The sequence below is a fragment of the Mytilus edulis genome, chromosome 9 (genome assembly GCF_963676685.1).
Source record: "Mytilus edulis chromosome 9, xbMytEdul2.2, whole genome shotgun sequence".
Classification (NCBI taxonomy): domain Eukaryota; kingdom Metazoa; phylum Mollusca; class Bivalvia; order Mytilida; family Mytilidae; genus Mytilus; species Mytilus edulis.
The window spans coordinates 81142360-81271240 of NC_092352.1; the positions used below are offsets into that span (position 1 = coordinate 81142360).

The 128881-nt window shown below is 31.6% G+C and overlaps 2 protein-coding genes and 2 long non-coding RNA genes across 4 annotated transcripts; 1 reads left to right on the forward strand and 3 right to left on the reverse strand.

Annotated features, from left to right (window-relative positions):
* The first annotated feature begins 1114 nt into the window (after nt 1-1114).
* Nucleotides 1115-6820, forward strand: LOC139489169 (uncharacterized). The gene is made up of 6 exons (XM_071275336.1): nt 1115-1274; nt 1414-1623; nt 3167-3446; nt 4615-4707; nt 4993-5049; nt 5606-6820. The coding sequence occupies exons 3-6, from the start codon at nt 3305-3307 to the stop codon at nt 5689-5691; spliced, it is 378 nt and encodes a 125-aa protein (XP_071131437.1). The 5' UTR covers nt 1115-1274; nt 1414-1623; nt 3167-3304; the 3' UTR covers nt 5692-6820.
* A 12928-nt stretch (nt 6821-19748) lies between these two features.
* Nucleotides 19749-90102, reverse strand: LOC139489170 (substance-P receptor-like). Its single transcript, XM_071275337.1, has 4 exons — nt 89174-90102; nt 25194-25297; nt 24888-24978; nt 19749-20021 (listed from the first exon to the last, which is right to left on the reverse strand). The coding sequence occupies exons 1-4, from the start codon at nt 89948-89950 to the stop codon at nt 19866-19868; spliced, it is 1128 nt and encodes a 375-aa protein (XP_071131438.1). The 5' UTR covers nt 89951-90102; the 3' UTR covers nt 19749-19865.
* Nucleotides 41258-51215, reverse strand: LOC139489171 (uncharacterized). Its single transcript, XR_011656159.1, has 4 exons — nt 50924-51215; nt 46267-46423; nt 45377-45454; nt 41258-44053 (listed from the first exon to the last, which is right to left on the reverse strand). It is a non-coding gene; the product is annotated as an uncharacterized lncRNA (long non-coding RNA).
* LOC139489172 (uncharacterized) lies at nt 62141-64433 on the reverse strand. The gene is made up of 3 exons (XR_011656160.1): nt 64188-64433; nt 63170-63286; nt 62141-62352 (listed from the first exon to the last, which is right to left on the reverse strand). It is a non-coding gene; the product is annotated as an uncharacterized lncRNA (long non-coding RNA).
* Nucleotides 90103-128881: the final 38779 nt, after the last annotated feature.

A 128881-nucleotide genomic window follows, 5' to 3' on the forward strand; every position in this document is an offset into this window, starting at 1 on the left:
TGTTTATCTTTTATAGTGTGACGGTTATGTGTATATTTTATATATTAAGCTAGCCTATGTTCAAAATATTTGTATGTGTGTACTAGGTATGTAAAGTAGATGTAAATGATAATACTATAAAAAAAAATTCGGAGGCTATAAATTGTACATGTACAGTGACAAATGATAACAGTGTGAATGTGAAAAATTGTGAGCTCTGCACATCGTCCTCAAGCAATTTTCTTGCTAATGGCAGAATAAAGTAATTAAAATAGCTTCCAAGGTAGTGTGAATGATATGATAATGTACATGTAGTTTGGTATGAACTTTAAAGTATTCTTGCACTAATCTTTGAAATGAAAGAGCTGAATATGGACTACAAATTGATATAAAAATGTGTGTAAACCTCAGTAATACATGTATATTCTTATGGGCCTCAGGAAAAAACAGTCCTACAGCTTACGATGTTAACCTCTTTAAATATGTTAGAAATTGTTATTATATAACATTTACAGTGTAAAAAACAAAAACACTGAAATAAATGTAGATATTGTTTTCAAATCTATATATTATGTATACTGAAGCTCAACATTATGAAAAAAACTCATGGGATCATTTCTATGAATTTCTGCTATTGAGGGTTATTGTTGTTGCATATCTTTAAATCATATGCATCATTTAAAAAAAATGAATGTAGTCATCATCATAGAACACCCCTTCAGGCGAAATGGAGTCTACCATATTATCGTTTCGAGTTGTCTCACTTCCTTAAATGTTGAATCAAACGACATGTCCAGTATTAACTCGTTCTGTCAATAAATGTTGTATTTTATTTAAAACGATCGCAATTTGAACCGATAAATGTGTACGGAAAGGAGTCATGATCACTGACTCAAAGAAAATTAATTATTTAAAGAGTTAGGAGTGGGGTTCCTCCTAGAACTAACGTAGGAAAATGGGTGATAAGATACGAAGTGGAATATACTTTCTCTCACTCTGAGTCTCAGTGACTGCTGTGGAAAGTAAACTTGGAATTGATAGTACAAAAATAAAACACAATAGGCCTATTTTCATTGTTCTTACAGGATACAACATATATAATATTATCATTTTAAGTAATTTAAGAAACAGTTTATGCATACACACTTATTGATACAACCAAGGTATAACAATAAACTATGACATAATTGTAGGTAGTAGAGATAAGAAATCCTTTGATAGTGATGACAGATCTCCATTAAAAGCTAGGAAATCCTTAAATAGCAAAGACAGTTCTCCATTTAAAGCAAGAAATGGTAGGTATTTTCTATATTTTGTATGTTTATATATTTTTTCTGTTCTAGACATAACTGTGTAGTAAGCTGATTTAAAAAAGAATACACAAGTTTCTTCGTAACACTTACTTCTAACACTATACAATTAATTTCTTTATAGGAAAAAGAAGTGTGGACAATTCTCCATTAAAAGCTAGGAAATCCTTTACAAATGAAGATAGTTTTCCATTAAAAGCTAGGAAATCCCTTACAAGTGAAGAAAGTTCTCCATTAAAAGCTAGGAAATCCCTTACAAGTGAAAATAGTTCTCCATTAAAAGCTAGGAAATCCCTTACAAGTGAAGATAGTTCTCTATTTAAAGCAATAAAAGGTGAGTGATAATATAAATATGTTATATACCTATTACCATTAAAAAGAGAAAGCTAACATAGGGGACAATGAAAGTTAATACCATTACTTTAACCATTCAAAATCCTGAAATTTAGTTTTTGATCCAGATAGTCATTTGAGCTTATGCCATCACTTGCTATAATCCTCATGAATTATTTCAAGAATCTTCTGTTCTGAATTTAATTGGTCAAATACTTCAAAAAAACTTAAAGTGAATGTTCCTTAGGGTATATAGTTTATAAATTTTAATTGATGATTTGATTCATCAACAAATCTTGATGCTGTTGCTAAGAAAAAGAACATAGTTTAGTGGTTTTTGTGAAATTGGTGTCTTTTTAATAGAATTATGCCATTTTCAATTAATATGTTTTAGTGCGTCTTTTTATGTTGTAATGTTATACTATTGTAAATAAGGTTAGGGTAAAGGTTGGCGTCTGTTAAAACATTCACACCTGTTGCATTTATTATATGCACCTGTCCTTAGTCAGGAGGCTGTTGTTTAGTGGTTGTCGTTTGTTGGTGTATTTCATATATGTTTCTTGTTTCTCGTTTTGTGAATAGATAAGGCCCTTGGTTTCCTGTTTGAATTGTGTAACACTGGTCATTTTGGGACTCTTTATAGCTTTCAGTTGGATGTGAGTCAAGGCTCTGTGAAGAAGGCATTACTTTGACCTACAATTGTTAAATTTGAATTCATTGTGACTTGGATGGAGATTTGTCTCATTGGCACTCATACAACGTCTTCTTATTTATATAAAGGTCAAATACAGTTTTGGGCTTATATCTCACTAAAGCAGTTAGAGCAAAAATAATGGAGGTTTATGTAAGTAATAGAACAAGATATATCTGCCATAAGATGAACAGTGCAATTGGACAACCCATTGTTTGGTAACCGTCCCGAAATGGTTGATTTTTTGGTTATTTCATTGTATCGTTAATTCTATTATAGATAGAGAGAAGTTAAAGTTAAAAAAATCAGCGAAGTAAGGTATAAAAATAAATCATTATCAGGTTAAGATCTATAGGCATTGTAACTTTCAGACATATCCAACAACCCATTGTCGGGTTACTGTTCCGAAATAGTTATTTTTTAGGGAATTTCATTGTTTTTGGTTATTATCTTCAATTTTTTTGGAGATATATATAGATAAAATGTTACAGCAAAAAATGTTCAGCAAAGTAAGATCTACACATGAGTCAAATGAGTGAAATTGAAATGAGATATTAAACTGTATGCTATTAAAATAGGAGGAACAATTTATTGGCTTATATTTTAAGATTCTGTGGATTTATTGATTTTCGTGGGATACCAATTTTTGTGGATTACGTGGGTGTAGGTGAATCACAGGCTTGTTTCAACACATAATAAAAACCATGAAATGAAATATACAAGAAAACACAATTTTTCCACAATCCACGAAAACTGGTACCCACGAAAATAAATGAATTCACAGTAAGACAACATGTTCCTATATACTTTTTTTATTTATTTTTATTGAAGTAAATGAAAAATATTTCCTCAGGCATGCCCACCTCCTTAGTTATAAAAGCAAAAGAAATGAAAGCTGAAATTATAGAGTATCTGCAGAATTATAAGCCATTTAAATCATTGCCAAAAGTTGGAGATCCTGTTTAACCATTATGTTGACAACACTAGAGGCATGTCTGAGGAAGTGAGAGATGAATTAACTTCATATCTCAGCTTGACATATAAAGACATTTTCAATCTATCTGTCAGTTCTGACATTCCATCTATGATGCACAACACTATATCATTCATAATACATCATTCAGGAAACAAAGGTACAACTTTTATGAGAGAAAACAATATTTTTTTTTACTTTCTGTTACAAAAGGAATAACAGTACTGTAGTTGAAGAGTTGCCACCGTCAATTGTTACACAGTAGACAGTATCAGAGACAGTAAAACAGTGATTTGCAACCATCAAATTAAAATTGACAGTGACAACTGTTCAAGTACAGTACTGTTATTCCGATTCTAATGCATTACAAAAAGAAAAAGTACGATACAACTTTAAAAAACGACTAAATTTGACAATTAGAAAAAAAATACGCGAAATTTCATGAATTATTTTGGCACAAAAATGTCATGGCTAAACGTGACGTCATACAAATGAAAACTTACAAACTGGAGGTTATTACTTTACCCGTACGCTTCAAATTACGATAACATTATATTAAAACGCCAAATTCAAGGTAGGCGTTGTTTTATTTTCAATTATATAGTAGTAATCGAACATTTGTTGATTCAATCAATTCAAAATGGGGGGGGGGGGGGTCCCTCCTTAGTTAAGCCTGACGAACTGTGGATTTGACAGCAAATTTTAGCCAATGAAAAAAAAATTGTTACATCCAAATTGCATTAGAATACTCATTATCTGAATAATAGAAATCTGTCACATTTTGTTATTGTTTTCCAGTTTCTTGTTTTTATATTACTGCATACACCTTAATATGTTATTTTATATGAAACCAATTTCTGCCTGTCATGGCATTGAAGGTTGTGTTCTATAAACATATAATTTATTCCATTTGAATTAAGGTAAATTTATAGAGATGACCTGCTGTTGAAAAAATACCCCATGTTTTTTTTTTCAGTGGTTTATTTATGTTAGTTGAAATGCTTTTGTAATAGGCCTAGCTAACTATAGCTAAGATGATAGACAAGTGCCTCATGTTCAATAATTTTCATGTAATACAGTAGCCCATTCAGAATTATTCAAAATGTTACAACTTACATGATCATCAGTGTAAAGGTTAAACTTAATGATATACATTTTCCGTTTTTACAGGAAAACAATGTTATTTCGTCTTAGATTTTATTCTTAAAAAATTCCCAATTTGATGTTTTAGGGACCAATTTGAAAACACCTAGAATCATCCCTGGTGGAATAACCTTGGTTTTTCTTTTTTTTCATTTACATTGTTACTCAACTGTTTAATTTTCCAGATTTAAATAATCCAATAGATGTTTGCCAAAATTTAGAAAGGATCAGTGAAACTACTGGAGAATATGAAAGGATTGGTAAAAATACTAAAAAGGGTAAATAATCTAAAGTTTTTACAACTTTATATCATTCCAAAGATTGTTTTTTCACAGTTTGTCTTTTAAATCTTATTTACATTCTGAATTGCAACTTGTATACTTTTGAAGGTTTGGCTGATAAAAGAATTTTATTCAGATTTTGAAAAGGATGATACCAGTTTGTGAAAAGAAGTTTCATCTTCAAAATGCAAATTTAAAACAGTTTTAATTGTATTAATTCCATACAAATATTTCAGGGAAGGTTAGAATGATTTTTTTTTTAAATCCTTATTTTCATTTCAGATGCAATTACAGGACTTATTAATCATTCATCGACAAAAGATAAAAAATCAGAAATAGGTGAGAAATCATTTAGTATAAAATAATAGTTGGTTAAAAAATCTTCTCCTCTGAAACTGCTGGGCCAAATTTAACCAAACATTGCCAAAATCATGATTAGGGTATCTAGTTTAAAAATTGTGTCCGGTGTCCCGGTCAACCAACCAAGATGGCCGCCATGGCTAAAAATAGAACATAGGGGTAAAATGCAGTTTTTGGCTTATAACTCAAAAACCAAAGCATTTAAAGCAAATCTGACATGGGAGTGAAATTGATCATCAGGTCAAGACCTATCTGCCCTGAAATTTTCAGATGAATCGGACAACCCGTTGTTGGGTTGCTGCCCCTGAATTGGTAATTTTAAGGAATTTTTGCTGTTTTTGGTTATTATCTTGAATATTATTATAGATAGAGATAAACTGTAAACAGCAATAATGTTCAGCAAAGTAAGATTTTGTTTAATATTCACATAGACCAAGGTGAGCGACACAGGCTCTTTAGAGCCTCTAGTTTTAAAAGCAATGTATTTGCATAATAATAGTCTTTTTAGTTAGTAAAATAAGTTGATGTTTTGTAGGCAGAAAAAGATCAGGAAATAAGAAAATAGATACAGCAGAATCCAAGAAGTGTACAGTAAGACTGACTGATATTGGTTCTATTTAAAACTTGAAAACATATGTAAACAAGACAGAGAAAAAAAGAAAAAGAAGGAAGATATGTGTAAAGAACTTGTAAAAAAAATGTTATATGTTAAAGGGGCACTAGCTGTCAAATTCATGTTCACCGATTTTACTTAATTTCTGTATTTGATTTATATTAATGAATAATGTTAACATTTATCCAACCTATTAAAAGTCTAAAATAAATTATTAAGAGGACACGGTATAAAATTACATAGCTTCATTTCGTGTGTTCTCAGTCTAGACCGCCATCTAATTAATTATTGAGTTGACCTCTAAAGTCATTCAATGACCATATAAGCGATGTAAGCATAAATATAGATTTAAATAGATTAAGCAAATTCATGCTCTTGGATTATTCTAGGTCTATTTAATTTTATATTATAGATGAAAAATTAATGTTTATCATCGTTTTTATCTGTATAAGAATGATTTTCTGTGGATCAAATCAGTCAATCAATTGATTTACCTTTGTTTCACTTTCAATGTTGATATTCTTTTCCTTTAAATAATTTTACACATTCAATTCATGTGTTATCCATTTCAAGCTAAGGAGTTAAATTGAAGTTCACATTAATACAAATTCAATGAGGTTGAATTATTCACTTGCAAGTGAATAATTCATTATCAATGATTTTAGCTTATTTTGACAGAACTAAATCTTACTGGCTGCTAAAAGCGAATTATTATTTCACAATTTGTATTTCATTAGTGATTGAGCAAAAAAAAATAATAAATAATTGTTTTTTTATATATCTCGTAGCTAGTGCCCCTTTAAGATTTAAATAAGTCCATCTGATATGAAACAACAAATTCAGGATACTTTGTGTCATATTTCAAATAAGTTTAATGTATATCTACTTATGATAAAACTATGGTATTGCAAAATGTTGTAAATTTTTTTTTGTCTTATTGATGAAGATCGATAAAAGGAAAAGTAAAAAAGCCTGTGAAGTAAGAATCTAAGTAAATATATTAATATATAACAAAATCCCTTCAAGAAAATATTGTGACCTTTAATTTAGTCATGCAGTTCTATGACAGCAGAACTTTTTTTATGTTATGTAACTTTACCATAAGTTTGACCAAATGCAAAGCAAATGCAAAGCAAACAATAACTAGAGGCTCTAAAGAGCCTGTGTCGCTCACCTTGGTCTATGTGCATATTAAACAAAGGACACAAATGGATTCATGACAAAATTGTATTTTGGTGATGGTGATGTGTTTGAAGTTCTTACTTTACTGAACGTTCTTGCTTCTTACAATTATATCTATAATGAACCTTGCCCATTAGTAACAGAGAAAAATATTTGGTAAAAATTTACATAAATTTACCGAATTAATGAAAATTGTTAAAAATTTACTATAAAGGGCAATAACTCCTTAAGGGGTCAATTGACCATTTAGGTCATGTTAACTTATTTGTAGATCTTACTTTGCTGAACATTATTGCTGTTTACAGTTTATCTCTATCTATAATAGTATTCAAGATAATAACCAAAAACGGCAAAATTTCTTTAAAAATTACCAATTGGAGGTCAGCAAGCCAACAACCGATTGTCCAATTCATCTGAAAATTTCAGGGCAGATAGATATTGACCTGATAAACATTTTTATCCCTTGTCAAATTTCCTCAAAATGCTTTGGTTTTTGAGTTATAAGCCAAAAACTGCATTTTACCCCTATGTTCTATTTTCAGCCGTGGCGGCCATCTTGGTTGGTTGACCGGGTCACGCCACACATTTTTTAAACTAGATACCCCAAAGATGATTGTGGCCAAGTTTGGATTAATTTGGCTCAGTAGTTTCAGAGGAGAAGATTTTTGTAAAAGATTACTTAGATTTATGAAAAATGGTTAAAAATTGACTATAAAGGGCAATAACTCCTAAAGGGGTCAACTGACCATTTCGGTCATGTTGACTTATTTGTAAATCTAACTTTGCTGAACATTATTACTGTTTACAGTTTATCTCTATCTATAATAATATTCAAGATATTGGCGGCCATCTTGGTTGAATGACCGGGTCACGCCACACATTTTTTAAACTAGATTCCCCAATGATGATTGTGGCCAAGTTTGGTTTGATTTGGCCCAGTAGTTTCAGAGGAGAAGATTTTTGTAAAAGCTAACGCCGGACGACGCCGGACGCCAAGTGATGAGAAAAGCTCACTTGGCCCTTTGGGCCAGGTGAGCTAAAAATCAGGAAAGAGAACACATGGATGTATATTAATTCTGTTTGACTTGAATTTACATTATTATAATGTTTGTTATGTCTGCAAATTTTCAATATTATTTTTTCATGGAGTAAATGAGTCTGCATTGCAAACAAAAGAGTGTATTACACAGTTCTTTCCATTAAGTTCATATTTATGCACAAAAAAAATCATAATTATGAGTACTGTTTTTTCACTGTTTATTGTATACACCCCTATATCATGTACATAGTATAAGAAGCTTGAGAAAAAAGTTTCCATGTGTATAACAGGGACATATCCGAAAAGTTACAACTTCATAAGTTCAAATTCAGTAAAGTTTTGCTTGAGTCTGATTTTTTTAGCAAGAACTTAATATATATATAGAAAATTCAAGTCAAAGATGACCTTGATTTTTGCAATGATATATATACATAGATATACTACTTTTACTTAATCATTCTGCTTGAATATCAAACTTGTCAAATTTTAAAATTAAATAAAAAACCAAACAAATACTTGTGTTTAATGATCTTCATACTGTTAGCGTTCAACCAGGATGAAGAGATTATGCTCAAAATTGTCTCTTTATTGGATTGAATGAAAGAGTTTTTATCTTTAATATGAGAAAAGTAGGAAAATTATAGATACATTGAAAGAGATTGAACCTTATAGTTATTTTTAGTTACAGTGAGGATAATGATATAATAAAGACTATCTTGTGATTTTATTGTTGTTGTTTGTTTATATAAACAATGTATTAAGTTTCTGTGAATAGGTATAGTTTCTTTATTTATTCCCTGTTCTGTTACATTATCAGTTTTTTTGTGTGGACCTTCAGAATTTGTGGATAATCTTTTGCAACATAAATGTCAAAATATTCACGCATCATGCATCTTTAACTTTATTTTTCTTTACCTATAATATGAACCATAATGTATATAGATATAATCCTTTTACTTCATCATTCTGCTTGGATATACAAGTTGTCTAATTATTGAATTGAATAAAAGACAAATACTTGTGTTTAATGATCTTCATACTGTTAGCGTTCAGCCAGGATGAAGAGATTATGCTCAAACTTGTCTCTTTATTGGATTGAATGAAAGAGTAAGTTTTTACCTGTCCAAGTCATTATACTGTTAGAGTACAGCTAGGATGAGAAATAAATGCTACAGTGTTAAATTTAAAAACAAAATTGATTGAGAAATATATATTTTAACTTCTGAAAACAATGATAAAAAATGAATCAACAGTAATAAGGATATTTTTTTGTATATATATGTACATAAATCATGTAAATATTTATATATGTTGTATTCAAGTTGCAATTTTGTACATGTTATATCATGTACGGAAATATTGTACATGTTATAACTTGTATATAATTGCAAAAAGGCTTGTTATGAACTGTACAAAAATACCTCAAACATAGTATAACATGTACAATACATTGCTTAAAAATGGTTTAAATTTTACAAAATTTTAAAATGAATTAAAATAAAGCTGCAAATACATTCAAATTTTACTGACTAAAAAAAAGTAAACTCAGAATGTAATTTTAAGAGCACAGTGATCAGAAAGTTTTAGAATTATTTGTATTGCTTCACGATTCATGTTGGCATAATATGTTTTCATAACATGTTTTTAGCTGACCTGGCCTAAAAGGTCGAGTGAGCTTTTCTCATCACTTGGCGTCTGTCGTCCGTCGTCGTTAACTTTTACAAAAATCTTCTCCTCTAAAACTACTGGGCCAAATTAAACCAAACTTGGCCACAACCATCATTGATGTATCTTGTTTAAAATTTGTGTTTTTTTACCCGGCCAACCAACCAAAATGGCAGCCATGGCAAAAAAAAAAGAACACAGGGGTAAAATGCAGTTTTTGGCTTAAACTCAAAAATCAAAGCATTTAGAGCAAATCTGACATGGAGTAAAATTGTTTATCAGGTCAAGATCTGTCTGCCCTGAAATTTTCAGATGAATCAGTCAACCCATTGTTGGGTTGCTGCCCCTACATTGGTAATTTTAAGGAAATTTTACTGTTTTTGGTTATTATCTTGAAAATTATTATAGATGGAGATAAACTGAAAACAGCAATAATGGTCATCAAAGTAAGATTTAGAAATAAGGCAACATGACCAAAATGGTCAGTTGATCCCTTTAGGAGTTATTGCCCTTTATAGTCAATTTTTAACCATTTTTTGTAAATCTCCATGATCTTTTACAAAAATCTTCCTCTCTGAAACTACCGGGCCAAATTAATCCATACTTGGCCACAATCATCATTAATGTATCTTTTTTTTACCCGGCCAACCAACGAAGATGGCCGCCACGGCTAAAAATAAAATTTGGAGGTTAAATGCAGTTTTTGGTTATTACTCAAAAACCAAAGCATTTAGAGCAAATCTGACAATGGGTAAAATTGTTTATCTGGTCAAGATCTATCTGCCCTGAAATTGTCAGATGAATCAGACAACCCATTGTTGGGTTGCTGCCCCTAAATTGGTAATTTTAAGGAAATGTTACTGTTTTTGGTAATTATCTTGAATATTATTATGGATAGATATAAACTGTAAACAGCAAAAATGTTCAGCAAAGTAAGATTTACATATAAGTCAGAGAATCAAAATGGTCAGTTGACCCCTTTAGGAGTTATTGCCCTTTATAGTCCATTTTTAACAATTTTTTCGTAAATCTAAGTTAACTTTTTCAAAAATCTTTTTTTTTGAAACTACTAAGCCAAATTTTACCAAACATTGCCAGAATCATTATTAGGCTATTAAGTTTTAAAATTGTGTTTTGTGACCGGGCTAACCAACCAAGATGGTCGCTACGGTGAAAAATAGAACATAGGGGTAAAATGCAGTTTTCGGCTTATAACTCAAAAACCAAAGCATTTAGAGCAAATCTGACAAGAAGTAACATTGTTTATCTGGTCAAGATACATCTGCCCTGAAATTTTTAGATGAATCGGACAACGCGTTGTTAGGTTGCTGCCCCTAAATTGGTAATTTTAAGGAAATTTTGCTGTTTTGGGTTATTATCTTGAATATTATTATAGATAGAGATAATCTGTAAACAGCAATAATGTACAGCAATTTAAGACTAAAAAATAAGTCAAAATGACCAAAATAGTCAATTGACCCCCTAAGAAGTAATTGTCCTTTATAATCAATTTTTAAAAATTTTCATAAAATTTGTAAATTTTTACTAACATTGTCCACTGAAACTACACGGACAAGTTTATTATAGACAGAGATAATTGTAACAGCAAAAATGTTCAGTAAAGTAAGATGTTCAAACACATCCCAATCACCTTAACCAAATTTTGTCATGAACTGTCTGCTTCCTGTGTTTAATTCACATATACCAAGGTGAGCGACACAGGCTCTTTAGAGCCTCTAGTTAATATATATTATATTCAGTCCACCGTGGCCTATAGAAGTTTTATGCTGTTTGACCCACTGCAATGATGAATTATAAGAATAAGTTATAAACTTTTTATATTTTGTCAATGTTAAAGATAATTGGATATATTAGATTTTGTTGATTCTTGATTAACCTTCAAGGGTCACATTAAAGACCAAATGTTTGGACATTCAAAGAGTGTTTTAAAAACAATATCCACATGATTGTCTGAAGGTTTGCTGTGGTGTAGAAGCATCTTGAAAACATATCTGCTTCTATCCTTTTTCCTTTTTGGGGCGGGCAAGAATATAATTATTAATAGGGAACTATAATTAAATAGTTAAGAAAAAAAAGGAAAAGGGATATTGCAATTCTATCATGAATAAGCTAATTCTTCATTTAAACTTTGGTCATGATGGTGAACCCAGTGTGGTTACCCTTGCGCCCTAGACCAAAGTTCATTTAGCACTAAAAAGAAGTGAGTTTTTATTAGATGTTGTTAATAATTATATGCAAATGCCAAATGAAAATGATGTAATAGAAATAGAAATTATTTTATCGGAGTATAATCGCAATTTTACATAAGGCTTTTTAGTTAAATGCTTAGTAAATGACAACAGTGAAGTAAAAATATGTAGAGAGGGCAAAACAGCTCTTCTTGTTCCACTGATTGAAAAGTTTTAACTGGAAACAGACTTTGTTAAACTGCTTCTGCCACGAAAAATCAGTGCAAAAAATGCTGTTGCAATTCATTCGCTTTATATCAAACCAATGTATCGTTCTGTCATTAATGAGTTTTATTTACTTAATTTACATGGAGTTAGTTCACAGGGACATATAAGTGCAGAAGATTTTATGAGGTTATTGCATGAACTTAAAACCTGTCATGCTCATTATTTAGTGCACATTTAACCAGTTTGCATTTGTTTGAGATGCACTGAATATAGACATGAAAGACTTAATCAGCTTTCAGAATGTACCTATGCAACACCTTACCATGGTCCTATTACAAATAGCCCTTTTCGTAATTTACCAGTAGGACAACAACAGTTAACAGGTGGTATTCTGTTATTCCATAGTTTACTTGTATCACATGTTCACATTATTTTATTGTTATGTATTTATTATGCTAATAAATTATTTTAATCATATATAAGTTTCTAGTAGTTGTTGATTTATTGATAGAAGAAACATACTAAAAATAATAAAACAGAAAACAAAAGGATTTGAACATGTTGAAGTGGGCATATTTTTAATGAATCCTTAAGGACTCAAGGTCTGTTGATTATATCTGATACGGAAATGTGGTTTTCTATTTCTTTTTTATGTATATGAATGGAACAATTTCTCCCTATAGTTTCAAATGTAGGCAACCGATGTTCGATAGTCATAATTCGATAAAAAGGAAACAAACCCAGACTGCAAGCAAAATCTAAGAGAACGAATCAGTCGCTAAAAGGAAATAAAGGAACAACAAAAATACTAAACTCCAAGAAAAATCTAAGTAAAAAACATCGCAAATAGCCTGTCCAAAACAAAAGCTTATAGAAACGGACAAACTGATAAACAACTGACATATTCTTAACTTGGTACAGGACATAATTTAAAAAAATGGTTGGAGTTCCACCAGGTTTATGCTTTTTATTGTTTGTTATTGTCTTGATGTATTATTGTGTTTCATTTAGCTTGTTGAATTTGTTGCTGTGTTGCTTATAACTTTTTACCTCATTTGACAAGAGACAGTGCCCTTTTTCAATTTTTGTTTTATCGTGGACTGAGACTCTCCTTGTTGGGGTATTTTGAAGTTTCTCAACATAACAGTTTTATTTCTTATTTTCCTCCTTCCATAGTAATAAACTCTAGACATGAAATAATTTTTATAGTTGGGTAAGGTTTCATGATTGCCAAATGATGTACTATCCAGCCAAAGACAATGAATATTACAGTATAGCCTTCATCATGAAAAAACTCTTTAATCGTACCGAAAGCAACAGTAATATACCGCCATAGTCATAAATCTAATAAAACAATAAAAACAAATCCGGATTACAAACCAAAACCGAACAATCAACCACAAGAGGAAAACAATAGAACAGCAAAAAAACTGAACTACAACAAAAATAAACGCCAAGTTGAACATACATATAAGCTGTATAGTCAGAAATAACATTCAGAGACACAGTTGAAAGAGATTATTCAAAAGTTGAGACCAAGTTAAGTATAAACCTTGAATGAGAGTATAGGATATTAAAGTACACCAAATATCAGGACCCTATCATTTCTGTCAGCAGAACAAGTGTTCTCCATAGAAAAAAGATCAATTTCAACGAGTGAATCAGCCATATAATACCAGTATTAAACTCTAGCTCACTTTATAGACATTAAGTTATAACACAAAATTATAAGCTTTCGCCGAAAAATGAAGGGCTTGTTTTATGCATACATAAAAATTGATAGCATGTAGAAATTCCATTACATTTCATAAACAAAGTGTCCCCGGAGTGCTTTTCTGGATGCTTCTTCAGCGGGAGCGCACAAATGAGTTGTTCATAATTGTCAATGCCAAAATTTTGAAATGTCGACTTATGTTACTTTTATGTTGGTTTATATCATTTTATTTGTTTTGTTTTGCACTTATCTTTAACGGTTGACATTCTCAGTCATACCACCAGTGGATGAGAAGGTAAACATGCTTAAGTGGAAGGTTCTGAACTACAAATGTATAATCTCAACTAGAGTGGTAAACATGCATATTATATATAAAAACGTGAGCATCGGTAATTTCCTCCAAAATCACACGTTGCACGAGTTAAAAAATACTGTTGTCATCATTTAGTCCACTATAGCAAACAAAGTTTACCTTACATTTTCCGCCCGTGTTGTTTAACATATTACATATAACAGCATTTTTAAAACAGTTCGTGACTGGGGTCAGACCAAGATAACCGTTTACAACAAAAATTGCTGCACAAGTGATAAAAATGAAACTATTCTGGGTTTATCTTCATCATTTACGCTCAGAACCTTATATTAGAAAGCTAAGGATGTAAAAAACAAAACAGAAACAGTTGAAGTGCCAAAAAAACACACAAAAAAGATAAAATAGTTGAAGGCCAGCTGTGGTGACATCACAATAAAGCAACTAATTACATCATAATTAATTATGTCATAATGAAATTATCACAATTCGGAAGACTTATCCTTGGTACCTTATTCATAAAATATAGGGAAGGATGAAAGGAATTACATCACTTTAAAGTTGTCTGATTTGGGATAACAAATCTTTGTATTTTTCTACCTTAAAATAAATAATATAAAGTTAATACAATTATTCAAGCTTTTAAGAGACAGAAGTTAAATCATTGAAGCGCTTTTTTATGCTGAACTCACCTGCACGTTTGAAAAGTCCTTAGATTTATCATTTATTTAAAGCGTTTGAAAGATAAAGAATTTTAAAGACTACAAAATGGCGCAAATTTATATTTTATTTATGGTTACATGACAAAACATCAAATGTTTGCGTTTTATGAACTGCAATGCGAATTTTCTTTTAGAGAAAGAAGTATACAAAAAACAGTGGGAGAAATCAGGAATCTTTTACGTGAGTATTTCTTTATATTTGACTTGTTTATCTAGTTTTTATTTGAATGAAAAAATGTAAACAAAGTATCTACGATACTCATATGTTCATACACAAGTTCTATAGCTGGTATATATGACCAAACAGCTCGGTAAATGGTTGGTTGTTATACATTTATTTTCATTCATCTTTTATTTAACATATTTTGGACAACTTCACTCTCCTGTTCAGAGCCAAAAACCCTCTTTAGGTTAATTTGTCTTGTCTTGACTTTATCTTTATGGATTATATATTGTCAAATGAACAAACGACATATATAATATATGTGGACACACAATATAATATACAGTACTGTCAAATATGAATTTGAAGTATACAAGATGATGCTCTGGAAGGAAGTGAACAACAGAGTGTACATAATTTTAATTGTAAATTGGCGAATGAATACGGTTCCTGAAGAAGAAAAAGAAGAAGAAGAAGAAGAAGAAGAAGAAGAAGAAAAAGAAAAAGAAAAAGAAAAAGAAGAAGACGGAGAATGATAACAAACGTTTAACGAAAATACCGTGTCATGAATAGGGTAGAAAATGCAGTTGTTGTTCTTCTGTAAAAACCTACGTGTTAACTACCTGTGTTACTTAGTATTATAAAATCAAGACACAGGGCAGATACAGCCATTTTCAAAAGGAGGAAAGGGGAAGGGTCCAACCATATGTTCCCAGGAGTTCCAACACCAGAACCCCCTCCCATATCCGCCCCTGAGACAATATACACAACATCTTAAATGTTGATTATTTTACATTTATTGTATCAAACATAAAATTTATTATTTTGCGAAAAAAGCTAAAACTTTAGTATTTCATATCATGTAACTTCAACATTATAAGAACTTGTTCAAATTGCGAAAAAATGCTAAAATTTTAGCTTAACAAATTTAATCGTTTGTTATGCAGTTAAAATTTTAGCCGTACGAGTTTTGAATTCAAATTTTGGGTAGGCTTAAAGTTTAGTTTTATTACATACATTTATTGTGTATTATATATACAAAGGGAATGCTAAAGTTATAGCAAACATAACATTATTTTTCTTTTTATTGCAGGATAATACTAAAACAGCTGTGAATTTTCTTTTCTTTTTTCTTTAATAGATAAATTGTATTCAGCTGAATTATTGAGAAGCTGAATTCAGTTTCTCTAACACAAAAGAAAATTAAGTATTCCAACATAGATGCGAAGTGTTCCTTCAATATGACATAGTTATTCAAAAAGATATATGTAAGTATTCAGAAATTTAATTAAACACACATAATTTTAGCGAAAAACACTAGACTTTTAGCCATTTTGCAAAGATTCGTTACAAACCATTTTGAGAATGAAAATTGCAGAGTATCAAAATTTATTGCAGTCCGTTGTATATAATGTTATTTCGTGTTTTTTTTTCTCGTTTAGTTGTTACTGCCGAATTCATTTTGTTTTTCTGTCTGTTATAGTATTTACTTTTAAGTAAAAGTGTATTTTCTACTCATTCTTGTTTTTATTTTTGTTTGTTTTTATTTTGTTTGCTTTTTCCGTAAGTTCACTTTATTTTTAAGTTCTCTTGTCATGTTTTATAAAAATATTTTAAAATAGTAAAAAATGTACACATATTAAAATAAAATTCGTTTACCAACACATACTGATACAGAAGATACACATATTTCTCAAAGAACAACAGTTTATTACAAAAGCGAGACATAGAGATCATATACATTCCGTCTTCTGCATTCACAAATATTCACTCTGTGGTTAAAGTGTTTTAAACTTTAGTAACTTTCTTAAACTATCCAGGATTTCTACTAAACAAGGACAGAAGCTTGTTTATGATCACAAGACAACTTTCAAATGTAAATATTGTAAATGAAAAAAACGTTAATCCGTATTTTTATTTATAGATGAACTTAGTTTAGATACTTTCACTGTGGTAAAAGTCTTAAAAAAAATCATATTTTCATGTCGGGGACTTGTATTAATCGTTCGACTTTACGGAAGGGTTTTTATCGTTATTGGAGGTCGTTTTGTTGCCTATAATTGATTATGCCCACTTCATTTTAGAAGATTGAGCGTACACATACATGTTTATCACGTCATATTCTTTATGTGCCTGTCCAAAGTCAGTGGCTTGCAGTTCAGTAGTTGTCGTTGGTTCGTGTCTGTCATATCGTTTTTTTTCTTTATAAATTAGGCCGTTAGTTTTCGAATTTAATTGTTCCGTGTTTGTTCATGTCATGACCTTTTATATATAGCCGACTATAAGGTATTGTCGCTTAACATAGCTTACATCCAATTAATTTGATGGATAGTTGTCTAATTGCAAATCTTATCAAATCTCCTTGTTTTTCTGCAGGCTACGATGACAATCTGAGTTAACGCGCGTTTACTTCAAACAGTCGTGCGTATACTTTTTACAAACATTAGAAGACGCGCCTTTTCCTACGTTAACGCGGAAGTAAACGCAAAAGTAAACACCCGTTTACTTTTTAATTGATAAGAAGACGTGCCATTTTTGCATTAACTCGGAGGTAAACGCGAAAGTAAACACCTGATTACTTTTCATGTCTACTAAAATTTCTGATTTAGCGCAATGTTAACGCGTTGTTTACATGGCGTGCACGCGAATAAACACCGCGTTAACTTTTTTCGGCTAGTCTTCATGTAATGGTTTGTCTGCATCCAACTGTAGTGTTGTCCTTTATTTTTTAAACACTTTCATATAAGCAAGAGGCAGTAAGTTGTTATCAAATTGTTCGTTTGTAGGTTTATTTGCGTTTGTTTTTGTTGCAATATTTTGTTACTGTTGTTTCTTTGATTTCCTCTTATATTTGATGTGCTTCCATCAGTTTAAGTTTGTGGAACGGATTTGTCTTCTCTCAATCGATTTTTGACATTTGAACACTGGTCTGATACGGATGCCTTTACTTATAGATCCCAAATGTTCGTGTTGATCAGTATTCAATTTTTAATGGCGTGCAGGAAAACAAACCTTTTATCAACCATCAATGAAAGTATTTCCAGCGTTAATGATATTTCCATACGTCATATGTACATGATGTAAATACTTTAGCGTGCAAAATCTTCACATTGAAATCTAATTTCTTTTTTGTTCATTGTAGTTGGTGATCAGTTTGGCTAAAGTTTATTTAAACTGGGTGATAAAAGAAAATTTTACGATTTTTACAATAGTGCAGGTGATATACTATATAAGGTTTCAAAATCGCAGATTATTACACGATGAAAAGAGAGTCGTGGTGTAGTGGTGAGTACATTGCACTATTAACGCCAAGGTTCCTGGTTCGATCCCCATTTTGGGCAGAAAAATTCAGGGACTGACACCGTTGGCTAGTTATGTCTAGAGAAACAATAATTGTCCGTTTAAAAGGAACAATAACTGGATGGCGTTAAGAGAAAGCCTCATCTCTTGCACGTAAAAGACACCCTTGTAGATCTCGAAAAAGAGCAGACTTATGCTGCTTCAAGTCAGCACTCGCACCCACAAAGTGGAAAGGGATTACTGTTAGTTGCAATAAGTTGTTTCCCAATTCACTAACAATAAATATATTTAAACGTACCAGTTTTAATCCTCAATAATTTATATATTCCGGAGCGCATTTCTCACCATAAAATACAACTATATAAGTTCTTTTCCCTCTAATATTAGTTACAAATCAGAGGAATAAGTTGTTTACCAATTTTCACATTACATTTATCTAATCAAAACAGGCACAATTTCAACCAGCATCGAAGAAACCATTTGCATTTATACAATATACAAACAGTTACGAATCATTAACCCTCCTTTTCAACATTTTATATTTTCATTTTCATATTTTATTTCATGTAGGAGATATATCACCATTTATTGCTATTATAAGTATTCCAGATGTACGGTTGATAATAACATGAAAGTGTGCTGATGTTCAAATGATATTGAACTATCACTTTGGTTCTCCTATGAAATAAGCAATCAATATGCCTTGCTTAATCAAAACAAAATGTAAAGAGTTCTGATATTTTCTAAATGTATTACTTGAATAAATGTGATGTATCTACTTACAATCATAACATATATTTCAACTGATTATGATAACTAAACCAAGACAATATAGAACTCGCCAATATTACTGCCTGTAAACTGATGGTCTCGAAATATGCACGGTGGCAGTGCTTCTAAACGGACATGAATAGTAACATACCTTACTTTAGTTCTCAATAGAAAACACACAAATCATGTCATACTCCTAAGAAGCTAAATACTGATACAAAAGTGGGGAAAGTTCAAAGATGTTAGTCAAAGTCCCCACTAACAGAAGAAAAGCCCATCATGAATAGCAATTAAAGGAATCCAAAGACAAACAGCAATCTAAGATTAAGAATAGACAACTACACCTTCAACTACGCCCTCATTGAAATCGAAAGTGGCATTTGTTGTTCAAATTTGTAAACAAGTTCTTATAACTTTTTTTGTGTAGTTATTGCCTTTTTTGGTTAATTTCTCAATAAAAGGAAACGGTTCAATTATAACACTTCACAGAAAAACCGAAACCAACAACAAAGTCATAGACGACGACATCGACGATGACGACGACGATGATGATGATGAGGAGGAGGAGGAGGAGGAGGAGGAGGAGGAGGAGGAGGAGGAGGAGGAGGAGGATTATGTTAAAAAAAAACAGATTACGGTTGTAGTGATAATACTGATGATAATTTTACAATGTTATATGATGACGAAGATACATAAAATTATCAAAAAGTTAAAACAACATACCTGGATTCATAGTTAAAAAACTAGTTTAAAAAAATATATCGAAATATAATGTTTTCCTGATTATTGTATTAACATAGTATATATCATAGAGATAACGGTTATGTCTAGGTCACAGTCGTTTCACATGTATTTTACAAATTATTATACAAATGTCTGCCTTTGTTTTACTATTTTAACTAAGTCTTTGAAAACGTTCGAAGACTTCTTGAACTATTTCCTCGAATTGCCATTTCTGTGTAACAACTTCGTTGTCCAATTGAATTCTTTCGATACTGCTTACAACAGCAGGCACATGTTGTAAACAAATTCTTGAATTCCTTTTTAAACTTCTCCTGCAAAAGAAAAAAAGCTATAGACACCCATAAATATTTGCAAGATTGTAAGCCACCTTTTAATTCTTCGCTATATTTTTATGTACCTGTAATATTTATGTATTTAACGTTATACAACACAGTGAGTATGTTATCCATTAAATTTGTTCAAAAACTATTTCTATGTTCACTCCAATGTGATCCATGAGATTGTAAAATGAGACTTTTTGAAAGCTGTTCGACAAGACAGTATAAACAACAAATGATAAGCGATAAGTGTAAAAATGTTGAGGTAAGGTATCATTACAAATAAGTCGACTTTCAACCAAGGGTAAAACGAAGCAGTAGTAAGCATTATAGACCACCAGACACATGTCTTTAATAAGAAAACACATGACTTATAATCAGTTAAAAGGGGGTGCGATGCGACATGAGTTTTTTTTACAAGAATTAGGTGTTTGTGTTAATCATGATCAAGGATAGGTACATAAAATATACTCAAGACAATCACAAATATAAGAGTAATTTTACCATTCTTAATCGGCCCTAGTTTGTAATCACATTCCAAAATGTTGAAGAATGTATTTTGTTCTTATTACGCTCTAGTTTAAAATGACATACACACATGTTAGAGTAGATATGTTGTTTTTATAAAGCCCTAGTTTGTAGTTAAATTCAGAAATATGAACATGATTAAAGAATCTACAACTTTCTAATTACGCCTTAGCTGGTATTGACATTCACACATATTAGAATATATATATCGTTCTTATTACGCCCTAATTTGTAATGACATCCATCAATGTAAAGATAAGATATATCGTTCTGATAAAGCCCTAGTTTGTAGTGCAATTAAGAAATATTAAAATGATTAAAAAATATACATCGTTCTTATTACGCCTTAGCTGCTTTTGACGTTCACAAATATCAGAGTATATATATCGTTGTAATTACGCCCTTGTTTGCAATGACATCCACTAATGTCAAGATAAGACTTATCGCTCTTATAACGCCTTAGATTGTAATGTGAATATCTTAAGTTTTAATGTCTAGGTTTACGTGTTCTAATCTTAACCTGAATTTACAAGGAAAAGGGCATTTAATATTTGTAAATGTCTTTTAAAATCATTTATATTGGAACCCGTTTCACTTCCGTTATTATTTGTTTTTCCTTTCTGTCAGCTATAAAACATTGTTAGACATAAAAAAAAATCATATCACTTCTGAGGAAACATTTATGTTTTCATTATAATTTTATTTAGGGACAGGTATCTTTTAAAATACCAAAAAACCAATAAAGAAATTGACTTCGATGATTTTCTAAATGCACACAATTATTGTGTACTAAACTAGTAAAACCAAGGTGACTCGGTATGCACGTATAGCAATAAATGTGCAATAAATGAAATTACCTTATAACATGTTGATGCATTTTACAGTAATAAACATGATTATTCCTTTGATTATAGTAATAATTTTCAACTATTGACGTAATTAAACGTGTACATCAATGATGGTTTTATCAAGACAATATTATTTTAAGAATATCACAGGAAGATCGAATTGTTCAGTTAGTAGTGAAACAGCTAAACTCTTTTCCTGTGCTAATATATATCGTAAAAGATCTATTTTCATATGTGCAATTTATATAAAAATAATAACCCTTCTTATAGAAATACCTTCTAACAATTTTTTTAACATAGATACATGTGAGTCCAAACACATTTCTGATTTCCAAAAGTGATATCTTTGTATCTATAAGAACTGATTGAAATGTATAAATGCAGTTTAAGACATGATCATGTTTGTAGAAACTCGGTCTTCTCCTTTAAAAACTCATGAGATTCCCTTAGTTGTTGATGGTAACCTGTATTCTTTTATTCGATTGAATCATATAAAAAACAAGAAAAACTGTTACCGCAATTTCAATTCTTACTCAGCTGTATGTAGAGTTATGAGAACAAATTACTGAAACCGGTCACGTCCACTTGTATTTGTATTTGTATTTGTAGTATTTTTATTTTTATCCGTCTGATGAGTTAAGCCTTTTACAAACTGATTTGTATAGTTCGTTCTTATGTTGTACTGTTACACCAATGTCCCAAGTTAGGTGGAGGGTTTGGATCCCACTAACATGTTTAACCTTTCAACATTATCTATGTATGTGCCTGTCTCAAGCCAAGAGCCTGTAATTCAGTGGTTGTCAATTGTTTGTGTGTTACATATTTGTTTGAAGTTTATTTTTTGTAAAGAAATAAGGTCGTTAGTTTTCTTGTTTCCTGTTTTACATTGTCATTTCGGGGTCGTTTATACCTGACTATGCGGTATTGGCTTTGAAGGCCGAACGGAAACCTGTTATTGTTAATTTCTATGTTATTTTGGTTTTTTGTTGAAAGTAGTCTCATTGGCAATCATACCACATCTTTATTTTACACATTATATTCAAAGTATGAATGGTTGACCCATATGATATGTCTGTGTTTCAAAATATCTTTGGAAAGCAAAAACGTTGTTTAGTTGGAAAGAGCATCTACAGCCAAGTGGTCTACGTAGTCGAACTACTGTATCATTAGGATTCCAACACTAAGGTTTTGAATATATACAAGTAGAAATGGTACGCGTGCAAAGGAGAATGTGAGTTTGAATTCCGCAATTGTTAGGTCACCGGACTCAAAATTCGTTTGGTAAGGACTATAACTTTTCTAACTAAAGGTCATTGCTTCTCGCCATGCCCTTTGGTGTCCATTAAAAAGAACTAAGAAAAATAGTGATGGGAGTGGCTTTGATTTAATTATACTATTGACTAATCCATTTAAAAAATTATCATTTGCTTCCTTTTGTCGATTTTGACATTTTGACTAAGAAAGGAATCTTATGTTTGGAGCATGTTTGTCTCTCTAAGTTTCAGTAAATTTACAAGATCAGTGCGGAATGTCATAATATTCGCCTACAATATATAGCATTATTTAAACTGGTTGTGGCGAAGCGTAATGGGAGTTTCTATAATTAGTTGAAGATTTGAAATGTAATTGATATGTGATTACAAAAAATATTGTATTTTACATTTATGTTTTTTCCTTTAAGCTTGCTCTTTTTGCATAAGTAAATGAAAACCACATTGTTATGCACTTGGCTACTCCGAAGATATGGCAGCTATATAAGAGCTTTTATGATTACATATTTTTTTCCATTTCAATCGAATCGGTCGGCATGTTAGTCATTGTTTGCAGGGAACGATGGTGCTGTCATTAAAATAAACTGCTTCCAGTAATTAACGGAAATTTCAAAGTTCATTAGAAAAATCAACTGATTGACATTTGAGATCAATTGATGTAAATACACTTTACATCCTTTACTGATGAAATTACAACGAACAGAAACAATAATCATGCGGAAGAATTTATATAATGTCATGCTATCTGTACTTATCATCCATCACATCGATCTTCATGGGATTAATTGATTGAAGGGAATAAAAATAAGTACTTTCATTCTGTAGTGTAATAGTAACCGATGTCCTATCAGAAAAAGGACATGTGGTATTATTATTAATGTGACGATTGTCCATAACAGTTTAGCTGAAGAGGAATTAATCCTTTATAAACCTCCGCACGGCATCCAACGATAAAAAATACCGCTTAGTCGGCATTAATAGGTCAAGGCATGAACAATATTAAACAATTCATTTAAGAAAATAGACTGCTAATTTAGATCAAAACAGTTTGTAAAAAACAATAATGACAGATCTAGACACGATTAACCACAAACCACTGACCTACATGCTACTGACTTTGGTCAGGTTCATACAAAATATGTTTTTGTGCGCGTTCAGTCATTCTCTAACATTGGACAGTGGTGCATCAGCACAGTATAAGAACAAACTATAAAAAGTTGAAAGAGGCGTCACTCATCAGATTGACACAATGGGAAAAAAAATCAAAAATACAGAACTCCAAGAAAAATTTAATACCGAAGTCAGTAATCAAAAGGAAAAGTCAAATGCTTAAACATGTCAAACGAATAGAATCCTTGATAATTAAAACACATCGTACGTGGTAGGGTATATAACTTTCCCTAATGTATAATATAAAAAAGACACTAAGTACATAATTATTTGAGAGTAATCACACGAAATGACATTAACAAAGGTTTATGTTATTGAATTCATAAATCAAATGGAATTAATCCAGTGATACTGAGTTTAACCATGTAATGTAATTCACAACAGTACAGAACAAGTCTGTTATTATATGGGCACAAATAGTAGCCAAAATAGTACACACACCCTGTCGATACATTTTCTTGCTAAAACGTACATATCAAACGGTTTAGAAAAAGCACACAAGTCAAATTCGTGTTCTTTACTTTCAATATTTGGTCTATGATTTAAGGCCTTGCAATTCGTTACCTCAAGATGCTCTAACAGATAAGAAATTTTTGATAATGCAATATCATTTTATCCAACATAAATAATAACGCCGTTGAATAGCCTGTCAAATTACAAGAAAACCGCAACAGACAAGACTCAACAGAATTGAAACAATCGTTTTCAAAATTAAGCTTTAAACTAAATGAATTTGAGAATCGCAACAAAGAAAGTGTCAAAAGGACGACAACACGATCAAAAAGTAGAAAACAGCCCAAGGCCATCAATAGATCATCAACACAGCCGTAGGTGGGTTTTATGATGGTAGTTCCGTCTCAACTTTTAACTCCCGTCTTGCTTTCCTTTTGAAAGACCAAGCATCATATGATCAACGCATGCTGGTAATCAATTACCAAAAATTTGTCCACTGAGCGTCTGCTGAACTTTGCATACTACAACGGAATAATAGTACTATTTAGGAACAACAGACTTGTACATATATATAAAGTAAAAACACTCACGTTTAGTAATCCGTAAATAAATGGATTGTAACAAGCATTGCTCATCGCTAGCCAATTGGAGCAAAGCCAAATGATATTGATGTATTCAAATCTACAAAACAAAACACCTCATGGTTATTAAATGCAATTTCTTAGATGAAAGTTATGCTCAATACATCTTTGAGAAATGTTCAAAAAATGTTTTCATATACAAGTATGTGCTAAGAAATATTTGATACATTTTTTTATTACATATCTAATCTATGGGTCTGAAATCAAGTTGTGATTTTACTTTTTAACATGTAAATGTACATTAGACATACTTACTTGTTTACTTTGTCCTTGTATACAACTAACAGTAAGTTGTAGATCTGAACAGGTAGCCAACAAAAAGCAAATAAACATACCACTATAATAAGCATCTTTACGACCTACAATAAATATGTAAAGTATGTCTTAATTACAATATAGACAAAATTAGCAAATCACAAAAAAAGGTTTTATTAATCAACAATAATTATTTTTATAAGTATCATTCTTTTTTCTTTTATTTTAGTAATGCATCATTTTTTGTTAAATTATTGAACATGTTGTAATGCAACTGTTGAGGTTATCTATCACGGTGTTCTTGTCAATGTATATTCTAGTACATATCTTGCAAATAATAATCAATCTTCAAAATACTACAACAATTTTATTTGTCGACATATAACAAGAAAATCGATTCATTTAATCTCAATTTTTGTCAGATTAAAAAAAAAGAAAACAAGTCGTGCCTTCGTGGCATAAAATATCAAATTGTACCATTATGTTGGCAGCAAATGCGGATTTTGACAATCAATGCAGTAGTGATGTCTTTGTTTGCAATCAAAATAAAATGCTCTTCTCAGTTTCCTTCCGACACAAATTAGGAGATAACTGTATTGTATTTTAAGGTTGGCCTTCGTAAAACATATATTTTACTGTCGCAAATTGAGTTTACCTAGCGACGCGGAGTGGAGATGGGTAAACGGATATTTGCGACAGTAAAATCAAGTTTTACGAAGACCAAGCTTAAAATACAATACATTTATCTCCATTCTAATGCCACATATTAAAATAAATATCATTTGAAAATAGTTTGGCTTAAAAATGGCATTACTGAAAAGTCTGCGAAACTGTTGCAACGTCTTTAGCATTTAAAAAATGTGACGTCATATGTATACTCTGGATGTCAAACATGAATAATAAACGTATTTTGACTTCTCGTACGCTTGTTGTTTTTTTTTAGAAATAACATACATTCCAAAAATTTGGATTTCAAAATGGTGGTTTTCTTAGTTACGGACTGGTAGAACGTGGAATCTAACCCCTCAAAATATTTGTCAACGTCCAAGAAAAACTGTCGTTACAAACTGATTGCATTAGAATGCATTTTTACCGAGACATTCAGAATCAAACAATTATTCTTTTAATAAAGATGTCCTAAAAAAGAGTGCATATTCGATTACTAGGACCATCAACGTAGTGTCACTCGTATCTTATAAATCGTCTGGTTAATAGTGAGTTTGTGTCAGAATAATTTGTTTTGGTTTCTTGTTTGGTATGAGTCTGATGGTTCTTATTCTATCCCTGATTTTCGATTTGAATTTAAACATATGTGTGGTTTATCAAAGTCTAAATTACGCAGTTTCATGTAAACACTTTTAACTTATAGCATAAGTAATAGCTGATATTATTGATTACTTTTTATTAAAGCTTAAACATTGATTGTTTAGCACATGAGCACATGGTGACAGCGTTTGTTTTGCATTGATGAATGATTAAATATACGAGTATCTAAAATAATTTCGTCTCCTTGACCTATTTATGTCAAACGATTTGAAACAAGAGAGCTACTTGTGTGATGAATAGTTTAATAAAAAAACCAGGATGGTAATCAAACTCTATGATAAACCTAGCATTAATCAACAATCTTAATTTGATTGCATTATTTCAATTACGGGTTTAAGACTTGTGTGCCAATTCAATGATTGATTAAACACATCTTTTATTATGTTATTTCGAACTAAAATATTGAAAATTTTATCACTTTCAACATTTTTTGTAAATGAATTTTAATGTGGATGGTCATTTTGTACTCAAAAGTTAAGATAACAGGGAAAAGCAGTATTTTGTGTTTTTGGTCAAATTAAAAACATGGTAAATGATTAGAAACATCCCTATATTTTTTTTAAGAAAGCTTATACCTCTAGTATCTTTCGTCCATCTTTTATAGTGAAAAAGGATTTTAAGAAATAATTATTATATCAAACTCATGTACAGAGATGTTTACGTTTTGAAAGCTTTGCATGAGGTTATTGCTCGTATAAACAGGCCAGGAGGGTATTGCTCTTATTCAGTGGCCAGGCGGGTATTTCTCATATTCAATGGTCATAAGGCTTTTGCTCGTAATCACTGATCAGGTGGGGATTGCTCGTATGCACTTGCCAAGAGGCTATTTCTCGTATTAATTGACCAGGAAGTTGTTGTTCGTATTCACTGACCAGGTTGGTATCGCTCGTATTCACTTATAAGGTTGATATTGCTTGTATTGGCCAGCCGGGAGATTATTGCTGGCATTCACTGACCTGGAGGCTATTGACTGTAATCACTGACCAGGTGGGTATTACTCATATTCATAGGTCGGAAGTCTATTGCTCGTATTCACTGGCCAGGAGTTTATCGCTCGAGGAATGAAAATAACACTGTTCACCCGCCTCTTGCTAGAACTAGCTCCTATTTTAATAGTTTCATTCCTTCCACTATAAGACTTTGGGATAGTCTTCCTTTGAGTTTACAAAAATCACCAAGTTTTAGGTATATTTAAAAGTGGACTAAATAAGTTTATAGGACTGATGATATATTTAAACCTTTCAACTATGGGATAAGGAAAGTTAATATAAGTCATTGTCAACTCAGAAATAATGCTAGCAACCTTAAATCTCATTTGTTTAATCAGTTCTTATAACCATCCTGTTGTGGATAACCAACATTTTTTTTTAATTTGCCCTAAGTATAATGATGTAAGACAGATCCTTCTTGATTCCATTTACTCCATTGTTGATAATATTGAAATAAATATTGAATTACAACTTTTTTTATAAACGGATTATTTTCATATGATATGAATATTGCTTTTTTAAATTTGTTCAGAAATATATTAGTGACACTCAACGTTTTGTTTGAAACTTACTTAATTTTTGTTTCATCTAGTTTAATTTTTTTCTACACTCCAACATTAATTCATTTATTCCATTTAGCAAATTTAGTGTGTCTTTCAAGCCATATATATGTTTCTAATGACTTATAGACGATATTTGCATGTTTCAAGGTACTTTAAAAATAACTGATGATTAATTGCCTATATATTTAAATATACTTTGCATTTAGTAAGTAGCACTGTTAACATATATTTGCTCGTGTGTGCTCACAAGTAGTATGCATCTTAAGATACATTACATTTTCACAACAAATTGTATTGAATAACGTAACCATGATGTGTTTATTGAAATCTGAATAAATGAGTATTGTTAAAATGATTAGAATTATAATTTATTTTCTGTTGATGTACATTTGATGATGACGCCAAAATCACTATGAAAACTACTATCTGGTATAAGTTACACACAATGAATAACAGTTGAATAAATTTAAACATATGACTTTATCAGTACATTATGTTAAGCTTGAAATATTTGTTTTCTCTACATTTTTGGTTGTATTTTTATTTTATAACTAATTGTCAAGTGTGTATTTTAATTGAAACTGTACATGTAGCACAGTTAACTTGATTCCTGGCAGACCGTAGATATACATTCTAGTTATATTCAGGGTAGTAGTCTTGAAACATAATAAGATACGAAAGACATGTGTGCTGTTAAATGTAATGTTAAATACTAATCAATGCATTTAATTTCCATTGAACTCACTCGCTCACTGTGCTACATACAACAAACGCAACGTACCTTTTCTTATTTTAATCTAAATAAGTCTTACAAAAGGTTCATCTTAAAATCAATTTGAACATGATTAACGTAACACATTAACATTTATTAATGTTTTACGGAATTGTACATTATAAAGAGACAACAATCTTGAAACAAGAGCACCAAAGACGTCATAAGAAGTTATTGAATATAAAATATATAAATCCCGTCTCAAATCGACAGTTATTGACAAGTTATATTTTTCAAATTCTGCTAAATATATATTAATCGTAATGCTAATATTTGTAATGTGTTTTTCGAGGTTAAACATAAATGAATTATCAGCTAGACCTCATACAGAAAAAGCTGTTTGAATCGTTTATGAGAGCTTAACTCTCCCATCGCATGCGATACTGGCCATGAGGGTAGATACACACAACATGGTAACAACAAATGATCACTTGGGGAAGACTATCAAATGTTTTTCTGCTATTTTCTGTTGTTTATGATTTTATTTTTCTATCTGTTTTCGGTTTGTTTTAATATTTATTGATTAATTAGGAATGTTTTTTTTTTTTATTTTCTGGGTTAAAATATTGAAACAAGTGTTAATATTTGTTATCAATATAAAAATAGAGGTTTTCGTATGGTTTTTAATTAGACATCTCTAGACAAGAGACCAAACAGATAGAAACATTAATAACACTAGGTCACAGTACGGCTTTCAACCATTAGTTAAACCAATTCCACATAGTCAGCTTTAGCTACAAACGGCACAGAAATGACAATATTAACCCATATTAAAGTTCTTGATAAATTTAATGTTATGTTGAATTAAAACATTCAAAACAGACATTTATTTCATTCCTTTTGTTATAAACTTGTTAAAACATTTTTTTATAATCTAATTTGTGTGTTTTTCTTTGTTAACAATGTAAATAGCCGTCATTCTACAATGGGGGAACAGTTCAAATATTTGTTTGAGGAAAATATAGGTTTATATGGTGGGGATTATGTCGATTTTGTTCAGACTAGAATTATCATTTAAACCAGACTGTCGTGAATAAATTTATATCTTTATTTTTTTTATATTAAAATATGTCTGCTTCATTCCAAATAAATTATGACCATGAATTATGATGTTAAAATAATAAAATTAGATTGAATTAAAATCATTTATTTTGTCGTATCAACAATAAAATGAAGATTTTGGATTGATAGTGTGAAATTACAATTTAAATTACTGGTTTAAAGTAATGACAACAATTTTGTGACAAATGCTTGTTATTGACATTATATAACTTAATATGTAATTTTTATTTATAAACTTGAACACCAGAACAAACACATGCAATATATTTTAAGAATTTGCTAAGGAATCCAAACTCATTATAAATACCAAGACTCATCATTGACGCTCGAATAAAAAAAGTTAAAAATGGCTGACAAACTATGAAATTGAACAGCATAAAATGTAAGAACTTATGTAGGCAAAGTTTTAAAGTAAGTTTGCATTTTTTAAATTTCAAAACCCAGCAATTAAGATAATGACACCTACAGGTGTTATTTGGAAAACAAATATATTGTGGAAGAAAAAAAATGAACTCCTCACATAGAAAGAAATTTGATGATTCACAACAACAATGTCGCATTTCGTAATATGAGACCAAAGGCTGCAAAACTTATGAAATTTTAATAACAGATGCTGAATTCACTAGCAATTTAACTAAGAAGTCATATTTTACCACAAGTTACGATGATCTGAATTGTGAATCGATTAATGTCGTCTACGGATTAGAGTGCAACCTTTGCGGATTTGTATACGTCGGTGAAACGAAAGGAAGGCTAAACAAACGGAAGAGGGGTCATAGATAAGACATTAACCGTAATACTAACGACATGCTTTACCAGCATTTCAATCAGCCCGATCATTCCATCGTTTCTTTGACAGTACGCATTATCAAAAAAATATACCATAGTTCTAACAATCCTAATCTTGCAACGCCTCTCCGTCGACAAAAAGAGGACTACTGGATTAGACAATTGGGAACTGTGACACCATATGACAATGACAAAATTGATGGTATAGGTATTCTATCTAGTCATTCGTGTAGCTCGATGAATGTGATGAATATTTTCAACTCTACTCCTCAACGTATACAAAACCCGTTAGGTATTCATCACATTCGCACAAAACTTTATTCATCACCCCTTTCAAAACTTGTCATTCTCTGTTCAGTTTATGTATGGAAACAAATGTTACAAACCCTCATTCAAACCAACACAAACATACAGCTATAATTTCGGATATTGCAAGTCACAGACCTTTTAAGCCAGTCCGCATTGAAAAAGATGAAAAAGAGAAAAGATCTTTCCTTTGGCAACAAAGGCCTCGATGGCGTCATCTTAAGCAATATCCTTCATCATAAATTAGTTCAATCGAAAATACCTCATTATTTCAAAGACCAGTCTGAATCAATCATTTCTGATACCTATACCAAACCTATTCCAACTTACATTTTCAATTACAAACATGTATTGCAGGATCTTAGTATTGACAACTTCAAGTCTAAACCTCTTGATTGCACTTGTGCTAGTTCCCAATTCACATATACTCCGCTGGCCCCGTTATCACTGGTGACCTCAACATTGTTAATAACACTTCCCTACGAAATGTGTTATCGAAAGGTCCCAAATATCGTGAGCCGAAATCCATCAATTGGAAATACAACTTTAAAATTTTGATGGATTCAGTCGAGGATTATGCCAGGCAATGGGCTGAGTGTAAGAAGGAAGACGTAGACACTCTTTCCGAATATATTAAGGCAGTGAGGTCGTTGATACAAATCAGAATTAAGAAACTGAATTGGTCTATCAATGCCCATAATAAGTCAATTTTTAAAGAGCCTGATGTTGCAAAACACTTATCCTACCTTCATGACAATTATGTTGTTGTCCCTGCAGATAAAGCCCCAAACAACATCGTTTTTTGTGTGTAAAACTCATTACATTATAAACGAATTAGGTATTATTGACAATTTAATTGGAAACCAAACATATACCCTCACGACACTTACATGTACCATAGGTTTGTTCCATGTTCCTTTGGAATTTCAACCAAAGATGATGAACTCGATCTTCCATCACTGTATTGGATACCTAAACTACATAAGTGTCCTTACAAACAACGGTATATTGCTGGGTCTTCCAAGTGCACCACGAAACCTCTTTCTAAATTATTAACATCTATTTTATCAGCAATCAAGGACGGGAGTAAAAGTTATTGTGAAACTGCCTATTCTAGAGGTGGCGTGAATCAGATGTGGATACTTCCAAAGATCTTTTAGAGTACATACAATCTAACTCTCTTTCATCTTGTAATAGTATTAAAACATTTGACTTTTCTACTCTTTACACAAGTATTCAACATTTCAAACTGAAACACAAATTGAAAGAGTTGGTATTGCTTCGTTTCATAAAAAAGAAAGGCGAACGAAGATACAAGAATCTTGTCTTAGGATTGGATAAATCCTACTTTCTAAAGGATCACTCGGATTCAAACAAAAAATTCTCTTAAACTGACATTATCAAGATGCTTGATTTGTTGATTGACAACATATTTGTTACGTTCGAAGGACGTGTTTTTCAACAGACTATCGGCATTCTAATGGGAACGAATTGTGCCCCCTTCTTGCCGACTTTTTTCTTTATTGTCATGAGGCTGACTTCATACAAGAACTTCTTAGGAAGAAAGATAAGAGGTTAGAAATATCCTTTAACTCTACTTTACGCTATATAGATGATGTTCTTTCACTAAATAATTAAAAATTTGGTGACTATATGGAAAGCATCTATACCATTGAGCTAGAGATAAAGGATACAACAGATTCAGTAAAGTTGGCCTCATACCTTGACTGACATTGAGAAATTGACAATGAGGGTCGATTGAAAACAAAACTTTACGACAAAAGAGATAATTTCAGCTTTCCAATTGTGAACTTTCCATTTCTAAGTAGCAGCAGCACTTGCATACGGTGTATATATCTCCCAATTGATACGATATTCCCTTGCTTGCATTTCCTATCATGATTTTCTTGATAGAGGGTTGTTGCTCACAGGGAAGCTATTAAATCAAGATTTCCAAATGGTGAAGTTGACATCATCTCTTCGCAAATTTTACGGACGCCATCACGAGTTGGTTGACCCTTATGGAATAACTGTTTCACAAATGATATCGAATATGTTACTTAACTACAATCCCTTTCCCTTTCATAAACGTGACCTACCGAATAAGGCTATTTACCGGATTTGATATCTCATAAGCAACACGACGGGTGCCACATGTGGAGCAGGATCTGCCTACCCTTCCGGAGCACCTGAGATCACCCCTAGTTTTTGTTGGGGTTCGTGTTGTTTATTCTTTAGTTTTCTATGTTGTGTCGTGTGTACAGTTGTTTGTCTGTTTGTCCTTTTCATTTGTAGCCATGACGTTGTCAGTTTATTTTCGATTTATGAGTTTGACTGTCCCTCTGATATCTTTCTTCCCTCTTTTATGCTATTTCTAGAAGATAGCGAAATCAATATGCGCAATTATTCTTTTCGTGTTTTCATGCCTTGTTTGCAGGTCTAAGGATAATACTTTTCAGAATTTTCAATAATATGATAAATAACTCAAGGTATATTAAAATTAAAACCGCCATCTTCATATCTTGGATTGTACTAGAAGTACACAATCGGTTTAGTTCTTTTCTTAAATCTGCAAACTATGAGACATATTTGCAATTAATGTACAAGAAGTTAAGTGATTTATGGGCATACTACAGAATATTCAAAAAAATCTTTTAGTATTCTTAAAGCATATTATAAAACATACCTTCTCATATTTTATTTTAAGATTCTTTCTTATGGAATAAATTGTATTAAAGAAGGTGTTGTATTCATGCAATTTATGCAACTTAGCACGACTACATGCAATAGATCGAAAAAGACCTTGGTGACACAAACGTTTTATTATATGTTTGAAAAAAGGACGATAAAATCTTTATATAGCAAATTATCATGATTATAAGAAAAATGTATCCGAAGAATTGTATACTGATGATCCTGCTTAACCAATTGTGAATGATACAGATTTTTTAACTTTAACATCAACGAACCTTTCAAAATCATCTACATACGGAGTATTAATCTCCCAATTTATACGATATTCCCAGTCTTGTATTTTCTATTATGGTTCCTTGATAAAAGGTTGCTGCTTTCACAAGAAAGCTGTCAAACCAAGATTTCCAAAGAGCGAAGTTGAAACAATCCCTTTGTTTTATTAAGGGACGCCATCACCGTAATGGATGATCGAATATGTTCATAATATCGAAACTACAACCCAGCTACCCTTTAACGAATGTGACTTATCGAATTAGACTTATTACCGGGTTTATACTCAAATAAGCTATAAGACTAGTTTGTCTAAAACATCCAAACTGTAATGCTATTGACACATAATTTCAATGAAATAAAACAAAAGGAATCCGAATCTGTATTTTGGAATACACGTAATTCGAATTTCTAACAATAACAAACCAAATGTCCTAAGAGATTTTTTTTTATAGATAAAACATTTTTTATCTTTTACTGTGATTGCTTGCATAACATCTGTACGTCGACTTATGGCCCAAGGAAGTTCGCAACTCAGTTTCAAATTAACAAGCCTTTTATTAGGGACTTCCCGATTTGATTTTCCTCTGAGTTCAGTATTTTAGAAATTATACTTTTTTTATAACTGTAGTATTTATTGGTAGGGGATAAATAAAGGAACCAATAGAGTAAATAATAGATATAGGTCAATGTGCCTGTTTTCGAGATATTAGCTATTGAAATGTTGGCGGTTAAAAGTTCTCTCTTGATTTTGCATAGCTTTATCATTGATAAGCATAAGTTCTCAAAAACTGTTCTCAAAACAACAAAGATTTTATAACACTTATACAGATGGCTTATAGTTATACATGTAACAGTTATATTAAAAGAAAAATGCGGGTCAATGGGCCTTTTTTAAGGCATTTAAATGATTAAACCAGAGGAATCCGAAAATCAAACAAAATTGCCATGACATGACATGCTTACATCATTAAGCAGCATTTCAAATGTATCAATATTGAATTTTGTCAAAGTCCGTTTTCCCCACTTGTTTTACGTTTGCTCGTATGCAATTATGATATTCTACGCTATTGAAACCCTTCAATTGTTCTCATTATGACTCAAGCATAGCAAAATTAAATTGTAAAACCATTGCCAGTGATCTCTCTTTTTTCATTTAAGCATTTATACACAGTAAAACACATCATGCTTGAGCTGCCACACATTTAAGCGTTATGTTCTTTGATGATTTCACTTCTAACGATAAGAAACTATCTCAACGTTCACAGAATTTAAAAAAAAAAAAGGTTAATGTTAAATATTTTCTTTTTCTTGTGGATATTTATGTTAATTCCACTTAAACAGATGATAAATATTTTACAGCATGATGAAGTGTGAAGTGTAAAGCAGTTTTATCTTTTAAGTGGAGACCATAATTACAAATGGCTAATAATGTTATAAAAAATAAAAAGTTAACGAAACATGCGTTACCATCACTTCACATTTAATAAATAACAACCATCTTGTCAAAAAAAAACTACATTACATCCTTGAATATTCGGTCAGAATGAATGTTAACTTTATTTAAAGAATAAACAAAACTACTGCAAACGTATGCCGCCTTATTTATTTTCAATTGAGCCCAAGATACTAAATAAGTTTCAGATCTTTCTATATAACACACCATACTAAATTATGATCTAATAAATGATAAACGCTCATTTTTTCCTAAGAGTATGCATATTTCTTATAGGTTGCATTTAGTAAAACAATTTTCTTTTATAAATTTAAAACCATTGAATACACTATTTGTAATAATTATAAAATTTCTTGCTATTTTTAACACAAGGGATACGCTATTAAATATCACGTATATATTTATAACAGTGAAATCTTTAGTTTTAGTTTTCAGTAGTTTGTTATACAATAAAAGAATAAAAAAATCAACTCACAATTGTTTTCTGGAACAGCGAAGCGAAAAATACCTTGTACTTAATACTTAATAATGCCGAGTTATGTCACTGCGTGCTATTTGTCTTTTTTGATTTTAGACAGGAGCAAATTACCTCAAATGATTAATGTTGATATGTACTAAAATAGAAATTTATAACCCTGATTATGTGCCATACAAGTACGTTAAAAATGCTTAGATTTACTGTTTGCAAAAGTATGAATTATTCGAAATACAATGAAATACTTATTTTTTTTTATCCCAGGCATACATAACATTAGCCGTATTAGGCACAACCTTTTGGAATTGTGGGTCATCAATGCTAAACTTTGTGATTTTTTTGGCTTTCTTGTATTTTTGTCCATATGATGAGTTAAGCCTTTTTCAACTGATTTTTATAGTTCGTACTTATGTTGTACTGTTATACCACTGTCCCAGGTTAGGGGGAGGGTTGGGATCCCGCTAACATGTTTAACCCCGCCACATTATTTATGTATGTGCCTGTCCCAAGTCAGGAGCCTGTAATTCAGTGGTTGTCGTTTGTATATGTGTACATAAATAAGGCCGTTAGTTTTCTCGTTTGAATTGTTTTACATTGTCTTATCAGGCCTTTTATAGCTCACTATGCGGTATGGGCTTTGCTCATTGTTGAAGGCCGTACGGTGACCTATAGTTGTTAATGTCTGTGTCATTTTGGTCTTTTGTGTATAGTTGTCTCATTGGCAATCATACCACTTTTTCTTTTTTATAATTTCTAATTATTTCGATCTGAGCAATACTGATGAGTCTTATGTAGACGAAACGCCAGTCTGGCGTTTCAAATTATAAGCCTGGTACCTATAATCACTATTTACACCACTGGGTCGCTTCCACTAATGGTGGACATTTCGTTCCCGATGATATCAGTAGCCCTGTAGTCAGCACTTGGTGTTGACATAAATATCAATTATATAGTAATTTGTATAAGTTTACTGTTTGCAAAAGTATGAATTATTCAAAATACTAATGATTTTCTTATTCCAGCCCATTTTGGGAATATTTTGGGAGAAATTTGGGGTCATCAATGCTCTTGAATTTTGTACTTGTTTGGCTTTCTAACTAATTTGATCTAAGCATCACGATAACACGTGGACAATCAAAATAAATTAGTTGAAGTTATTCATCAATTGAACATTAATAACCTACTATTGTCTGCAAATGACACTTTTAAAAATGAATCAATTGATACGTAATGGTCATAAAATCTTGTTATATTATATAAAGTATTAAATTAGGCACATTGTCTGTAAACTGTCATTGTATTTTGATTTGAAGATTATTTATCCATTTTGTAGGTCTGTCTTTTTTATTGAAAAATGTAATCATGAATATGTATTTAAACGGAACCAATATAACTACAACTTATTTTAAACTTGAAAAACAACAAGGTTGTTTTATTGTTTTAATGAGTTCCTTCCAGATATATTTGTACAAGGAATTAAACTGACCGAAACCGTTCTAACCTGATATTTCTTATTTGATCATACTAATGTAGACGAGAAACTGAATTATTAATTGTTTTTAAGGATCGTCAGCTAATTTACAGTAACTGACAAATCTAATATTACGATATAAAACAAATTTTCGTTTATTGGCAGTCGTACTACATCTCCTTTTCTTACATGTATAATTGTTTCCTTTTAAAAATGACTTGATTATAATACAACAATCACATAAACAAAGTTCACGAGGGATTCTGCCACCATACAACTTCATTTATTGGTACAAAGTAGTAAATGATTATTGTTTGAAATGACTGTATTCAAACAAATCACTGATCTGTTGAATCCCTAGACGAACAAGAGGTTGAACACTGAAAAACAGATGATTATAATAAGTATTGATAAGAGTTTAATTTAGTATCGAGACTTTAAGATTAACCTGTTCTCGTTTAAAATTTCTAATAATTTGTAATTTCAGGTTTTTTAATGATTGCTATGGAATACGGATGACATATATTTGCTTACATCTTCCATCGTTTTCACTGACGGAAAGACGTCTATTTACCTAGCTTTTAATACGTTAAATTATAACACAAGATGAATTATAATACATGATACATTATGTTTATCGCATGCGGACGTTGATAATCAGTAAGACAGGGTGATAAATGTGAAATAATAAATCTTTTAACTGTACAGAACAATTGAACGCCTTTGCGTGATTTTTAACCAATCGATTAATCATATAAACTGCAGAAAACTGTAGGATAATGTATTTCACAAAGAATATTAGCTTTTGAAGAAATCAACTTCTTTCTGTGGAACTAGATCCGACAAATCTCACAATACTTATCCTCGTGCATTTTCATTAAAATATAATTTTTCAATCTGCATGGAAGCTGACTTTCTTTTGTTATACTTGGCAGGTTTGGTCAAATTAATTACATTTAAATAAACTCATCATAAATACTTGAATTTAATTTTTTTATTTGCGCCATAATTTAAATGTTTGCTTTATTTGAGAGATTTGAATTGAACAAACTCATATTACTATTTAACCCAAGTTTTGTATTTCTAGCAAAACTTAATAGAATAGAAAGCGTATATGCGTGTTTGGCAGATTTTTTTTCTTCAAATCTATTCTTCATATTAAAACATTGCATTTATCGTGACAATGGTCATATCGTTAGAATATTTTTCTTTATTACTGCTAGTTTTAATTTTCTTTCAAGAAATCAATGCTACTCGTTTTAGACACTTATTGGATATTTAATTTGATTTTGAATTTTAAACATGAAGGATTTATTATTGAAGACATATATACGTGTTTTTGTACCTAATTTTACGTTTTTCTTCTTTGGCTTTTCAAATTTCCAATGACAGCAAATCTCAAAAGACTTGTCGGTAGCATATAAACATAACAAGAGTGTGTACATAGTACACGGATGCCCCATTCTCACTTTCATTTTCAATGTTCACATGGTTCAGTGGACCATGAAAAATCTAATTTGGCACTAAAATTAACGTTTCAAGTTAAATAAACTTACTATTTATCAAAAACTACATTGACTAAAATGTTTAACCTAAAGTGAAACAGACGGACGGACGAATAAACGAACGTTCGGACGACCAGATGAACGGATGCACAACCAGAAAAAAAAATATCCATCTGAAATCGTAGGTGTGGCATACCAAGTAAAATAACAGTAAGGCAAAACTAGAGGTTGTCATGAGCTAGTTATAAAACAAGTGTTTATGTATCATTTTCTACTTTAAAAAGAAGTGCTTGTACGAAGTTTCAAACATGTCAGCTGATTTCTTGTCATTTAATGCGTTTGGATTTTATTTTTTTTATTTTTTAGGGTTTGAAATTTTCTTGTTTGCAATTTTTCGTATAACCCTTTTCATATCTTAATAAGTTTCAGTTTTACATATAGAACAGAAAAAGGGATTGAAAAAAGATAGACATACTATTAATTTACATCTTCTTTTTATATATATACTATTAATTTAGTCAAAATCAAAACATTTGTAATCAGAAACCAAAGATTGAAGGTATAAGGTAGAACAAAGTAAAATTTAATTCAATGAGATATAATCCCAATCCAAACAACCTACATTTTGTTTAACAATGTTTAAAATGATCCATACAAAAAAATAACAACTTTTATGTACACTTTTTAAAATGATCCATACAGAAAATTAACAACTTTTATGTACAATTGTACTTGACTTACATCTTCCTCTATAGCATGGGCATTACATACTGATTTGGTTCAAGTTATTATTTCATATAGAACAATGCAATATTGTAAATAAAGAAATAAAAAAAAATAAAAACACTGGTAATGAAATTTTCATAAAACAAGATTAAGACAGATATGTATTAAGTTGATCTCTTAAAGTGCTTCACCACATATACTAAAAGTAAATTGGCAATTACCTTGCATTGATAACAAACACAACGTATATAAAATGTTATAAAACATAAGTGCCTGGCTTCAAAGTTTAAACTGTCGGCTGCCATACTTTAAAATGACACTGCATGAAATGATGCATTTAATATAAAATTAAATGCATATGTTATGCATATTAAATTTCAAATTACAAAAAATATTATGCATTTACTTTGCTGGAAAATTTCTAATTTAATATAGATTTAAACTAAATTTAATATTGCAAATAAATTCCCAAATTTCAACCTAGTTTAAAGGTATTTTTAAATCTAAATAAATTTCAAATTTAAAGAATTTAAGTATACACTAAATTTGAATAAATTTCTAATTTAAAGAAATGTTTATGTAAATTAAATTTTAATAAATTTGAGATTTAAAGAATTTTTAATATAAATTAAATTTGAATAAATTTCAAATTTAAAGAAGTTTTGATATAATTTAAACTTGAATAAATTTGAGATTTAAAGATCTTTTAATATAAATTAAATTTCAATAAATTTCAAATTTAAAGAATTTTAAATATAAATTAAATTTAATTAATTATGTAATTTAATTACATGTAAATTCAAATAAATTTCTTGTTGATGACTTATTTAAATTAGAACTTCCATCAAATTTAATGCAATTTAAAGTCAATATAATCCTGTATAACTACTTACAAAACAATAGTGCAAATGAATAATAAAGAAAAGGCAGAATTTTTCCCTCTGCTTTTTGGAAAAGGGATGTTGGGGATTTGTTTTTACTTTAACCCAAATATCTGGTTTGAAAATATCTAATTAAATAAAAAAACAAAAATTAGGAAAAACAGGAATTTTTAATGGTGATAACTTTGTAGCTACTGTACATATAAAATTGATCCTCCAACTTTTCTGATCCATGTTTACAAAGTATTAGACTTGAAAGGCATGGATTGCTGCTCTGTGTATTTACAGTAGAATAATATTTGTGGTTTCAAATGGCAATGTGCAAATGTATAATTTGTGAGTAACATTGAAGACTGTATTTTTCAGATGAAACTTAAACAATAATCCAACGAATACATGTCACTCATTTGCAAAGCTCAATACCATTTTGTAAATATGCCTTTACCTATATGTAAAGAATTGCAACGCATCTGAATTTATATAAGAACTTGAAGAGTTAGAATCTAAGACATACAAAAAACACAAACACCAGATATAAACTATAGGACAAGGCTATCTATGTGTGATTTGGATTTTGACAATGGCAGCAATATACAATACAGGAGATAACAAAAAAATTTGGACAAAGCATAACCATACACAACAATTTCTAGCATTTTCTTATTGTCATCCTGTCTTGGGCATAGTTATTTTCACTTCTAATCGGGTCAGAATAATAAAAAAAAAAACAATTTTGAGTTATCTCCCTTTGTATATACTTCAATAAAAGAAACAAAGTATCTAACAAATTAATTTTATTCAGATACTGACAAATTAGAGTTGTTTTGGTGATAAATTAAAATAAAATGTCAAAAAGTTTGTTATACCATTTTAAAAACATTTAAAACAAATAAAAAAACACTTTTGTTTAAAAAAAGTCAAGTTCTACATCAAAGAACCTCATCAAATTCAAACTAATTAATAAAATAATGGTTATTGACAAATTAACATGCTTACTTGTATAGATTATTTAAGAATCATAACAATTGGGTTATAACAAAAAGCAAACATAGGCACCTCTAAATTTCAAGTTTGGCATCATAAAAATATTAATGAATAATCTCCCCTGCTAGCATTATTTGTCAATTTTAAAAACTTCAAAAAGCAAAAAACAAAAAACATAACATTATTTACATGATTAACATAATTCGTAAATTCACAAGAGTGCACACACTGAAATGTCTCGCCTTCTTTACTTATCATTGATATTATGTTGATAGTCCTAAGTATAAAGCTTTATTAAAAACTGTCACATAAACTTAACATTAACCAAGATAACTAAACAAAGAGCAATGAACCATGAAAATGAGGTCAAGGTCAGATGAACCATGCCAGGCAGACATGTACAGCTAACAATGCTTCCATACAACAAATATAGTTGACCTATTACTTATAGTTTTAAAAAAATAGACCAAAACACAAGAACTTAACACTGAGCAATGAACCGTGAAAATGAGGTCGAGGTCAAATAAAACCTGCGCGACTGACATATAGATCATAAAATATTTCCATACACCAAATATAGTTGACCTATGGCATATAGTATTAGATAAAAAGACCAAAACTCAAAAACTTAACTTTGACCACTCAACCATGAAAATGAGGTCCAGGTCAGATGACATCTGCTCGCTAGACATGTACACCTTACAATCATTCCATACAACAAATATAGTAGATCTATTGCATAAAGTATGAGAAAAACAGACCAAAACACAAAAACTTAACTATAACCACTGAACCATGAAAATGAGGTCAAGGTCAGATGACACCTGCCAGTTGGACATGTACACCTTACAGTCCTTCCATACACCAAATATACTAGCCCTATTGCTTATAGTATCTGAGATATGGACTTGACCACCAAAACTTAACCTTGTTCACTGATCCATGAAATGACGTCAGGTCAAGTGAAAACCGTCTGACGGACATGAGGACCTTGCAAGGTACGCACATACCAAATATAATTATTCTATTACTTATAATAAGAGAGAATTCAACATTACAAAAACTCTGATCTTTTTTTTCAAGTGGTCACTGAACCATGAAAATGAGGTCAAGGACATTTGACATGTGACTGACGGAAACTACGTAACATGTGGCATCTATATACAAAGTATGAAGCATCCAGGTCTTCCACCTTCTAAAATATTAAGCTTTAAAAAAGTTAGCGAACGCCGCCACCCGATCACTATCCCTATGTCGAGCTTTCTGCAACAAAAGTTGCAGGCTCGACAAAAAAAACATCCTGCTGCTCGAACATTGATTAAAATTTCATTCCAAATGCTGTATGCAAGAATAAAAATAATAAGGTGTAATGAAATACTTCAAATATGTACAATTGAATAAAATAGCACACAAATTAACTTTTATCAACAAAATTATGTAATGTCAAGCAAAAAATTATCAATATTGAATATGTACTTGGACAATTGCAGAAAATAATAAGTTTATATGCTTATAAATATATTTGGTGTATTGACTGTCTCCTGATTAGTTAAAATTTTTTAGTTTTATTTTCAATTTTTTTTTTTTACAAATTTTATGAAGTCAACATGTGCATGATGTGTACTTTGTTATTATTTATATAAATAAAATAAAAAAATTCTTTGAGCCTTATTTTTGATAGAAATTTATTTATAATGAATGGCAATAACTTATTTTGATTTTATTGAACCATAAAATTAATTTTCAACTATTTACATTTTACATAATCCTCTTCGCAGATTATCTAATGTGAAGATTCAAAAAGTTATCTCCCTTTGACCAAGCGATTATAAATAATGTGAAATCTTACAGGAAAAATCTTGACAGCAAATACAAGACACTGAAATGAGCCACACTCAAATTATTATTCAGCATTTAATTAATTAGAAAAGGCAACAGAAAGTTTAAGTAAAAAGAAATATGTGTAGCTTAACCAAACACATTAACATAATCTGATGTCACCGATATGCTGCACTTGTAAATAATTTTAATAAAAAATGCAAATGTTGAAATAAAAGAGCAGTAATTCATTTTTTTACTTTAAAAAATAATCAAATTCAATAAACCAAACCACTTCATTTTAAGCGTTCCCCCCTTAAACTGAAAACTGTCAACTATAATTCAAAAGTAAACATGAAGGTATTTTTGTTCTTGCAAATTCCAAAAGTGTACCTTTGAATTGGTCCTTATTAAAATTTAAAGAAATTTTTATTGATATCTCTCAATTTTGTGTCATATGCCCTTAAGTAAAAATCCATGCAAGTTCTGTACATTTCTTGTGACAAGGCCTCTCTGATTTACTTGGACCTCAGCTCTTTGCCTTGTGCATTCAGCTGTCTCTGGTATTTACAGTCTAGTAAATGACTTTAGTTTATCCATGTAAGATTTAAAATCTTGTGACAGTCAAATCCCAGTTGTGATCAGGCGAGTTTATCTACAGAATCACTGTCCCAACTTGACATTAAATCAATTTGCATGGCCTTTCTAAGTTTGTCCTTTTCTGACACTGGCAGTTTCTTGGTTTAAAGGACCTTAGCTCTATTTTGTAGCTTCTGTAATAAAGTAATAAAAAAAAATGTTTAATTTTATTAAATTGACAAGTGATATATATGTGACAAAAGCAATAATTTTCTGCATGCAATTATTCTATCTTAATGCAGTTGTAATCAAAATCATATATTTAAAAGATATTCTAATGAGTGACCCAAAAATATCTCGTGGAATAACTCTATAAAAAGAATAGCTAGAAGTTGTGATAAATTTTCTATTTTCAATGGACCATGAAATTGGGGTCAAACCATTAATTTATCCTTAGAAAGATCATAACATAAGGCACATGTATATTTATTTTTAAGTTGATTGGTCGTTAACATCATTAACAACTATCCTGACCAAAAACTTTTACCAAAACTTGAACCTAAAGCAGAACAGATGAAAGAATAAACAAACAAAAGCATGGATCATTAAACATAAACCCCTTCTACTATTGTAGGCTGGCATAACAATTTATTACAACTATTACACATTGTGATTTATTTATCAACATCAAAAAAATTATTGATTTGTATCAGTTTAGTTTTTCAATTATATTTTAAAACTAACTCCTTCTATCATTGTTTGGTCTTATTCACGGTGTAGAATATATACAACTTTTATAATTTGATGTGTGATCCCCTCAGGGGTTCAGGCTTATATTTTGGCAAGTGTTTGATGTGTCTATGGGCACTATGGAGGTCTAAAATTAGGTAGCACCCCATTTTTTCCCTAGGGAGATTGATATTGGAATAGCTCATTATTGAGTTTGTTGTCTTTATCAATTTCAATATAAATCACAATATCAGGTACAGCAATTTTTTTTTCTTTTGACATATAAGAAGTATTTGTAAATAGTATTAAAATACAATCAGCTGTATACAATATAACCAAAACAAAAATCTGAGACTGGATTGCTGCCCTTTTATCTATTTATTATTTGATCTATAAAATAATATTTAATCAATAGAAATGTGAAAATTTCAAACAAGATTTAAGTCAGTTATTGTTTGATTTGGCTAATTCTACTAAATACACAATTATTTTGATTTTTGTTGTTGTTTTTTTTTTTCCTGCAATTATTTTGTAACACTCTAATAAAAATGAGTATGAATTCAATCCTCCATGATTCTATTCATGCTATTTGTTAGATGTCTCTACTCTCATTGGCAACAACACTTCATCTCCTTATAAATTAATTTTTGCAGGCCTCAACTAACAGTATTTTCCATAAAATATATAAAACAATAAAAAGCTAGTACAATCATGACAATGAGTACTATTAATTTATCCCAAGACTTGGTCTGGTCATGTCAAATTAATGTAATCATCAAATAGCTTACTTCAAAATAGAACCAGCTGCTGTTTTACATGTCCAGACTAGATTGTTTATGCCTATAAGCATCACAAACAGCTGCTTACTGCAAAATAAAACATAAAAAGTTCCTAAAATAAATGTGTATTGCCAGGAGATAATTAGTTGAATTTAAACATTCATATTATATTTGTTAAACTTGGTCTAAGGAAAGGGTGTACAGGATTTCCAATACTCAATATATATATATATGTCTAGCGGGACGGCTGCAGTGCAGGCGATTTGGTGTCACGATATCACAGTAGCATGGGTTCGAATACCCGGGAGGGAAGAACCAAAAATTTGTGAAAGCAAATTTACATGTACAGATCTAACATTGTTAGGTTGATATTTAGACGAGTTGTATATATATATATATATGTATATAGCCCAGGTGGTCATGTGGTCTAGCAGGACGGCTGCAGTGCAGGCGATTGGGTGTCACGATATCACAGTAGCATGGGTTCGAATCCCGGCGAGGGAAGAACCAAAAATTTGCGAAAGCAAATTTACAGATCTAACATTGTTGGGTTGATGTTTAGACTAGTTGTATATATATATATGTTTTACAATGTTTGGCTATTTGAAACATTATGATCACATGCATATATGTATATATTCTGACAGACATTTCAACATACATGTAATATACATAAGGTATATTTATAGATTTTAACAAGGCTAAGTAAGTATATAAGCTGATAATACTAAAAAGGCATATATGTACATGTAACTCTATCTTTTATCAAAGACAATGGCACGTCTCTATTTGAATTACATGACTTACAATGTACATTTATATCTTTTGAAAGATTTTTAAAATCATAAATTCAGAAAATGTAGACAAAATATATATATACAATATACAATGATATATACCTTTATATGTGAAGGAACATGGATGGCTGTTGTATTCCCTTATCTTTGAGCATCTGTTTCTGCTTGAAATCGATTCTCTGTAACAATTGGTGCAATTCTTCAATTTTTTCACTGTCATCAAGATTTCTGTTTGGGAATCCATCATCTTCTTTATTAGCTAAGTAAAATAAAAACTTTTTGAGAAAATGTAAATATTCAACATGATGTTCATACAAAATGATATTAAGTTTAAATTCTTTTATATAAATGCCTTTTAAACTTGAGTCGCTGAACTGTAGTAAAATGTATATGTTACAGTAAATAGGTGAAATTAGGAATTACATGTAATTACTAAACACTTCAGTAAATACCTGTAATTACTAGCCAATTTAGTAATTACATGTATTTACTAGTTGTTTCAGTGATTACTGGTAATCACTGATTTTTTTTGTCATTTTTACAGCTATTTACTAACTTGATGTTTTTGTTTTAAAATTAAAAACATAATTCAAGATATCAAATAAGAAAGTAAAGGGGTAGGGATTTTAACGGCGCTAACTTAAGGATGTAGGAATATAATGCACATCCAAAGTGCATACTCTTTAGTGTTTGTGAATTGAAACTGGAAAATGGTTGTTTTATAGGTTTTGAAACTCCGTAAATATATGTATGCAAGACAATGATATCTATCCAAAATCAAACTAAAATCTCCATCATGCACTGTGGCTCAAAACTTTAAAAAAAACTTTCTCCAAATATCCTGGATTTCTACCAAACTTCATGAACTTGGACAGAAGCTAAATGTTTATGATCATAAAATAATATCCAAAAGTAAAGTTTGAAAAAAAAATCCTTTTTTTCGTATATTACTTATAAATGGACTAGTTTTGTCCCAGTTAACATTACATACACTCTGTAGTTAAAGTTTTTAAAACATTAGATTTTATAAACCATCCTGGATTTTTACCCAATTTTGACTGAAGCTTCTTACAGTACTAGTCAACAGATAGTATCTAGAGGAAAATTTTAATATTTTTTCCTCATTTTTGTTGAGCCTGCGATTAACAGCAAAAGTAACCGAGACTACATGTATTTGTTCTGCAAAAACCCTTACAATTTTAATAGCTTAATACATCGATAACCCATCTCCAGCTAGGGGTTGATTTGAAGGTCACATGAATACGTATTCAATGAGGTCCAAATATTCACTTGCAAGTGCACAACTCATCAACCTTGTTTCTCAGCTAATTTAACAAAATAAAACCAGAATGGCTGCTAGCAGTGAATTATAATTTTACAATATCATTTTTATAAATGATTTAACAACAAAAAAAAGATATTTTTTTTTATATATCTCGAAGCTAATGCACATAACAGTTCATTCCAGTTCTTAACCTACATAACGTTATCTTATCTTTATAAGGTAATAAGTCTAAATATTCTTCATATTCAAAGAGTTCTTTAAAAAGTTAAGACATAATGCTTTGGCAGAATTTTCCATTTCTGATTTCCATGTCTGCTGAAGTTGGTCAAAAATTATCTGTATTATAATGCTCAACTTAAACCATTTTGGATTAAAACTAAAGTTACTCTGATTTAACCAAATATTTGAAAGTCCATATTTATTCAAGATATTTTTTATACATATCAACCATTCAAAATTTTAAGTGTACTAACTGATCTTCTAGTTAGTATTACACAGCTAAAACAATGTTGTATTATGGTCAGGTGATCAAAAGTTATGGTTGTGTTAGCCAGGGATGATTCCAGGTGTTTTCAAATGGGTCCCTTGAATATCAAATTGGGAAATTTTATCCCAATTGGGAATTTTTTATGCATACAATCTAAGACGAAATAAGATCTTTTTCCTGTAAAAACGGAAAATGAATATTAAGTTAATTTCACCTGTACACTGATGGAAGAAATTATTGGATTCAGACCAGGGAAGTTGTAATACATGAATATGATTGCATATGATGCACTATGATCTTAACTTTGGTAAACGAGGCCTATTACAAAAACATATATACCACAAGTACCAGCTAACATAAACCTATGGCAAGCCGTTAAGCTATTTATTCGAATTTCAAATTATCTCATAATATATAAGATATCTTATGTAATATATAAGATATCTCATATAACATATAAGATTTATTTAAGATATCTTAAAGTATATGAAATATCTTATAAATATGTTTTGTACAAGATATCTTATAAAATTTATTGGATATCATATTAAGAAAATTATATGAAATATCTTATAATTTATGTATGATATCTCTAATACTATTTCTTCTAATATATAAGATATCATAAATAATATTTTTTATAAGATATCTTATATAAAATAGATATCTTATATAATATAGAAGATATCCAATATCGATTTTAAAATATATATATCTTACATATACTTTATATAAGATATCTTACAAATATACTTTATATAAGATATCTTATATAGTTTATAAGATATCTTATATAATTTATAAGATATCTGATAAAGAAAATTATATGAGATATCTTATAAACTATAAGATTTCTCATAAAGTATTTAAGGTATCTTGTGAACTATATAAGATATCTTATAAACTTTTACTTTATAAGATATCTTTCAAACTATATCAAATATCTAATGAACTGTTATATAAGATATCTTATAAAGTTTATGAGATATTTTGAAGTTATATTAAATAGCAAAACGGCTTGCCATATTAACCTGTGAAAAAAATCATCCATTGGGTATTTTTTCAACAGATCATCTTTATAAACTTACCTTGATTTAAATGTATTTCAAATAGAACTGGCCAATTGTCGAATTCAGAAAAGCAATTACAAAAGTATATATATATATATACTTAATTGATAAGATATTTAAAGCAATTGAACCAGTGAACTTTAAAATTATTTGGATCATTTTCATATCTTTTGAAACAGTTCCATAATGATGACATCGTATTTTAGGGGGGGGGGGGTCTCATTTCATGAATGGTCTATCATCAACTTATTTTCAAAAACGCTCAAACTTTTGTCTTTTGCGGAAAAAAGTGCAAAATATAAAATAATTTCTTTTACAAAACAAGTTTTAATCAAATTACATAACCGGCTCTGCTGAGCGATCTGCTTACCATTAAAATTCATTCATCAATATGTTATATCAAAATTTGAAAACTTGAATTTGCTCTTTGCCGAGGTCTGTTTTGACACCCATTTTGACAAAAAGCATATTTTTGATCAACCTGTTGAGCGATCTACTTTTACGAGACCAAAAACTCCGATAACATTTTAACTGCAATTGAATCCGGCCGCCAAAATTGTTTACCTCATGTTGACATAATTAAATCGTTTGTTAATAAAATGCGATCATAGTCAGCATTCTTATCCGGATTTTACTACGCTTTAACGACAAACTCAGGGGTTCACGCAATTATACTTGCTGTAATCAGTAACGGAAACTTTTCCGGAAATACCGACTTCTGTTTTATTTTCCTGAATTGGGAATTTATATTTCAAACATTTTTTTGGGGGGCCGCTGGCCGATTTAAGGGCCGTTAAGCGGCCCTAAACTATATAGTGGAATCATCCCTGGTTAGCAGTCAGTAAATAGGTGTAAATATTCATTTTAAATTTAGTAATTACTGGTAATAACTGGGCCGTTTAAGGAATTACTTGTATTAACTAAGTGCATGAAGTGCATCGGGAATTACCTGTAATTCCTAAATTTTAGTAATTACATGTAATTCCTAATTTCACCTATTTACTGTAACATATATAAACAGCATGTAAAGGTTTGAAATGTTTCCAAAAAAATACTCAATAATCATAATATAAATGAAGGAAGTATGGTAACCTACATTTGTACATGTATGTATCATTTGTTTGGCTATAGTAATTGGATCAACATCAGTTGGTCTTTAGCGGATAGCATTTATTTTGGAAACATACCACATTGTTTACTTTAATCTAATTAATCTTCATATACAACATGTACAGTGTACATATACATGTATCTTAGTTTTCTCGTTTGAATTGTTTTACATTGTCATATCGGGGCCTTTGTGGTATGGGCTATGCTCATTGTTGAAGGCTGTACAGTGACCTATAGTTGTTAATGTCTGTGTCATTTTGGTCTCTTGTGGACAGCTGTCTCATTGGCAATCATACCACATCTTCTTTTAATATATCATTAAGCATTTGAATCACAGGCACTTGTTTCTATCCATTGGAAGACCCACTATCAACGTATATTTTCGAGAAGGTACCCAAGTAATTTTTTCACCTCTCCGCTTAAAACCATTATTTCTGGTAAATATATACGTTAATAGTGGGTCTTCAAATGGATAGAAACAAGTGCCTGTGATTTGAATTTATACCAATATCAAGGGTACAACTGATTTATATATGTCACCTGGGTAAGTAAGGTACATGTACCTATAGAACAAGTCAATTATCCAATAATCTTAAAAACTATAGCACAGTTTGTTATTATTCCGTGACAATAAACAATAATTTGGTTTGCACGACACTTTGACCATGTCCCGGGGCCCCCTCCTTTTTAAATAAGGTTTTGGGAATAAAATATATTGGGCATGCATATCAGATTAATCATAAAAAGTAAATTGATTGTGTAAGGTTATGTAATATATAATGATCTATATTAAAGTAATGCGGTTACCAAATCGAAAATCATGTTGAATTTGAAGTGTGTTCTTCTTTTGGGATTTGAAAATCCCGCAACATGACGACTTAAACATTGCTATAATAGAAAACACTCGAGACAACCGAAAGGTGCACGGTCGCACTAAATACCAATAATATGTTATTAAGCCAAATAAAATAATGTATCCTAATTGATAGATTGATATGATGCGTATATAATATAATTGTTTAAAAGATGTGAATAACAGAATAAATGACAGACACATGATCTCCAGAAATTAACTAGTAAAGATAATAAAGTATTTTCCTGGTCTACTTTTTGGTCTTAACTTAACGTTACACTGTTATTATAACAACATTACAAAAAAAAAACGTGGGACATGACCAGATAATAAATATAATTTTTCATACGTACAAATCAAGTTGATCGAGTTACCTGGACTCATAATATTCACATATTAGTATAACCCTTAATATATATTTCTCAAATTATTGCTTTAATAGTAAGCATAGGTACTTGGGTACAGGACATTTTTTTTACCCTACCCTTTTTTTCCAAAATCTGTTATATTTTCGTTTTCTCACTTTCGTATTATTTATTTTTTTCGCGTCTGTCTGTACGTGTCATTAGAACATTAATACACTACAAATTACTTGGTTTTGCTATTTACTATCAATTCCAAGTTTACTATCCACAGCGGTCACGGATATATTACTAAAGAGAGTGAATTTTAAAATAGAAAACGAAAAAATAACGGATATTGGAAAAAAGGGGGAGGGTAAAAAAACATGGTGACATCCCATTAGTCTGACAACCATTATTCGGACAGCCCAATACTCCGACAACATGTACTATTCTGACAGCCCATTATTACGACAACCCATTACTCCGACAGCCCATTATTCCGACAATATGCGTTTTTCTTAGTGTATGGATAAATTTTCTCTAAAAAAAAAAAAACCAACTCCGCTCTCTGATATTTGTGGTTGTCCGTTTTGATTCCAATTATTTTTTGCATGCGGACATTAATTTTGTCTCAGTATATTGGAGTTGATACACATGATTATAGCAACTGCTCAGTCCTTAACCTCGCCCCTCTTTCGTTTTGCGTGTCAAGTTACTTTATTTATCTTTATATTTCGTTGTTTGTGTGTCTACTATCAGTCTGTGCTGTTCTAGCTCGCTATTTCTTGCATGTGTGTCTTGATCTTCCCTCTTTTCACTTCTAATAGCGATCGTTCAGACATAATTCGAGAGATGACACTCAATATTTTGTTGGGAGACCGATTTTGTATCCTAAGATTATTTTAAATTCTAGAAAGATATGCCTCTTTTTAAATGATTGGTGGAGATGCAGGACTGCATGATGATTTACAACAAAACTTATTACGAAAAACAAATATGACGGACATGAATATTTCGGCAATTTCTATCTAAATATGCATAAGGAAAAGTGATATCGGGTCAGTGACTGTATATGTCATAGAAATATACAGTCAACGCATTTTGACTGCTCAAGTAGAACGAGTGCAGCATAAAAGACAATAACAAACTAGTAGAATAAGACAATGTGTGACATTCTTGTCCTTGTGTCTTTGTCAAATTGTTTAATTGTAAAAACTTAGTAATATGTGTTTTGTGGGAAACTTATTTTTCATTTAAAAATTGGTTTCAAGAAGAAACATATTTAGATATCATTGATTTTAAGAAAGGTAATTTATATGTTAATTCAGAATCGGTGCTCTTCCATTACATGAAGAATTGAAAATGCTAAATACTCAAAAAATCGTATTGTACAGCTGATAAAGTTTAGGATGAGCGTCATTTTTCAATCGAATGCTCACTTCATTATAATTTGAGGGAGGAATTCTTTCGCCATATTTCTAGCACATATCAGAACTTTAAAACGTTAGACAATTATGATTAATTTCGAAGTGAACACAAGAAAACTTTACTATTATGGAGAAAAAAATGAGGATCATATCGTTAGTTCTTTTGAATAATGTAGTACATGTCTGGATACTGACTGTTAATTGATATTAATACGTATTTTTTTTTATATTTTGTCTTAGCTCCGATTGTGACTGAGGCTTATAGTGCTATAAATATAATTATATCATATTAGTATTGTAATGTCTTAATGTTGACACAATCATTAGACTGGCCGCCGCTTCGAAAAAGTGGGGGTATACTGTTTTATCTCTGTCTGTCCGTCCGTCCAACCGTCCATCCGTCAGTTCGCCGCCCGTCCCATAACTATTTTCGTTGCATCTTTTTCATGAACTACATTACAAGGATTTCTGAAAGGTTTATTGAAGTCAGTTATATCGTGTGATGCTTTTTCAAACTCATTACTCATTACATGACAGCCAAGTTGAAAACTTTTGTCACATTTTTCTCAGGTACTACAATACCATGATTTCTGATATTTAACTTCAAGGTTTATATAAGTCAGTTATACTGTGTAATGCTTTTTCAGATTCACAACTCAAAAACTTTCTATCTACCGAAATATTTGGGCAGGGTATCATCAGTAGCTCGCGCCATCAATGCTTGTTGTTGATTTACATAGATCCTTTAATTTGGAAAATAAAATATTATTTTCTGTTTTATTCTATATACAGATTTCGAATTGAGAATTAACATTGAAAGTATACGAACTACCTTAGCCTTGTATTATATATACGGAGTTATTTCTTAAAATATGTTATTACAAATATAAACGTAATAATACAGACAGACACATTTTATTTTACCCTGATATCCTGATACTTGACTTGATAAGTGTCGGAATTATAGGTTGTCGGAGTATTGGGCTGTCGGAGCAATGTGTTGTCGGACTATTGGGTTGTCAGACTAATTGATTGTCGGACCAATAGGCTGTCGGATTAATGGGCTGTCGGAATAATGGCGTGTTACCAAAAAAAACAAAGTTCCGATGATAGTAAGACCCTTATTACTATACACATCCTTGATTCATGACAGTGATATATGCATTATAAACTGTATACAGAAATATACAAGATATTGACTTCTAAATTAACTTAATGTTACCTCAGTTACTGACTCCATGTTGACATTATTGTGTAATGTTGGTGTTAAATGAGATAGGTGTTGAAATTTTTCGTCGAATAACTGAATTTGGTGTGTCGATATCTTCTGATCCTCCACATGCCCCGGGCAAATCCAGAGGCGCTAACCGGGCATTCTTTTGCATCTGACCGAGAAGACTTTCAGAAGGACTGTATAGACGAATCTTTAATTGTTTTAGAACCTTCATCAGACCCGAGTCTTGCATGGAGATGGACACTGATAGACTTAAGTACTGGTACATTGTATTAACGATTTCACGACTTAGTCAATGATGCAAATAATATTCTTGTAGACTTGTAGCCAGACTGGTATATATATATATAAGCAGACTGGTGGACGTGTAGGACATGAAGGCAAACTGTTAGAAACGTAATCTGGCGGGTAAACATGTATATCGACTTGTAAACACGGAGACAGACTGACGGACACATAGAGACCGCGGTTAAAACGTAGTGACTTGTGGACATAGCCAGACTGTTGAAAATCATATGGACAGACTAGGGGTCTATAAGAAAGACTTGTGAAAGTAAAAACAGACTAGTGGATGATTGAAAAACTGGTGAACATGTAGACAGACTTGTGCAAATGTAAATTGACAGAAAATATTTGTAAGCCTAAAAATCTAATTCTAACTCTATTGGGTTTGATTTTCAGACTTACATGTATATGAATACGAAATCTATATTCTTTGGGGGGGGGGGGGGGGTTATGTTGTAGGGCAAGCTAGGGTAACAGTTATCAAAGCCCCCCCCCCTTTTTTTTCAAATAAACGAATTTTTTTATTAATCTTCATTTTGTCGGATTAGAAATGTTCTATGATCTCATCTATGATTTAAGTATAAACTAAAGGACACTTTTTTACTTGGTTGTGCTATAATGGATTTAGTATTACCATTTTTTTCAGTTAAGAACAAAAATGAAAATAATGGATTATTTAAGGTTCTCTCATTAAAATATTCAACATAATGATTCTTTATTTGCAAAACAAACAAAAAACAATTTTGATTATGGCAAATACATAGACTAAACAAACATAATGAAAAATTGTAAGGTTAAATTAACTGTAATATTTATTTCCAAAATAAATTCAACATCATGTCAGCTCATCGGGTCAATTTAATTAGCCGGATATCGTTGCCTTTACCAATTATTTCACACCACATTTTACACTAGTTTAACAAATAATTCATACTTTTTATACTGATTCAGAAGCGTTGTCTATGTGGTTTATTTATTATAAAAGTTGTAGGTCACTGGGTCATTATCAAACACTACAGGAAATTAAACAATGTATAAATTTGTCTTTGGTATACACGTCTATATACTATACTGACTAATATAAGTTCAGCAGCGCATATTTTAATATATTTCAACAAATAAACAATACATATTGTCTGTGTGTGAGTTACAAGTATGCAAGTGATCTAATTATTACAGGAAATAAATGGAACCATAATGCGTGATTTTCTTTACTTGAAAATGGAAAAACTTGACAGAAATTAAGATAGATTTGACTTGAATGTATCTGTTGTTTTACCTTTTTTGTAAAGCAGTATATTTTGAATTTGTTAATAGTATAGAATTTTTTATTAATCTAATCAAGAACCCATAAAGGGCATCATTTTACAACACAATATGTTAGTATACTAGTATATATAATGCGACGTAGGTAAAGATTTTTCTTTATAAAATATTATCATTTCCAATTTTGATGAAAACACATTATGTGGTCAAGAGGATAGCGTTTAAAAACTAAAAATGCTTGCACTTCGCCATTTTTTAAGTTAAATGGTCAGTTTCATTTGGCCTTATTAACATTTTTTAGTCGAGCGTCAATGATGAGTCTTTTGTAGACGAAATACCCGTCTGTCGTGAATGTAAAATTTCAATCCTGGTATTTATGATGAGTTTATTTACCATATTTACAAATATCTTTCTATTAAATATACCAACCGAGCTATACACTAGCTGTTGGCGCTTTTAATCTTGGTTGCAGTATTGAAAATAAATTGTAAAAATGAAACAATGTTACTTTTCTTAAAAGAGGATTTACGTATTCAGCTTCTTTTTTTAGAGTGAATGGCAATATATTTTTTTTTTAAACAAATACATGACAGGGTGCTGCCTGAACTAAAGTGAGGGGTATCTCCAGTCAGTTATTCCCTTTATGGTATATAATCAATAAAAAAAAATCCCACAAACGGGGGACCCGGACCCGGGCCCGCCCCCCCCCCCCCCAAAAAAAATGGATCCGCCTATACCAACCGAGCTATACACTAGCTGTTGGCGATTTTAATCTTGGTGTTATTTAACATTTGCAGCTATTGAGAATAAATTGTAAAAATGAAACAATATTACTTTTCTTAAAAGAGGATTTACGTATTCAGCTTCGTTTTTAGAGTGAATGGCAATATATATATATATATATATTTATATATTTTTTAACAAATACAGGACATGGTGCTGCCTGACCTAAAGTGGGAGGTCTCTCAAGTCAGTGAATCCTTATATAGTATATAATCAATAAAAAAATCCCACGAAAGGGGGACCCCCCCCCCCCCCCCCCCCCAACTGGATCCGCCTATACCAACCGAGCTAAACACTTGCTGTCGGCGCTTTTAATCTTAAGCTATTGAAAATAAATTGTAAAAATGAAACAATATAACTTTTCTTAAAAGAGGGTTTAAGTATTTAGCTTCGTTTTTAGAGTGAATGGCAATATATTTTTTTTCTTTTAACAAATACATGACAGGGTGCTGACTGACCTAAGGTGGGTGGGGGTCTTTCAAGTCAGTGATTCCCTATATAGTATATAATCACTAAAAAAAATCCCACGAGAGGGGGACACGACCCCCTTCCCACTGGATCCGCCTATACCAACCGAACTATACACTAGCTGTTGGTGCTTTTAATCTTGGTGTTATTTAACATTTGCAGCTATTGAGAATAAGTAAAAGAGACAACGACTCGAAAACAAGCAGACGATAGACGAAGGCAATTGGGTCTTCAACGCGGCGAGAATTCCACGCAAAATACGGATATAACAGAAAATGTTCTATAATTGCCGATCCGACACATGTATTGTAACTATCCATGCACCCATCGATTCAATCGAAAAACTCGACGTACGACCTTCGACAATAAACCAACACATGCGAAATGTATATACGTAACAATTTATAAAATGTCCCGATGTGACAAAATGTGAAACAATAGCCTAGAGTATGTAAAAACAAGAACAAAACAAAAAACAAAATTTGATAGAAAGCAACCATTGCATCCCTGAAAAATAACTTTCAATTCAGAAACTCAAATGTATTACGATCTTAGAAATCTTAGAATTCATGGCTATAAAGCTGAAGAGAAATGTTTAAGCAAACTGAGCACTATGAGGTTTTGATTTTTTATAAGTATCAACTGCAATTTCAAGCTTATTTTATGACCTCACTTTCATCGAAGGGTATATTACTTTATCGCCTACAGGTTCGTTCGTCTACCCGTTCGTCTGTTCGTCAAGCTATAGATTGGTTTGTCTGGCTCTCACCTCGTACAGTTTTTGAGTTGCATCTGAAACATTTAAGTCAAATATCCTCAAAATTCAAGGTAGTTGGATACATTTTATTATAAAATGCAGAGAGAGATCATCGTTTGTCCTGCTTCCTCTTCCGACATTTTTTTAACTATAAATTTATAGTTTTAATTAATATTTCAGAGGTTGTCTGAACATACAATTGAGATGTTCATGCATGTATTCCTATATATGCATCTTGATTTTTGTCAAATATTCTTAAATGCCAGAAAGTTGAACCTTAACAATTATGTATATAACCAGCATCTATAGAGCTACTCCTACATTTTTTTAAGCAAAGACCTTGATATCTTGTAGGATGCAGAGGCGTATCAAAGGAATGCGGTAGCAGGTGGGCCTCCCCCTTTTTTTGTGTTATTGATTATAAAGAGAAGCACTGAAACATGACTGGCACAGGCCCCCTTTTCGGCAGTACTGAGACCCACTTTTGAAAATTTCTAGTTCCGCAACTGGGATGTTTATACGCATAATAGTGATGTGCAAGTCCATATTTAGTCTTAGATACATGATTTGTTTTATTAGTTGTTGGTGGCTTTGAACTAGCTGTCAGTTAACTGCGAGTACTTTGAGATATGTTCCTATAGTGTCTTTTTGTTGGGGATGAACAAGTACCCGGCCACGTCCACTTGTAGTTTTGTCATCTGATGAGTTAAGCCATTTTCAAACGATTTTAATAGTTCGTTCTTATGTTGTACTGTTATACTATTGTCCCATGTTAAGTGCATGGGGTTGGGATCCCGCTAACAGGTTTAACCCCGCCACATAATATAAGAATGTGCCTGTCCCAAGTCAGGAGCCTGTAATTCAGTGGTTGTCGTTTGTTTATGTGTTACATACTAGTATTTTTTTTTCGTTCAATGTTTTATATAAATAGGGCCGTTAGTTTTCTCTTTTGAATGGTTTTACATTGTCATTTCGTGGCCTTGTATAGCTGACTATGCGGTATTGGCCTATCTTATTGTTGAAGCCCGTAGGGTAACCTATAATTATTAATTTCTGTGTCATTTTGGTCTCTAGTGGAGAGTTGTCTCGTTGGCATTCATACCACATCTTCTTTTATATATATATAGGATATTTTTTTCAAATATACATTCATATACATTATAACTAATAATTGGACTAAATCAACTATGGCTGGGGTATTTAAACGTGTCTTATAGACACACATAATTTACGTTTTACTTCTGTATTGCTTTTTGCTAAATGAAATGTATGCAAACCTATGTTGTTTTATGCAGTGGTGTCACAAGGGGGATGGGGAGGGATCTTCTGCATGCATATGTAGTTCCTAAAATTTTATATTATATTCATTTAAATCTGAATTACCCGGCATAGTTTTCTCGTTTGAATTGTTTTACATTGTCTTATCGGGGCCTTTTATAGCCGACTATGCGGTATGGGCTTTGCTCATTGTTGAAGGCCGTACGGTGACCTATAGTTGTTAATATTTGTGTCATTTTGGTCTTATGTGGATAGTTGTCTCATTGGTAATTATACCACATCACCTTTTTTATGTAGTTTTTCTAAAACATTCGATGAACATCTTTTCATTTTCGCCAATACATTATTTTTTTTCATTCGCCCAAATTTTAGATACATGGCGTAAACACACACTAGTTAATTAATAAAAAAACACACTTCTTTCTGCTATTTGCACCCGCCTTGTTCGCCATGGGACATGAATGTGTGATAATCATATATAGGCGGTATGATACAACTTATAATTTTTTGTGAACGGGATGACGATCGGAATTCATTTTTGTTAACTTCGGAAATTAGTACATACATGTACATGTAAAAAAAAAAGTTCTTATTAATAATCGAGTCAAAAATATCGCTCTAATATATATTTTGACAACCTGGCAGTCAGCACTGTTCTTCTTTATAATTCTTAAATGTATCACCCTACGCGACATGCGTTGCGGTAGAAATAAAACTTTTTCATGGGCGTCCGAACGTGTCCGTGTTTCTGTCCAGCCACCTCTCATGTAAAATTCTTTGTCAATTGTGAATCAAACTTATATCAGAGATGAATCGTCACAAATGGCTCGGACCAGTATTGAATTTCAACATTTTTAAAAATATTCGATCTCTCTTTTGCACCGATTATTATTACTATTATCATCATTATTATTACAAACCTCTACTGTTCGCTATTTATATACACATGTTATAAATTGTCATAATAATTGTTGTTCCTTGCAAATAGGCTGCTGTCGTTTTCATCTGGCGCAGAAATAACTGGTTTGTGTGTGTGTGTGGGGGGGGGGGGGGGGGCAGTCTGTTGGGCTAGTAGAGAGAAAACTCAAGTGAAATTGGTAAATGGCTATCGCAGTTTTGCGGTGACCATTCCTTCCCCCATGAAATCGAGGATTGCTTCACGTTTGACATTATATCTGACGCTCGAAGCCGTCATCCATGCATTCTAAGATGTTGTACTTGTATATGCTGAACTTCAAGTTAGCCATCTCATTGCTGGTCGGCTGCACGCGTTGAAAACTGTAAGAATAACGGTGCAGTTTTTCATGGATGTAAACAGAGTGCTTTTATCTTAATTTTACTGGTATGTTTTTAAACAGTTATACCATTGGCATTGTCCCACGTTAGGGCGATGGTTGGGATCCCGCTAACATGTTTAACCCCGAAACATTATGTCGGTAATGTGCCTGTCCCAAGTCAGGAGCTTGTTATTCAATGGTTGTCGTTTGTATATGTGTTTCATATTTGTTTTTCGTTCATTTATTGTACAAAAATTAAGCCGTTCGTTTTCTCGTTTGAATTTTTTTACATCGTCAGATAGGGACCTTTTTTAAGCTGATTATGAGGTATCGACTTTGCTCATTGTCGAAGGCCAAATGGTGACCCATAGTTGTTAATTTCTGTGTCATTTTTGTCTTTTGTGGGGAGTTGTTTCATTGGCAACCATACCACATCTAAATTCTTTTTTATAATCCTGCTCGGAAGCCTACTTTCACCTCCTCTTGAGTATGTTACAACAGTTATATACATGTTATGATTGACAATTTATAACTTATGTACTGGCTAACGGAAGAGATTTATAATGATCAAAACGACCCTGTATAAGTAACATGTACACAAACAACGCAAATGAAACACAAATTCGGCAAAAAAGAAATTAAAAAAAATCAGCGAAAAAGAAATGCAGATCAGACCTGTGCAAATGATGAGTAATCAATGATAGCGTTAAATTAGAATTTGAATGTTATGGTCCCATATAATGGTTTAAAAGAATTAGGGACCAAAAACTGGCCATAATAAGCAAAACAACGTTTTTCTGGTTTCCGGACAATAACTTGTGTAAAAGTGTATTGATATCTATAAAATTATACTACAAATATTTGCACAAGGGAGGGAGGGTTGGGTTTTATTTTGTTGGTTATAGCTCAAACCGTTCAGGAGTAAAGTGCAAACAAGAATGTAAACACAATACACGGATGCCCAACTCGCACTATCATTATCTATTTTCAGTAGATAGTGAAATTGGGGCCAAAACTCTAATTTGGCATTAAAATTAGAAATATCATAGTATAGGGAAAATGTGTACTTAGTTTCGAGTTGATTGGACTTCAACTTTATAAAAACTACCTTGACCAAAAACTTTAACCTAAAGCGGGACAGACGGACGACGAACAGACGAATGGACGCACAAAGCAGAAAACATAATGCCCCTCTGCTAGCGTTGGTGAAGAATACAAATGGGTATTTTTAATGATTTTCGGAATATCAGTATACTAGTAATAATATCTACACTGTAAAAACAGTGTTTAGATCCTAAACACTTATCTAAACACTTTTTCTGTGTACGTTTTGAAACACGTTTAGCATCTAAACATGTTTAGATTTTAACAAGTGTTTAGATTTCAACAAGTGTTTAGATGTTATGTGTTTAGAAATATATGGTGTTTAGACCTTCCGACGGTAAGCCTACTAGTACTTCGATTTCACAGGAACTGCTTGTGTGGTACAGCACTACAGGTTGAATAGTCCACTCTGTATTGTAGAATATACAATACACGTGTACATGTCTGCTTTCATGTTCTTGCAATGATTTTTACCATAATAAAATTATTTGACCTGTCTATATAGTTTATTAAAGATGGAAAACTTCAGTAATGATAATAATAATATTAACAATAATAGGTTTACACATTTTATTCTTCCTGGAGACCAAAGAAAAGTTTGTAAACAATACGACCAATTTAAGAAAAGTCTGTAAACAATAAGACAAAGTTTTGAAAAGTCTGTAAACAATAAGACCAAGTTTTGAAAAGTCTGTAAACAATAAGACCAAGTTTTGAAAAGTCTGTAAACAATTAAACAAAGGTTAACTCTCCATTTTTTTTTTAAAGGAAAAGCCTGTACCAAGTCAGGAATATGACTTTTTTTTTCGTTCCTTTGATTGTTTATGTAGTCAAGTGGTTGATTTATTTTTACGTTTTATGGACCTTCCACCTTTTATACAACTTAAGAGTCTGGTTCTTTTGTTTTTGTTTTTTTCTGATATAGTCTTAAACATAATATACAATCTATTCAATTTGGTTCAATAATTTATTTTCAAGTCTCACTAAATGCAAACAAAAAATACAATTATAAAATTTGATGATTTTTATCCTCAACAAATAGAAATTGTTAGTCCATCTCCTATCATGCAGGATTTTTTCATTGCGGAACAATCTTCTTTTGAATGATAAAGGCTCTTTGTGTGCAGTTCCTTTTTGGTGGTCAGGTGAACTTTTGTATCCTGAAATGAAAAAAATGAAACATTCATGTACATTTGTATGCAACAGTCACTTATTCTGAGATCATGTTTATTAAAATACATTAAACAAGCTTCTTGAGAAAGATTCTAAAAGAAAAATACAAATTGTAGTTAAAAAGACAATACTTTACACTTTGAACAAATGTATACATCAAAAGACAAATAAATCAAAGGAAACAATAAAAAGAGCATAAAGCATGCAAGTTTTTTTTTATATTATAAAACAAAATCCTTGATTTCTGAGAACTACAGCCTGTTTTTCTTATTTTATCCTAATATTATGAATATACTTTTTTAAAATTGCCCTTTCTTTATCTATTCAACAGGATAAATTCTAGAGAATGATTTAACCTCCATTTTTCAATCATATTATAGTTCTATTGGCAACTTAATAATATACGTTCGTTCTTATGTTGTACTGTAATTCCACTGTCCCAGGTTAGGGAGAGGGTTGGGATCCCGCTAACATATTTAACCCCGCCACATTATTTATGTATGTGCCTGTCCCAAGTCAGGAGCCTGTAATTCAGTGGTTGTCGTTTGTTTATGTGTTACATATTTGTTTTTCGTTCATTTTTGTTACATAAATAAGGCCGTTAGTTTTCTCGCTTGAATTGTTTTACATTGTCTTATCGGGGCCTTTTAAAGCTGACTATTTGCGGTATGGGCTTTGCTCATTATTGAAGGCTGTACGGGGACCTATAGTTGTTAATGTTTGTGTCATTTTGGTCTTTTGTGGATAGTTGTCTCATTGGCAATCATACCATATCTTCTTTTTATATTATATATTTTTACTTACATCTGGTCTTGAAATTATATCATCCTTTTCGCTCTTCCTGATCTGTTCTTCAATTTGATCTATGGTATGGATTTATTCTAGCTCTTAAAATTTCATTCCCACTTCAGTGTCACAATCCTATAAATGCACACATACAAATAATTATAATAGGTTTAAATAAAAAAGAACAACTTGACAGTTTATTTTTGACATTGGAGTTTGAATTTCAGTTTATTTTTAACTTTTTAGCCATGGCGTGGCCAGTTTATTTTCAACTTTTTGGCCATGACGTGGTCAGTTTATTTTCAACTAATGAATGTTCTTTTGGTATTTTTTGACAAATGAACAGATGAAGTGAAACTATAATTTCAGTGTTTGTGTAAAGGATGTTGCAGTATGGGCCATTGGGATCTTATTCCTTGCAAAGATAGAATACTTGAACATTTGATTTTATGACATTATGTACAGTAGGGAACAGTATATCTAACCTATATGTTCGTGTGTACAGTAACAGTTGAGATCTCACAAACATGTTTAACCCCGCCGCATTTTTGCGCCTGTCCCAAGTCAGGAGCCTCTGGCCTTTGTTAGTCTTGTATTATTTTAATTTTAGTTTCTTGTGTACAATTTGGAAATTAGTATGGCGTTCATTATCACTGAACTAGTATATATTTGTTTAGGGGCTAGCTGAAGGACGCCTCCGGGTGCAGGAATTTCTCGCTACATTGAAGACCTGTTGGTGACCTTCTGCTGTTGTTTTTTATTTGGTCGGGTTGTTGTCTCTTTGACACATTCCCCATTTCCATTCTCAATTTTATAGACTATTCAATCTCATTTTAAATTTCCGATCTAGCTCATTCTTATTTTATGCTTGGTCCTTGCGACTGATTAAGTGTGTATATTATATGAGTCATACCACAAAAGTCAACTTGAAATAGCATAGGTTAACAGTTTACCGCACATATTATTCCTAATATTATAAACTGTTAAATTATGGTTTGTGCCCCTCCCCCTTTTTACAAAATATGGATCTGCTTACCTTCCGCTGCTGTAATAACTGTTAAGATGGCTTTTGATTCCGTCAATATTCTAATATGAAGTTCTGTATCTGTTGCATCGTCAATAGATAGATATGCTTGATAGATGGGATCCATTGTTTTAAATGTTGTTTATCTTTGGCGGGTCCGAAGGCGTCCGTATCAAATTACCACGATAGATAACTCTGTTCGTTAATTAATATAAGATCATATTCGGACAACGACTCCGGAAATTAGAGAAATTCACTCACATCTTCCTTATAAAATACTATAATTTAAAAGATTATTTTATATAATACGTCTCTGGTATAAACAATTAATTGCTTAATTAAAAAAAAAAATAGTTGAATGTAATTTTATAATCTTACAACACAAAAAGGGAAACTCAGTTGGGGAACTCTCATTAATCAGTTAATAAAGAAGCTCCGCATACGTGGGACTGAAGTTTGAAAATTATGATAATTTCAAGACAGCTAAGAGATCATAGTTTCACAGAATATGTTTGAATATGTAGGAACATCGAATACAAAGGTGAAACCAGTACTGAAATATTATAAAGTGTTTAGGTGTTTAGGAAAGTGTTTCATAAGTGTTTAGATGCCATTTAATGTTTAGCTTAATGATAACATTCACTGATAATAACACTGAAACACGTTTAAATTCTAAACACGTTTAGGTTTTTATGTGTTTAGATAAATGTCCGTTTAGATCCTAAACGCTTTCCTAAACACGTTTAGACCTAAACATGTTGTAGATCCGTTTCAAATCTAAACGCTGTTTTTACAGTGTATAATTTAAAGCACAAGATTCATAAGACCCAGAGGCCCCCTCCCCATTTTTGTGGGAACAAAATGGTTGATTGTATAGGGAATCACTGAATCATGAATGGAGCGCCCCCTTTTAGGTCAGTCGACGGGCCCCTCCTTATGAAAAATTATGCATGGATCCGCCACTGAGGTTTCATTCCACAAAAGAAAGGTTGGGTCGATTTAGGGGTTAAGGATATATTGCTTAAAATTGTTATAATAATAGAGGCCAAAACAAGACTTTTTGAATACTTTGTAAAACCTAGATAGTTATTAATCAAAGAAACAAAAACCCTTTACTTCTCCGAAATCATTCCAACTGAAAATGTCAGTTTAGTTGTATACATACAGATGAACGCGTTACGGACATAATTTTGCATTTACTAATCAATACTTGTTGAGTTGTACAATTCATATTTCACTAACTGTTTTTCAATTTTCACTGAAGTTATATAAATATAATATATATGTTCGTGTTCCTAAATTCATGTCTTTAATGTGTAAAGATGTTTAGTAACTTTTTATCACAGTAGTATTGTCAGTTAAAATATTTTGGTTAATCTTTGGTGATGTATTTTTTTCCCTTAAGTTAAAGGTACATAGAGCAATATGATCTCTTTTTAAAATGCATCAATATACTTTTCTATTGAACCGTCTAAAATATATTATAAGCTTATATAACACATTCACCTTTTAAATAATTTCAATACATCAGTTTTATTTAAAATTAAAGATAATTCTTCTTCTGAACACCCCCCCCCCCCCCCTTTTTTCTTCTTTTTTTTATATGTTGTATCGAAAAGAAAGGATCTGAATCAGAATTTACATCTATTTTTATCTGTGATCATGTTTCATTGAACGCAGCTGTGTACCTAGTTGCATGGGGTTGATATAAATGACATGTTAATTGGAAGTTATGCAGTTACTGATAAGTTTCCTTGTCAGTTTTACTGGATAATTTAAGAGTGTTAAGGCCAATTCAGACTGGAGCGTTGTCAATGTGCACAACTTGTGTTTTTAAATTATAAAATTTCAATAGCAAGGTCAACATTCCAAAACTGAATGATTACCTTTGGAAGACAAAAGTTTAGTCGGAAGAATAGCCTGCTACAATATTGTACAGATGCTCGAAAAGCATCTTTAACTGTTGTTTTTGGGAGAGGAGTCGTCAAAATTATAAAAGAGGATGTGTCAAATTCAGAGGCGGATTTAGAGGGGACCAGGGAGCCCCCCGGGTTTCTGGGGGAAGTTTGGTTGATTATATAGGGAATCACTGAAGCATGACCAGAGCGGACCACCCCCCCTAATCTTAGGCAGTCAGTGTGCCCCCCCCCCACGTATAACATATCTGGATCCGTTAGTTAAATTCCCTATTCTCATACTATATATTTTTCTTATCATGGAACTTAATGCATTAATTCCCAGGGGAAGGCTATAGGGATAGCTTGAATAGGTCTTTCAAGCTTCATTAATATATGAAAAGGGTGGGAAATTTAAAACGGTCAGGGTTATTTCTAATTAAGTGTCTGATGCTAGTAGTATTTATCGTGTTGCGGTTAAAACCACATTAAAATTTTGTAAATGTGTCAGATGTTTCCGGCATTATTTGTAAATTTGCACCCATTTGACATCAAAAATAGACTGTAGGAATTTGCAAGTGTCGATAAGCTTTGTTTTAAAAATGTTTTAAGAGGGAATGGCAATGTAGCGCAAATCAGATCATTATATAGGTGTAGGTCTCCATTTTGGTATATAAATATCTGGAAATATACATAGACATGTATATCATGTTTAAACAAAAATATACATTAGAAAAGGGACAGGTTATAAGCAGATCCGGGTGGGTGGGGTTAGGGGGGGGGGGGTCGACGGGGTCGCCCCCCCCCCATTTCCTGAAGAAAAGGGTTGATTATATAGGAAATCACTGAAGCATGACTAGAGCGCCCTCCCCTTAAGGTCAGTCATTGCCCCAAACCCCTAATGAAAAGTTCTGGATCGCCACTGCAGGTATATGGCGTCTTAATGGCTGACATCTACCTCCAAATAAATGAACAAATTAAATTCAAGATTAAACGGCCTTTTGGGAATAACTTTTTTGAAATGCCTATTTATTTTGATATTTATAAACATCATACAATAATATTTCAATAAAATCTTACTCGCAATGGGGATTCCTTGAAAATAAAGAGAAATTGTCTTTCAAATGACAGCACGCAGAACATGTATCTATATACATGTATGTTACTGTACGGCTTCGTTATCGATCCGTAGCATACCACATCGTCTTTGTTACATGTATATGCATAATTGTGTAAATTATGTTTGCATTTTAACCCGTTTGGGTATTATGGTTTGCAAAAAGATTATCAGCTAATTAAACTACTTATTTGGGTTTTTTGGGCCGCTAATTTGGGCTTAAATTTTATTTAAAAATTACCAACTTGAATGCCAAAAAAAATCTAAAAATGTATATATTATAGACCAGGCATGTTTCATATTAAAGAATTCCCATAATCAAGTTCTTATCAATATTAAAGTCAAACATCGAGTAAGAAAAGAGAAGATAAATGTTTAAGTATCGAGTTAACAAAGTAGGTTCACATTGTCGATCAAACTCAATCAACACTGATCGATGAAGCCACCAGAAGATTGATTTGACTCGTTCAAAGAAAATGTTCGGGTGTCTATCTTGCTTGACACTGATTCCAATTTCTATGCGATAACCTTTGAAAGTCAATAAAATTCGAATAGGGATCAAGAAGTAGAATCCATGCACTAGATATTCGTCGGGAAATGTTGGTATATATATAGAGTGATCAAGAAAGGTCATCATACAAATATTTGAGGTAAACGGACAGAAAGTCACAGGACAAAAGTCACAAGACAGAAAGTGAAAATTTGATAGGACAAACTAAATCACACTTACAATCAGTCACGCCGTTGACGAGGAGGCATTAATTTTTAACCTTGTCTGTTCGTACGTATACGTAAAAATGTACTAATCTTATCGGGGCCTTTTATAGCTGACTAGGCGGTATGGGCTTTGCTCATTGTTGAAGGTCGCATGATGACCTGAAGTTGTTAATGTCTGTGTCATTTTAGTCTCTTGTGGACAGTTGTCTCATTGGCAATCTTACCACATCCTCTTTTTTATAAATACGTCCGTACGTTCAAAAAATGTATCCGTTCTTTAACTTTAGTTTGCCTTAACCAAATGTAAGAATCTCACACACAATGCTTATCACCACATAACACATATCAAGTTTGAATTTTGGTCTCAATAATTTTCACCGTTCCAGAGTTATGCCTTTTACAAATATGCAAAATTGCTGAATATTTCGTTTCCTGTCTCTAACTCAAATTTGCCTCAACCAAATGTTATGAAGTTTAAAAATGCTTACTGCCACAAAACTCACATCAGGAACACACTTTTAATGTTCTTGATTTATGAGCCTTTATAACGTCTTATGCAAGCGGGGGGATTATCTGCATATGGCCCATGCACACATTCCCTATTTAGTTTTTTTTATTAAGTGTTTTCTTTTTCAAAGAAAACTAATCTCAGAACTAAATTGTGACTATTTTGCCAAGTGACTTTTTGTCCGTGACTTTTTGTCTAGTGACTTTCTGTCCTACATATTTTAATGGTCAGTACTTGATAAGCTTGACTTTTACTTGATAAATAAATATATACGACGCTTGGAGCTCAATGCCATTAATCTGCGTTTTATCTGTTTTCTAGATTTATTCGAACAATACTTCTTTATCACTGGCTGACTACTGCCACCATTAATAAATCCAAACCTGACCTATATTCGACTCTACCAAACTCGATCGCCTTTTGATTCCTATACTTAAGCATGCACATGCACGAGTACAAATGATCGCTACAAGACTCTATGAAAGATATCCACATAGATAGGAAGATGTGGTATGAGTGCCAATGAGACAACTCTGCATCCAAGTCACAATTTATAAAAGTAAACCATTATAGGTCAAGGTACGGTCTTCAACACGGGGCCTATGCTCACACCCAACAACAAGATATAAAGGTCGATAAAAAATTACTGGTGTAAAACCATTCAAACGGGAAAAACCAACGGTCCAGGTCTGATCTATATATATAAAAAAAAACGATAAACGAGAAACACTCTTTCGATCGAGGTATAATATATATCTGTTATTAGGGGCTGAAGGGTCCTGCCAGTCCATTCCATTATTCAAAATATTCATTTCATTATTTAAAATTGGCTATTTTTCAATGTTCACGCGTAATTCGTTAGTTTTCTCGTTTGAATTGTTTTACAATGTCTTATCGGGGCCTTAAATAGCTGACTATGCGGTATGGGCTTTGCTCATTGTTGAAGGCCGTACGGTGACCTACAGTTGTTAATGTCTGTGTCATTTTGGTCTTTTGTGGATATTTTTCTCATTGGCAATCATACCACATCTTCTTTTTTTATATTTCCTCATTTTTACGCATGTTGTTGCATTTAGGTCCTCCGTAAACCCTCTTATAGTCATTGTGAATCAAAATATAGCTATAGTGTCACAGTCATTTTTTTTTTATATTTATTTCACTATTCACCGCTTCGATTTGAATAATGAAACATAAACCATTTTATTATTCATCATTCATTTTTTAATATTGAATAGTGAATAGTGAACTATGAATAATGGACGTACTTCAGCGCGGTTCATATATGATATATGGGTAGGCCCAAATTGAATACTAACTTTTTTGCAATCTTTATAATGTTCATGTCGTGTTTTTGATACTTTTCGTATTTCATCGAGCACCCATAATATTTCATAATTGAAGGATGGCTAAAATATAGAAATAAGAAATATATTGTTTATTTTCAAATACCACAAATATCTGCCAAAGACCAAACGACGGTAAATTAAACAAACAAGTTGATAGACGGCCTTCAACAACGAGCAAAAGCCATAAAATGTAATAAATTGTTAGACAATTCAAACGAAGATCACCAACAGCCTTCGGTATGTTATGATAAAACATGATAAGACAGAAAGCAAAAAATCAGGTCCCTGAAAATTTGATTTTACCCTGAACACAGACTTTAATTTTACATGTGACAGAATCACGTTGTTTTATACTTCGTGCTTAAGAAAATAGACACATGCATGGCCCAGAGGCGGATTTAGAGGTTTTTTTTTAAGTTGGCAGCCCCCCCCCCCTCCCAATTTTTGGTAAAACAAAAATGGTTGATCAAACAGGGAATTGCCGAGGCATGATTGCAGCGTACCCCTCTTCGGCAGTCAGTGATCCTCCCCCTTATGAACATTTCTAAATCCGCCACTGCATGCATGGCAAATCAGAAAATAAAAGTCAGGAATAAAAGACCAGTTTAAAAATCTTTGTTTTCTACTAACACTGTCTATATTTTAAAAAGAATATTTAAGATAATATCTTATTTGAAAACTATTTACTAGTAGGTTTGTTTGAAATTGGTGAGAGAAAACAATGTTGCAGGGAGAATAAAGATTTTCATTGAACTTTATATTTTACTCTAAGTCATAAGCCCTGATTTTACACATAATTTAGTTTTATCTCAGCATGTTATCAGTAATCTGTTACATATATAAACTTTGTGGTCACACTTTCTCTATGGTTCACTAATTGTAACCAGATGTATGTTGACTAAGTTAACCTCAATGTTAAACTGTTTTTATCAGAAATTATTTTGTATAATTGGTATGTCCCTGTCCTTCCACAGGTTTCATTGTATTTTCTGCTCTCTCTGGTCAAAAATATGATGATTTTGAAAAAAAATCTGGGACTATTAGACCCCGTTTACACTGACAAATAAGATCGATCTTATCGAACGCGGCCCTTGTCTTTTTAAGATCGATTCAAATAAAGATCGATTCAGTTTCGTTGCCAGTGTAAACAGGGTCTTATACTATTAGTATAATAGTCCAGATAACATTTATAATAAGAAAAAAATACAAGATTGATAATGAAAAAACGAATATTTATTTTCTATTCCTTGTATTTCTTAATCTAATTTAATTTAATAAAATGTATGGAAAAAAAAATCTAGATAAATTTCTCATTAACTTAATGACTTCCTATTTTTTTAAACTATTGTTGAAGTGAATTCAGGAAAAAACAAAGATGTATCATAAACAATTATTCCAGCATCGACAAAGGATCTGATATATATATATATTTTCGTGCGTAAAAATTAACTCTTAAGTAGGCACGAGGTATGCATTGCCCTGCCTGTCTAGTTTGTTTAAATGATCAAACAAACTTTCAATTCCAAGTGTAATACGTAGCTGTAATTAATAGAAAACAAAAACTAACAGATCTTGGAAAAAGGGGGAGGGCTTAACAAAAATATTGTCCTTGATTTATGGATTCATTTTTTATTTATTTTAAATTTTAGATATTGATTGAACTTAAACATACTTTGGAGTAAAGTAGTTTTGAGATTTTAGCTACCATTTATTTTACTTAAACTGCGGAGTCCTTGGGACTTTTCTGCGTGACAATTTCTTTTTGGCTTACGGTAATTCATCTTCTTGAATATTTTGTTTTCTTGGGAAAAAAGTTCTCCCTTGATGTCTTTAGCAAAGGTTTTAGGTCCAAAGTTGCATTCAATTTCTCCTGATTATAATTTAGATAGACACCCTTGACCCTAAACAAGAAAATCTGGAATAGGTGCAAAATGAAGACTTGCTGACAAGAAACCTGTATTTGAAAGACAATCTACTGTAACATTTTTTGCAAGTGTCTGAACGGTTTATTCAATTTCATTTCATTTTGAATATTTTATAAGTTAGTATAAACTATACGAAGATTTCAATTGAACAATTTGTTTAACTTTAAAAATCATCAGAATTAATTAATCTATAAGTAAATTTGATAATTTCCAAGCTGGAAACGTTACAAGGTTTAAAGAAAATCCATAAAATAGGGTAACAAGAATTCTGATGATTTGTGACCATAACGAATCACCTTCACAATGTTATTCTATGAAACCCTACTATAGAAAATTCTAAAAGGTTCTATACGGAACTAGATACTAGCTTTTGATCATAAACAAGGTTCTATCCAAGTTTGGCAGAAATCAATGACAGTTTGAGAAGGTTATTATCATTTTAAAACCTTTTACCACAGAATGAATATTTGTGGAGACCGCAACCAACTACGACGGAATGTAGGATGGCTATGTATCGCTTTTGCGACTAAAGTTGCAGGCTCGACAAAAAGGGAGAAATATTAAAAACAAGAAAAATATCTGAAAAAACTGAAGAAAATAAAACATAGTAAATTAACTAACATGCGATACAAAATTTCAAGAAATTCCATCAAGTAATATGGGAGAATATTACAGCACACACAACTATATAAATCGAGATATAAATGTTGAAAAATAAACTTTGAAGTCCAAAGAGAATTTGAGCAAACTGGATTTTATGACAATATGCACATGACTTTGTTTCATTTTAAGATAACAAATCCATATTTATTTAAGTACAAATGCAGTAACAGCAACACATGATTTTCAAAAACTTGAAAAACATGAACTTGTTTCAGCTACCTGTATTTACCTATCTGGTTAATTAGTATGATTGTTTTGATAAGCATTCCTTTTTGTTGTAATAACTACTTGCACCTTTTTTTTTGGCATTTCTAAAGATATCTTACATATCTCTTCCTATGTAAGTCAATAAAGGCATATTGCCAAATTCCATTTCTACAAAAACTGAGGTAAATATGTCATTTGATATATAACATGGTGTAGCTTTTGGTGTCATTTCAACGTCGCACACGCCCTTGTCAAAATCAATTTTATCAAAAGATAAACGAAAAATATTAATTACACCCCAAATGACTATCCCCCTTTCTCCCCCATAACAGTACAATGTATTTATCAATTTCTTCTTTTCCAGCCTTGCCCATTAATGCTTGACAATATCTGAACCTATGTCATTCTCTTTTTAAAAGTGTGTAATATCAACTTCTGATATCAAACTTTCACATAGAATCGATTCTAAATTGGCTAGATTTGATTTAGTCAGTTCTATACATAGAACAGTATTAAGAACTCTTTATCTTAAATGAAAATAAGTCTTATTAATAATAATATATACATATTGTGAAGCCAAGGTGGTCGAGTGGTATATATAAATATATAAATATATACAACTCGTCTAAACATCAACCTAACAATATTAGATCTGTAACTTTGCGTTCGCAAATTTTTTGTTCTTCCCTCGCCGGGATTCGATTAAAACTGACGAGGAAAGGTAACACACGGCCGCTGAAAGCTTTATTATTGTGGAGCCCAGGTGGTCTTGTGGTCTAGCGGGACGGCTACAGTGCAGGCGATTTGGTGCCACGATATGTCAGTAGCATGGGTTCGAATCCCGGCGAACCCATGCTACTGAGATATCGTGGCACCAAATCGCCTGCACTGTAACCGGCGCGCTAGATCACACGAACACATGGGCTTCATAAAAATGAAGCTTTCGCTGGCCGGGTGTTACCTTTCTTCGCCAGTTTTAATCTAGCATCGTACTACAGTACATGCTATAAAAGGCATGAAGATGTTATTTTTACAGATCAGCTAAATTATCTATATATATAGTGAAGGATCCTACAAATTAATGTAAGATACAGTCACAGAAATAATTATATTTACAAGTACGTCTGAACCAGTGACAATTTTACAACAGATGTATCTATCGGATCACCAGCAGTGATGGTGATACATGACTGTGTACATTCTGTATATACAACTCGTCTAAACATCAACCCAATAATGTAAGATCTGTAAATTTGCTTTCGCAATTGTTTTGTTCTTGTTATAAATATATATATATATATATATATAAACGAGTCTAAATTGAAAACTACGTTCAAACCTATGACTGCGTTGGATAAAAACCGCAGTTTTTATACGTGTGCATGTCAAACAAATTTCGTTGTAGAAGGGTCTAAAAACAGCACAAACAACATTTTCCAAAAGACCAAAAGAGTGAAAATGTATATTTAAACAAAACGCATTTGACTAACAGGTCGAACAACTGATGTTCTTTAACCCTGCTGACTGCCATTGACGATTGCCAAATAAAAATATATATATAGGGCAGAACAAACAAAAAATGCGAGAGTAAATTTACAGATCTAACAGTTCTACCTATAACAGTTTAATACAGTTCTATCTAAAACTGGTTCTGACAGTTCTACGAAGAACAGTTTTTGGGGTAGAACTGTTCTAGGAGAGTTTACAACAGCTCTATGACAGATTATTCTGACAATTCTAACGAGAGATCAGAAGTTATATCCACTGTATGATTCCAAAAGAAGGTCCTGCATTTATTGTTCCCCTTCTTTTTTTTTAAATCAGGTCGTCATTTTGCACTTTTTTTTTGAATGACTCAGAGGACATAAGAGAAAAAGGTAAGCACGTGTAACCTGCCCCAAACGTTAGATTGTGTTTACGATAGAAACAAAAAGAAAAAAAAGCTGTTTACTTAATAAAACAGAATAAAAAGGGTGGGTTACGCCAACCTTGATATCCCTTTCCCAGTCTAGGCGTATCAGTGCATGTTCATAGATCTCCGTTGTAGAAAAACATCTTCCTATATCTATTTGAAATACATCCAATTTGGGGTCCTCATTGCGGTCTGCTTTTAAATCATTTCGATTTCTTTCAGAAACAAATAAAATACAGAATTGTGAAAAATATAAAATTCAACTTTTGAACATGTTCAGTTCAATATAACTACATATGTACAGTCATTTTGAAAATGAATTATCTTAATTTACTTGTCATAGTGTTTCTGAAAAACTAATGCGCGCCAATGTAATTACGCAAACGTAAAAAAAAACAAGGAGTAATTGTAACAGGATGCTGTTACGAAGTCTCCCAAACAAAGCTCCCATAACTCGCCATTCCTATGGTACCATCCATTTACAAGTATTCAAACAGGAGGGGGTGGTGGTGAACAGCAGGGACTTTACCTACATTTCATTAGATTTGTTTTATCGTCCCATACAAGAATATATATGGTTTAGGGGTGGGGATCTCAATCATTTAAAAGTTGTGGGGTGGGGGTGACCCCATGGACTCTCCCTATATTTCATTTGATGTGCTTTATTCTTCCATTCAAGAATATATATGGTTTAGGGGTGGGGATCTTGACCGTTTACAAGTTTTCTATCAAGATGGGGGTGGGGTGACTCTCTAGGGACTTCCCTTTTATTTCATTTCATTTGTTTTATTGACCCCTACAATAATATAGATGGTTAAGGGATGGGGATCTGGACTGTTTACAAGATAATAGCACATTCTCAAATTGAACAGGGTGGGGATGACCCCAGGTACTTCCCTTTAATTTCATTTGATTTGTTTTATCCTCAAATTCAAGAATGTATATGGTTTAGGGGTGGGGATCTGGACCGTTTACAAGTTCTCAAACAAGAGGGGGTGGGTGACTCCCTAGGGACTTCTCTTTTATTTCATTGCATTTGTTTTATTGTCCCCTAAAATAATATAGATGGTTAAGGGATGGGGATCTGGGCCGTTTACTAGTTAATAGCACGTTCTCAAATTGAATGGGTTGGGGGTGACCCCCCATGACATTCCCATTAGTTTTATTTCATTTGTTTTATTGTCCCATTCAAGAATATATATGGTTTAGGGATGGGGATCTGAATGGTTTACAAAATAATAGCATATTCTCAAATTGAAAGGGGTGGGGGTGACCCCATGGACTTCCCTTTTCTTACATTTGATTTGTTTTATTGTCCTCTACAAGAATATATATGGTGTAGGGGTGGGGATCTGGACCGTTTAAAAGATAATAGCACATTCTCAAATTGAATGGGGTGGGAGTGACCCCCGGGACTTCCTATTAGTTTCATTTGATTTGTTTTATTGTCCCATTCAAGAATATATATGGTTTAGGGGTGGGTATCTGGGTCGTTTACAAGATAATAGCATATTCTCAAATTGAAGGGGGTGGGGATGACCCCCATGGGACTTGCCCTATGTTTTATGCAATTTGTTTTATTGTCCTTTGAGCATTTCTGACGACTGCATGTGTCTATCACTTATAGTTTTCAAGTAATATTCTTTTGAAAATTTTAGAAAATAAAATCCCATAGGATTCTATTGTAAACCCCTCCCTTCTTTCTGCCCCCCAAAAATACCCCTAAATAGACCCCAATGCACAAACGAACAATAAATTGCTCATCTAGACATATCAGTCTAACATTCTATGAAACCCTAAGTTAATCTGACAAGCGATTTGTAGAAACGCTGCGGACAAGTTCATTTTTAAAGTGGCGGAAGAAGAGGAAGAAGGAGAAGAAGAAGAGGAAGAAGAAGAATAATAAAAATAATAAGAACTGAGCAAAAACAATAAGTCTCCAAACTTTGTTTGGGAGACTTAATAATCACAAAATGCGCGCAAATGAAATGCGTCCGCATAACTTTCACTTACGGAAAAGCGATTTATGTTGTACAAACGGGTATCATTATTTGCGAAAGAGTCGTTAGCAAAATACGACGACTGGGAAAAAAAATCCCGTTTACTTCGTGAATATTGTGAAATTTGCGCTAAAACAGCTTTTACTTTTTTTTTAGTGTGCCCTTTTATACTAGTATGCGGCACATTTGGTTATTTTTTTTTAAAGAATTATCCACCCATCTGTAAAACTGTGTTGAATATATTAAAAAGAAAGACAAATTTTAAAATGTATAATCCTAAATCTTTACGCTTTCCAATGTAATGGGAGATAACTTATTTTTTTTAAATAAATATTTTCCTCTGAAACAGATATGATTGTTGACAAAAAGAGTTACATCCCATCATAAATATTATCAAAAAAGTAATACGATAATTAAAAAATATCTGACAAAGTGCACTGTATAGAAGTAAATTTCGTATATATATGATTATTATAAATATCAAATGAAAGAAAAATGTCAAAATGTCAAAATATATTTAGTTTATAATAAGGGGGATAATCAAAACTGCTTGTTTCTAAAAATATATTCTATTTGTGTTGTTGATATGTACATAATGTACTTCGATAAATACATGTTGTTTAAACTATTCATAACTGAATTATTCCTTATAAAAGACGATAAAAATCAATCAATGAAATTTAGCCATTATCCAAGCTCTTGTTATTTGTTGTGTTTTGTATTTTCTGTTACTGGGATAAAAGATAAACAGAACGTCCATGGAAATCTGACGATGACCTTTACTTACTTGAAAATCTCTAAAGGTTTGGGGGATTTTCAAGATTTAAATATTGATTTACGTAAGTTGTAAATATTTTTTCAACGAAAGTTTCTTTTTTCTTCTTCTTCCTTTTGAACAATTATAATAAGCCCGATCGTAAAGTCGTCTTGTTTTCTTAATAACGTTTTCGCTCCATTTTATTTTGTACAACATGTATTCATATGACAGTAGTGAAGCCTTGTTGACCCTTAAGAAGAAGAGTTACTTCATCATTGAAATCAAACAAGAAACATAATATAAAAAAGAAGATGTGGTATGATTGCCAATGAGACAACTATCCATAAAAGACCAAAATGACACAGACATTAACAACTATAGGTCACCGTTTGGCCTTCAGTAATGAGCAAAGCCCATACCGCATAGTCAGCTATAAATGGCCCCGATAAAACAATGTAAAACACGTTACCAAAACTGGCATTAAATTTCAAATTTACCGAAAAAAAATTGATCCGTATAAACTTGTTATTTAATCTAAATTAAATTTCAGTTAAATCGTCTGATATAAGTAGTTTCGATAAAAAATAAACGTATACCAAAACTGGCATTAAATTTCAAATTTACCGAACAAAAATTGATCAGTATAAACTTGTTATTTAATCTAAATTAAATTTCAGTTAAATCGTCTGATATTAGTAGTTTTGATAAAAAAATAAACGTATATTTAAACGAAAAATTTAACGGTGATAAACTAGATTTAAACCTTTTAAATAACAAATTTAAACTGCTATTATTTTTCAAATAAATAACAAGTTTAATAACCCATAAATCGGAATTAAACTTAAGAAAATAAGAAATTTAAAAAAATTATTAAACTTTCATAAACTACTAAAATAATTCTTCATAAATCAGACCTGAAATTCAAAACTAGAAATTTAATTTATGAATAAATTTTGTAAACGTATCATTTCATGCAGTGTGAATTATGGTGCTTGAAACAATAATCAGTTAACGAACTATGTACTTATAACTGTTTTTTAGTGTAATTCTTTTTGACTGTTTGCTTCTGGCATATATAACTGGTTCAACATGTTCAAATAATTTCTTTTTTGTTATACAAATAGAAGCAAACACAGTTTCTTTAAAATTAACATGTATACTGTTATATTGAGTGTTCTATATTAGTTTCTTCTAGACCTTTATAGATAAACAAAAAGTAAAATCACAAAAATACTGAGCACCCCGGAAAATTAAAAACGGACCGTCCCTTATAAAATGGCTAAGCCAAAATATCAAATGAAATGACCATATGATTTTGCATTCCCTTAACATTTGACTTAATGTCACGTTAGCAGTTTAGTATTGCATCAACGTTTTTTCAGTTTATGATCAAAATGTGGAATTATGTTCCCAATGTTGTTGTTACAAACACAACTCATGCATTTTCATCGAAATGTTATCAGATATCAGTAAATTAGTAAAGTGGAATATTGTTCAAACGCATTACTATTTGATATAATTTTATGTAATACATGTTGAATTGGTAACAGTTATGAATATTCTATAAAGCTCTGGGATGTTCTAAAAGGCATGTCAAAAGACGTCTAGACAAACTTTAAGGCATTACTCAACAGCCCTTGTATATATTATTTGGCAAAACTTTTAGGAATTTTGTTCCTCAATTTACAACCACTGAGTCGATGACATTGCTGGTGGAGATTTATTTTCCCGAGGGTATCACCAGCCCAGTAGTCAGCACTTTTGTGCTGACATGAATTATCATTGATATGGTTATATTTATAAAGTAACTGTTTATACAAATTTTAATTTTTGAAATACTTAGGCTTTTCTACCTCAGGCATAGAATACCTTAGCTGTATGTGGCAAAACTTTTATGAATTTTGGTCCTCAATACTCTTCAACTTCGTACTTTATTTGGTCCTTTTAAACTTTTTTGGATTCGAGCGTCACTGATGAGTCTTTTGTAGACGAAACGCGCGTCTGGCGTATATACAAAATTTAGTCCAGGTATCTTTGATGAGTTTATTTAAGTTGTTTGTTTTTCTAGACAGTAAATATACGTTAAGCTACTAAATAAACCAGAATAAATAAATTGAAAAGGAAATAAACCCGACTGATCAACCCACCTTGCAATATAACATTGCAAACAATTACTTAGTCAGATGCGAATATACGCAAATCATCATTACTACTATTATAAACTTACTTTGTCTCGATATGTACATTGAGTTACTGCACAGTACACCATTAATCATTTTAAATAAACACTGACATAAAACACTCAATGTTAGTTATATTCCAGAAGTGATTAAAATCTGAATAATTCATGTTCGAATATACTAGTAATTCTGATTTTGTTAAAAAAAAAAATCAACAGAGGATTTTGTAATACTTGATGTTGATATATCTAGCAAGGTGGTTCTACTCTGAGATCAGTATTTGTATAATTTTAATTTTGAAATAGATATATAAGAAACTACAGATACTAGCAAATATACTGCAAACTTTGTTCATTGCATGATAGAATACATGTATGTACATAAAGATCGAAATCTGTTTTATCCTAGCCTTAATAGGTATAATTATATTCCGTTATCTTTCAGCAGTATCTGAAAAAAAGCCCTCAGACCATCCTCAATATTCGAGTGAGAACATTTAAGCTATCAATTACAAAATATTTTATAACATTAGCTATTAATTGAGCATGAAAGTAAATCGTGATTCTTTAAATATATCATCGTTTACTTCGCATACAGCTTAACATTATCTTTACGTGTTTATGAATCATGTAGAAGGAGTTTTGAATATCTGAAGAGTGGCATCATATGTTAAATAAGGGCAACCGTAGTATACCACTGTAACACATCGATTGAGACAAAAACAATCAAGCTTACAAACTCAAAACTGCTTCTGATATCAATTATTACTATTGCATATACCATTATACATATATCAGAAGTAATTAATTTGCATATGACATACACAATTACAATATTGCGATGGGGAATTCATATCTTAATCTCGGTAATATGTAAACGAGTTTTACCAGACACAGATATGCTCGTACATTAATTTAAATGAGCAGAGGGAATTGCTGCTTGGTAAACTTCTCTGATGAAGCCGCTGAACGATACAAAAACATAAATTTACAGGACTTTGGAAGGTTAGAAAAACAAAGTTGTAATGAATGATATAAAAAAAGTTGTTATGAATGAAGTAAACAAAAATATAATTAAAGAGGTGTTTAGAGACACTGCAGACAATATTTATAAGAGAGGTGAAACATGTAATGATGACCTTCCTTATCACATGAGCAAATAAAACGCAGAAATTTGACTCTGCATGTTTGTGATGTTTGAATTATAATACATAGCTCAGTATAGTTGGCAATTACAATTAAATTGTAAAAAAGCATAATTTTTACTTTAGCCATGTCTTTTTCTTTTTATGAGTTTAAATGTCCCTTTGATATCTGTCGCGCATCTTTTTTTTTTAAAGTTTTATTGTTTTGAACTGTAGCTTTATGTAACATGCATTGTACAGTTAGGCAAACGACTGCGTTGAAAAAACATAGCCATACAATACCATGTTATTTACGCAATCAGTTTTAATTTACAAAGAAAATAGAGTAACAGATGTTTGCTTCTCTTGCTTTTTCAGTTTTACATATATTTCGAATTTTCTGTTTTAATCCATGTAGTGTCATTACAAATGTTGTACGCTAACCCCTTCTTTTCTCTCCATAGTACTATTACATAAAGTGTAACTTTATTATTGCAAATCTTATAAAATCCTTTTTGTCATAGTTTTTTGAAAGAAAAAGGAGCCAAAATGAAATGCACGAAGAAAGAAGAAAGAATGACTTCCAGCCAAATTTTTAATCGTATATATCTCGAAAGCAAGCACATGACCTTTTCAAGTTTTTATTTTCTTTTAATCTTCTTTATCCACATACTTTTAATAATAGCAGTCTTTTAAAAGCTTGTTATTTTGAAACAGATTAGCAAATATTCTTGATCCTGTTTTTTATGGATTGGAGACTAGAACATTAACAGACAAAAACGACAGTGTAATGCAATTGCAGTACACATTCTGAGGTTATAAAAGTTCATACAATTCTCGTCAACAACATTACACATTGTCTTACAGTGGGTGGAGCTTTATATCGATATATAGGTATTTATGTAAGGCATAAATGAATTTATGGTCCCTCAATACTGCCGTGATTGTTGCTATTGTTTTAGCAGGTTTCTTGTGTAAATCGATATCCGATCAACCAATGAAAAGTCTCCTTTCCGACAACACCTTCATTTAGAGAAACAAAGAAACAAAATTTTATCACATGAAAAAATTAATTCGTAGATTTTTCGCATACAATTGTTTTGGGCTTTATTTAGAACGAACAAGCTCCTGTATGCCTCTCTGTACATATACATTTGTATATCGTTGTTGTAACCGTGTTACATTGGCGGTATTATAAGTACAGTATATACATACAGTCTATATACCTTTCGAAGCACTAAAGTGTATATTCTGTTTTTACTATGAACAGGAGTTTAATATTGTCACTGTTTTCTTTGAAACTTTGTTAGTTTTTCTATTGTTTTTATATGCAACTATCTTTTTATATTGATTATGCTATTGCACTCTTAAGAATTCAGATTAATAAAGAACAGTGTTTACTTTCCTTTGAAATGTTATTTGGACCAGTAAATAACTTCAATTAATTTCCTTATGGTTTCCATCAATTACCTATGACAATTGTTTTATCTATTGTGATCACCCGCAAGCATTTCTATTATCATTTACAAATAATATTAAGTAAATGAGTCGAAAGATAACAACTCCCTGAGGTATATCTATTAGACTGTTTTGTGTTTTACGGTTTCTAAAAGAAAACAATGTATACGTATCAAACACAATTATTTCAATTTGACAGACGACATAGCAAATATCTCTTAAGAGGTTTTATGTCTCAATGTCAGTTAAAATCCGTTTTTCAGTGAGTAAGAATGTAAGCAACAACAACAATCAGGACTGGTATAGGAATACAACAAATAAATGAGCTGATGGACATACGAAAACATTGTCAAACTAATCGCTTAAACACACACACGTTTTGATTCTGACCTTAGTCGGGGATGCGATTTTGGTTTACAGCCTAACAACCCCTGCATTTTTTTGCACCTGTCCAAATTCAGGAATATCTGGTCTAGTTGTTGTCGTTTGTTGATGTGGTTCAAACGTGTTTATCGTATCTTGTTTATCATAAAGATTAGACTCTTAGTTTTCCTCTTCGAAAGATTTTTAATATATGATAAATTGTGTAATTAATTGCCCTGGAAAAGATTTTGAACTAAATTTCAAAGATAGAATGATACACAAAGAACTCGTCACTTCAATTACTTTGGATATAGATTTTCTACCATGCTTTTTAAAATTAAACATTTTGTTTTCAATTAGTACGGTCATCTCCATTAGGAGTTAGTGGGTTATTATATCAAATCCGCTTGCATAGACTAAGTATAAAAACAAGCAACACGAACAGGAAAAAAACTAACTTCCTTTAATATGTAACTAAAACAGCTTAATCATGTTAATGCTATAGGAAGAGTTGTTTTCAGAAAGATGTAAGATACACTATATTTTCACAATGAGTTGTATTGAAATACAGACCTCTGATGTGGTTTTTGAAATTTAAAAAAATGAGTTTTGTTAAAATGATTAGTTTCAGCATATATTTTATGTTGGTGTACATATAGTGATGACACCAAATACATTATACCAATTGCTAAAATTTTTCGAGTTTTTGAGTTTAATGTTTTCAATAACTTAATTGCTAATGTTTGTTTTGTAGTTGACACAGTTAACTTGATTTAACTGACAGACGAACAAGAAGGTATACATTAGAGTTCTAAAAATTATTACGATAATAAAATACGACAGTCATGTGTGCTTCTAAAAGAGTACGAAAGATACCAAAGGGCCAGTCAAACTCATAAATCTAAAACAAACTGACAACGCCATGGCTCAAAATGAAAAGAACAAACAAATAGCACACATGACAAAACATAGAACACTTAAGAATAAACAACACGAACCCCACCAAAAAACTAGGGGTGATATCAGGTGCTCCGGAAGCGTTAGCAGATCCTGCTTCACATGTGGCACCCGTCGTGTTGCTTATGTGATAACAAATCCGGTAAATAGTCTAATTCGGTAGGTCACATTCATGACACGGAAGGGGATTGTAGTTACGACGTAAGGAACATATCCGATATCACTTGTTAAACGGTTATTCCATAACGGTCAACCAACTCGTGATGGCGTCCGTAAAATTTACGAAGGAATGATTTGGAACTTTTGGTTTAATAGCTTCCTTGTGAGCAGCAACCCTCTATCAAGAAAATCATGATAGGAAATGCAAGCACGGGAACATCGTATCAATTGGGAGATATACACCCCGTATTCAGGTGCTGCTGGAATGTTGCTACTTTGAAATGGAAAGTTCACAATTGGAAAGCTGAAATCATCTCTTTTGTCGTAAAGTTTTGTTTTCAACCGACCCTCATTCTCAATTTCTAGATGTAAGTCAAGATATGAGGCCGACTTAACTATATCTGTAGTATCCTTTATCCCTAGCTCGATGGGATAAATGCATTCCACATAGTCACCAAATTTTGAATTATTTAGTGAAAAAACATCATCTAAGTGATCATATAAACACCATTCAAGTCATTTAATTTCCATTGAAGCCACTAACTCGCTGTGTTATATGCAATAAACAAAACATTTCTATTTTAATCTTAATTCACCTTACAAAAGGTTCATCTTAAAATCAATGTGATCATTATTAACTATACAGATTAGCAAGATGACATTTGTTTCAATTACATCTAATTATTGTTTTACGGAATTGTAGACTGTAAAGAGACTAAAATCTTGAAACAAGAGCATCAAAGGCGTAGTAAGTCAATGAATATAAAACAAATGAATCATGTCAACGTTTGAGCTCAAATCAATAGTGATTGACACGTTATATTTGTCAAATTCTGGTGAATATATCAATGTTCATGTTAATAATTGTGATGTGTTTTATACCTCATACAGATTTAATGCTATTTAAAACGATAAAATGAGCGCTTAACACTATCATCACATGCGGCTATGGTCATGATGGTATTTACACTGAACATGATAACAAAATATATAACCTCTGGGAGGACTATTAATTTCTTGTTGTTATTTTCTTGTCTTGAGGAGTGTTTGCATTTGTTTTGTCTTTATGTATGAGTTGGTTATTGTAAAAGAGGGATGAAAGATACCAAAGGGACAGTCAAACTCATAAATCGAAAACAAACTTACAACGCCATGGCTAAAAATGGGAAACTTAAACAGACAAACAATAGTACCCATGTAAAAGCTTCCCTTTAAGTTTGGTTTAATATTTATAGATGACGTAGGGAATCTTTTATTTGTTGATTGTTTTTTTTTTTGTTTTATTTCAGGGTCAAAATATTAAAACGAGTGTTGATATTTGTTATTGATATAAAAATAAGAAGATGTTGTATGGTAGCCAATTATACAACTCTAAAACAGACACCAAAATGACAAAGAAATTGACAATAAAAGGTTACTGTAAAGCTGTCAACCATGAGTGAAACCAATACGATTAGTCAGTTATAAAAGGCCTAGATATTACAAATGTTAGTCAATGAAAATTGAATGATACATTTTACATCATTTTGCCTAATAACAATTCAAGATACATTTATTTTATTCCAGGACCTGTTGTTATAAACATGCTATTTTTTTAATTTGATCTAGATTTCTTTTACTTTGTTAAGAATGTAAAAAGCCGTCATTCTGCGATCGGGGAAAAGTTGTTTTAAGAAAATATAGGTTTACATGTTGGTGATTATGTCGATTTTGTTTAGAACAGAATTATCATTTAAACAAGACTGTCGTGAATTAATTTATATCTTTATTTTTGTTATTAAAATATGTCTGCTTCATTCCAAATAAATTATGATCAATTACCTTCATGAATAATGTTGTTAAAATATTTAAATTAGATTGAATTAAACTCATTTATTTTTTTGTATCAACGGTAAAACAAAGATTTTCGATTGATAGTCTGAAATTACAATTTAAATACCCGTTATAAAGTAAATACAACAATTTTGTGCCAGATGCTAGTTATTCCCATTATATAACTTAACATGTAGTTTTTATTTATAAACTTGTACCAGGACAAACAGATGCAATATATTTGAAAAATTTGCGAATGAAAATTAACTCATCAAAGATTCTAGGAATGAAATATTTGTAAAAGACATATAAAAACTTAGTTTGGCAAAATTTATAGTATGTTTGCATTCAAAAATTTTACAGACCCCATCACGAGGTGATTGAATGTTATGGGATATAAGTTTCACATAATATAGGGTTTATTTTCCTAATGTCGTAACTGAAAAGCCGTCTCTTCGTTTACGAATGTCACTTATTGAATGAGATGTATTACCAGGTTCGAATTATTATGATCATTAGGATAAGTTCCACATGTTGAGTCAGATGTGCTTACCCTTCAACAGAGCATCTAAGAGCACCCCCAGTTTTAGATGCGGTTCGATTTGCTCATTGTTTTAGTTTTCTATGTTGTATTTGTGCACTTTAGATCGAAATGTTGTCTTTTTTTCTTTGTTAGATATGGCGTTGTCAGTTTGCATTCAACTTATGATTTTAAATGTAAAAGGAAAACATTCGTCCAATTTGTTTAATTTGCCAAAACATCAGCACTGTAATGCTATTGACACAGAATTGCTGTTAAACACATCAAAATGAATACAAACCTGTAATTTGGTATACATATTATTCGAATTACTAAAATTAACAAAGAGCTTATTTCTAAAGAGATGTCTACGAAACAGAAAACAGTTTTTACCTTCAAGACAAAACATTTACTTGTAATATCTTGATGTTGACTTATAGCTTTGACCTACATTTCAAATGTATCTTTATCGAAGTTAGTCAACCACCATTGTCATTTGTGTTTTACCTTGATTAGAATGCTAGTATGATATTCTACGTTATTGACTCCATGAAACTGTTATTATTCTGACACAAACATAGAAAACTAAACGATAATAACATTGGTTTCACTTCCCACGATAAGAAAATGTTACAACGTTCTTAAGTATCAGATAATAAAAATAATGTTATACATAATCTTTAAGGTTGATGTAAGATAATTATTTTTTTTTTCGTGGAAATTGATTTAATCCACTTAAACAGAAGATTAATATGTTACAAGCAGGGTTAAGGGTTGAAGTGTAAAGCGGTAAAGGTGAAGGTAAGTGGAGACCTCATAAAACAATTACAAATCATTCATATTCAAAAAGAAAGATGGAAACAAAAAACAATGCGATACTTATAGATTACCGTTGGTTATCTCAACAAGATTGATTTTCTCACTCGATCCGGTCACCGCGAAAGCGAGAAAGGCTATCGAATTCAGATGACCAATGATAATCTGTTTATCGCTATTTTACCGATGACGACGTTGTAAATTTCATGTCAATTTCGTTAGCAACGCCACGTGCCTGCTTAGTTTCTAGCAAGCGAGTAGCATAATATGAAAAATTATAACAAAAAAAGATCAAAATAAAAATGCACAAAATAGCAATTAATTATCTTCTCATTTACACGATAACAACCACCTTGACGAAGACCACAAAATTACATCCCTGACTTTTCGGTCAGGATGAAGGTTTACATCATCTCAAAACTACTGTCGTCTTATTTTGGTGTGTTTTCTTCATTTGTCAATTGAGCTCAACATACTAAATAAGTTTCCAAAAAATCATGAACACACATAACGTCTTTCTTAGGGTATGAATATTTCAAATAAATTGCCTTTAAGAAAACACTTTTTGTCCTTGTCTCATCAACTTAAAACCATTTAATACACTAATTGCAATATTTCTAAATTTTCTTTTGATTTTTTTAATGAGTTTAATATCTAATGTATATACTTTCTTTTTATCCAGATACATTGACCTCTTTAGTTTTAGTTTTTAGTATGTTTGGTATAATAAAAAAAAACAAATCAACGCACAATTGCGTTCCGGTAAGGCAAAGCCAAAAACACCTAGTAATATGGAAGTTGAATCAATTTTGGTTATTTGCAACTTTTTGTTCAACGTAGTGCATACAATATAAGATTTGATAAGACATTGTCAATCATCATTTTTTTTATATATTTGATGCCTACCTCCGTCACGAAAAACAAGGAAAGTATATCACAATTTATATAAAAAAAAAGAGAACCACGTGATTTTGAACTAGACGTTTCTTTTTGTTTGTTAACTTAAAAACATCGTAAGGTAAATGAATAGATTATATATATAATTACTAATTAAATTAGAAGCTTGTGTTCACAGTTTGGGTTGTACCTTTTTACTATAAACGTTTAATTAGGTCTTTCCACTTTTCTGTGGAAAGACCTATTGTTTTTCTTCTGATTATTTTTTTTTTTTTTTCTTCCGCCTAATTTTGTTCTTGCGATAAACATTTGTTTCGCAATATGTCGCTTAGATATTTGGTATATGATATCTAACAGTTTATGCGCTTTTGAAATTTACCCTGCGTAAACGAATACTTTTCTTTGTAGGAGTTATCTCCCCAAACACTGTTTTCCTTGTTAGCGCATCTCCTTCGCAAGCGTAAAAGATTATGACAAATTTATTTTACAAAATTGCTCGTTATATCCTGCGCATGATTTGTCCTATTTTGACCGAAGCGATATGACCGCTCCATATGAGAGTTATTTCCCCTTATGCATCTGATATAAGTGATATGAATTTCTATCTTATAAATCATAAGTGATAGAGACCTAGGATCTTTTGATTTGAGGTCCTTGGTCCCAAAAAATGAAAATTAGGTCAAGGTCAAAGGTCAAGGTCATATTCTAATATTTGAATTTGGCTTATTTTCACTTATATCCAAAGACTGTATAAGATATCAACAAATTATGTTTACTAAATTGTTAGTTGCGACATGTCGTAAGATGTAAATTTTGATTGCAAGCGTACGTTGAATGTAAAAGGGAGTTTTCTCCCCTCTTGTATTTAAAAATACGCGTTTGGTGATATAACTCATTAACTAAATATAATAAAGACCTATGGTCTTTTGATTTGAGGTCCTTGGTTTATGACCTTGAAATTGATCTCAAGGTCATAGCTTAATTTGACGTTCTAGATTTTGACCTTTGCTTTTATTCTATATGTATACATGATAAAGATATACAACTTTTAGAAAAAGGTATCAAACCATTTAACCTTGTAAAAAACAACCGGAAGTGACCTTTTGTAAACCGGAAATAGCTATTTTTTTGTACTTTATTAATATAAAAGTATATAGAACCAGATATTTTTGGAATCAGTGTCAAGTAAATATTCAAATATAATCGGAAGTAACATTTTTCAAACCGGAAGTAACAAATTATCTCCCTTATTTAAAAAAAAATGTATGGAAACAATATATTTTTGGAATCAGCTTACTAGGAGCTATCATTTGACGATTGAAATGACATTTTAAACTTAGTTTCACAACTTTTCATATCAAAATACATTGTTTTGATGGAAAGACCTTCAATTGTTCTCTGAACAATTGGTTTTTAATTATTAAGGTATTAGCTCAAACTGTTTAAAATTTATACGAAAATTATGTTAGCACGCTGCAATCGGGATTTAGTAGAATTATCTTTTTAAGGAAGAAAAGGGGAACTACCGTTCAAATAAAATCTAAGTTGTAGACAATACTCTCATTCTATTATAAATGGGTGTTTTAAGCAGATAGCAGTTTTTGATTGTAGGTTATTCTTCAATTTTTTTTTGAGCCAACTACACGTACCAAAAATGATTGCCTACCTTTTTCCGGTTGTTGTTCCTTGCTCTGCCTCTTGGTAAACACGTTTCGTTCCCTGGCAGTGCATTGCCCCATACACGACACGTAATACGTATATATGAGAATGTTATTATACTTAAAGGGACAACATATTGAAGTAAAATCAAGTATGCACCGTACAATGTACGGAAGTTTTCTGATGGCCATTTTACTACGCACATTTTCCTCTCCGGTAAGTTCTTTAATCTAAACATACTTTCAATTGTATGAAATAACGCATATGGTACGGCTGATAGTGTACTAATAAGCCATATTATTAATAACACAACAATTGCCACTGTTTTGCGAAAGCCGGCATGAAGTGGATGTAGGACAGCCATATACCTATCAATGGCGATCAAAGTTAAAGATAAAACACTGACATTCACAGATAAATTTTTAACAAACGGAGCCACACTACACATAAATTCAGCAACAACCCAGCGCTGCAAAATTGCTGTTTGAAATTGAAATGGTATAACAAATATTCCTAAGGCAACATCTGAACATGCCAAATTGGCAATGAATATGTTAGTTAAAGTTTGCATATTATTTTTTGTTAGTACCACTAATATCACTAAGCCATTCCCCATCACAGCAACAAGAGAAATAAGTCCATACAGAAGTGCCAAAACAATGACAATTTCCGAAGATGCAGGTGCTATATTAGTTTTGTTCTTTAAGTTTTGATATATATTTTCGATGTCCATTTCAGTTAAATTGAAATGTTGCTTAAAACTGTCATAGTCGGAAAAGGCCATTGTCAGTCTTATTTACCAATAGTTACTAACAAAATTATACAGTTACACGCGTTATACATTATCCAATAGTTTTTCAAATGCCTTTATTCAAACACGACGTCTCTAATACTTTAATCAATCCAATAGAAAACCATACAATCAACTGCCTTGTGAATTACTAACAGTCTGTATATGATTGTGTCATTAAAAAATTATTGACAAGTATATTTTCAGCTCATAGTAGATTCGATTGGTGTAGTTACAATAATGAATGGTACAAGGATGACTTTAAATAGAAAATGTGCAAATTGTGTGGATTTTTTTCGTCATTTCATTTTAATAAATCAAACTTTTATACCAATTTTAATATTTTCATTATTTACAGCGGAATTATGTCACTGCATGTTATTTGACATTTTAGTGATTTTAGACAAAGGCAACTAACCTCAAATGGTGTACGTATATATGTACTTAATAGAAATGTATAACCCTGATTATGTACCAAACAAGCATGTTAAAAGTGCTTAGATTCACTGTTTGCAAAAGTATGAATTATTCGAAATACAATGAAATTCTCAGGGCTTTCTTATCCTAGGCATACATAACCTTAGCCGCGTTTGGCACAGCTTTTTGGAATTTTGGTTCATGAATGCTCTTCATCTTTGTGATATTTTGGCTTTCTAACCGTTGCGATTTGAACGTTACTAATAAGTCTTATGAACACGAAACGCGCGGCCGGCGTATCAAGACGATAAAAATCAAAACCAAGGAGTAAACAAAGACTTTTAAAACAAAAAGACATTAACATCAACAGTTTCAAATAATAAACAAGAAACAACACGAACTCCACTAAATACCGGGAGTTAAATCAGGTGCTCCGGAAGGGTAGGCATTTCTTGCCCCGTATACGGGACCCGTGTTATATTTTTTGTTATAAGTCTAGTACATTTAATTAGTATTTATATCACTGGGTCGATTCCACTGATGGTTGACATTGCGTCCCCGATGATATCACTAGTTCTATCTGTAGACATCACTATATATAGTGTTGATATGAATATCAATGATATGGTAATTTTTATTACTTTACTGTTTGCAAAAGTATGAATTATTCGAAATACTAAGGAGTTTCTTATCCAAGGCATAGATAACCTAAGTCATATTTGGCACAACTTTTTGGGAAAGTGGGGTCATCAATACACTTGAACTTTGTACTTGTTTGGCTGTCTAACTTTTTTCGATCTGAGCGTCAGGATAACATGTGGACATTCAAAATACATTAGTCAAAGTTATACATCAAATGAACATAAACAATTTACTATTGTCTGCAAATAATTCATTTAAAAATGAAACAATTTATACGTAATAGTCATACAATTTTTTTGTGATATTATATAAAGTTTTGAATTAGGCATATTAAGTCTTTAAACTGTCATTTTATTGTGATTTGAAGATTATTTATTCACTTTGTTTTCCATCTTGTTTTAATGTGTTTTAGCTTTTGATGCTGTCATTGAATAAGAGACATTTTTTTTGGATTTGGGTATTGTTGTTACTCTTTTTACATCTAATAAGTTACTGTGTAATAACTTTAACAGAAAAAAGAAAATAGACACTGTATACAGTTAGATATAATAAAAACCTATGGTCAACAGAACCGAAAAATAAAAACTTGAAGTATCTAAAAATTTAAGCCAATGAGATATAACTCGAATCCGAACTACCTATATTTCGTTTATCAATTAGTAGTAGACGTTTGTAAAATGATTCATAATACAAAGAAACTAATTGCATGTACACATGTACTTGACTTTCATCTTCATTTATTACATAGGAATTACAATTGATTTGGTTTAGATTATCATATTATATAAAATAATGCACATTTGTGAATAAAGTCATTACAACAATTAAAAACGCTGGTAATAAAATATTCATATAAAAATTAAGACAGATATATTAAGTTCATCGCATAAAGTGTCTCAAACAATATACTAACAAGTAGATTGGCAATTACCTATTGTTAATGACAAATATATTGTATATATATCCTGACTTCAAAGTTTAAACTGTCAGCTTCTATACTTAAATATGAAAAATAGTACTTGATACAATTATCAGTCGACATACTATGTACTTCTCACGGTTTCTAGGGTAATGCATTTTGGATATAGTTATTTTTGACGTTTTGCCTCTGGCCTATATAACTGATTCTACATGTTCAAACAATTATCTTTGCACATATTGAAGCAATCACGGTTTCTTTAAAATTAACATGTATACTGTTATATTGAGTGTTCTATATGAATTGTGATACAAAACGTATACTTTTATCCCCTTTTAGATAGACAAAAAGTAAAATCACAAAAATACTGAACTCTGGGGACAATTCAAAACGGAAAGTTCGTAATCAAATGGCAAAGCCAAGAGTTTAAATATTAAACGGAATGACCAAACTGTGGAATAATGTTCCCATTGTCATAAACACAACTCATGCATTTTCATCCAAATTTGATCAGATTTCAGTAAATTATTGGCATATTGTTCAAACGGATTATTTGATATTATCTGATATAATACATTTTCAAACACATTGAATTTATAACAGTTGCCACATGTGGAGCAGGATCTGCTTACCCTTCGGGAGCACTTGCGATCACCCCTAGTGGGGTTCGTGTTGTTTATTCTTTAGTTTTTTATGTCTATTATCATGTGTACTATTGTTTGTCTGTTTGTCCGTTTCATTTTTAGCGATGGCGTTGTCAGTTTATTTTCGATTTGTGAGTTTGACTGTCCCTCTGGTATCTTTCGTCCCTCTTTTATGAATAATCGATAAAGCTCTGGGATGTACTAAAAGGCATATCAAAAGACGTCTGGACAAAAAAAAAGGCATAACTCAACTTTATTTGTATACATTGTGTTGGTTTGTTTTTCTAGACAGTTAATATACGTCAAAGCTTGTACATACACCAGGATAACCAAATTGATAAGGAAATAAACCCGATTGATCAATCCGCCTTTTAATCTAACATTGCAAACAATTACTTAGTCAGATGCCAATATACAAAAATTATCATTACTACTTTTACAAACTTAATTTGTCCTGCATCCCGACATGGACATTGAGTTACTGCACGGTGCACCATTAAGCATGTATAATAAACACTGACATAAGACATGTAGTGTTAGTAATATTCCAGGATTTATTTAGGTCTTACTCTGAGTTCAGTATTTTTGTGATTTTAAAGATTTAAGAACGACAAAATAGTAACGGAATAACATTAAAGCCTAATGAAAAAACGGGATATTACAGCTTAATGATAACGGGGTATAATTACCGCTTAATGATAACGGGTATAATTAAGGAATAACAGTACTGTAGTTGAAGAGTTGCCACCGTCAATTTACGGAATAACAGTACTGTAGTTGAAGAGTTGCCCCCGTCAATTGCAGTTTTACTGGCGACGCGTAGCTAATTCTAATGCATTACAAAAAGAAAAATACGATAAAAATGTCTAAATTTGTCAAATAAAAGAAAACCACTAAACTTCATGAATGATTTTGTCACAAAGACGTCATGGCTAAACGTGACGTCATACAAATGAAAACTTACAAACTGGAGGTTATTACGTTACCTGTACGCTTCAAATTCGGATAAAATTACATTAACACGGCGAATTCGAGGTAGGTGTTGTTTTATTTCCGATTATATAATAGTAATCGAACATTTGTTGATTCATCAATTCAAAATGGCGGGTCCCTCTTTAGTTACGCCTGGTCAACTGTGGATTTGACGGCAACTTTTAGTCAATGAAATAAATTGTTACATCCCAATTGCATTAGAATGTAGATAAAGGCAACAGTAGTATACCGCTGTTCAAAACTCATAAATCCATGGACAAAAAACAAAATCGGGATAACAAACTAAAACCGAGGGAAACGCATTAAATATAAGAGGAGAACAACGACACAACACTAAAATGTAACACATATAGACAAAATCCCACGAGAATAACAAATATAACATATATATATAACATCAAAACCAAATACATGAATTTGGGATAGACAAGTACCGTGACACGTCTTATCGCAATGTGAATTTACACTCAAAAATAAGAGAAAACAAACGACACAACGTAATTATGTAATACACACAGAAACGAACTATAATATAACAATGACCATATTCCTGACTTGGTACAGGGCATTTTTAAAGGAAAAAATGGTGGGTTGAACCTGGTTTTGTGGCATGCCAAACCTCGCACTTTTATGGCCATGTGAAATATAACATCAAAATGACAACACAGGACTACAATATAAATAAATTGGAGAACACAATTGACAAAGAATCACACGAACAACAGCCAACAAAAGGCAACAAGTTCAAAATTTTAATACGCCAGAAGTGTATTTTGTCCACACAAGACCTATGCGTGACGCACAGATACAAAAGTTAGAAAGCCGAAACGAGTACAAAGTTGAACAGCATCGAGGACCAAAAGATCAAAAAGGTTGTGCCAAAAACGGCAAGGGTTTTCCGTTAAGTTACCAGAAAATCCCTATAATTTAGAGTAATTTATACTTTTGCAAACAGTAAATTTAATAAAATGAATATTCAAAAGATGTACATGATAAAGCTGAAGTATTAACTAATTACAGGAAACAACTGAAATACATTTACATAACCAGACATTTGAAACACAAAAGTAGACACATCCGAATACGTTTAAACCTCTACGCCAAGTGACGTCCTATTTGAAACTGAAAAATGACGAAAAAATGACGTCATTAGAATTAGTAAAACAGAGCATCAAAAAATGAAAAATGACGAAAAAATGACGTCATTAGAATTAGGATTAATTTAAGATTATATATTTGAACTAAATACTGATATTGCATTTAATAACAAAGCACATTTTAATTCTTATTAATATAAAACTGAGGCAGCAATTAACTATATTATAAAACTATGTCAGGTTTGTTATGAATCTAACTTCAAACGTAAAATATCGTACTGATTACTTTTGAACGAAATCAAATCTGATAAATGAAGGCGGTGATTAATTTTCTTTACCATAACACATAGATATAATAGAAAAGACGTCAACACATTTGACAAAATCCGATGAGAATTACAAATATAACATTAAACATTTAAACTAAATACATGAATTTGGGATGTATAAGTACCGTACCACGTCTTATAGTAATGCGAGTTCACACTCGGCAAAACAGTCACAATCGGGAATAAGTCACGTTTGGTAATTAAAAGATTAGACGACATTATGACAAAACACAATCTACCATGTGGTAAAAATGTCCTTAGCTAGTTTGACGGTCGCAAATGCAGTTTTACTGGCGACGCGTAGCGGAGACAGTAAAACGGAGATTTGCGACCGTCAAATCAAAATTCACGGTGGCAACTCTTCAACTACAGTAATGTTATTCCGATTCTGAACAAATAAAAATACTTAAATGAGTCGAAAGATAACAACTCCCTGATGTATATATAGTATGCTGTTGTGTTATTTTTTCTAAAAATAGATTTATACGTGTCAATCATTTGCATATGACAGACAACATGGCAAATATCTCTTAATAGGTTTCATGTCTCAATTTTGGTTTTCTGGAAATGAGAATGTTGGCAAAAGCAACAACAAAAGTCATGACTGAAAAAGATATACTTAAAAAAAGATTAATTGATGAACATATCCAACATTGCCAAAATAATCGCCTCATTTTTTAATGAAAGTGACTGGACAAAACTGTGAGTGGTATCTTTAATAGGTGCAAATTCAGTATTAGACACAAAAGTGTTGATTCTGAATGTTGTCGGGGATATAATGTTTGTTATACAGCTTTTAAACCCGCTGCTTTTGTTTGCACCTGTCCACATTCAGGAACCCGTTGTCCAGTGGTTTTCGTTTGTTTTTTGTGGTACATAAGTATTTTTGTACTTTTTTGTCAAATAGACTAGACTGTTGTTGATTTTCCTCTTTGAATGATTTTTAATATATGATAAATTGTGTAATCAATTGCCTTGGAAAAGATTTTGAACTAAGGTTCAAAGATAAAATGATACAAAAAGAACTCGTCACTTCAATAACTTTTGATATAGATTTTGTACAATGCCTTTTGAAATCAAAAGTGTTATTTTCAATTAGTACGGCAATCTCAATTAGGAGTTAATGGGTTATTAAATCAAAGACGCGTGCATAGACTAAGTATAAAAACAAACAACACGAACAGAGAAAAAACTAATTTCCTTTAATATGTAACAAATGACATCTTAATGCTATAGGGAGATTTGTTTTCAGAAAAATCAAAGATACATTACATTTTCACAATCACTTGTAATGAATAACGGAACACTGATGTGGTTTTTGAAATCTAAAAAAATGATTATTGCTAAAATAATTAGTTTCAGCATATATTTTCTGTTCCTGTTCATATGACGATGACGCCAAAAACATTATACCAATTGCTAACTGGTATACGTTACACTCAATAAATTACTGCTGAATTAATTTTAAACATATGACTTCCATCAGTACTTTATGCAAATCTCAAAATCTTTAAAGACTTAACATATTTTTCGACTTTTTGCGTTTTAATGATTTTGATAACTTAATTGTCAAGTTTGTGTCGTCGTTGACACAGTTTACTTGATTCAACTGACATACGGACAAGAAGGCATTTGAGTTATAAAGATTATTTAGATAATTGAATACGACAGTCATCTGTGCTTCAAAATGATCTTAAACACCATTTAAATAATTTAGTTTCCATTGAAACCAATAGTTCACTGTGTTGCATGTAATAAACAAAACTTTTCTTTTCTCTATTTTAATCGTAATTAACCTCATAACAGGTTGATCTAAAAATCAATTTAAACATGATAAACGTTACAGATTAGCAAGATGAAAATATTTTAATTACATTACTTACGTTTAACGGAATTATACATTATTAAGAGACGAAAATCTTGAAACAAGAGCATCAAAAACGTCATAAGTAGTTATTGAATATAAAACAAATGACTCATGTCAACGTTTGAGCTCAAATCAACAGTGATTGACAAGTTATATGTCTTAAATTCTGCTGAATGTAAATTATTTTTCATATCAATAATTGTAATGTGATTTTCAAGCTTTAACATAGATAAATCATCAATTAAAACTCTTACAGGAAATGCTGTTTATACGTTTATTATTAGTGCTTAACACTCTCATCACATGCAACAAAGGTAAAAACACCCAACACGATAACAAAATATAATCTCTTAAGAAGGACTATCAATGTTTTGTTGATTTTGTCTGTTGTTCGTGAGGGCTGTTTTAATTTGTTTATAGATATAGGAAGATGTGGTGTGAGTGCCAATGAGACAACTCTCCATCCAAATAACAATTTATAAAAGTAAACTATTATAAGTCAATGTTCGGCCTTCAACACGGAGCCTTGGCTCACACCGAAGAAAAAGCTATAAAGGGCCCCAAAATTACTAGTGTAAAACCATTCAAACGGGAAAACCAACGGTCTCATTTATTTAAAACTGTTTAGTCGTTATAATTGAGTTGATTATTTCCAAAGGCTTCCCCTTCGGTTTGGTTTAATATATGTAGATGAATAAGGATTTTTTTAAATGTTGAATGTTTTATTTTAATATTCGTTGTAAAAATATTGAAACGAGTGTTTATATTTGTGATTGATATACAAATAAGAAGATGTGGTATAGTAACTAATAACACAACATCAGACAGGAGACCAAACTGACAGAAATAATAATATCAATAAGTCACAGAACGGTTTTCAACAATGAGTTAAACTTATACCGCTTATAACACAAGAAACTAAAATTAAAAATCATACAAGACTAACAAAGGCCTGAGGCTCCTGACTTAGGACATGCGCAAAATTGCAGCGGGGTTAAACATGTTTATGAGATCTCAACCTCTCTCCTATACCTCTAGCCAATGTAGAAAATAAACGCATAACAATACGCACATTAAAATTCAGTTCAAGAGAAGTCCGAGTTCGATGTCAAAGAAAATAAATAAAATGACAATAATTCATAAATAACAACACACTATACTAGTAGTTTACTGAAATGCCAGCTCCAGACCTCAATTAAACTGATAGAAAGATTATATCTTCATCATATGAATATCAGGCACAATCCCTCCCGTCAGGGGTTTAGTATCATACTATCATACAATATGTGAGAAGAACATAACCCGTGTCATGCCAACAACTGTTTTTTTTTAAATAAATGTGTTCAGTTCCGATGCAAAGACCCTATAAGTGAATCCATGCTTAGAAAGTTTGTTCACTTTACTTGTTGGAAATTTTTTTACAAATATACAGACACGACTTTAGTTTCAACCAATACGATATAAAAAAGAAGATGTGGTACGAATGCCAATGTAACAAATCTTCACAAGAGACCAGGATGATTTGTTATTACGCTCCCAGTAGGGTTTTGATGTAGCGAGAAACGTGTACTAGATTGATGCCTAAAATGTAATGACGTGTCCCACGATTCACGTAGCAGCTAAGGAATCCTACAAAATGTTTAAGATTGTATTTTCGTTCATTTCCTTTAACAGTTGTGAATATTATTTTGAATAACCTTCCTAAGACATACTATTTCCTCCGTCCCTGACAAGGCGAGTTGAGACGGGTGGGTGTCCTGAAAAGGGGTGGCACAAGTGACCCGCTCCTCTTATCTGTCATTTTTTTTTTAAACTAACAGGGATTTTGGAAAAAATTTGATCCGATTTTGGATCAGATAGGTAGAAGGGTGTAACAAAAAGCTGCATTTTCTCTAAAAAAACTATTTTTTTTCATATTAAATACTGCCTTATCCTGTCATTGACAAAAATGACGCTTAAATAAATATTTCTTCTGAATGAAAGGGTTACCCGCCTTGTTTCACCTTCACTGGCCATACTCAAAATTAAATCCCGCAACTTGAAACTCCAGATAATGACTTTCATTTATCCGTATTTGGTCCGGTAACTTTTCGAACCGTGTCATCAGTAACGATACAAAACAATACATATTATAGAAAATGTGTCTTCTATTTTTTTTTATAAGTGATGTGCATATCGTTTCTTTTGTTGTCTATAAGAATAAATAAATAATTTCGTTGCTAAAATGGTCATCATAACATAGTTTTCCCTTTGAATTTCAGAAAAAAACTGACTATCTATAAAAAAGAAAAAAGATGTGGTATGAATGTAAATTAGACAATTCTCCACGAGAGACAACATGACAAAGAAATAAATAACAATAGATCCCCTTATGGCCTTTAACAAAAAGCCCTTACCGCATAGTCAGCTAAACTAATTTTTTTCCCCATTTAATTTTTCCACAGTTTAAAAAAAATGGTTACAGTTGATTAATGTGATTTTATCCTGGAATTAGCTAGTTATTGTATACAAATAACAGGTAAACAACATTTTTTGCTTTGTTTATACATGTATTAATAAATTTTCCTGCTACCCGCTTTCATACTGACCAATCGGTAATATGGATATTTCTTTCTGGGTAATAGTTCATTTTGGGTTTTCTTCGAGTCCGCGTTTCAATAATTGTAAAAATCAGAGACAATAGTTAAGATTTAAACAACTTATGCTCAAATACCAGGTGTAAATTGTAAACAATATATGTACATTGTCAGAAATATAAAATGTATTAGTTCTCGCTGCTAAACAGGAGAAAATTCGGCAAGCCTCGCTTTTCGTCCTGTTTCTAAAGCTCGTACAAATAAATTTCACGTTTACCGACAAAGTACATTTATAATCACTACCCCACAGTTGTTGATATGAATTTATCTTTTTGTTCAATATTTCAACGATATTCGAATAAATTAGAAACATCAACTTATTTTCCGAACGGAGAGTCATTAATTCAATGAATATTATTGCGGGATATACGGTATAAACGGTAAGCTTCGATGCGTTTAGTTATGAACGCGAATGGTTCTATAAATATAGCTTAATACACAATTAAATGTTCATAAAAGGGATTTGCTGCACATTATTATTCTAAAATTTCATACAAATATATTCTATTGGATCTAAATGTTATCATTCTTAAATGTATGTTTTGACAGTTTCCGTTAGATATTGCCATTTTTAATATATCGGTCCCCCTTTTCTCGGCTACTGTTAAAGCGAGACGTTTTTATTTTTATTAATAGCTAGCAAGGCATGAAGTTCATATGATTCAATCCAAAGTATCCTCAAAGTGCGGAAACAATTTTGAATTGATGCAATCTTGTTTGCCTTGAAATCGACGTAACATATTTAGTCAAAATTCTTTTAAAAAAGTCGTCCATATAACGAAAAGAAAACTGTGACAGACTTTAACACGAAAGGGAAGGCTTAAATTATTCTGTAATTTTCCTGCTACTGATTATAAAGGAGTAGGTCCGGTAAGGACTCATTTTGGCCTCAAATTTCAGTTTCATCTGACGAAAGATTTTGACCTCTTTTTAAAGACTTAAGTGTCTATTTCACTTGATTAAATTAGTATAAGTGAAAGATTTTAACTGATTTAGTCATTAAAAACGATCCGATTCAATCTCAAATATGAAAAATCTCTCAAATATGCCAAAAAACGTCACTTTTCAGATGGTTTTTGTCAAAAATGAAAGTGGCCGCATCCGTGTTCATCCTAAACCTTGATATATGTTATGTATTATCATAAAATGCAACTTACATTTCAATATTAAGGATGAACACGAATGCGGCCAATTTCGGTTTACAAGGAAACCGTCTAAAATTTAACTAAAATGATAGAATTTTGAAGATTTCATTAATTTAGCATGACTTAATGGTGCTACAATCCAATATATGTGCATTGTATTGTTAAAAACAGCCCATATTTATGTAGCAGAAGCATTCAACTGTCCAATTAATAACTGAAAGTTTACATTTTAACAATTTTGTAAAACTGTAATATTTTGGGGCCAAAAAGGGGTCTTACCGGACCTACTCCTTAAGAAAGTTCATTTGTCATGTTTTGTATTGTTGGAATTTCGGAACCCTCTTGTTCATCCGTTTAAAGCACCATGAAACAATTGCCAGCTAACTCCCAGTTTTCAAAAATCTTTAAATGTGCAGTATGTCATTGATACGATTTGAGTTCTCAAAATGACTCAAGATTAAATAAGGATAATAAGACATTTGTAAAAAATATAAAACTTTTGTTTTATTACTTTTTGAGAACATCTTTATATCAAAGATATGAATTAAAGTACTGAAGTACTGAACATCGGATGACAGCAAGTTCTTGTGGACGGTCACAAGCACTTGTCTAAGAAAACCAAATCACATCGCTTTACCTGAAAGTGACGTTAAAGTACAGATATATAATTTTTTCTGAGACAAGTCCGTGCGTGGATGATAATTTCAACCTCATCGTAGTAGTGATACAAATCAGTAAACTCTGTTTTACGGATGTCTATACCTTTTAATACGCACCAACCTTCACCCTTGGCTAGTAGTGTAACATTACAAAATCGAAAGACAATCTAATAGCAATTGAGATGGTTTTACTTAACAAAAGGCATATAAAAAAAACAAATAAACTGACGGAAAATATGTGATAAATTTCATAATGTAGATTCAATTGTAATAAAAAGGGGTAGATTTAAAACAGTATAAAAAAAATAACTCTATAAACTTCAAAATAACGTACCCCGGTTAATATTATATTTTTTTGTGAAGTACATGGAGACAAAACAATGTTGTTCAAAGTAGGAGAAAAGATAGTTTATCGTCATACAACATTGGTATATATTAGACGAGATATAAATCAAAAAAAGTAGACATTAATTAACAAAAATTCAAAGAAATTGTATTGACTGGTGAAATTAACACGAGAGTAAGATTTCCTATTTATCGCAGTTACTGCAATATGTGAAAGCTAAAGAACAGCCCTCTCCCTCAAGTATTACGTCAGTCGTTTAAGTGTAGCAAAAAAGGTGGTCAATTTGCGCCGATCCACTGATAGCAATAAGGTATATTGCCGTGTGTTGCAACATAAACATCTAATCTATATACACTGAACAACCCATGCGGCAAATTTTATTCAATTTAGAAATAGAAATTTTTCCATCGAAATGTTTTGTATTATCCAAACAACGTGTATAATTGCAGTTGCTTTTCGAAAATTTTTAAATATTCTAAATGGAAGTATTCACAGAAATAGATTTGTAATGCATAATTGTGTTGCTAGCAGGAATACTGTAAGACAAACACGCCGATTTTTCACTTTATTATTACTACAACTAACAATTATGTGTAATAAAGTTACAATTACAAAAATGCTGTCAAAACTTTAATAACATTTTACGATTTTGAAATGATATTATACGCATCGATGTCAGCTTTTCAAAAGATGACAAGTATATTTTCATGGTATGTCTCGATATGATTGATAACAAGTTCTGGAAAGGAAATCCTGTAAATTGGTTATTACTTTTGGAAATTGGTTATTGACATGGACAATCTACACGGATAAGATAATCTTGATTTATATCAAAAAGTTACACGAAAGGAAACAGTTTCTTATAATCTTATAATTTTGTTGAGAACAGCCAAATAAGAACTGTTTTATCAAAGATGTTTGTCTAAACTCCGGTAAATGCATGTTCATCTTTACCGTTTTGTAAATAGTTTAAAAAAAAAAGATTAATAATATCAATAATATCTCATGTCGATACAGTGTTGACTACGGGATATACCGCCTGTGTGTATATTTCATAATAAATTCCATAAAGCTGCGAAATGAAAAAGATTTTTTTCTACATCACATAGTATAACAAAAAATCTAAACAAACTATTTTTGCTAACTAAGTATACGTTATTGTTTAATGACCAGCATGAAATCGGGTGAAGGAGTTTTTCGCTGTGGTGAAGGTATATTGGTACCGTTTTCAGCTAAATTCTAAACAAACTACATGAATCGTTATTCTTCAGATAACAATGATGGGGTTCATATATCAATTACTAAGCAATCGTGTTACCCAAGAAGGCATATTAGGAGGGAAATTCTCCATTTGTTGGGTTCAAACATTGTATACAGTATGATCGCAAACAGCTTGATATAAATTCCACTTTGCTTTCGCTGATATTTTAGATAACACTTCGTATACACATTAATCTTTAATTTTTTACATTTCACTTCAGCCATTCACATTGAAACAAATGTATCTTCTTTATAATGTTATTAGATACTATTCATATAATATCGCTTTGCCTTCCATCATATATTAGATGTCAGTTTTGTACTTAAACTATACAAGTTTAAAAGAATAATTACAAGAACATCGTGATGATTGTCTTCATGAAAATGAATTGGCTTTTACCTTATTGGTTTCCTCTATGGAATAATGATATGAAAAACGATCGAAAAAATTAGGTTTGTATGTAACTTACTATCTGCAATATGTCAAATTGACAGAATAATTGTTCAGTTATCAGTTTTTGTCTAGTTCTAGAAGACACACAACATACATTGTATTTTGATGAACAATTTGTTTGTTTAAGATATAACTTGTCCTGTTCAGTTATAATTTAAAAAGCATTGTAATATAGACTGGTATATTACAACCTTTGAATTAATCTGATAACTTTTACAAATAAAAAATTACTAGTGCTTGGTGTGATTCAATGAACATGATAAAGAAGATTAAGGTACAGCAAATAAAAATCAATCGAAATAGTGTTGAAATAATGCTACACGATTATCTATTTTAGTTACATTCTTAAGATTATCAATTCAAATTGAGGTGACCACAGACTGAATGTAGTTAAATGTATCATCCAAACAATTTCCCAGTTTTTGTTTCCTACTTTTAACATTATAAATCAACAATGAACATGCTTTACAATGCTAATCATAATTACAGTAATGTTGCTTATGTTTATTATGCTAAATTGGTTCAATTGAACAATTTGTTTCAAACAGATAAATACAATCATAAGGATAATCAAAATAATCAGAAAGACTATTTTGCGATGTATCAAAACAAAGTATTTACATTAATAAAAACTACAAGTCTGATTTTACAAAAATATAAGCCACTTAAACATAACGTAGTCGAACTTTAGATATTGTCAACCACTGGTACGAATGGAAAACAATAGACATTGTCTGGAATACAGATATCTCCGTCAGTAGAGGAAGGTTAACATGTTTAATATTAATCAATCCAAGTCATAATGTAAACAAAATCAACAATTATAGTTCAAAGTAGGGCCTCCAAGACAGAGCCTTGACTCACATAAAACAGAAGCTATGCAAAGTCTCAAACTGGTTTATGAACCGGGAAATAATTTTTGCTAAACCACGTACCTGTAAGGCAGTCTTTTCAGATTCCATATTATGATAAAAATTAGAAAAAAATTACATCATTATGTATAAAATTACTCTTATCAAGGTTATCAACGTTTAGGAAATACACACGAAATGAAAATAAAAATATTGCCAGTCAAACATTGTTAATTGGTAACCGTTTTAAAATAAATTTTGTTTGTGCAATTATTTTGTTTTGTTTGATTCAATAGTAAAAACTGCCAGTTTTGATCCTTGAATATTTTTGTCCCAGCAAACTATGGTAAAACAAATAAATATGTGACACAAAAATGTCAGTATTCACCTCAGAAACTAACAAAACCTTTAAATAGACTTATTAAGAAAGAATATAGTTACGATACTGTTATCAAGTCATTAAAGATTATATTGTTTGGCGTTAATATTGATTCACTTATAAGGTCTTTACATCGGAACCACATCTCTTTTAACTGAGTTTTGGTGTGCGTTGTGTTGTGTGTTTGTTTATTTTACATTGACTAAAAGTATAGGCATTGAGAATTGACATTTAAAAAAACGAAAAACCTGTCGCATGTCTGCTCTAAACACATATAATAGTAGTCTCCGGCCTTTGTTAATCTTGTATGTTTTTTTTAACTTAAGTTTAATCATATGTTTAGAGTTGGTGTGACGTCCATTATCATTTAACTAGTACACATTTTGTTCAGGGACAAGATAAAGGCCATCTTTAGTTAACTTTGTCACGATTTTGTTATTAATTAAGGACACGAATCACGTGAGTGATATCTATTCTATTCACTAGTTTCGTACCCGGTTGCCGGATATCACTACGGCAGAATACATTATGATACATGTAAGGGTAATGGTTTGCCATTTAACACATTTCATATTGCTACCAGAAACAGCAAATTTTAATCAATACTGATAACCAGTACCATTACATTGAAACCATGTTATTTAATTCTGTACTGATAGGATAGACGTGTTACCTTTTACATCGCCGTACCATTATGCATAGTGTGAATTGTTTTCTTCTATTGAGAATTTGGTGTTGGAACAGATATTGTAATGGTATATCAGTGAATTGATTTATCTAGTCTTTTCTGAGGGTGATGTAACCAGTTTGACAATGAATTGGTTTATTATGTTCATAGTTATCGTCACAAAATATCCTTATGCAAAATTTTATATTCATTTTGACAGTTGTTGTTTTAAAGATTTTGTCAAATGTCTTGCACATGTTATTATTCTGACCGAAAACAATTATGAAAGTATACGAAAGTTCCATATATTGTCCTACGAACACCCGACATGGTCCCGTTTTTTCTGCGGTTCCATTCTTTAATTATACTGGGTCTACATTGAAAAGTATTAATATACTACACAACATTGAAATTATATATTTTTTACACCAACGTTTCGCATTTGTCTTTAGATCACACATTTATTGATATCATGTGAAAATGTAATAAATATACTAATCTTTATTTTAGGAATCAATAGTGTTTTTTTATGTACCACTAAAAGGGACACTAGCTACGAGATATATATAAAAATCTAAAGTATGATTTTTTTTATTCAATCATTAATAAAAGTGAAATAGTGAACTAATAATTCCCTTTTAGCAGCTAAAATGGTTCAATTTTGTCAAATTAAGCTAATAAAAATTGATGATGACTTATTCACTTGCAAGTATTTAAACCTGTATTCATATGAACTCCAATTTAACCCAGTAGGAAGAGATAGAATAACGCATGCATTGTACGTGTACGGTTATTTAAAGGAAAATAATGTCAACAATGAAAGTGAAACAAAGGTAAATAATTTGGTTGACTGATTCGATCCACAAAATCTTTTTCTTATTTAGAAAAAAACGACGATAAACATAAATTTTAATAATACAATATAATACAAACTTTAGTAGACCTATAAAAATCCAACTGCACCAGTTGCTTAATCTATGTATATCTATGTTTATCTGGTTATATGGTCATAGAAGGTCAACTCGAAACTTAATTACATTAGATGACATCATTGCTAAAATTACTACGAAACGAAGCTAAAAGGTATTGAGACCATAGCCCTTAAATTGTTTATTTTATACTTTTGATAATTTGGAAAAATGTTGTACATTGTTATAAATAAAATATGAGAATTTCAGTAAAATTGGTGAACATTATTTTGACAGCTAGTGCCCCTTTAAGAATTGAATGATTTTTGTTTTTTTTTTGTTTTTTTAGTTGTTTTTTTTTTTGCGGTGTAAAAGCGTTCACCATCTCATCGGAATGTAATTCTTCTTTTCGCCAGCGGTGGTTCTTAATTTTCCTTTTGAGATGTTTATAAAATCAATATCGTTAATAGTGTATCAGTACAACTGCCATAAATGAACTTTCGATTATGGCATTGAAAATGTTAAATAAGGGATTTCCCGATTTTAACTTCCTTCGATTTTTGGCAATTTAAAAAAAAAATGTTGTATATTATGTACTTTAATGAAGTACAGCATTTTGAAAAAAAAATTACTACTATTTGTTGTGCAATTTATTAAGCAAGTTTAATCTACCATTTTCTATAGAAGAAAAGTCCTGTATGAGATATGATTCTAAAACTTTCTTTTTTGATTCTGTTGATGCAGTCTGGAAGGGTAGTTAGAATCAAAGTATATCAATTGGATAAAATAATAAGGTACGATGTAGGACTAATAGCTCGAATGAAAAACATACACAAAGGAAAAAACCCAAAAGTAACGATCAAAAGCTACATAAATTTATTAAAGCTTGTCTCAAACCAAAAGCAAGTCCCAGACCTTATTCTATTCTAAACCTTCTGATCAGATATCATTGCGAGTTCTTCATATTCATCGAAATCGTTGTCGTTTTGCTTTTGCGTTGGTTTTTTTTTTAATGTTGTCAGGGAATCCTTTCAGAGGTTACTTTGTTGTATGTGTTTCTATTGAAGATTATTCAATGAATCGTAATTGTTGAAGTTTTGATTGATAAAAATGATGTTGGGAATCATATTGCAGGTTGGAGTGAAGGTTGGTATATATTAAAACGTTTAAACTCGCTGCATTTGTGTGCACCATTTCTATGTCAGTACACTGTTTTCAGTGGTTGGCGATCGTTGCTGTGCTTCATATATAAATATTCTTGTTTCTCGTTTTATAAATATATTAGACCGTTGTTTTTCCAGCTTTAATAATGTAACATTCAACATTGTTTGTGTCCTATATAACGTGTTTTTTTTAACTGTGTTGAAGGCTGTACTTTTATCTATCATGGTTTACTTTCTACATATTGTGATATGGATTGCGAGTTGTCTCAATGACACTCATAATGCGTCTTCTTATTTCACATATGCCTATTTAGTTTTATCTTTGACAGCTTTATGCCATTTACAGTAGTTTTGTAAATTAGTTGGCGTCATACACCCCAGTTTTTAAAGGTAAAGGTTTTAGTGTTTTCAAGGTAGCTGCATCCTGAAAGGTGCTTAACACGCATAAAAATGTTATTACTTTATTTCAAAACAGCTGCCTATTGATATGATCAAGGAAGTAACCTGGTTCAGATTATTTATTTAACAACTTAATCACAAGTAATAAGACGTGTTATTATTTCTTGTCGGAACTTACAATGAAACTTTAAAAACGGATAATATAAAAAAAAATAATCATTCATTTTTGAACGATGACTTGTCAGTCATTAATGAATTCTAGCTGAGTATTAATTTAATTATTCTGTCAAATGATTAGTCAGTTTAATGATGCAAACACAACACAGTATACGGCAACAAATATCACTAACTAGAATTGACTTACAAATATATTGATAGTGTCATTAACTATTTCTCAGACTCAGATCGATGGAAATACAACGATTAGACATTAAGGCTCTTCGATACGTACCGTTTCAAAAATCAGTTCAGTTATACTGTTATAAAAAAAAGAGAAAACGGTGTAACTCACTATAAAATGCCCATGTTATATTGCTAATATAAAATTTTCTGACGTCAGACACTCAAATCAATAAATGTGTTCGTAGATAGTGAATGTTTTTGTGTTCTGTTAAATTGTTCCTTTTAAAAATGTTAAACGATGATGACTGATGTACCCATATTTTGACTTTTTTATTTATTGTGTCTGTTTATTTAACGCATCAATGTAAAAATATCGGAAATTGATGAGACTGTCATTAAAGTGAGAGGGTTAGCGCTATAGAACCAGGTTTAATCCACCATTTTCTACATTTGAAAATGCCTGTACCAAGTCAGGAATATGACAGTTCTTGTCCATTTGTTATTGATGCGTTTTGTTATTTGATTTTGCCATGTGATTATGGACTTTCCCAATTGATCTTCCTCTAAGTTCAGTATTTTTGTGATTTTACTTTTTAGACTAAATACTTCAAATTTATCAACTTGCCAAAACACACATATGTGTAATCAAGGGTCTAGAATTAAGCGATCATCGTTGAATTTTGTCAAATCAATTGTTATAGCTTTTGTCATGGCGTATAATAAGTACACGGTGCCGGTGTAAAATTCTATAAAAATCACAACAAGGACAATATGTTTCACGGTCAAACATTAATTCTCATGAACAAAACAATTATGTGTACATTATTTCGCCTTTCCAAGATGTTTCAGATGAAAATGTTACAGATGGGTACGGTCCTAACCTTGACAAAAGTTAACTTAGAGTTAACTTGTTGACTGCTTTTTAAGTTAACTTGAGAATTTTTAAGCAGACCAGCAAGTTAACTTCGTCTACGGTGGACCAGACCTACGGTTCGCTTTTTTATGACTGCTGCAGACCTATCGACGGGTCTGTTCCAGACCAGACCTGTGGACAAGTCTGCTTTTGACCAGTCCCGAGGACAGGTCTGCCCCAGACCAGACCTGTGGACAGGTCTGCTCCTGACCAGACCTGTGGACAGGTCTGCTCCTGACCAGACCTGTGGACAGGTCTTCTTCTGACCAGACCTGGGGACATGTCTGCTTATGAAATGTTATCGTTTTTACGACTTTTCACATCAGACTTGAGCTTTATTAAAATATGTATAAACAACATTCGCATTGTTCTTCCAAAGAAGGCCTCTGATAGCAAATTTCTTTACTCGCTAATCTCTACTAGACATTATTAATAACAACACAATTCTTTCTTTTTTTATGTTTATATATTCTTATAAACATTAGTCAATTACATAGAGCTATCATATTATTTTAATTAGAAGGCGGATAGAAATTAGGGTTATCCAACGCATCGGAACAACATTCATATATCATGGGATATCAACATCTTTGTCGACGTTACTTCGTTCCTCGTTTTTTACCTGTCCCTTCAAATTTTTACTTTACGCATTTATACATGCATGGATATTTCATTGTTATTCTACTTATTTGGATTGGATTTACTATTCTTTTTCCGCAGAATATTCTAACGAAAATTGTACAGTTGTACAGTTTCCTGATATGTACGATGTGGTAAAACTACCAACAATCTCGGCAAATTCGTCAGATTTGTCGAGAGATTTGTGCACATGAATGAAATAGTTGTCACTTGACGTTTAACTACAAACAAAATCAATCAACCGACATAATAGATTAAGAGTATACTATTACAAGAAGAGAACCTCAAATACATTTTTTATTAAAAATCACAAATGAATTCAGACATGTCAGTGTTGGTACATGTACTTGGATGATGCGGCCTAATAGTTTCGTTTTACACACCCTAGTGACTGTTCAATATTATGAATACAGAGATGAGACGCTGACATTCTCAATGTATGCGGAAAAAAAAATTGCATTAATTGTTTTCCTTATTGCTTACATTTGCCGTCCTACTAACATGTTCACAGGAGTGCCAGGAGAAGACATAATTAGGCGCCATCCCGACAGCGGTCATTTATTTTATACATTGAATCCAGACATCAAAAATATGGCTGATTTACTATGCGGATATATATAGATTTTTAAATTAAAGTGCACATATGCAGGTCAGTTTTTGGTTGATGCAGTCAAATAATTTTGTTGTATAAGTCAGCATGAGGTATCAAATCTACTGAAATTTTGTTACGTATCAATATTTTGAATAAAAGGAGGACATGCTGACATCCAAAATTAATGCGAACAAAAATGTGTTGTTATTATATTGCAATATTACTGTCCATTGTATTAAACATTGAATCCTGGCATAAAAAAATATGGTTTATTTACTATGCGGGTATACATGGTATATAGATTTACAAATGAAAGTGCACATATGGTCAGTTTTGGTCAATGCGGTCAAATCATTTTGTTGTACAAGTCAGCATGAGGTATCAAAACTACTGAAATTTTGTTACGTATCAATATTTTGAATAAAAGGAGGACATGCTGGCACCCTAAATTTATGCGAACAAACATTTGTTGTTCATGTTGTTATTGTATTGCAATATAGCTGCCCATTGTATTATACATTGAATCCTGATATAAAAAAATAAGGCTGATTTACTATGCTGGCATATAGATTTACAAATTAGAGTGCACATATGGTCAGTTTTGGTCTTGGTCAATGCGGTCAAATTATTTCATTGTACAAGTCAGCATGAGGTATCAAAACTATTGAAATTTTGTTACGTATCAATATTTTGAATATAAGGAGGACATGCTGGCACCCTAAATTTATGCGAAACAAATATTTGTTGTTATCATCTGGTTATTGTATTGCAATATTGCAATCCATTGTATTATATATTGAATCCTGACATAAAAAATATGGCTGAATTACTATGCGGGTACATGTATATATGGTATATAGATTTACAAATTTAAGTGCACATATGGTCAGTTTTGGTGGAAGCGCTCAAAACATTTTGTTGTACAAGTCAGCATGAAGTATCAAAACACTGTAATTTTGATATGTATCAATATTTTGAATAAAAGGAGGACATTCTAGCACCCTAAATGTATGCGAACACAAATTTGTTGTTATTGTATTGCAATATTGCTGTCCATGGATATTGAACATTGAATCCTCACACCAAAAATATGGCTGATTTACTATACAGCTATATAACTCTACAAATTAAAGTGTACATATGGTCAGTTTTAGTTGATGCGGTCAAATAATTTTCTTGTACAAGTCAGCATGGTCAGCATGAGGTATCAAAACTATTGAAATTTTGTTACGTATCAATATTTTGAATTAAACATTGTTAAAGGAGGACATGCTGGCACCCTAAATTTATGCGAACACACATTTGTTGTTATTGTATTGCAATATTGCTGTCCATTGTATTATACATTGAATCCTGACATAAAACATATGGCTGATTTACTATGCGGGTATATAGATTTACAAATTAAAGTGCACATATGGTCAGTTTAAGTTGATGCGGTCAAATAATTTTGCTACAAGTCAGCATGAGGTATCAAAAGTACTGTAACTTTGTTACGTATTAATATTTTGAATAAAAGGATGACATGCTGGCACCCTAAATTTATGCAAACAAAAAATGGTTGTTATTGTATAGCAATATTGCTGTCCATTGTCATATACATTGAATCCTGACATAACAAATATGGCTGATTTACTATGCTGGTATATAGATTTACAAATTAAAGTGCACATATGGTCAGTTTTAGTTGATGCAGTCAAATAATTTTGTTGAACAAGTCAGTATGAGGTATCAAAACTACTGAAATTTTGTTACATATCAAAATTTTGAATAAAAGGAGGAGATGCTGGTACCCTAAATTTTAAGCGAACAAAAATTTGAAAAAATATGGCTGATTTACTATGCAGGTATATAGATTTATAAATAAAAGTGCACACATGGTCAGTTTTGGTCAACACGGTCAAATAATGTTGTTGTACAAGTCAGCATGAGGTATCAAAACGTAACTAAATTTTTTTATGCATCAATATTTTGAATAAAAGGAGGACATGCTGGCACCCTAAATTTATGCGAACAAAAATTTGTAGTCATGTGTTAAAATGATGCTTTCCTCTAAAATACGTCCTTTCATAGATATACATATAAATAAAGTGCAAATATGGTTTAATTTGATAGGTATTGGAATATATATTCAGTGCCCGTTATCATTGTAACCAAGATCGTTTTTTAATTTATAGATTGGCAGATCACAGATAAATTTGTGTTTCAAGCAACGTTTAATGCGAACTTTATTTTCAAATATTTGTATTAAATCCTGTTTATATAACGGAAGTATTAGTTTTACTTTATTTTCGATGTTTATACTACGAAACAAAGATATTAAAAAATATTTTTAAAAAATCGATGTAGAGCCGTCCTGGTTACAAGTTAACTTAGTGTTGAGGAGACCAGTCAAAAGTTAACTTGGGAACAGGTCTGGTTTCGATCGGATTTGTCAAAGCAAAAGCTAACTTTGTGGCAGGACTGGTCTCGAAGTTAACTTATGTTAACTTTATGGCAGGACTGGTCTCGAAGTTAACTTATGTTAACTTTATGGCAGGACTGGTTTCGAAGTTAACTTATGTTAACTTTACGGCAGGACTGGTTCGAAGTTAACGTATATCAATAGCGGACCTGTTTCGAAGTTAACTTTTTGGCAGACATGAAAACAGTCCTAGGACCAAGTCCGCTTTTCAGGTTAACTAGATTTTGGTCCTAGGACTGGTCAGAGCAGTCCTAAATTTGGTCACAGGTTAACTTTGACCAGTCCAAATGACTGGTTATCAAGTTAACTTGGTGTACAGGTTAAGACTACACCCATCTGTAACTAATAATTTATGCCTGAAATTTGTTAACACATTGTGTTCCTGCTACTTTAAAAACCATTATAAGATATTTCAGATTTGTAGTAGTAAAAATGAATTTGATCACAAAGTATAAGGTTTTCACCCTTTTCTTTGTTTTCGGTATATATTTGCTTTAGATACCAGTATAAACATCTAATGTATTTTATTTGCTGATATGTGAAGTTCTGGTAGTCAAGCATGTAGTATAAAGAATTGATTGACGACAATCACACTTGAACGAACCTTACAAATACACTGAAAAGTTGTCAATCGGAAACAAAAACAAAAAATGTTAGCTGTATTTTGTTTGCTCACAAGGCATTTGATTCAAAGTGTTTAAAGAGGAATAACTCCGAGTTTATTTATGTGCATCTGTAGCGTATTTAGATGTTGGTTGCTTTTGTACATCATGTTTTTATAGCGTTATTCAATATCAATGTAACTGATGACACAAGGTCTAGTGTCTTTACTCACAATATTATCCTCTTGCAGTTCTCTTGCCTGATGCGATTTATCACTTATTACTACTTGCCGCGAGAATTTTTTTCAACCGCAACAGTCAATTAAACAATATTATTCATTTAATTAAAGTGTTTTCAATAAACTCATCATAGATACCAGGACGAAATTGTATATACGCCAGACGCGCGTTTCGTCTACAAAAGACTCATCAGTGACGCTCGAATCCAAAAAAGTTAAAAAGACCAAATAAAGTACGAAGTTGAAGAGCGTTAAGGTCCAAAATTAGTTAAGTTATGCCAAATACAGCTAAGGTAATATATGCCTGAGGTAGAAAAGCCTTAGTTTTTAAAAAAAATTGTAAACAGTTAATTTATTAATATAACCATATCAATGATAATTCATTCCAGCACAAAAAGTGCTGACTACTGTCCCTCGAGGAAATAAATCTCCACCGGCAGTGGCATCGACCCAGTGGTTGTAAATAAACTCATCATAGATACCAGGACTCAATTTTGTATATACGCCAGACGCCCGTTTCGTCTACAAAAGACTCATCAGTGACGCTCGAATCCAAAAACAAGACATTGCTTCAGAACATGTTATCATCAGAACTTGAAAAATAAGCTGATAACCTTATTAATATCATTATACTGAGAACACATATTTTATTTTCTATTTTAGTATTCGTTCTTAATGTATTCTTTTAATGAACGAAACCTCTATGGCATCGATTATTTTAGCTTTCACGGTACGTTAGATTAACGTTATCTAGGACAGTTGAAAATTACATAAATATATGGTTCCTCGGTTGGTTTCAGTTCCGAAAATTTATTTATGTGAATATAATATTCATTAAAGTATCCAAGCATTTTCTTATTGATACGGAATTATTAATGAACTGAATAAATAAGATAATAGTTTTTTTTGTATGGTGTATGCTTCCAAAAATCAAAGTAAATCGCAAGCTGTTTTAAGTGTTTTAGTGTCAGGATGACAAAGTTATTCTGATTTAAACAATGTTAATCAATGGATTGTTTAACACGGAGCTCGAGGTGATGCGTCACTTGAAAATACCAAGAATGTAATAAATAATAGTTGTTTACAAAATAATGTTTAGCTCCGAAGGAATAGAACCCAAATGGGAATAAAAACAACATTTGCAGAGTGATTTTTACGTCGTGAATAATGTTAATTGAAATAAATATTTCATACCCTAAACAAACAACCAATGGCGCATGTGCTGCTCTAGAAAACAAAATATCTGAGGATTATTTTTCATATGTGTTTTTAAATAAGGAAATTAAGATTTCTGACACACCAAAATACTTTGTGAAACAATAAGGGCTATTATCATTGTTGAAGGCCGTACAAAGCCATATAGTAATTAATTTATGTGTCATTTGGTCTCTGATGATGGGTTGTCTCTTAGGCTACCACACCCTATCTTTTTTCTATCTTCTAAGTAATTGCTGGTCGAAATTGTAGGAGTAAAAACAAACTTTCAACATTATAAAAACAACAAATTTTAGTCACTGTGAGAAGCTTTTTTGTAACGGGAATTACATGAAAAATACCACAGCCAGGAATGTCCTACACATACTCCTATAGTAAATATGTGAATATTTCCAAACATATAAAGTTTGCAAAGTGAAGATGAAATAATTTTTCTTTGGTTTCAATTCAAATGCATAGTATCCCTGTCAGTTTGGAAGAAATACTGTCATTCATTGGACAATATCGATTAGAACTATTTTCCGGTTGGTGATGTAATGGGGGAAAAGATATAGAAGATACCAAAGGGATATTTTGTTTAGGAGCCACCTTGGTTGTATGAACAACATTTATCAAATATCAGTTGCCGTTATACATGGCACATGTTTATAACATAAGAAGTGCGTCGGATAAAACATGACATTATGGAAGTGCACATATATGTGTTTGTGTGTAAGAACCAGATTAGTTTGGAACATTTAAATATAAAATAAAAGTACATGTTCGGCCTGTATTGAAGATTACTTATACATTTTATATCACCTCAATCTTCGAACAATTAAAGAGTTGAAAGAAATTTGTTCAACTCGAAACAGGTAAACAGATGTATTAAGTATTATTTGCACAAGGCCGATATCTGGTCGACGCAACCAAAAACAAGATTTCGCTTTCAGAGAGGTATTCAATTTTTTTCATCACGAACAAATTCTGCATGTTTTACAGCCAACACAGTCACAACAATGCAGTTCAAATGTAAGACTAAATATATGATTTATGTGTTATTTTGGTATTTGTGAATGAAAATTGTAGATATGTGTTACCAAAATATATACTGTATACATGATATATTTGCAGATAAATGTATAAGAAATAATGAGGACACAACTTAATATGTGTCTGAAAATGCATCAGATATAGGACAGTCATTCCGATGGTCTATCGGTTTAACCATATTTTATTAACTGTATTAATATCAACAATACATTCAGTTTTGATTGTAGTGGATATAGTTAAATGGAATTTTCCATTGTTTACGTAATAATGTTGATTTAAGCAAACCGCTGTACTCATCCCTATGAAATTAATAACAGAACATGTAAGAAAGTGATAGATATCAAAGTAATATTACTCGATTGCATGTATGTCAAATAATATGTACATAAATATCCGTTTAGAGGGTTATGCAAGTTCCATCAACTACAAGCTGTTTAAAAAACTCTTTGCTGAATAAATTCAGAAATAGTAAATAGGATAAAATGTTGTGTTCTATTTTTATTGTAAAAATATATTTGAAAACTTTGAAATGCAAAATGAATTGTTTGTTTTCTTGTATTTTTATCGAGATGAATCTGACTTTGAGGTCATATTAAGTAGAGAAACAGCTAAGTTTACTGCTTTGATATATGAAGTATACACTTAAAAATAAGTGATCAGATAGTAATTAAACTGCAAATTAACTAAAAAATAAGCATTGTTTTACTTTTATAACGTGCCTTAATTCCACTTGTGCATGATGGCACCAAATTGTGTTTATTTATATTCATTCGGATATTTTGTTTGATTATCCACCAGAGTACAAATGCACTGTATATTATTTTGCGTTTTATAAAATTTCAATTGATCTATTATCCTTGAAAAATCATTTTTTAGATAATACTGTTATCTACAATATATTATGTTTATTAAAGTAGCATTATAATACATAGAACAATTACCTGTTTGTAGAATACACACTTTAAATAAAGTTAATGTTAACGAGAAAAGTATATGTCATTAGAATCGCCACATCAAATCATCGTTTCTCGTGGTTTTTATGTAACCTTTTGTTTTCGTTTGTCTTTTTTTACATCAGGTGTGGTATGTTTGCAATCAATGATTTCTTTTGAATTCAACCTAGCAACCAACAATTCTCATTAAGGACAATCTCTATGCCGTGATAAACTTTTAAATAAATATCATATCTTATGTTTTTTGCTATTCAGTTTTGAATTTATTTCTTCAAATATATATCGTATGATGGAGTAAAAGAGGGACAAACGATACCAAAGGGACAGTCAAACTCGTAAATCTAAAACAAACTGACAACGTCACGGCTTAAAATGAAAAAGACAAACAAAAAACAGCACACATGACACAACATAGAAAACTAAAGAATAAACAAGACGAACCCCCAAAAAAACTAGGGGTGATCTCAGGTGCTCCGGGAGGATAAGCAGATCCTGCTTCACATGTGGCACCCGTCGTGTTGGATATAAAGTAAAATATATGGAAGAGATTCGTCTGTTAACCAGGTTAAACTTGTATCTGCTGTGTTAACAATTCAACTCTGATTACAACGTAAGTTATTATAGCAAATTCGTCGTCAATTACTCTGGTATGGTTTCTAAAATTTATCCCAGCACCGTTAATTAAACGAAGACAAATTCCTAAAATTTTCTAAGCATCCGTTATACACTACAGTACACGTCTTAAATAAATATTGGTCCATATAACATTCATATAGGTTACAAGAGCGCAATTATTTGTTTACATTCAACCGGCAAAATGTTTACCCCAAGATGGTACTCAGAAAAAAACCTTTGAAGCTCCTGATTGGATGATGCAAGTTGGAATTATTTTTATTTGAAAGCTTATCCATTTAGGTTTGAAAATTGGTGAAAATTAAATTCATAATTCACAATGTGTAGAAGATAGAATTTTTTTATTAACTGCGGATCCATTCAAAAGTAGCCTTTCCAATTTAGTGCGGAATTAGGAAGCTTCCATAACAACTGCATTTTAGGGCACTTTTTAACGTATGACCATATAGTTCTTTTTTTGCTGTAATACAGGCTGACATCTATAGTCACAAGAACTGCTACCCATTTTTTTCTAGTTTGTTTATTCTTCAAGAAATAAATTTTGAATACCACTGGGGTCCTATGGAAAATGCATTACAAATAATTGCGCTCTTGTATGCAATAACGAAGTCATCAGTAAGTAATCAGTTTAACTCAATTTCAAACATTTATGAAGAACTAAACATTACTAAAATAGTACGTTGAAACCTTACTTGGTTTAATCAAGACATTTATAGACTAAATATTCTATCTGGAATTACTTTCTAATTGCATGTTTAATGTTATTTCAAAAAATTCCTGTGTGTTTTCTTTGCATCACGATGGAAGGCTTTCAATTTTATACGATATGCAAGCCCTAGTCCTCTTAAAAGGACAGTATCTATATAACTTGACAAAGGTCAATTGTTGTCTGATGATGGTACTTAGATTTGCTTAATTGAGTTTTACATTCGAAAACTTTTACAGAGAGTGGTAAAATTAATGTACTGACATCAGAATAATAACGCTATAGGTATTTAAATTCTGACCAATGAATTATATTGCTATAGAATTAGGTCGGAATAAAAGAGTTAGAGGTAGAAGCCTAAATCGATATTTTTATTAAAAAGCATTACCTTTGCTCATACATGTATACGTTACACACGTTTCGTGTTATTTACATACTTCCAATTACAACATTCAATATATGACATTATATCACCAGCATCTTTTTACAATACATTCGTATCCAAAATTAAATAAAATAGAAATTATAGGAATATTTACGCGAAAAACTAAACACCTTTAACCCAGAAAATCACACAAACACAAAAAAAATCTGATGCTGTTTACGTTACTTCAAATCCCTATGCGCCCATATTGAAGGTTACACTTTGTAAATTATAATTTTTGACAGACTAAATGAAATTGACATATCACCTTTGAATTCAGTAGAGGTTTCTGAAACAAAGTGGATACTCATTATCTTGCTCCGTCATTTACCATGGGAGATCTTAGATAAGGAGCCTAATTTAATATGATAATGACCAGACATAATGCCTTTAGGAATAAATAAATACGACGGAATTTGATTATCAAACAAATGACAATATTCCTATATTTTCACTTTGAAATATATTACAATAAATCTTCTCAAAACTCTTTAGTGCACTTTTTATTAATAATTTTCGTATTATGCAATAACTAATAGGGAATATGTTTCGCAGAAAAGATATAATTTCGGTTAATTAAATTGAAAAGATTCGTTATGAGTAGTTTATCTGTTAAAAAAGTGACAAACCGGTAAGGGTGAGAAAAAAAAAAACCAGTTAATGATTTTTCCAAAGCTTGATTAAGAACCGAAGACCAATTTTTTTGTAGCTTGAAAGACAATAACAACCAAAACCAAGGAATAAACAAAGAAAAACCAAAGGACATATACATCAACAGTTATAAATAATAATTAAGAAACAACACGAACTTCACTAAAAATGAAACCAGGTGCTCTGGAAGGGTACGCATTAAAAATTTCAAATATTCAACTTCTTTTTCTCTGTAACAAAATTGAAACAACAATTCACGCAGTAAATACATGTCTCTTACAAGTCGTATGATATATCCAAGGACATTCAATTGCAAACATGATTTCCTGCATGCAGAGTTTCTAATGTATTTTGTGTAGAATCGTTTATCTCTTTGTCGTTTTCTTTTTCCCACATGGCGTTTTCGGCTTATTTTCAGTGTATGAGTGTTTATGTCCCTCTGGTATCTTTCGCCCCTCTTTTCAAGGCTTTGACCTTTAACTAATATTTTATTTGAGAGAACCATGATAACTCAACTGAACAACATAGATATAGCAATACAATTCGGAATTCGGGCGTTTTTTTTTTTTGGTGTCGGTTTGTTCAAATGCTAGTCGTTTCGTACCTGGTCGATTCGTAACTAGGTTAATCCGTAACTGAGACGTACATATAAGGAAGTTTTAACAACTTTGACTGTCTATATGACACACATGACACAACAAAACACTAGGGATGATCTCAGGTGCTCCGGAAGGGTAGGAGATCCTGCTTCACATGTGGCACCCGTCGTGTTATGTAATGAGCTGTGTGGACATACTAGCTGGCATACTACGAACATAGTTTATAATTTCATTAATCACAATTGAAAAATATCAAATGAAAACTTGCATGGGTTCAAATAATATGTTCTATACATTAAATGTAAGTGCATTATACGTAAATTTCATTTGATTTGTCACAGCATGATAATTTAGATTCACAGCCGAAGGTATAAAAGCTGATGATGATGAACTTTTGGAATAACTTCTAAAGACAAAACTAATTAGGACACACTTTATAACCATATATAATTACACCACGTACTAATCTTCTCAGTTACCTACCGTGCACTGGCGGTATATATTTTGTCTTTAGAAGTGTTTATCTCTCATTATGGTCTATATATTGAAGGCAAAATACTTTTGAGGTCTGTTCTTGTTATTTTATATATTTTAAAATCATTAATAATAACAATATCGTAAAATTTGGAAAAACATTCAAAATGGAAAGTTCCTAATCTAATGGAACAACCAACAGCTCGAATGAGAGTAATTTTAGTAAAGCGCCTTGGGCTTATTTATTTTCTCATCATTACGATTTGTCTTAACATTTATTTCGTGTGATATCTTCAGTTAAACTGAACGAATTTTATTATAAATGATAAAACGTATTGCATAAACAACTTTAGCGAAATAATAGCATGTTGCTTATTGCGTAATGTTTGACTTATAAATAAATTACAATAGGGAATTAATTGTATAGAACTCCGTAAAACCCATTTATAAAACCATATAATTCAAATAGATGTTGTAGTAAAAGTGATAGATCACCATTTTAAGCTAATTCCCATTTTGAGTAGCGTGTACAAATAAACGTACAACCTACACGATGACATGGGACGTCTTCATTTAAGACATTATGTACACGATCAATTATAAGTTTTGAAAAAAGAAAATGTAAGAAGAAGGGATATAAAGGATATAACAAAATAAAGTGTGTTTAACATGAAATATGAAAAAGAATACGATTACTAGAAGGAAACTAATTTAAAAGTGAATATCATATACTTTCCATTTCTTACATTTGTTCAAACACAAGCAGTTGTAAACACGTAGATAGTTCTAACATGTTCACATAGTTCATTGAAATCATTTCGAATTCTCAGGTTGTGTTAATAGCTGATTTTTTTTATATTTATTGTCAGAATTCAATTCAAAATCCAGAGGCGGATTTAGTATCCCCCCATGTTCTTGGACAAATTTTGTTGATTATATAAAGGGTCACTGAAACATGAACAAAGCAGGCCCCTTCATAGAAAGGCAGTGCGCTCCATATAATGAACTTTTCTGAATCCGTCACTGAATTCTGCATTCCTATTCTATAATGCATGATTGTCTGTTCCATTCATTGAATTTTAGGAAATAATTTATAAGAAAAAAAGTTGAAGTCTTCGAAAAAAAAGAGTGCACTTAAATCTCGATTAGAAGATCAAAAGGTATTCCAACTGACATAATTACACTGAGGTTCAAAGACATATGCCATTCTCAAAAGTGAAAAGAAACCAAGTCACTCTGAAAAGTAATTATTGAAATTGAATCTCTGTATACGTGTATTAAAAGAATAAAAAGCTAATAGATAGCAATCATCCCAGACCATTATGAAAGCATCATTACAAGATTAAATTATTATAAGTTTGTACGTTGCTTTCATCTGCAAGGTGTAAATAAACTCAACCTAGAAACCAGGATTAACATTTTATATTAACGCCAGGCGCGTGTTTGTCTACAAATGACAAAGTGACGTTCGAATAAAAAAAGTTACAATAATCAATTACCCTGTATATAAACTCATCATAGACACCAGGACCAAATTTAGCATATACGCCAGACGCGCGTTTCGTCTGTAAAAGACTCATCAGTGACGCTCGAATCCAAAAAAGTTTAAAAGGCCAAATAAAGTACGACAATGAAGAGCATTGAAGATCAAAATTCCTAAAAGTTTTGCCTAAAACAGCTAAGGTAATCTATGCCTGAGGTAGAAAATCCTTAGTATTTCAAAAAATTCCAAAATTTGTAAACAGTAAATTTATAAATATAACCATATCAATGACAATTCATGTCAGCACAAAAAGTGCTGACTACTGGGCTTGTGATACCCTCGGGGAAATGAATCTCAATCAGCAGTGGCAAGTGGTTGAAACTTTTACCTAAATGTGTAAAATGTCTTGTCTTGCTTTATCAATCAGCCTTTTGAGTCATTTGTATTAAGAAAAAAAAGAGGGTTTTCAGTCTTTACAGTTTTTATCCGTAGGTTTTCACTATTACAGTTCATTGTAATCCGATTGAACAATTCTGGATGTATTCAAATTGCGTTACTCTTTTTTTCTGAAAGGGCCAATCTATATTTAAACATGATTGAATCAAACAAATACTTTATACTTAATTGAAAAACAAAATATTCATTTGAAGAAGACCAGATTACAATTTTGATTACATTGTACTGAATTGATGTAATATCTTTTGAAAAGAAAAGAACCAGCGAACTTTAATTTAATATATATACCTATTGGCAACAATGTATTAAAACACTGCTACGTCATAATTTTTTAACGATGCAAAGATTGTGAGCATAGTTTTATTTATCAACATTTTTAAACCATCGTGCGGTAACGAAAACCGTTGTTATAATATTTTCATTTAAAAAGCCCTATTTTTCTCTGACACCAATGAAGTTTTTTTTTCAAATTTAAGTAGCATCTGCAAGATCGACAATGTATAATAGATTGTGATTTGAAAATAATACTTCATTTGCAAGCTCAGTTTGTGTTGTCTGCTCATGTGAGAAAATGGTTTGTTTCAAAGATTAAATCGTCTCGTTAACCACATAGATGCTGGTACTGCGATAACCGATATAATGATATAAGAGATATAAGAAAATCAGAAGACTTGATTTTATTGCCAGTGTGACTTTTCTCCATCATGTCTAGAAATAAGGACGTAAAAGTGTATCTTTAGCGCTGTTAATTTTCTAGTTCGGATGGATATGTCACTGGGATCCAGTCAGAAACGTTTGGATTGTTATTGGAAAGAACAATACCAATATATCTGTATGAAAATTAAATTATCATGCATGGTTGATTTTCCTACGTTTTAAAAGTTTCTTAAGAGACTCTCTCTCGTGTGAAAAGAAAGAAAAGGTCGGCCATGAGCTCGAGAGCTATACTTTTGGTTTCAATACAAATGTTAAAATTGAAAGAAATGCTTTGTGAACGAAAAATTAAAGCAAAATGATCACCTTTTCTTCAGTGTAGCATTTTTAATCTAGGGCTTATTTTTAACAAAATATGTCGAAATAACATCTTTTTAGTTACACAACTGACCCAAGGGTACGGGTATTCATACCAGCTCATTATTGGACTAATTTCGTCCCGGCGTCAATATAGCACTGTTGAATGCTAAAAATGGAACGAGTTCGTAGAGGAAAAGGATGGGTATCTGATATATCGTGTTTGAAGAGTGCATTAGGTTCTGCACAGTTAGTAATTACTCATGTTCCTATTGCAAGAACTCTCTGAGGGACCTGTAAGTTCTTGGTTGATGGATATGGCTATTTTATTGTTTTGTCCTTTTGCTTTGTCATATAGCTTTTCTCATGTTTAGATTAATAAACATTCTTCGCTTTCAAAAATTCGACCTCGAGCGTTCATGATGAAGATAAATCCAGAAAACAGCTTCGGACGCATGAAATTTATGACGCATTGTTCACATTTTTTTTTTATAAATTAAAATGAAAATCAATTAATGAAAAATTTGCTGTATGTTCAATGAAAGATGGATTAACATTCAGTTAAAACATGAAATTATAGTTGGTCACTGCTTTGAAAATACCAAACAATGAAACATATTGATTTCATATACGTTTAATGACAATTACAATGACAACAATCTGTGAAATTCAAAATCACTTTAAATTAAGACACACATCACCACTTTCATTACAATATTTTGTCTTTTACCGTATAAAAGAAGTTTGTCTCCCGTGAAAATATTTATAAACGTTTAATTCCACCATCCAATTGAAAAAAGCGCTGACTCCATTCTTTCTAAAATTTACCCTCCTTCAACTGATTACATTCTTTGCTGTCCGTCATAATCTGTTCTTTCGCCGCTATTTTGGTCGTAAAGACTGCTTTGTAGCCTGTACATGTGCATCCACGTTTGGTTATCTTAATAAAGATGTCTTACATTATCATTACCAATAATTCTCTTAATATTCGTTAAAGATAGAAAATTCAGTCTTTTGGAATCACAATTATTTCTCTTTCTATTTCAGCATTTTTGTTTGTGTCTGTCCTAGCATACCAGCTGTATCAGGATCTGCTTACCCTTCCGCAGCACCTGAGATCACCCCTAGTGTTTGGTGGGGTTCGTGTTGTTTATTCTTTAGTTTTCTATGCTGTGTCGTATTTTCTATTGTTTGTCTGTTCGTCCTTTTCATTTTTAACCATTTATTTTCGATTTATGAGTTTGACTGTCCCTCTGGTATCTTTCGTCCCTCTTTTAAATATTCGTAAATCGATTAAGTGAAAACAAATTCTGGTTACAAATTGCAACCGATTGAACACATCAACAATAAGAGAAAAACAACGGAACAACATTAACACTGCACTGCAACAACAACATACTCCAACATACACGGAAACGGTTGTTATGTTTATAATATTACACATGTGTATAATTTGAATAAAATTTTATCACTATTTATGTTATTATTGCTGATCTTAATTTCCATATAGGATGGTCAACCACTGTTTGCTGTTTCAAGTATGCTTGGAGATTACTTTTGTTTCAAGTACGTTTCTCAATAGCTGATTCATGTGTATGTTCCCGTCTTTGAAAATTAAGGATTTTCCTAATACGGTATTAAAATATAGTGCTCACAGCTGATGTTTTCATCTTGTTTTACGCATATTACTTTTATGTATTTTGATTCACCAATAGTCATACCTAAACATAATCCTCAAATTTATTACAGGTGACGGATTTAAAAAAAAATATGTAACACTCAGAAACGTGTCCTCTCCCTCAAACGTGTCCGATTCCCCCAAACGTGTCTACATCGACGTCACTGAACTGCAAAACATGTCTAGTGGTAAAACAGCGCCAAAGCTTCTCATTGTATAAACGCCCAAACGTGTCCATTAAAAAAAATCTACCCAAACGTGTCCAATCCCCCAAATGTGTACATATTCTTTTTTACTGGAATTATCATTCGTGTCAATATCATTAATACGTGAAGATAATAAATCAGACACCTCCTGAAGGGAGAATGTCCCATTCTCTGTGCGTTTCTTACTGAAGTCATATTAGACAATATACGTATAGTGTCTTGAAATATGAAATGTATTTGTATGAGGCTTAGAAACAGGGGAAATGCGAGGTTTTACCGCGCATTTTCCCGTTTCGTGCCGAATACAAATAAATTTCATATTTCAAGACACTATACGTATTTTTTTTATACTGAAATCGATAAAAAATCAAAAATAAAAAAAAAATATGTAACAAATTGTTGGTAAAAAAAAGTCTTTGAATTTCGCTCATGGGGTTCCATTTTGGGTATTTCCCTCTGAGCGTAGTCCCGCTTGTAAGACATTGAAATTTTAAGGAATTAGAAAGGGAAAATGAACTTAATTAATAACATTAAAAAACATGGTATATAAATTACCAATTTGAAGACATAACAAGTTTAAATTCATAAAAGTTTGACCATTGTTTTTTAAAACTACACGTTGTCATGCATGGTTGTGACGTGACGTTGTTGATGAAATACAGTAGTTTAGGCTTATAGGTTAGTTGAGGTCATTAACGTATAAAGCTAACGTTTATACATATAGCTTTATCTGTATAGTAAAATAGCTGATTGCAGTATAAATTTTTTTTACTAACTCTTAATTTTTTAGATAAAATCCAAACTAGTGTTAATCACGAATAACCGTTAGAATTTAGGTCTTATTTCAAATTTCCGATTTGATAAAAGAACTTATCTACAGTATAGATAAGAAGATGTGGTATGATTGCAAATGACACAGACATTAACAGCTACTACATGTAGTATAGGTCATCGTGCGACATTCAACAATGAGCAAAGCCGTTTCCGCATATTCAACTATAAAAGGCCCCGAAATGACAAATGTATTTTATTGCTAACATGATATCTTTCAAATAATTCATTAAATATTTGGCACTGGACTTTATGTCTCTTGTTCATGTGTCTTTATTGATGTTCGAAACTTAAAATTTATTGAAAAACCTGATTCCCAGTTTATGATCTAAACTATCTGAACTGTTGAAAGAAAGGAAGTCAATTCTGCTGAATTAATATAAAATGCATCAACGGAGTTTACTAGTACAAAATAATTTACATATTAAACGATTAATTCAACAGTACAAGAATTATGTGTATGTTCGCTCTAAATGAGCATGCAATAATTGCAATTGGACAATAATCAATTTCAGTCAAAAGTTAATTCATATGTTACAGATTGAATTTGCAATATTTTTTTTATGCTAATCATTAACAACTTTTATTGAACAAACTAATGTTAATAAATGCCCACTTCATCATCTTTGTCCCCCATCACATAATTACGGTAAACGTTATTGATATGGGACATGCATGTATTAGCGATAAAAGACGTGAGGCGTTCTGGCGTGTAATAATGGACACGTTTTGGCGAATAACAATTATCGGACACGTTTGGGGTTATGAAATCGAACACGTTTGGGAAATATTGAATATTACGGACACGTTTGGGGAGAATAGACACGTTTGGGGGAATCGGACACGTTTGGGGGAAGGACACGTATGGGAGTGTTACATATATATAAACGAGTTGATTGCTTCCATACTGCAATTTTGTTTTTGGAATTTGTTATTGATATGACAACCAACTAAGGCCTTTCCTGGTATAAACAACTGGTTGGTTTACTCGATAGAAAACGTTTGCGAAAATGCAAAAAATGCAAATTTACTAAATGAGACAAATCGAAGGATATGTATGAATGTTTTATGTTATACATGTACTATTAACAATGCTTACAACTCAACTATTTACAAAATGAGATTAATATACAATCATCAAGTCTTTTTGCCAAAGTGGTTTTTTTTTAACAGAAACAAAAATTATAAAAAATCAGACTTCGATATGCTTCCCTATATGCGGAAAAGGCACAAACAATCAAATAATGGTACACAGCATGCACCAGTCACAACATGAACAACCACAAACTAAGCAACACGAATCAATAAAAAACTGTTGGTGATCTCAGGTGTTCCGAAAATTTAAGCAGGTCCAGCTCCATATGTGGCACCTATCGCGTTGCTCATGTTATTATAAACCCGATAAATAGTCGAATTCGGTAGGTCATATTCATGAATAGGGCATAGGGTTACAATGTTCATTTGAACAAAAGACTACAGAACATGTACGAATCAACAATACAGAAACAAATTGTTGATGTAACTTAGAAGTTTGCATATTTGTTTAAATCTTTGCCGTGTATGTAATGGCTTTCTTCGTAATGATACAATATCGCCGCTATGTAATAAGCAAAGTATCCATAATTTTGCCATATGCGATGAAGAAGGAGAAAAAATGTGCGTAATGTGATTTCATATCAATAAATACTTTTGTTATTTTGTGAGAATGTACTTTCTATCAAGCTATTTTCAGAACAGAAGTAAAAAGGAATGGAAATGCATATTCTTTTTCAAGCTTAAAGAAGTGCACAATCGTATTCGAAATACAGAAGCTTAAACAATAGAATTTTAGAAAAGAACAAGAAAAGATACATAAAGCTCGAAAATATGATTTCAATTTAGATGCAAGAAAGAGATTGAGCTCACCGAATTCGATTTCTTCCTACAAAATAAAACATGTACATTTCCTTTTTGCTCAAATATTAAAGTTTTTTCGACTGATATAGGTAAACTACATGCCTTTTGAATCAAAACAATAACAATTATCTGGTTTTATCAAAACAGTCGCAAAAATGATTAAAAAATCTTACGTGTCTTCACTTAGACGAAAACATACGATATACATTTAACAATATTTTTCAGTCAACCTTTAAATGTATTTTAATGTATTTTTAAAAAAGTTTAACAATTTACAATGGAGTATATGTGTTTCAATTGAAACGTTACTCTAGAGCTAGCTCAAAGTACGTTGATTTTGTTGAACGAGGAATACTGCCTTCTCAAAAGTTTCTAAGACAGGGCTACGAATCAATCAAATTAAGGTCATCACTCAAGAATGTTTACGGTCGCCATCATGAGCTAAATGGCCATTATGACAAAAGTGTGTCAGAAATCATATATGATATTCTTCATCAATCATAATAACCTTCCATCGTTACCGAACTGAACAAAGAAATCACACGACGGGTGCCGTAAACGGTGCAGGAAAGGCTTACCCTTCCGGAGCACCTGATTTCCCTCCCGGTTTTCAGTGGAGTTCGTGTTGTTTCTTATTTATCATGTATAACTGTTGATGTAAATGTCCTTTGTATTTTGAGTCTTCGTTTACTCGTTTATTGCCTTTGACCACAAAGTGTTTATATACTCTTTTATAAATATTCAGATTGCTCAATTTTAAAATAAACAGGTATTGTAGCATTTCATAAGAAATGCATTGAGAATCTGGCCATGTTTCAACGAGAAAACAGCCAAAGGACACAAATGGATCTCCTATGTAGCGGTAACTCAGACATTCGGAACCAGGCTGGGGTAGTAATCTTCAATGAGTTTATTTTCAAGTCACAGAAGTATGTTATGACATACAAAAAGATCACAATGGTTTATACACATTTGATGTAAACCGAAATTTACTGAAGAATTTACTCAATATCTTTTTTTATAGATATTCTTATCGTCAATGTTGACTGTCGACTTTGCTGGTGTAATTAGATTCGTCAGCTAGCTAGGATTGAATCACACAGTCGTTATG

What these genes read in the sequence shown, in the direction of transcription:
- LOC139489169 (XM_071275336.1), top strand. Translation starts at nt 3,305, where the DNA reads ATGTCTGAGGAAGTGAGAGATGAATTAACTTCATATCTCAGCTTGACA. An exon ending in ACATCATTCAGGAAACAAAG is followed by an intron (nt 3,447 to 4,614) that starts GTACAACTTTTA and finishes TTAATTTTCCAG; the next exon opens with ATTTAAATAATCCAATAGAT. An exon ending in TGGTAAAAATACTAAAAAGG is followed by an intron (nt 4,708 to 4,992) that starts GTAAATAATCTA and finishes TTTTCATTTCAG; the next exon opens with ATGCAATTACAGGACTTATT.
- LOC139489170 (XM_071275337.1), bottom strand. Translation starts at nt 89,950, where the DNA reads ATGGCCTTTTCCGACTATGACAGTTTTAAGCAACATTTCAATTTAACT. An exon ending in GGAACAACAACCGGAAAAAG is followed by an intron (nt 25,298 to 89,173) that starts GTAGGCAATCAT and finishes TATTTATTGTAG; the next exon opens with GTCGTAAAGATGCTTATTAT. An exon ending in TACAAGGACAAAGTAAACAA is followed by an intron (nt 24,979 to 25,193) that starts GTAAGTATGTCT and finishes TTTGTTTTGTAG; the next exon opens with ATTTGAATACATCAATATCA.